Source organism: Conger conger, chromosome 4 (genome assembly GCF_963514075.1).
Source record: "Conger conger chromosome 4, fConCon1.1, whole genome shotgun sequence".
Lineage (NCBI taxonomy): Eukaryota > Metazoa > Chordata > Actinopteri > Anguilliformes > Congridae > Conger > Conger conger.
Window position 1 is genome coordinate 65,076,067 of NC_083763.1, and position 144,179 is coordinate 65,220,245.

The window sequence follows — 144,179 nt, forward strand, 5'->3', positions numbered from 1 at the left end:
GAGCAGAGGTGTCTGAGCCCAGGACCATCCCGTTCTGTATTCTGCTCAGCCTCTGCTCTTTTAACGAGCTTTTTGGATGGGAACTGTTTGCCAAGGTGATTATACAGGGGCAGCGGAAGCCTATCATAGCAGGGCCTCATTATGCTAATGCAGCTGTCAGAATGGTTCTTCTGGACTGCTCTGCCTTACTTTCATTCTTTCCTGCATTACAGTTGCCTGACAAGACCCTTCATTATTTGAAAAACACCTGCGCAGTAAAAGCCTATGGGGCACTCTCCTGCTCCAGAATGCCTAACAGTCCTGCCTTTACATATTCAGACTGATGCACGCTGCCTGCCCAAAGCCCAATCTGAACACTGATGCGATGCCCGGGTTAGAGCGCTCTCTGTGCTGGTAAACATTTAAGTTTCAAAATGGTATTTGCATTCCTTCATGGTGTCTCACATTCATTATTTATTGAGGGAAAAATCTGAAAAAAGAACTCAAAATACCGACCTTACCTATTTTGACACACAGCACACAAGTTTCAGAAAGACAGTTTTGAATGCAGAACATTTGTCTGTGCAGAGTGACACCAGTGTATATTTTGTATAAATGCCAGGACTGTCTGGTCTGGGGGTTTTTTTGCATGTGAATTTGCTCATCGTGTCAACTTTAAGGAAGTGTCTCTTCTGTGTGTAAGCACGTTCTAGAAACTGCATTTCCATAAACAAAACAGCATGAGGTGCAAAGCAAATTTATATGGCTCCTGTTATTCAATATACATTTTTTTTTTATTTGACCATTTCTGTGTCATTTCTTCAATGATAAAACTTCAACATTGAGGCTATGCTTAATGAAAAACAAAATGATAGGGTAGCATGAAATACATACAGTAAAATAATACAAATATATATTTTGGTTGTAAAAAAGGCATCAAGTGAATTCATATTCAGGCTTTTTTCTTTACCTAGGCTGAGAAAAATAATTTCACCGGTGGGAAACCTCTGGATTTAACACTCAACTACAACCACAGGGGGCAGGTAATCAAAATATATGAGGTGCATCCCTATAGACTGATCATTGTTGAGTAGGAAGCTGTTGCTTGAGTTGATATAGATAGTAACATAAGGGGAAATGATTTCCTTTCACAAAAAGGAGGCATATTCCCAGCAAATATACTTCTTATAAAAATTGATTTAGTGTTCAAACAAAAAATGAACATTGGTGCGGTGAGCTGGCAATGTCAGATTGGTTTCATATCGCGTTGCTCAAAGAATATAGGTTACCACTTAATTGTACAATTAAAAAAACTGTATTGACTGCATTGGCTGTTACTGATCAATATTCCTGTCTATGCATTTCTTTAATCTGGTTTATGTCTGATAATGCGTTGATGGAAATGATGACAATGCTTTTGGGTCTAGCTAAAAGGGTAGTGTCTTGGTGTTGGCTGGACCACATGTCAATCACTTTAAGTTAGGTGCTCAATGGGTGGTCTGGAAAAATTACCACCAAAGAATTTGACAGTATGGCGATGAGTTAATAATTTGGGCTGTGGGTACCAATCCTTGCAACATTATGGTTATAGGAGCTGTTAATGACTGCTTGTGCTATGTGAGGCCCATGGCAGTCACTATACAAGTTTAGCCTTGACCATGTTCATTCATTGTGAAAAATGAAGTGTTAGGTATCTTCAAACGCAGCTGTAGGCATAAAACCAGATAGGAAGTCATTGTAAAATAATAGTCCTCTCAAGAAATGTAATTAATCTACATAAAAACATATAAAATTTTATAGAAGGTCCTTCCATGATACAATAATATGATATGTAATAATATATATATTATAGTGTTTGAAAAATGATTGCTTTCACTTCCTAAATGGGAAACCAGATTAGCCATCTTTGTTATCTTAATGGATGTCTTCACCATGGACATAAACTAATTCAAAAGACAGAAGTCACTCATGTTCATTTCAGAGCCAGCTGGAACACAATATAATGTAGGAGGAACACACTCTACATGCCAAGGCTTTGCAATAGCTATTCATTCACAGCCTGTTCATCTAAATGCCATTTTTCTATTCATTGTTCACAGACAATTCATTATTCGGCTACATTTCTATTTCTATATATTAATACGTGATGCAATGCAAACACCTACATTGCTTTTAAGGAAAATAAAAAACCCAAAGCTACACCATTAACTGACACAATATATTGTGATTTGTATGTGAATTCATGAATTATTCTTGCTTAATATTGTTGCTTTCATGATTCTTTTTTTTCCCCACATTCAACTGAGCAACCTTTCAACATGTCTACATTTAGTTTAGTGAAATTTTTACATGTCAGCTCTAACTGTAGATGATGCATTGGAATATGATGAAAAGGAATATGATGAAAAAGAAATATCATAAACAGTAATGTATTGTTATTGAGAACAAGCAGGCCACACAGCGTTACTAAAGGAGCTTGAGTTAACAGGCAAAATCTAAATAAAGGTGTGTCCAATAAAGGTGTAGGTAATGCCTGGAGCGATAGTGTGGAAAAACTAAAAGAGAACACACTTCTGTTTTTGAGCATTCAGATATGATAAGTGTATCAAAATGTTTCCTGGAATATTAAAAGACAACTTTGCAGTCACACTCTACTCTGTGCAAATGGCAAGATGCGGTTTCAAATGTCAATGGCGATGTCTTGCAGTTTAACACAGTTTTGGAACAAAATGGATTCTAAGTGATACGTTGGGGCATTCCAGCAGCACCTTCACAGTGGCCCATGAGTCTTATTGGCCTCTGTGAAACAGTGTTGTTCATTGTACAACAGAAATGAGGGATATCCACTGAATCTACACATACAAAGCACCAACTGGACAATGTGTCACAAAATAACCTTTTGAATTAAAGTGAATTCACACTGACATACTGCAACTTTATATTAACATTTATTCTATGGCGAAACTTTTGTTGTTGTTCTTCTTGAAATAGTACGTTGAGGCTATGTGCATTTTTGTTATATGTTTGTTTTGAAGATTTTACAAAATGCAAATGGGTCTTCTACAAATCTAACATTCATCAGACTGATATTAACTTAGAGATACAGGTTTCTATTTAAAACCTAGAGGTTTAGGTCCAGGCATGAATGGCCTATTACGATGGGAGTGACTTCATAAGTCGAAAAGGAAAAAAAAAATTGCTTGTCAGATAAAGTGGAACAGGAAACACTTTAACCATGAAAACTCAAAAACTTGAATTCTTTGAATTCCGCCATTCTAATCTGATATGTGAAAAAAAAATGTTATTTCAATAAAAACAATTAGCAAATAACTTTGGAAAAAAAAATTTACCTGTGATTTTATCTTAAAATTACAATACATTTCATACCTGGAGAAGAAGATAATCTAAGTTCAGATGTAGGAATATGGGCACAAGACAATATGTGATTTTGTGACAGATTATAGCATCCATTATGGATGAGAGACAAAAAAGGTAAGTGAATAACAAAAGTGAATACAAAGTAAACTATTCTCACTGTATCCATTATTTGCGCTTTACTCCCAAACAATTGTGTACCCATTCACTTAGTAACTGTTCATTCAGCCAAGTCCTCAACATCATAAGATGGAAATCAATACAGTATCTACAGCAGAAGGGAAACATCCGGAATGATGTCAGTGAGAAGACACAAACTCTGCTCTTCAACCTTTTTCACACATCAAACCACAGCGCCGTAATCTCTCCCTCTGACCGGCTTTGTGCTTGCATTTCTTTGGCAAGTCACCCTTTCACTACATTATAACATTGCAAGATAAAGAGGTGGTTGTGGCCCAAAGCCAAAGACGAAGGTGCAAACATTCCTTTTGTGGCGAATCCTTCCTGGGGTTTAAAGAAACAGCATTCTCTTTTTTTCACATGTGCCATCAAAAGCAGTCATGTCTGCTTTTTTATTTATCTCACACATCTTTCCAGCACTTCTTTAGCTGCTGTCTCAACCCACTCGATACAATTGCTTCATCAGAGGGTTGGCTTGAGGCTGTTTGAGTGACATTTGCGGTTTAAGCCCTTACTTGGTCTTGAGTAAAGTCGAGCAGCAAAGTGCACGCTAGTGCTTCAAATGCATAAGACATCTTTTGTCTTTTTGTCTGTGAATGTTAGCTACAAATAAACCACAATGCCAGTAACTGCAGAGGTTAGTCAAGGTATCCGTGTGAGTCATTTTCACACACAAACACACACACGCACACACACACACACACACACACACAAATCCAAGTCACATATGAAGTAAAAAAAGGAATGCTGCATCTTTAACCCTGCAGTGAAATGGTTCCTGGTGGTGAGGCATGTGAGTTGGGCTAGAGAGACGTGTGGCCGGCTCTCCTCTTCCTGTCACATTGTTCTGCGCATGTCCCAGTACAGCAGCACACAGCACCATAGTCAACCCCGGGCTGTCAGAGAGGCATCTCTCTTCCACTGGGAGTCCGACCTCTAGCACCTCCACTCCAGCATTTCATTTCAAGCCTGTGAGTTGATCAAGCTTGTTTTGTTATTCAAATTCAAGTAAGCAACAATCCGGTACTGCTTCCGCTTAACAGTGCTTGGCGGTGACCCAGAGTATGTGGTGGGGTGGAGCAGTAAGAGAGCTTTTGGCACTATGACAGGTCAATGCAACGCACACAGGGCCAGCATTGGAAAAGTGGTACTCCTGAAAGGACAATATATCACATGGTAGGGGTATTAAACATTATTTAAATTTCCCTTGTTTGACTCAAATAGCAGGTGGAGTGTTATTTTTTTGTCACCACATTGGTTATATAACAGTTATATAATGTTGGACTGGAATAGTTATGCAGCTTTGGGTACAAGGCTTTTTTTGGAAATAGTACGGTATGAGCTATTTTTGTAGACCACATCATAAATTTGTAAATTGAGTGTATTAAATGATTTAACAGCCAGCTACAGGACACTGATTGAACAACCTGAGGTCAAATGAGTAGCCTCTCCTCTGTTACACAGGAAGACAGCCTTCACTTGTCTCCTCTGGTCAAAGACCCTGGGTAAGACTGTGAGATCAGCATTGTACTAATCAGGTGGTTTCAGCTGGATGCAAATGTGGCCTTTTACTGATATTAAAGTCTTCCCTGACAGGTTTAATAAAAAAAAGAACAACAACAAGGACGACAACAACAGCAAGTAAAAAAAAAATCATTATAAAACATTGATAATCATTTAATCGACAAATAAATCGTGCCTACTTTTGTCCATGACAATCAACATCATGGTTCAATGCTATTTATATATTTATATATGTATATATAGAGGGAGCAACTAAATTATTGCCACAGTCCTGCTGTTAACCCAAGTTGATCGTCTGAAATTGGATTTCCGTGACAGGCGTCCCCAGGGGCTACAGTGTGGTCTCGTACTCCAGACGCTCCTGCACCAGAGCGTCGTCTTTGTACTGGAGCCGGGGAGGGCTGGGCGAGCAGTCCAAGGCCAGGATGGCCTTCCGTATACTCCTGTCTAGCACGTGCCTCTCCCAGGCCGGGTACCTGTTGCGGAACAGGTCTATTTTAATGACCGTCTCCTCCATCCGCGGGGCGCGGGAGGAGGGCGTGGAGGGGGCGGTGGGCCGCACCTGAAAGATGGGCACGCAGCCGTCCCTCTCCGTGTATTTGGGCTCCCTGTCCGCCCCTGCCGCCGCCGCCCCCGCCACCGCTACCCCCGCCCCGCGGGTCTGCCCCGCCCGCAGGGAGTTGGTGGCGCCCTCCGGGGGCGGGGCGAACGGGGCGCTGGGGTCCTCCAGGGTGCAGCTGGGCGACTGGCCGAAGCGCGGCCCGTTGGGGTGGAAGAAGGCGTAGTACATGAGCATGAACACGATGCCCGTCAGGAAGCTGCTGAAGATGACGCAGAGGGCCGGGATGGCGAAGGCGTCGGTGCTGGGCGGCAGGCGGTACAGGTACCACAGCGCGCTCAGGGCCGTGTTCTCCAGCAGGATCACTAAGTAGTAGATGAAGAGCCGGCAGCGGGTCCTGCCCTCCTTCACGTTGAACCAGCTGAAGATGTAGATGATGCCCACCACCATGTCGAAGACGATCTCCTCCCACTTGGTGATGCAGAACTCGGTCTCGCAGTGGACGATCCAGAAGGTCATGATGCACCAGTGCAGCACGATGAAGATGCCGAAGTAGAGCTGGAACACGGAGGCGAAGAGGGCGAAGGTGATGACGCGCGCCGCGATGGTGAAGAAGTGCCAGCAGAACTGGATGATGACGGCCAGGTAGCTGATGGGCTTCTTGTCGTCTCGGGAGTCACGGAGGGCCTTCTGGTACGAGGCCAGGGCCCAGGCCAGCGACACCAGGGAAGCGGCTGCTGTCAGACCTGGGCAAGCAAAGGGCCAAGGGCAAACAACATGTCAGATCTCTACACAAGTGCTTTGAAAATTCTGTTTTCAGAAAGTCACTGAGGTAAATATATTTTCTTATCCATGTAAACTTCAGCTTCTAAATACCGGGAGCAGAAGTCAAACTTTGCATAGAATCAAATGGACCCAGCCAAGAAATAAATCAATTTAAAGAGCTTCTTTTTCTCAAACACCATCATGTGCTGTATCTCCTGACCCTCTGATACTTTTGCATTGTACTCAATGAAATAATAATAATTATAATATACACAGTTTCATTCTTCTTTCCTGAATCTGAAATTCAAATTTTCAAGGGATTCTACTATTTCCCTTGATAAAGTCTGCTAAAGAGTCAGGATATGTCTGCAAAACAGAAAATCCCATTCGCAAAGCCATTCCCTGGCTGCCTTTGAGATATTCCTGGTGCCTCGCTTGCTAAGAATTACTGCTGCCTCATCCCCAGGCAAGACTCCCAAGGCGTTAAATGCAGAAAGATGACAGTAAAGTAGGTTCACCTCTCAGCAGGCACTGCATGGAATAACAAAATCCATTTAGTTTCACCAGCATTGCTCCAACAGTAGGATTACACCCAGGCTCACTACAAGGTATCTGTACAGTATACGCCGTATGTAAAGCTGGCCTTTAAACTGGCTGCTCAAGATGGAAGCCAATGGCCAGGGTTTGGAAAAGCTTACAAGCAAAACTGTCTCTGCTCACCATGGGAGATGGGCACACCCACAGCACAATGGAACATCATTATTATACAGATTCATGTTCCCCTTGTCTGCAGAGGGAACTTCAGCCTCTCCATAGCCTGGGCAGAGATGAGCTGTCTGACATAATGTATCCTGCGGAATGTCCGTTAAATTTCCCCTGTGTGTATGCATGGTAACTCTCTTCAGCAAAGCTCAATAAAAAATGAAATCGCATAAAGACAAAAATATCTACTGTAGCCCCTTTTCCACCGGAGGAACCAGGGCTGATTTTGGTTACTGTGGCATGGTTCTTATCCCCCTTTTTATTCCCTGCTCATGAGTTTTCTGAGGTCCGCAAACTATTGGGGAGGAGCTTGCAGTAATGAACAGCACTAATTGGTCAAATTCAATATTCACGATAATCAAATGGTAAATGGTTGGAATTTATATAGCGCCTTTATCCAAAGCACTGTACAATTGATGCTTCTAATTCACCCATTCATACACACCAACGGCGATTGGCTGCCATGCAAGGCACCGACCAGCTCGTCAGGAGAATTTAGGGGTTAGGTGTCTTGCTCAAGGATACTTTGACACAGCCTGGGCTGGGGATCGAACCGGCAACCCTCCGACTGCCAGACGACTGCTCTTACTGCCTGAGCCATGTCGCCCCAATCAGCAAGCAGACCACACACACCATTTCTTTAAATACTGGCAATACAAAAAAAAAATTATCAGCAGCATTGCACAGGAGCATATCCCAGTATGCAGTGGGTGAGAGGCAGGAAAACACTGTGAACTGGTTTCTCCCATGTTTGTCATACCTACAGGCAATTTTTAATCCTCGCTTAGCCTTCTGCATGTTTTCGAACTGTTGGAGGAAACCAAACGGAAACCCAACTGAGCACAGTTTGAACGCTTTGAAATCTTAATTGTGTCAATCTTCAACCAAAAATATTCATTTTTTTCCATGGTACAGTAGAAAAGATTACTTTGAACTAGTTTTTCACATTAACATAAAAAACTAAACTGTTTTATGGTTTATTCTCATCATAGAAACAGTCTCCAAACTATGGTATTTGTATGTTTTCTCTCTGTGACACAACAATCTGTGTTTGAAGGATGATATCCACAGCTGCAGAAAGCAGCAGGCAGACAGGAGGCTTAATTACAAAACAAACACTGCTTGAGGCAGACGAACTAGTCCAAACAGAGGAATGGAGGCTGAAAAAATACGCTGTGAGGTGAGCTTTCATTCATTATATGTCACATTAAAGGCTGAAACGCTCACATCAAGCCTGCTCTGCTCATTTATTTCGCGATATGGAGGCCTGGAATCTGCTTTCCAGAGGAGCGATCAATCAGCATAGGCCCACAGCCCATATGTTTCTCCCTTTCTTCTCTAACAGGGCTGAATCCAAAACACAATTTACTGTGGCGATAAATAGCGCATCTGTTTTACTTCCGCTGTGTATGTGAGAGGTAGGCCTTCTGCTTAATACACAAATAGACTGCTTCTTTTATTCACCTCGTAAGAGGGGAGAAAAGCGCACGGTGGAAATGAAAACAAGTGGAGCTGTCAGTCCTGACCCTGGTTTAGCCTATTCTGCCTCACCATCAATAACCCCAGTGAGGAACTCCTCATAAATCTTTATCCCACTGCCTGCCCCCATTACAATCCCAACGAGACCGTTTTGGGAGGGAAATTAGAGAGAGCGATCCGTTTCATTGATTGTTATTGCAGCAAAGCTCCTCTCAACCTGCCTGTGATGCCAGATAGCTGAACGCTTACCTTGACTGCAGCCAAACGCGAATAATGAACTTCTGACTATTACCCCCTTTAGCTCTTTAGCTGAAGATCAATTTCCTGGCATGTTAGGTGGGATCCTCTCCTTTATTTATTCTCTTTGAAGTATTTGAACGGATGATGATGATAATGATGGTAGTAGTGATTGTTATTGTTATTATTATTATTATTACAAGCATGTAGACGTTCAGATGTTTTTCAGACCAAATGTCAGATTGGGAAGAAATGTGATCTAAGTGACTTTGACCATGGAATGATTGTTGGTGCCAGGCAGGGTGGTTTTAATATCTCCGAAACTAGCATTTTAAATATAAAGAAATTTTAATAATGTGAGTCCTTTATTGTTTGGAATTGTATGTTAATTATTATTAATTTATATGCTACTCTCATATTGTAGCCTTGCTGTAACCCATAGTTTAACCCAAAAAGCAATACCAGTGGTTCATTTAAGCTGTTCTGATAAATCCTGCACCTTTGCTTAATGTTCACATTTTGCATTCATGATAATAGAAAACTTCATGTAAGCTGTACTTACTGTTCCATAATGAAGATGTTCTTATCTATGAGGTTCTACTGTGTATGCAATCTTTTCAAATAACATCTCACTCACAGGCACAACTACTCAATTCTTAAATAATATCTCTGTCATGTCAGACAATTTATAAACTCATATTCCCATTGTTCACATTTTCCACCTTTACTTTCTTACAGGGGTCACCTTAGATTACATTAAATGTACAGTATAGTCAGCATTTCTGAGCTCAAACTTAAACAAAAGAAGATTAAAAAATGATACTCTACTCTATTAAGGCTTACTAAATTAATAAATTATTGTAAATGGTTGGCATTTATATAACGCCTTTATCCAAAGCGCTGTACAATTGATGCTTCTCATTCACCCATTCATGCACACACTCACACACTCACACACTGACAGTGATTGGCTGCCATGCAAGGCACCGACCAGCTTATCAGGAGCATTTGGGGGTTAGGTGTCTTGCTCAGGGACACTTTGACACAGCCCGGGCGGGGGATCGAACCGGCAGCCCTCCGACTGCCAGACGACTGCTCTTACTGCCTGAGCCATGTCACCTGGAATCTTGTACATTTTTATTCAGTAATATTGTAAATCAATCTCTCCAAACAAACTCATATTTAGTTCAGGCAAATTTACATAGCAAAATATGTAAAATAAATAAATAAATAAATAAATAAATAAATAAATAAATAAATAAATAAATAAATAAATGCAAGTAAGCAGAATTTTTCCAGTGAATGATAAGTCACACCAGGTTTAAACAGAACAGAACACCAAGAATGGCGATTCCACAAGAAAGAGGGTAATTATCCCCAATGATGCAAGTAATTATAGCCTAAATGAAGTGTATTGGAATACCATTTATAACACTTAAAAGAGGAAATATGGTAAATGTGAAGTTTCATCAAGTTTAATTTGTGTTAGACAAATAAAGACTAATTAAACCTATGTGCAAAAGTATTCACGCTAACAGACTGAAATTGCTGACGTGTGTGTGTGCTCAGTAATTCATTTTCATCAGTGTTGACTGTCTTAAAGGTGAGCAGTTGTCTGTACATCTCTAGATCATGTCTAAACATACTTTTTCATGTCTTTCTGATTTGCTCATAATTAAAAGCAAATATATACAGTACTGTGCAGAAGTCTTAGGCACCCTAGACTTTATTATATATATATGTTTATTTTTGTGTGTGTGTTAGTATAAAAGAACACATACAAGATTTCCAAATATTCATTTTCCAAAAGATTTAATTTTACAGAGACATTTTTGTATTTAATTAAAAAAAATAACATATTACTGTAAGCAATTGACTACTTTTTACATAAAAACTTGATCAAGGCTGTCTGAGATCAGAAGCAAGTAGGCAACCAAAGTCTGCAGAAGAACTGCAGCAAGTTCTCCAACATGCTTGTTACAACCTCCCTGCTGATTGTCTTATAGACCTGCAGGACAGCATTGGCTATCTCAGAGAAGTGATGCAGTTTCAACACCAAAGGGTGGTCACCAAAAATATTGATTTGATTCAGTTCTTAACTATTCTGCCAAATTACTATGTAATGTAATGTAAAATGTATAGTGCATTTATTTAAGACCTTTCGTTGAATTATTTTTGAAAGAATCTTATCTATACAGAATTTTATACAGGTGCCTATGACCTTTGCACAGTACTCTAAGTGTGGTAGCTAGTATGATAAACATCTGAACTATATTGTGATATCCTAATAGCAATATAGCTTATATGTGGGTTAATTTTACAAAGAACCCAGTCACCAAAATAAATGAATAAACTACATCTTCAAACATGCATTGGACATTGTGGCCAAGTCCATAATAAAAGTCACAATAAAACTAAGTGCCTATCAATCATAGCATTCAAGATGCCATACTTTTATTTGACAGTGTCAGTTTAAAAAAGAATAACAGCAGCCCTGGGACCTGTGATGTCTGTGCAGCATGGTTTATTGTGCAGATGTCTGCATTGTGAGTATGGATCCTTTTTTCCTGCACTGTAAGTAGAGTAGACAAGCAGACTGAGTATGGATCCTGTTTTCCTGCACTGTAAGTAGACGAGCAAACTGAGTATGGATCCTGTTTTCCTGCACTGTAAGTAGAGTAGACAAGCAGACTGAGTATGGATCCTGTTTTCCTGCACTGTCAGTAGAGTAGACAAGCAGACTGAGTGGGATCTTTCTCTGTACAGTGCTGCATACCTGGGCCTGGACAACCTGCTCAAGAGAGATTTGGTGCGGCTATTTCATTCAAAATGTTCATTTAAAAACACACAAATGTATGCCCAGGCACACACTACAAAACATGCATAAAAGCATGAACACACACACAAACACACACATGCACGCGTGCACAAACCACTGACCACAAATCAAACACAAACATAACTTGCGTGAAGCAGCCACAAAGCATGTGGCTTCTGGTGTATTGATTTAACCTTTCTTCTAAGGTTATATTTGTGGGGGAAAATGTGCTACATTTATGGATTATAAGCCAAGACCCACTTCAGCTACTCCTGTGGCAGTTCAAATGAGCTGCTGAGAGATGACTCAGCGTGTTCAGCATGGCACCCGTTCTGGACAAAATCATACATAGAAATCATGAAATAGTATGAAGGAATTGCATACATATAAATAATCACAAGTTACTTTGTGATTACAACAGGCACAAAAGGATGGGTTGACCAGAGAACCAGAACACATAGTATCAGTTACCGCTTGGGTTATCGGAGTATTTTATTCTCCTAACCATGCATTTTCGACCAGATGGCCTGAAACTACAGCTCATCAATTCAGTTATCCAAACTTGAACACATTCAACACTGTGGCTTCTAAATTTGAGAGTCAATACTTTATATAAGCAAAATGCAATTTTATTCACATCTCCTGATCCCTGCCCCTTAACACTGGGGACCATTACAGTCCATTACATTGTTATCAGACATCAGCGTGTGGCTGACTGTCATGCGCTTTAATTCATTCACTTCACAGCCATATTGAACGGCTTCAGAAAAACAGCTCTTCACTTTTCTCTTCAGTGCTGCTATATCAGAAAGAGCAGAAATATTGTGCGTCATACTTATCAACGTTGGCAGAAATTCACTCTCATTTTCATCTTATTTGCCCACACATTCCAAAACCAGTGGGTTACCTTACTTGGGCGTGCTTTTAAATGAACATTTTGTTGTGTCTCTGATGAGCAGAAACCAACATCTTTGGTGTGAAAACTAAATTCAACCAAAGTACATAGGTGATAATTATAAAATTATAATTTGTCTTGATGACATAAATTGCCATTATAGCTTGAAATTAGTAAAAAAACAAGGAAAGAAGACACCAGTATTTTTTATTGGTTGCAGTTCATTTGAAGGATCCTCTAATTAGTGTTGTTTCACAATCTAAGCAAAGCCAATGTGCTGCCATCATATTCGAAAACCACTCCTTCAATTAGTCAGGGTGTCACAGTGTAGAGGAATTACTATTTCTAGGACTACTTACGGTTGCTGAAACCCGACAAAATAAATAAACAGAAAGAGAATTGTTATTCTTTATGGACTGGGTCTGCCCAACTTGAATTAATATTAAAATCTGGGAATATAGGACAATTATTGAAACAAATGAAAATGATCCATATTGTTGATCCCTCTAGATTTGCTGAGATGTTTTATATTTATTTATGACATGCATTGGATAAAGTCAATTTTGTCTATTTTATTACCTGAATTGCACACGCCCCTGCAGACTGCAGCCTATTAATCCCCTGCCATGTCTAATGTGATAAGATTACATGAACAGTAAATGTGGCAGTATAAAGGCCCATAATGAAAAGCCCCTGTCTCCCACAGATAGTCATTAACTTCAGATACCTCCGGATCCAAATGTTCTAATAACACGCAATAGCTGCTTCGTGAGATGTTTCGAGTTAAACGTGCGAGTGGATCTGATTGATTTGTGGGGATTTGTTTTCGCATACAAAACCATTAAATTAGATGATATGAAATTCTATATTGTGAAACAATAAGGGCAACTGTCTGCTGTGATGGATTAGTGGTATTGATGGCTGGAAATATGGAGGACTCCACTTCATCATGGTACAGTAATCTAGTCTAAAGGGAAGCTTTCAGAGAAGTGCGCTGGCTTAGAAAAACTCATCTTTGAGAAATATCAATCAAAGTGCCAGGAAATCTTTAAAATCTGAATTGGTTTTATATAAACTATGCTTTATGAAACCCATTCAATTCCATTCCCAATTCAATTCAGCAAGAGTAACAATAATAAAATGTAAATAGTTTAGGGTAAGTACCACATTTCAGAGAAGTAAACACCTATTTTTAAAGCATACAATAGCACTGCTATGTTTCAGAAAAAAAAGGTTTCTCTTATGTCATGTCCTCTCTAAACACTGAAACTGAAACTCAAAACTCATCATCTCACACATCATCTCACAATAAATAATTCCAGTCTCAATTCCTGCTATGAAGCAGGAAACAGCCTACAGTTTACTGTATATCTTATTATACACCCCCCCCCCCCCCCCCCACACACACACACACACACACAAACACACTGATACAATGTACCACTAGAAACACAATAAGTCAAATTTCATTGCATTGTGATCAGCATTGCACATAAGAAACTGTAGCTGAGACACTTGTTCACTGTGTCAAGGGCCAAGAATGAATCTCTATTTTTGTATGTTTAAGAAATTAGTATTTAATTTTCAAAATAACTGCTATAACACAGTCAACACTTGGTAAATATTGGATGGTTCTCTCCACTTATTCTTTTTTTTTTTTACCAGTTAATAAATTATAGCCAGCCCATTAGGTGGTGGAGGAGGATAAAAGGATTTAATCACTACTTTCTGAAGTAGGGTAATTAGCTGGTGGGGCAGAGCAGTGGCAGGAGACTAAGGCTGTAATTCTTATTCCACGGGCTGTTTCACTCGCTTCTCAGCCTGCATGTGTGTGAGTGTGCGCTCGTGCGTGCTTGCGTGTGTGTGTGTGTGCGAGCGTGCCTGCGTGTGTGTGTGTGAGCATGTTTGTGTGTCTCTGTGTGTCTTTTTTTGCATATGTGTGTGTGTGTGTGTGTGTGTGTGTGTGTGTGTGTATGTGTGCGTGCACTCTCCCAAGAGGTTCAGTGCACGCCAGCCTTGAAGGAGTGGTGGCTCCTGGGAAGTGCAGTCATGAGGTGATGTAATGCTCGCCTCTGCCTCCTCTCACAGAGACTGCAGTGGTGAGGCAGAGCAGCTACCAAAGCAAACCGCCGCATCATCTTCATCTCACTGCATCCGCTCTCAGAATGAAGAGGGTACCAGGCATCCCTCAAAGAACAAAAATGTACCTCCACTCTACCTTTATTTCTCAAAGTGTGCTCAACAATGACCATCTGCTTTCGTTCTGTAAGGTTTACACTTTGAATGCATACTGACAATGCCATTGTGATTTATTATATTCTTCAGTTATGCATTGGTTTTAAATAGAACTTTAAGCACAGTGCCTGCAGAGGTGCTCTGATTTAAATTTACAACAAAAGTGCATCAATGCAAGGTATATGTGTATTTTGATTATATATTTTAATGGCTCAGGCAGTAAGAGCAGTCCCTGAGCAAGACACCTAACCCCCAAATGCTCCTGACGAGCTGGTCGGGGCCTTGCATGGCAGCCAATCGCCGTCAGTGTGTGAGTGTGTGTATGAATGTGTGAATGGAGAAGCAACAATTGTACAGCGCTTTGGATAAAGGCGCTATATAAATGCCTGCCATTTACCATTTAATCATGATAGAAATCATTGAGAGATTGCAATTTTAACATTATACAGTAAATATTCATTATACAGGTAAAGAAGAGTATACTGAGCTCTCAAAAATGGTTTATTGCTTCTCATTCTACCTGTGACAAGTATGTCCGAATAATGTATCTGTGCCTTTGTGAATTAAGTTTTAATAAACTAGTCAGCCAGTACAAAAGTTCCCCAAGGCTCTGTTAATGGAGCTATTTTCTTCTCTATGTATTGTCCCTTAATACTTTAAGAACCCTAAATGATATGTGCAGTCAGGAGGTGATGGAATGCTCTAATAATATCAAAACCACACACACACACACACACACACACACACACACACACACTCCATGTGTATTCATATACATGCTAATAGACATACACATCCTATTGTTCCTATATGACCTTTTACATAGTGGCTTTCTCTTTACCTACAGAAGACAAACATACAGTGTCATATTAATTTGGTCATATTGACACACACACACACACACACACACACACACACACACACACACACACACACATATTCATTCATTCATTCAGATATCATATCTGTGTTGAAAATGTATATGTACCTTTGTAACAGCAAAACAATAAATGATGATTATGAATTGGGAGGTTAACATAAAGGACCATGAATAAAATCAAAATCTCTTCTGTGAAAATCTGTTCTTTTCTGTGAAAATAAAATTAAAACCTGTTCTCTTTGGCTTGTAAATTGATAGTTTAATTCAGCACATGGAATGGATCCCTTGTGAGCTGAGGATTATGTACCAATCGTGGCAGCATCATCAAAAGAACACCTTGCAAGACTGCAGGGGTTGGAGCGAAATCTGTCATTTGTTAGCCAGCCAAAATGATTTCTCAGCTAAGCAGGAAAAAAACCTGCTGCAAGAGAACATTACAATTATTCATACACTTTCAAAAGCAGTGATGTAAAGCATCCCAGTCTAAGTGTCCCTGAGCAAGGCACCTAACCCCCAATTGCTCCCAATGAGCTGGTTGGTGCCTTACATGGCAGCCTGTCACTGTTGGTGTGTGTGAGTGTGTGTGTGAATGGGTGAATGAGAGGCATGGATAAAAATGCTACATAAATGCATACCATTTACCATTTTACCACTGAAACCACTGACTGTACAGGAGCTCTGATAAATCTATCCTTCCGCAATCAGTCTACTAAGAAAAATCCACAAAAAGTTAATGTGAGATGCATGAATATACACTGAGCACTATTAGGTATTTATTAGACTTCTTTTTTAGACTTATTGGTCTTCTGCTGCTGTAGCCTATCCGCTTTGACTTGTTATGTGTTAAGAGATGCTCTTCTGCATACCACTGTTGTAATGTGTGGTTATTTGTGTTACTGTCACCTTCCTGTCAACTTCCTATCAACTTTGACCAGTCTTTTGCATTCTCCTCTGATGTCTCTCATTAACAAGGCATTTCTGCCCACAGAACTGCTGCACCCTGGATGTTTTTTCTTTTTTCTTTTCATTTTTCAATGCTTAATGAGTAATCAGGTTTGAGCCTCAGCAGGACGGATGCTATGGCCAGCAGTCCAAAGCAGTAGAGCATAACTGACCCCATTCACTGTGGAAGGAATGGGGTAAAGTTGGCTAGGGTCTCCTGGCTTACCACTACATCTTTTCCTCCTGACAATGCGCCAGGTGCCTGTAGGCTTCCAGGTGTCATCACTGAGAGATACCAACCCCTCTGGATTGTGCTAGGTCCCTCCTGTAGCACCGTGTGGCCTGCAGGGTGTACAATAGCCACTGGTGGGCAGATGGACTGCGTCACAGGAGTGCACACACTTCAGCTGCAGTGATTCTTGGGGCAAAGGCAAAGTAATCGCCCACGAGGTGGTTACTGATGCTAGAGAATATCTAAAGATATCCTATGAATCTAAAGAAAGAGAGAAAGAAAATAAAAACAAGGTTTTATTTATGTTGCCTTGCTTGGCAATTTGTACCTACTCTATCACTTACGGGCCAACTTGCAGACCTGCCTTAAAATGGCTTGCATCATACAATTCTTTCTTCAGTTTTCTTCAGACTGTGAAAATTATAACTGGGTTGCGGAAAATGTTAACATGCGACAAATATGATTTTCTGATTAAAGAAGACTACTATTCAGGCTATTAATTTAAATCTCAAGACAGAAGTATGGGCCTTAATCTCTGTGTGTCATTTAAACTCAGTGAAAAAGAAGGGAAAATCTATACCATTATCATTGAGCATTATCATTACTGTACGCAGACGTAATTCATAGATATAATATTTCATCACTCGTCTCAATACATATACTGTAATATGCTGGGACAATCCATGCATTACATGATTACATCAATACAAAACATATGTGCTGAATAGATGGAGGGTCCAGGACAAATTTCAATACTTAAATTCTACACTTACATATTTCTGTAGCTAGCAATAGCTGATTCTATAACTTTTCAGGGCTGTAACTACTACATACTCTACTGTATGTCTCAGTATTTGCTTAAAATCAGGAACAATGTGTCACTTCAATCAAGTAACTGCTTGGATATGAGCAACTAAAAATACACAAAGAAACAGAGAAATTTCAAACCATTGATAAGCAAATGTCTTCCCTCTCACAAAAACAGTAACAGCTGCTGTGTTCATGGACGAAAATTCCTATTGTATCAGTTGAAATTGAAAATGTGCTCTCAGTGCTGGTAATAGTTCAAGTCACAAATAATCCACAACCTGCTTGGCCAACTGGATTCATTAAAATGGTAGTGATCAGTCCTTGCCCTCGGGGATCCTAACTCCAAACCTAAAAAATACACAATGGGCCGCTTTTTTGGGCTGTCATATCAGCGGAGACATGCTCAACATGCACAACAATGTGGAACTAGTGTGGAACAACTTACATAAGAATTAAACAGTCAAAGGCTAAAAGGGCGAAGGTTTTCTGAATAACCAGCGATGAAAGAAGTCAAATGGATACAACTGATTATGTGTGTCATTATATTAAGCAGATATACTTTTCACAATGTTCCACCCCCCCAACACCTGTGCCCAAACTGTCTCAACTCATTAACGCTAATGAAAACACAAGATTCAGCAGCTCAGTGATGCAACATGTGGTGATGACACGCTGGCCTGTGTTGCATATGTGTCACATGGAGACAGCGGTTAGTACTTTGACTCAGTTACTTTGAGAGGCCGAAGAGGCCTCTCTCTCTCCCTCTCTCTCTTCTCTCTCTCTCTCTCTCTCTCTCTCCTATCTCTCTCATTTGCTTAATCACACAATAAATATGACAGTGTTCCAATTTTATAGGTTAAAAAGAAAAAGGAAAATGTCACATAGGAACAGTGTACATCTAGTTGACTTGGAGTGTGAAACAACGGTTGTAATGGTAACTTTCCCAAGGAGATAAACAAGGCTCTCTTGAGGAATCAACACGAACACGAAAAAGGGCATAGATGAAACGCACATGATTGTTGTCTGGGATTTATGCACAGCAACTGCAGAAGGATAAAGGAATTTCCAGATGATTCACAACAACAATGTAATCTTAAACAAATTATTCAGGTGTAAAAACCGAGAAAATCAGTCAAAGAAGCGCAGAACAAAATAAATAAAGAGACAAATGAAAGGTAGAAATGTCTGAGCCTCAGTAGCTGTCAGTGCATGCAGAAGTGTGATAAATGAGTCAGCAGACTATGACTGATCAGAGTGGATCAGGTAAAAGGATGTTCCTGTTGCTTAGAAATGCTCTCCATATCAGAGCCAGCCTGTTAGTTTGTGCTAACATGTCAGGGACACAACATGTCCGGCACATCACTGCAACGCCACCGGAGGCAGGTCCCCAGAGACAGAGGAAGACCTTCAAAGGAAATGCTGGAATCAAAAAGATTGAAGAGGATTTGCTCCTCTCTATAGTTTAGGCTTAGGGCCATGAGAATTCCCCAGTTATCACGTTTGCCATGAAAATCTTACAGAGGAATATAACACCCAGAAAGTACCAGCAGGCAGTGCATTTTTAAAGTATCAGTGACGGTATTTGTTTTGGATATAGAATGGCTGGGAATTGGGATATGCCATTGATCGTCCACTAGCAACAAAGGTAAGTGAATGTGCAGAGTGAATAACTGAACTCTCTTGGGCTATTTATTATTTAGCTTACACTGAAATGTATCCTTCATAATTTCAATGAAAAAATGTATTATTAAGATAGTGTTCTCTTTTATATCTATTATGCTGTATATATATATATATATATAAATCTAACCATACCATGCAATGATACAAATTGAAATAAAGACTATAAAAGAGAGTATTTACATAAATGCATTTGCATATTGTAATATATTTCAACATGGTTGTATCTACTGGATTCATTACTGTTTATTTTTGCTCATGTGAAGATTTTGCCCTGCCAAAGGCCAGATCTTTCTTGGCTCCAAACACTTACTATCAGCTGCTACCATTAATAATGCCTGCCGTGAAATGAAATGGGCAGTAATGAACTTTTTATTTTTACTCAGCGAGGGCCAGATGACCCCTGGGGGCAGAAGGTGGCTGCTGACCTCATTTCATGGACACAATATAATCACCCCCGAGAGGCGCAATATTCAACAATGCAAGTCTGAGTCTTTTACAGACAGCTGCTAAGCTCAACTAAATGAGACTAAGTGTTAGGTCAGACCAAGGTCAAAGGAATCGCACTGGACATTCCTGCAGAGCTACACAACCTGCTGAATTCTCCCTTCTTATGGAAATTGGCCATTGATGGGCAGGCTGTGATATTTCCTGGGCAATTACGGCCTCCTCCCCCTGTCATCCATATCATTCTGTCACGGTATTTCATACGTATATTAATTCATGGCCTGAAATCCCCCCTTCGTTCTCCATGACGGTGGAGTGAAGCCCTGACCTGTTGTCTGTGTCGTTTGGAGTGATCCATGACAATGAGATCCAGAGAGAAGGGGAGTGTTGAGGGCGGATCGCTCTCATCGAGACCCTCAGATGCAGCGAACTGAAGAGACCCAGACTGATTGATGGGCCGTTGCCCCTGACATCAGATTATCCAGCAGAATTATTCAACGCGGCTTGGAGGCTGAGGCTACCGTGCGTTTGAAAGATGGCTTGCTGTTACCACCCCATGCAGGAAGCACGTGCTATGCTGTTATCAAACTCAAATGTTCCATTTGATATCTGAGCTAATGTAAAAACCACAACTTTCGCTAAAGCGAAAACGCATTCATTGCAGTGTCTCATTGGAAGATAAGGTTTGTATTGGGCAAAAACATATGGTTTTGCCCAATGAACACACATAGATAACTGAAGCCATAGTACATACAATATGGGACATTAAGAAAGTCCCTAAAAAGGTGCACATGCTTGTTGCTGGGGCATAGGTGAAATTGTACCCCTAGAAAATGTAACCCTAACTAATTTGTACCTTCTTTGTTTGGAAAATGTACTCATTTCCAAAGAAGACATGGCTGTACTTTCAGGGTACATTTGCTAAATTAGATCCTTGAAGAACAAAACTATCTCTCCACTGTGACTTTATTTGTGAGAGAGCATGGCTGCCTCCTCAGGCTGATGAACAGTGGGGTCCAGCAGATGATCCATACGAAGGACAGGCAGTGAGTGTGGTGGGGATGGATAGAAGATGACACATGAGCAGCATAAGCCAGCAGCAGGCCTGGAAGCCCTACTGCTCCCACAGTGGACAGGCCCACACTGCCAGGCACATTAAACGTGACTCACTGCTCCCCCAATGGCCATACATCCTGTGTAAGATGTGATCAGATAATACATACATACAGGCGCATTCAATCTCTACATACCGCAGAGGAAACCCGCACAGCGGGGACATGATGCTGTTGTGAATCTATGGTTTGTGAATCTATGGTTTGTTTCATTTTTTTGGGTGGGGTGAACCAAATTTTCATTTGAAAACACATCGCAGTAGTGGCCACTGTACAGATTCTACTTTGGATTCATGGGCATTGAGCCATTTAATTAAGCATAACATTACTTAATATCCCACTTAAATGTATTATCCAAAGTAATTAAATGCTAATTAATTGTATTTTAAATTGATAATTGGCTTGTGTATTGAGGTATTACAGGAGAGCAGTATAATTCCAGCAAAAGGTTAATCTTCAGTCTCTGATGCAATGCAAATATATTTTAAGAATAAGGATAAATTCAATTACTTTCATTCGCTCAACAGTATTCTGAGTTTAGTCACTTTTAATTGCAGTGGACAAAACATGTTTTTGGTATCTGACGTGAATGAAGCTCAGAGCTACGCATGAGTGAACTCATTCAATCTTATCAGCCGTGGCTTTGTAGCCGTTCTCTTTCCTGTGGTCTGCCTCCGCGCACTTCCTTTCTGTCAGAAACATACATGCCACGTGACAACAGCTCCAGAAATAGGTGAGTTAGAAAAGAGTTTTGGCGTGTTAAGGCTCTCCTTGACCCCCCGTGTCTCCCAGGATGAGAACGCAATATGGCCGCCCACAGCCCAAAGGCAGCGCTTGCCTAAGATCAGCCTGTGTAGCTCTCTGCCAGGGCAGTCTTATCCACAGCTGCCACTGAAGCGCACCGCTTCAAAGAGAGCTGGAGTCTGAGCCCCCAGGAGCAGTGTGTTACATTAGGCCCAGTCCTAGCCCTGCTAACGCACCTCTCTATATGAAGCTATGACTTAAAATACATGAGCCCAATAACCACAATATGTGTGTGTGTGCTTGTCTGTGTGTGTGTGTATAGATGTGGGCACTTGCATGTGTTAATACAGCTGTAGTTCTAGATCTGTTTTTATCAGTAACCCTATGATAAATTGCATAATACAATTACAGTCTTCACAATCAATCAATTAAAAAAATAATACTGATGAAAAATGTATCCCTGAAACATTTAGGTACAGGAAGGGAAGTTGAGATGAAAGCCGGGTGAACTTTTTGCTCTATTCACTGTGTACACATAGTGGTACTGCTAGAAGCAGGTGGGGCTGCAGAGGGGGTAAGGGTTAGGGTTAGCAGACCAGCAGTGAGAGGCCTGGCCTCTCTACCCCACATCTCTTACCCTGTGGACCAGCAGTGAGTGGCCTGGCCTCTCTACCCCACAGCCCTTACCCTGTGGACCAGCAGTGAGAGGCCTGGCCCCTCTACCCCACAGCCCTTACCCTGTGGACCAGCAGTGAGAGGCCTGGCCTCTCTACCCCACAGCTCTTACCCTGTGGACCAGCAGTGAGAGGCCTGGCCCCCTAACCCACAGCCCTTACCCTGTGGACCAGCAGTGAGAGGCCTGGCCCCTCTACCCCACAGCCCTTACCCTGTGGACCAGCAGTGAGAGGCCTGGCCTCTCTACCCCACAGCTCTTACCCTGTGGACCAGCAGTGAGAGGCCTGGCCTCTCTACCCCACAGCTCTTACCCTGTGGACCAGCAGTGAGAGGCCTGGCCTCTCTACCCCACAGCTCTTACCCTGTGGACCAGCAGTGAGTGGCCTGGCCTCTCTAACCCACATCTCTTACCCTGTGGACCAGCAGTGAGAGGCCTGGCCCCTCTACCCCACAGCCCTTACCCTGTGGACCAGCAGTGAGAGGCCTGGTCTCTCTAACCCACAGCTCTTACCCTGTGGACCAGCAGTGAGAGGCCTGGCCTCTCTACCCCACAGCCCTTACCCTGTGGACCAGCAGTGAGAGGCCTGGCCCCTCTACCCCACAGCCCTTACCCTGTGGACCAGCAGTGAGAGGCCTGGCCTCTCTACCCCACAGCCCTTACCCTGTGGACCAGCAGTGAGAGGCCTGGCCCCTCTACCCCACAGCCCTTACCCTGTGGACCAGCAGTGAGAGGCCTGGCCCCCTAACCCACAGCCCTTACCCTGTGGACCAGCAGTGAGAGGCCTGGCCTCTCTACCCCACAGCTCTTACCCTGTGGACCAGCAGTGAGAGGCCTGGCCTCTCTACCCCACAGCTCTTACCCTGCAGGGCCTGCAGCTTGTGGGTCTGGATGATGATGCAGAGCTGCAGCACCAGCTGGGGGGCGCTCTCCAGGAAGGTGGCCAGCAGGTGCAGCATGCTGACGTCGGCGTACTCGTACACCATCCTCCAGTAGAAGCGCCAGCGCTCGTGCTCCCCGCTGCGCCGGCTCCGGATGCCCAGGTAGATGGTGTGGAAGTACCTGCAAGCGTGGGGGGAAAGGGCCGCGTTCAGAATACTGTATGCCTCCCACAGAACTCGCAGGAGATCTATTTTTACCTATGCGGTATGACAACCTCTCCTGGTAACTTCCTGTAAATGCACTTGTACTCACACATTGGCAATTTGGCAGACACTGTATGGGTTTACAAATGACTGGATTTAGAGGCCCGTCCAGCAGTCAGCGATAAGGCAGTAAGCTGGACGTGGGGACGGATTTGTGTGTCATGAATGTCACAAGCCTCAAAAAAAGACTGTTTGTGTGTGTGCCCACGTGTGTGTGTGTGTGCAGCTGTAAGTGCGTGTGCGTGAATCAGTGAGTTAGCATGTGTACATGCATGAGACACATAATTACAATCAGCTTCAACTGGCAAACCTTCATTAAGCAAGTGGGACAGAGGAATGCCCTGTTGGCTTACCTTTAATTTCATTTAACTTTGAAATGCTACGATGTTCAATTCTGTCCTGATATTGTGCAGGTGTATCATTTATGCAATGACATTTCTAATATGCATGCCATATGAACATATACATTCAGCTACAAAAGGGTAAATGTTCATAACATGTCTAGGGACAGTTTCTAAAATGGTCCATAATTCTGGGTATTAGGAATAAGGCTCACTTGCCACCTCACTGTTGCCTATGACAGCAACACCAAATACCCACTTACAAACACAGGCCTAACCAAATACAGCCTTGACTATAAATACAATGGCTGCGCCTCATACATACACACACACATACACACACATGCATGCACACACACACACACACACACACACATCCACACATACACATGTGCACACACATACACACACACACAGTAGTTCATGTAAATGTGCCCTGCATAAAGAAAGCAGTTATTTTTCATTTCCGGAGCTCAAAGAATGAATTGGGCTCTGAGGCTTATGCATGAGCTTAGCTCATTTCAGGTGATTCTAAATATACTCTGCACTCCCTGCACGGAGATGAGAACTGCATCTCTGGGCTCAAGCTGTCTTGAAAGCCCACTTCTTGCTCTCCTGAGCCACAACAGCCTCTCAGCTGGAACGGAGAATTAAAAGACGCTCTGGAACAGACAGCTCTTTAAAGATGTAGCATGCACGTGACGTAACAGTCATCGTCAGTACCACTGGAGCAGACACCCCCATGTCAAATCCATGTGAATGGAGGTTTAATTGATGCTGCTTGACCCTAGTTCACCAGGCATCGCGTGTCTCTTTCACATTCAAGCAGCATGAGAGACGTTACATCACATCTACTTCATTGAACGTTATTTTTGATCATTGCTTCAAACTATTTATTGTAGCTATATTCCATTTCTGAGAAATGCACTGTCTGCCTTGCTGCAAAGCTGCTGTTATACAGTAACAATATTTAAAAGGATGTTGTACTTCAGGCTTTAGACAACCTATATGCCAATTGTGACTACTGTATGTACATTTTCTTTTAATCCAGAATATATTTTAAAATGTTACACTAAATGTAATAACCCATTTAATTACGGCTTTTACCCAAGTTACCAACAGTAGCATGTCTGACAAGGCTTGACCTACATCGCAGCATACTGTAGCAACAGTTGCCTCAGGAAGAAAGCAGATTATAAACAGGGGACTGCTCAGTGGCTCATCCTGTTAAGGCGTTGTTCTAGTGCCAGAGTTTTCCAGGGTCCACAGATCTTTACACCTGGCCATTCCACATAGGGGAGGAAATGGTGAAAGAAAAATCATGAAAAAAGAGTTCTAAGAGGAACTGGAAAGATTAAAATATTTCTTAGTATGGCATGTGACCACATACGGTACATCTGTCAAAAATATCTACAGCTCAAACACTGTTGAATTAGCCTACCGAGTTCAGTGGTTACTGTGTAATATCATATTTATCATTGTGGTGGAAGCAGTTTGCATAAAATGACAACTACAATACAGGTGTCACACAGGCATTTTCTTTTAAATTGAATGTTGAACGCATTAAAGAGATATCCCCAATGAAACGCATAAATGCATGCATTTGTAGATGAATAGATGAACCCAAAAGTATTCCTGTATGCTATTAAAATGCCTTCAGTATTACAGTGTATGCGTAAAATGTATTTAACATAATATAAAATATATTATGCTTAGATTCCGTGCAATAATGCATTGAAGAAAGGCATACTGTGCGTAAAGATCTCCATAAATGTCACTGTTATGTGTTAGTCATTTTACAGGCTTTGAATGCAGTATCCTCCAGCTGTTTACCTCAGGCTAGTTTCATGCTGTTTCATTGTACAGTTATAAATGCATTATTATATTGCTTAGATTGCTGTTCTTAAATTGTTGCAGAAAAGGCTTAATGTTTTTCATTTTGTAAGTTTGTAGCATTCCCTTAAATAATTTAACTGCAGGGCTGACTGACTGATGCAAACTAAATCACAACTAAGTTTGAAGCTGTTGGTGGTTATGGTGGTGGTGTGTGTGTGTGCAGACACTAGTATTAATTTACATCTCATTTAAAAATGGAAACATTTCTAGAAAAGCTGGAGGCAATTACATGCTAATTACCTATATTTACAATAAATGTCATTTAATGTCCTCTTTAAATACAAATAGCAGCTGAACTTATACAGCATGTGATGCTCACATTTACAGCAAGAATAAAAATGAGGTATTTAAATATAGCATAGTCAATTAGTCACCGTACAGTGAAGGTCTGGGAAAGACATATTCCTGATTGAGCCTCAGACATATTCCTGATTGAGTCTCAGACATATTCCTGATTGAGTCTCAGGGCCTCAGACATATTCCTGATTGAGTCTCAGACATATTCCTGATTGAGTCTCAGACATATTCTTGATTGAACCTCAGACATATTCCATGCTTCATCCTGAGGCTGTTAAATGGCTGGAATTGAATTTAGTCTGCACCATTGAATTATAATGTGTTTAGGAAGGCTGGAATATGATGATTAGTGTTTCAAACAAATGCATACATGTATGAATATGCACATGAAAATATGCATACATTCAAGCCACACATGTATACTGTATATACACATGTACACACATACATGTGCAAACACACACACAGAGTTGTGTGTACCTACAAAGTTTGATGAACATAACGGTCGTCATCCACTCCCCCACACCTTATTCCTACTAAAATAATGTAAATGTATGCTGTCCCAATTGATTGAATTCAGCAAGTCTACTGTAATGTGATCACAGATGATATAATTAAATATTATTATCATTATTAGTAATGATTGCTAGCAGCATACACTGTCTGTCCCAGTAGTCTGATTGCAAAGGGGTTGTAAAATAATGTTGTTGTGATGTTCTGCATTCTTTTGCAAAAGACTGTTCCTTTGCAACATTAAATTCAATAAAGTTTGATATATTTACAGTACAGTATGTCTCTCCAGGTAAGAAACCCACAGCCTCATTCTAGGTTCAGTGCCAAATTACATGATAGTACTGAAGGAAATCAACTTTACACACTCTGGCACTGAACAGCGTGTGAAGAGCCCCAGGACATCAAAACATGGGAAGAGGCTTATAGTACAAATGGCTGAATCTCCTAAAGTCATTCTAAAAATGGATTGCTACAGTGACTTAAAATGGCATTCTTTCCTTGTTAAACCACAATCTCATAAAGAAACACAGATACCTGCTCCGGGAAGTGAATCACGGGCATTGAATGCTTCCCAAAAACAAAAAGCCCATAACCAGCATAGCACCATGGCTTTGTGTTGTCTGTCAATCAGTGTAACTTGGCCTCAGACAGTGTGAGCGCTGGCTCTGTGCTTTTGGAAGGGAGGGTGTGAATCCGCCTCCTGCTTCCTGAATGGAGGACCAGGGAGCAGGATGCCACGGCTCTCTCACTCACTCCTGCCTGCCTCCTGCTCTCTGGGGCTCCCTACAGATCCACAACCGTCTACTGCTCCTCGCTACTGTAGCATACTGTACACTACAAACACTACTAACATGTGGAATGTGTGGAAAGCACTGCAAGCTCTTAAATGTCCAAAGTTCGAAATTCTCTTCTTTCTTTATCCTTTCCCAACTTGGGGTTAAAGCAACAATGCCATTCCCAGAGTTCACACAAAAAAACTATTCTTGTTACAAATTCAAGTACAAGAGAGTACATTACTGGCATTTGGCAGAGTAGGGGATACAAATGAGGGGCTGAGTAACATATGGTGCATATTTAGAACAAAAGGCAGTCTCACACTCCTCCAGCCTAACCACAGTTGGTGTTTTCAGATTACATTTCAGGGTAAGATGAAACATTAGTCAGATAAAAGGCATGGTTTGACCAGAAGAGTGTGCAACTTGTCTTGTAAAGACTCATATGAATCACTTGGATATGAGTTAAGTGTATATAATATGTAGTAAATGGCAAGGGTCTAGTGTGGCAGATTTATTATTGTGGGTTCTCTACTCTATTCTGTTCATGCGGTTTTCATGTAACAGCTTTTATATAACAATGTAGGGTTAGTCTCTTGTAATTATTCTGGGTTACTTTTCAAGTTATTTTCCACTTGAATTTTTAACCTGATGCAGGCATATTCTGTAAGGGCACTGAACTTCACACTGTTAACTTCTCACTCGATTCCCTTTTGCATTTCATATTTTTCCATATTTTTTGTGGAGGCATTTATGCTGTACAGCTAGTTTAAAAAATAAATAGCATTCCTTTTTGATAGTATAACTATCACTTCGCATTGTTGAGGCAAAGGCCATATCACATAATATTCTACCACTGTTCTTACTTTCAATCATCTGGAGACCTTGATAAATCTTATTCACACTGATTTAATGTCACATCATTAGCATGCACAAATGCTCGCTACACAATAAACACACTCTGACAAGAGAATCCAGAGAGTCCACAAGAGAATAGTGTGAATCACATGTGCTCTATCAGTCGAATGTGCTCTGCTAATGACAATTTAACCCACAATTTCCATTTTGTACTAGTCCTATAAACGTGTCAATATCTCGGAAATTACTTACTGCACACACATGGATAAAGACTAACATTAAAGAAGAGGCTTATAACATTCAGAAATTTGAGACCAAACAAATTTATGTCAGAACACATACATACAGTGTACACACTAAAATAATAGTTAGCACTGAATATCTGAATTTCCAAGTCAAGAACCAACTTTATATTTGTGCACAAACTTCATTCATGCAACTTCTGGATTATATATTTGTGTTCTTATATTGGAACATGATTTTTTTCACGTAGAGAAATGGTATCAAGAATTGTTAGAATATGCCTGTTATTTTCTGTCGCAAGGTGAAGGTTGTAAACCATGAGTGTGGCGAGGGGGCGGCTGGAGTTTTATTGCCCTGCTTTATAAATATGAGGCTGATAGTAATTGTAAACTGCTGCTCTCACCCAGCAGAGAGTCTTTTTAACAATCTGGCATCACTGTTTTGAGGTTTTATTACATCAGAGGTTTTTTGATATAAATATCAACGCAACAATATTTTGAGACATCGACAACTCAACCACAAGGGGGCAAAGTGGATAGGGTTAACACCAAACATTTTTCTGAGTAACTAACTAATTATCTATCTAACACTGGTTCTGGCCCAACTGTGCTGTTCATGGCAGTTTTGTCATTTCTAAACTAAGGAGAAAACCCCAGAAGGAACTGCAGTCTTTGGGCCCAGCTTCTGCAAGCTTGGTAGCAGGTTTATTGTGAACAGAGGTATGAAATATATCTCTCTGTGCAATTTACACTTCTAAAGCCTCAAACATTGAACATGTAAATGTGTCAGGCCAAGTATATGTTTACTTCTGTTGTTACTCTTTTTCATTTCTGCCCAAGGCAAACAGTCCATTGGTCTCATGGTGGTAGAATGAGTAAAGGAAGCTCATGTGTTCTTACAATTTCATTTTTATAAGGAGAAACAATTTATTCTGTAGCTCCTCGTTCTTCTCCCTTTGACACAACACCCACTGCTAATTTCCTCTGTTCTCCAGTTATAATTCCCAACAGCAAATTAATCTTATTATGAGGGAAGCATTCCCACTGATGCTTAATCTGAATGAACTGTTTCTGCAAATTCTCAATTCAGTCCATGTGCTTCCTTCCACATTAAAAGGATTTGTCAAACTTTTGCCGCTATTTAATTAACATTGCATTGACTTCTAAGGGACACAACCATAAGGATGGCCTCAGCTTAACTCATTGTCAACTCATTGCAACAAGGTCTTGTATTATTTGAGACAAGAAGCATCTATGAAATTGTAGTCATATGTAAATACAGGTTTGTTTAGTGAAATTACCGTTACCATGCTGATTACAAGACGCAGGACATAGACCGCATTGGTTTATCACCATAATTTTCAGGCTTGCCGAACATTTTGTAGTTTCACTAATGGTGTCAACCTTCATATCTGGAATGTGCAATCCTGGTATATCTGGCATTAATTGGGACTTTAGTTTATGTTTGTGTCTGTGTGAGGTTATTGGGAGCATGGGATTTGGTGTTCTGGCACCATGGGTTCAAAGAGACAAATACCCTGGAGACTATAGTGAACAAGATGTAAAATTATCAAATCCCCAGCTTTCCTTATTCCCAGGGTACTCATCTCCCCAGGGTTTGTATTGTTGTTATTGTTTGTGCATTTTTGGCATTATAATTGAGATAGGGAAATGTAAAACTGACAAAGGGACATGGAATGTTAAGAGAGAGAGATGCAGTCTGTATGTACTGTATGTCTTTGGGTGATGTACAATGAAAACATTTTTGTTATTTTAGCACTGTATTCCAGTTAATTAGTTAATTATTGACAATGAATATGAGGTTAAAGTGCATTCCTTTGCATTTGATGAAAGCTACCACGCATAGAGATGTATCCCCGGGACTGTAATGTTTTGGGCTCATTGTCCTGGTGCAAGGTGAAGTGCCATCTATTACGTTTGAAGAAAAAAAAGTATAATAAATACCTAATAAAGTGCGCACTTTGTAATGTGTATACAGTATAGACACACCCACAGATGCATGAATGCATGCACACTCACACATACAAACACACGCACACACACACCATTTTTTAAAGCTTCATCTGCATTAAAAAAAAAAAGGCTCAATGTTTCTATAGATTTTTTTTTTTCTTAGGTTCAGCCTCTCTTTGTCAGCTTTGGAAAAATGATTAATTTCAATTTAATTTCTAAGTTCACCTCTAAGTGTATACTACACATTCTATTGAACTCCTCTCAACAGGTACAGGTGTCCACTTAGTAACACACTCATTACAGCCAATGTGTTTACCTGCATCTCCACAGAAACTCCAAGGACACAGTGAATCAAGACAAGAGATAGCACTTGCCAAAGTTGATGGGAACACAGGGCTGGCATATTCATGGCATGCAATGAATCACATTGCTCCAAAAAGACGAATTGCATTATATATGGGGGAATTCAAATCTACCCTTTGAAGACCAGAAAGGCATGATCTAAAATATAGAAAATATAAAACTCATAAATAATGCAGAGCTCTGCAGAATGCTTTCAAGTCTAAAAGTGATCAAGAAGTTATCACTGATACAAGGACATTGTGGTATAGGTTTTTTTAACAGTATAACAACAATGATTTGTATATTTGATATCCAGTGAATGCAACTGGTGTTTTCTGATCCAGGTGTCTTACTTGAGGCATGCACCTTGGTATTGCTGATTAATACAGATATAGCATATACAATACAACTTCTGCTAAACGTGCTGCCACCTGTGGCAAAAGCCAATTTACTGAAATCTACCCTTATTTCAACAATGCATCCTCCACAAAAGGGGTCAAATGACATTTAAGCACAGAAGATGTAATCGAATATCTGGATTCAAATGGGATTACATTTATAATGATAATATATAATAATCTTACTTAAGCAGTGCTCAACATAATTGCATTTATTTATTCATTTATTTGTTTATTTAACTCTAAATGGGAAAAAATTAACAGTCTCAAAAAATGTGTTTTTGGATCAATATTTTCATAATCAAGTCAGTGTCAAGATAAACTTGTGAAGATATCCAGTGTGAACTCTCATGTTACACATGCTGTTAATATATATATATATATATATATATTAACATAGGCACACAGACTAGCATTGATGCATACATTGAAAAGCATTTTAGCATTCAGCTATTATACATTATGATTATAGTATGACAATACATTGAAATCAAGTAAGACATTCATTTAACAATCAGCACATACGGTAAAACATCACAGAAATCTTCAAGGTCACGCATTGAAGCCCTGTTCATACTAAACTCTGTTTTATCTGTGCCTAATAAAGATTAATTTTCCTTTTGCCCCATCTGGATACAGAGCCAAATTGCAGGCAGGGAGGAAGCACTAGCATGTGAAGACAGCTACTGCGTCAGCACATTGGAAATCTTCTCATTTGCATTGCGTAGCTGTTATGGAAGTGTCAGAATAAATATGCGTTGTTAGACCTCCTGAGCTCTTCCATTCTGGCTCCCTCGTGCTTCACAATGTGCACATCAGAGCCATTTGCACAAATGCACTTTGTGACCAAATTAAAAAGATGCATACACTATTCCCGCAATAGTGCAAATTGAGGTCAGCTGACCTGTACGTTACCATGAGGAAAATTGTCATGGACTTGACAACACATTCATTTTACTTATCGATGGAAAAATAACACAATGTTGTGTAAGTAATGCAATTAGTTGCACTGTCTTAGAAATATTAGCTAAATTCAATTAAACACCAAAAAATATGCATGACAGTAAAACAAATTACCTTGCAAGAATACAATACAGCCAAATGCATGGAACATATGACAATATTGAAATCTGAAGTTTCTGAATAACGACTCTTTCAAAATGTCATCAGAATGAGCATCAGCTGTAAATGAAAACAAAAAACCAGTGATGTACTTTTAGGCTTCCTTGAGATAACGTTCATGACCTTTGTCTTCACAGTGATGGTGTTCTTACTGCCGTTAAGTAGAATTCTGCCATAAGAAATGTTTACGGTTTTGGACAAAGGATCATTCTGTGTGTTCAGCGGTTAAGATGTGCTGTCAGAAGCAGAGGTGACCTTATGCATGAATGAGACTCAAGTCCAACAGTGACTCAGATTGGTGAGACATACTGAAAATGTCAGGACCCTGTGTGAAGGCACATATGTATGGGACACTCTCCACCACATCTTACATGCTCATTTCTGGTCAGGTTCACGGAAGGTTCTGGAGCATCCCAGCATGCACTGGGTGTGAGGCTGGAAAACACCCTGGACTGGTTGCCAATTTAGACTGTCCAATGACCTAACCCGCATGCCTCTGGACTGTGGGAGGAAACCCACGTGGATACGGGAAGAACATGCACATTCTAAATGCTATCCAGTGCACCACTGTGCCCCCCATATTATTATTATTATTAATAAATGGTTAGCATTTATATAGCACCTTTATCCAAAGCGCTGTACAATTGATGCTTCTCATACACACACTCATACACCAACGGCTGCCACGCAAGGCACCAACCAGCTCGTCAGGAGCATTTTAGGGGTTAGGTGTCTTGCTCAGGAAGACTTTGACACACCCGGCGTGGGATCAAACTGGCAACCCGCCGACTGCCAGGCAACTGCTATACCATCTGAGCCAATGTCGCAGTGTATTATTACAAACACAATTGATTAAACTGCTCCTTACGATTGTCTGAGAGCATTTCTGAAGTGCCATTGTGCAATGAAATAGCAAAAAATACATTAAAACTAACCTTTACAGAGTACAACTGGATGAATGAAGAAATGTTAATCACCAATAACAATGTGTGACATCCTGAAGCAAATTTCAAAGTTCAGAACACACTGGCTAATTAACCAGAATCAGAAACAAAGCTAATAAGAGAAGTCAGCATACGGTAGCGAAAGAAGCAGGTTTGTCGCATCAACAAGGCAGATGAGGAATAGCAGTTTATCTCTGAAGTGAGTCATTTAAAGATCTAGATTATTAGAGCGATTACGCAACACAGCAGAAGGGCGAACAAAGGAACTCAAACAAAAGCGTAGTTAAACTAGAGATGCCACTGGAGATGCATGTGTCAGAACATACAGGAAGGAACCAAACTGGCAGATATCTTTGAGACAGAGATAACAGAGATCTTTGCAGAAGTAATGTTGGCATGCCTTGTAGAATGCACAGCTTAAAGTGAAAAAATAAGAAATATTATATAACCTGAGCAGTTGACCACCTGTTCTTTCCCTTCTGTAGGGCAAATTATTCCAGCCCTGAGCAGGATATAAGATGGAACACAACAAACCCGAAGAGAACATGTTTATTCTGTACATCCATCCATATGCTATTAGTATAACATAACATAGTGTTGATAGGCTCTGCATCTATATATATATATATATATATATATATATATATATATATATATTCAGAAATGTGTGTTTTTCGACAGCAGACTCAGAAATAAGATAAAAGCGAGACTATAATTCCACAATATATAATTTACACCTTTCTGGTGTGCAGCGCTCAAGAGAGAGGGTCCGACCTGAATCCGCACTCCCACACACCTCTCCCCAGAGGGAGAGAATCTCAGTGGTCTAAATGGGCAATTTGCCTCTGTGTCATGTTCATTTGTGTACTTAAGAGCGAAGGCTTTAAGTGTAATTCTGATAAATACCATTCAGATGGAATTAGACAGATGCTGATGTGCAGCCCCTTTCTTTGATAGGATTAGATGTGCAGCTCTGCTGCTCCCAGTCTGGGATCTGACCACAAAGCGTAGTGTGCATGAGCTTGCATAACAACTGAGCCTTAGAGCCTACAGCGAAGCAGGGCCCAATTTCAGCTCCCACCTACATCTCTCACCGCCAGGACGTCACCTGTGATTCTCACCTGTGTGTCCTCACGGAAAGCAAAGTGAGGAAAATGCAGTGTGTGTGTGTGTGTGTGTGTGATATGGGTGGGGGTGGTGGGGCGGGGAGGAGGGTGTGAAGTCACCAGGTATGTGCGACATGGTTTCATATCCACAGGCGTGTTTTTTAAAGCCAGACATCCTCCGTGTGTGAAGTCTCGCTCCTTTGCATCGCGACCACTGTTCCAGGTTTGTGGCTGTCTCTTTTTTCCTCGGTGGCTGTCAGCGTTGGCGTGTGAAGAGGAGGAGAAGCCGCTGCTTCCAGTGCCTCCGTAAGCACGACCTCCCTCGCCCTTCAAAGTGCCGCTGTGGGGCGTGGAGAGAGACAGCCTCCTAGCAAAGCTACGCTGCCGGTCCCCTTTTCCACAATGCCAATGCCAGGCTGTTTGCCTTTTCTAGAACAGATGTGACTGAAAATTCATTAAAATTATCTTATGTTCATATCATTTTTAATGTCACTAACATCAAACAAGTAGTGCTGAGCAATTAACCAACATTTTTGTGTTTTTTCGGTGTTCAACGTCACTTTGATTATTGGAATTGTCTTAATTCAGTGGAATTCAGCAATCTAGGTGTGCTAATAAACACATAAATAAGCATCACAAATGACCATAATCCATTGCGCCTACCACTGCATAGCTGTGGAGCTCTCTGTGGGCAACATTGTTGAAAGTGATTGACATGCATCGGCTAGCATCTAACAGTTTTTCCATTTTGACTTGAATGGCTGCTTCCCCGTGGAGTGATACTTGAAATAGAACTGTAAACAAGCATTAGAATTCACAGCAGTGGTATATATAAATTTTATCATTGCTATGAACCAATCAGATTGCGAGATTTGTCCTGACCGTTTTATAATCCATAACAACACTTTTAACAAACTGGTAGTTTTTACTCAGCAGAATGTAATATCTGCCTCAAAATTGGTCTAATGATTTTGTCAACATTACTAGATAACTAGCTAACATGTTTTGTGAGGAACACTGAAAACAGTTGGCTGGTAACGTTCAATGTCGCTGTCTGGCTGCCTGCCTGCCAGAGAGGAAATCCAGAGCCAATAGTGTATGATACGGGAGATAAATTATAAAGTCAACAAATAAACAAATGAAATATACACACATGCAACACATACATATATATATTTCTAAAGACCTAATTGATATAATAAGATTAAGCGCCTACACAATCTACCTTGCAAAAACTCAAAACCAACAGCATGATGTAACCATACACTGCACATCATCAGGTGTGTACAATCGCTACTCGAATAAATTAGGTTAGACCAAAGTGATAAAAGTGAATGCTGTATTTGCAGTAACATGCAGTCACAACATATAAGCATTTGAAAACAGAATTAAATTTTTAACATGTCATTAAACAAAATCTAAAGTAATTTCAATTGTCATTATTTCATGGTCATGTACGTTCATATTTCTAAAAAAAAAATCCAAAATCAAATCTAAATCGAACCAAACTCGAAAAACAGCAATCGCTCAGCACTACAAACAAGCCATCCCAGAAAATACATGTAAACAGAAATATAATTGGTAGATTATCTTCTGTTTAAGATATGCCTCTGCTTAGCCTGTATGTGCTAAGGCATGGCTATGTGCCAAAAGGGAGGGAGGACGTTTCTGGGTTTGAGTCAAAGAGGAGTCAAGGATGCTTAGATTTTCCCAGGGACAATGAATGGGGAAAATAATAACACTACGCTTTTTTGAACAGAGGACTAGGCACTGCAGCACGAGGATAACCTTGCAAAAGTACAGACTGACAGCTGCAACCACATTATCCATTTTTGAAGCTAATACTGTCTTTCTTAGAAATGTTGACCGATGAGCATTTAAATGAAACAAGATACAGCTCTCTGAGAGTAACAGCTTTAGACAAGCGCTTCCTTCTCAAGGGAGTGGAGACGTTCTTCACTTTCATGGAATACAGCACAGTCCAACATTTGAAATATTGATGTCATGAAACAACTGTCATATTGATTGATATGTGTTCTTTTTAGCCCATAAAAGACATGAAGTGGTGATGTAATTATCCATTAAAAAAAATAAAAGCCCAGCTTTTTGAAGATTCAAAATATCTACAGCACACAGAGCGACATTTGCAATACTTCAAGGTGAGAGTATGCTTTGACAGCACTTGACCTGCTAATCGAGGCTGGAAACCTAAATGGTCAACAGTACAAGCGTTTGCTTTTATACCAGAGAGAGCGTTAGAAAGTGCCTGACAGGAGACCAGACCGCCGCGCGGCCCTGTGAGAAGAGGAGTGAAAACTTGCCTTTTCTTTACGCGTTCAGTTGCTAAGCAACGTTGAGCTGCCGAGTTCCACAGGAGTTATATTCTGCAGGGAAGAAATTAAAGCGAAATAAACTGCACAAACTGAATGAGGTGATATTCCACTTCCACTGATTAAAAGTTCCTTGCACGGTTCCATGTAGAAAAAAAAAAAAAACGCTCAAGCCTTCAGATGTGCCCATTATGCCCGCACACCGTGATAAATACATACCATTCCAGAGTAAGTGAAAAATGTCATTTCCTTGAACAGGAAATGTTGTGCATCACAGGAATCCCAATCTACAGCAGCCCAGAGCTCCTGGCCATCAAGAAAACTGTAAGCAACAAAAAGATGTGCTACAAGGAAAAGCGTCATACTAGCGCTCTGAAAAGATATCCAGTCATTGGACCTGTCAGTGTACTGAACCACAGTGCAGTATGTTGACAACATTGCCACTTGCCTCCTTGAGAGAACATGCCCTTATCTGTCGGTAATGTCACATATGGCATATTGGAGTGCTGAATTGGAATCTCTCTCTCACTCACTCAAAAAAAGCAATGCTGTAAATATTAGTTATCAATGCAACTATTGATTTATTTATTCATAAATTTATCTAGTCCCATAACACATTTTACAGACTTCCATTATTTCCAGCACCCCCCCTCACAGTTCAACTCAAGTTATCACTGCTTAGGAGAGTTATACTGTTAGGACAAACTGCATTTGCCATGTTTTCATTAGAACTGCAGCAATTTATGCAGCTGTGATGATTTTCTGACTCTGCCAAGTGGAACAATCCCATTCAAAATCAACTGATCCTTGTCATTCAAGTTTTCTTTTGCATTATGCAGAGGAAGGTCAATGGGAAATGCTTAAACAAAGTCATATTCCAGTCCTCTGTTGAGTACACTAAAGTCCTGGTAGCTGTATCTCCTGGCTTTCAGACCATATTTAGAATAGTAAGTGAAATTACCTCATGCCTATGGGATTACTGTACTTTTTTCTCAATATAACAACATTTTCTTTCCTAAATATGTCTATATAGCACCTTTCATACAAGTTATTTGTAGTGCACCAGGAAAACACTTTTAAGTGATATTTAAAACTAGCTACCATTGGTACTTCTCTGATCTACAGAGGAATGCTGTTCCACAGTGTAGGAGCATTTGAATTTGAGATCAAGGCACACTGTGCCATGAAGGGATGAAGTCACTGGTGCTTTCCTCAGTTCTCTAGTGCGCTCCGTGAGGCATAGCAGGAGGACTCTACAGAGTGAAGTTAAATAATCAGAGGGCCAGGTCCTTGAGTGTTCAAAAAGTTTTTTTGAATAAATCCAAGGGAAAACATTTCAAAATAAATATTACAAAATGAAATATTAATCCCAATTTTGGACAGAGGAATCAGTGTTTATGGGACAGATCCCTGCTTTTTATTCATTTATAAGCAGTGGAACATTAATATCCCTGTGGATTTCTTTTGTGCATTATGGGCACTCTACTTACTGTGGTGCCATTTCAATTAAAGCCAAACAGTTCATCCATCCATCAATTTCCCTAACCTGCTTATTGTGAGCTGGACCCTGTCCCAGCATGCAGTAGACAAGAGGCAGGAGCATACCCTGGAAAGGTTGCCAAACCATCACACAGGACCAAGACACCATTCACACAGGACACAGACACCATGCAATCCATACACATTCATACTATGGCCAATTTAGAGTCTCCAATTAGCCGACTGAGTCTTTGGACTGTGGGAAGCTGGAGTGCTCTGCAGAACCTCATATGGACACCGGGAGAACATGCAAACTGCACACATGGTTGGGATTCTTGCATTGAGGCGACAGTGCTATCCCACTGTTGTGTAAATATACTGTATTCTCTATGCATGCACACATGAATAATTCCAAAGGTTGAGTTCTTTTCAGATTTTAGCAGTGCTGCGGCTTGCGATATCATCACATAACCATCACTCTCAAACACAATTCATTTTTCATGTGACCCACAGGTTACCTGCTCAAACACATATGCACATCTGAAAGTACACTAGCTAGTACCTATCCATTTACATGAATCACGGCTTATGACCTCTGTTTGGAACACCATTGTTTATGGATGTATATATGCAAAAAGATATACAGTCCCGGGGATAGATATAGCAGAGCAGTATTCATGCTATCGTAGTTTTTTTTTTTTCACCACAGGAGCACTTGTGCCACGCAGAGCTGAGGAACTTCTCTCACTTACAACAACCAGTGACCTTCAGGAGCCTGGAGATTAGCTAGCAGGGACATGTACTGCCGTAACCCTAGAAACACCGCGTGTCCCTGCCGCTGCAGACTGGGTATTGCTAATAACATAGTCCAGACTTGAACAAGTACTGTCTTGGTGCACAATCGTATCTGAAAAGGGCTGGTGTAAGTGCAGTTTAGTTTTAGCTGAGCACTAAGACACCTGACTCTATTTCTCAAACTCTTGATTGAACCATGACTAGTTATTTAGTTGAATTGGGTGCTGGGCACCACTAGTCTAGGCAATATGGCTCACACTGTGCTCACAGCAAATGCAATTTAAAGGCTGATGCACTCATGTGATTATCTTCCGATAGATAAATAAATAAATAAATGCCATTTTAAAAAATCCCTTGCACTAATTAAACACGTTTTTAGCCACCTGGTATTCATGCTCCCTGCAGCACGTCATCACCTTTATGCACATCTCTTAGTGTCACGTCAGCTCCAGACTTGTCTCAGCTTGAGATGAAAGGAAAGGAAATGAAGAGAGAGCAAGATGTCCTTAAGACCTTTTTATTCAGAATGAAGTCTGAACTGCAATCAGTAGGGCTGGGGTAAGGGGGTGGGGGGGAGTGGAGACAGACCTACATTATTAGCGACCGAAGGGGATTGATCTGAGGGAGTTATGATCCCGCAGAAAAGTCCCCGGAACCTCTTTGTCTGGGCTGTTGCTGTGCCTCTGCAGACAGCTGTGTTTACGACCAACATTTATCTGGCCCTCTGTGCAAGCCTGAGGACAGCGCTCTGCAATGCATGCGCTACTCCTCAATGAGATCCCATTCCATCAGTCAGCAATAACACAAGACATAATGGCAGCTCTTTAAAATAATGGCCATAATTCCCAAAACTAAATAATGTATGGGCCCCACAATAATAACACCTTCACGTCAAGTGGGTTCTTGAGGTTTTGGACGACCGTGGTCATGAACACGTCCATAAATCCACTGCACAGGTCAGTCTTTCATCACTTGCTTATGTTTATGCATGTTTAGACCCACATACAATCAAAATGGCATGCTATTTTCTTTTCATGTGGATGGGCACTGAGGTTTGGTGGAAAATGTATCACATGCTTAACCTTCTGGTTGTGTTAGGGTAAATTTTGATCCATTAAGATATGTCACAAATACCATATAGTTTGTTTTATTTGAACCAGACTTCATGGTGTCAGGAAATAATACAAAATCAGTGAAATTTTAAAGTCTGTAAATTGTGGTGTTACAGGTAAAATTTGTTTGTTGACAGTATGGCAGGTAGTATTAAAAAGTTAGGCGCTGTTCTGTTGTTCAAACTTGATGCAAACAAGATTGTACCCCCAAACTCACCCCGACCCCCGCACAGACAGTCCTCTGTATGGGAACTAATTTTTCTCTCAATGTAGACCTGTGCTCTCTCTTTCTCTGTCTCTCTGTCTCTCTCTTTCTCACTCTCTCCCCCTCTCCTTCTCTCTCAGGCTCACGTGAACCACATTTCATTCTGCAGCAGCAGTCATATTTTGACATGTGAGAAATTCACGGCCCACGAGGCTCTTGATCATATCTTTGATCATGACGATGAAATGGAGCAGAGAAAGTGTAGGCTGAAACTGCGGAGCGTGTGTCCGAGATGGAGCATGATGCTCAGGATGACCCTGACCATGATGTAGAGATCTCTGATTATTAGGGCAGCAGCTCAAAGCCATGACATCTCCATGTCAAAAATGGTAATATATCATTGTCCTTGTTGTGCAAAATAAAATCGGTGGCATTATCTTTTTTTTTTACATATATGTTAAAAAGAGGGGTCAGTTTTGACCCATAACATCACATTATGATATCATAATGTGATTCATAATATGCTTTTTTCTTTTTTTCTTTTTTTTAAGAGTAAAATAAATGTGGTTTTGGGACCAGAAAATACAAAAGTAAGAAGAGATATTATGGTTTTCAATGAATAAAAATTTAATTATGAGGCTGAACTCAATATTGGATGACAATGATGGTTTTTTGAGTGCTTTGTAATTTGAGTGCTTTGGGTCATGACCTGCTAACACAAAAGATGTTGGACAATTGGACACAGTAAGATGGTTAAAGTCCTGACTCAAAGGGTGCAGAAAGTATGATCTGGGTAATAATTCCGTTTGCTCAGTTAAGCTATCTTTTGAAGCAACAAAACGTGTTCGTCTTTTATTTTAATAGCTAGTGATATTTTATATTAATGTGTGGTAAACCCGGACATTTTAGCAAGAATGCTTTTCAAGGAGGAGCCCAAGTCTCCAGCCATGCAAGGGGGCTGGAAATATGGCGTTCACAGCCAAAATGGAGGCCGGGCCCATCGTTTTAATTTATTTATCAATTCATTGACCATGTGGAATCAGCTCATTTTGTGAGGATGAACCAACGTAAGCAACTTTCCAAGCACTCAAAGGACCGTCTAATGTGACCTTTGATATAAAAGATTCTACCAGCCATTCTCTTCACTTACATTCAATTTGACCATTTTGTGCCACCAACTGCACCTGCATGATTTCTTTAGTCTGCTGATACTGTATATACTGTACATACTGTACAAAAATATGATGGATGTGTTTCTGTGGTTACAGTCCATGCTGCCTTCAGTGGCCTATGATACAACACCACTGGCCTTGTATCATATTTATTGTTCCCTTCTTTTGTGTGGGAGCCAGGGGCAGAATGTCTGTGTCCACGACAAATACGCATCGGAGAGCTCCTGGTGTTTAAAAAAAAAAAACGGATCTGTTAGATATTGCACTTGGGCATCTAGTATGTTGCAGCACTGATTGTTATGATTGCATTGTCACTTCATTGCATTGTCTTCTTCTTCATTCAGCGTCCCCTCTTGTGATCTGGGAGGTATTTCACGAGATCGTTTGCGCAGTTGCTACGGGTAAAATCTCCATGTTGGTTCGGCAGTACCACTTGACGTTTCATTGATTGCGTGTTCATGGCTAGCATTTCAGCCTCTGATAAATCATCGTCATTGAGCCCCTCTTTGTAAGTCTCATTTTCAGACACGGTTATACCTCTCTCTGAGAGTATGAGGCAGATGAGGCTGCCAAAATTCACTCTTTTCTGCTCTCTGTCATGTTGTGCCCAGTTTCCATTGCCTTGTCTCCAATTTGTGTTTGGAAGTAAGTTAGCTAGTCAGGATATATTGCATAAATATGTCATGATAGTGCTTGAATGGTTCAATTTAGAAAATGGGGTCACACATCTTAAAATAGGAAATTAAAATAAAAGGGACATTATGATAAAATACGCAGATAATATTTTATGGCCATATTTTCCCCTCAAATTAATAATTTACCTTGTTTTCGTAAGCCTCCCCATGCAATGTAAAGAAAGATCCATTTGACTGGACTCATCACAGCAGATCAAGCTACGTTAAAGTTCTTCTGAAAGTATTTGGTTACTGAATTCATTTTTCCTTTTGAAATGAGAGCCATCAGTGTTTAAGTGTTCTTCCACAGTGAAATGTTTTTTTGCACATTCCTAATATGTTTACTCTATTATCAGTACCACAGGGTATTACAATACATCCTGAATGTGGAAGTTTAAAATGGTTGTTGATAGATTGTTGATAGAATGGAAGCAGCACTATAATGTATGGCTGCCTACACAGATCACTGATTTTAACATTTACCCATGTGTAAAGGTGTATGCAGGGGGACTGGTACATTTAAAGCCAGCCCAAGTGGAAAACAGCTGCATAAACACTACTGAACAGTTGGAAATGGAAGGACTCCCTGGTTCATACCACCACAGCTAATCACAGATCCAATCTAATGCACAGTATGTTTCTCTCTTGGACTGTATGAGGGATTTTTAATGTAGCAGAAAACACAACTGCTGCCAACGCAGCACAGGGAGGCACCTGCAATCAGTCTTTCAATAAATTAGCTCTCCCAATGAGCATAAACAAAGAGACAACAAAGAGACAGGTTTAAGGCCTTTCAAAATACACACTGGATACAATTAGAGCTTTAAACCTAACTGTGCCTGCTCTACGGCCTTCCATCACTGATAGAATTCACAGTGTGAGCCGCCAGTTTGAATTCAGCCCCTGCTTAACAGCAGCACATTAAGGTATGTGTTCAGACCAAATAAATACCTGCAACTTCTGTGACGTTAGGTAAAGCGTACATTTTTATATGTATGTAAATCATACATTTTAAATACACTATATGAGTCTACAGTGGCTCTTCATTGCTGCTGTATGTGTGAATGTGGTGGTCTGATATAATCTACCAATTGGTCTATAATAGAAAGTAGGCATGCGTTTCTGAGTTTTCCGTGTGTCTACTGTATCACACAGTGACATGAGTCTGATCAGCTGCATTAACATGAAGTGACATTCTGAGCTGACTGGAGTACCGCAGTGGCACAATGCCAGACTGCCTGACCTGTGAAACACTTAGCTCTGCAGCATCCAATATTCCAACGGGCTGCATCAAAAATAGTCCCCTCCAGTTTTAACTGCATCAGTATCAGTATAAACCGTGTGAGCCCAGAAATATAGCTTCCTTTTTTTGTTCCCCCAATTTATTGATTGTTTTATTTTTTACTGTTTGGAGATGGTTAAAGTTAATTTATGACAAAATAATTGGGCTGAATAGCCTGTCATCGTCAAACACTTGTTTATCTTTTTTGTTTTATTCTTTGTTCTCTAGGCATTGCATAGTGGTTCATACTGACTTGGCAGAATGGGAAGTTTGGTTGATGTTACCAAGAAAATGTATTGAAAGAGGTATGAATTTTTCCAGTATTCATTAAAATATTGAGTGACCAATCCAAGGGGGGAAAGACTGAAATCAGATAAGCTGCTATTTGCTATTTCAAGGCAATTGAAAGGAAGTTTGTCAAAATTATTGAGAATACTGTACATTGATATTGGCTACCTGCCACAGAAGGCTACTATAACTAAAAGTCCCTGGAATCAGTCTTACTTATGACTCACAGGCAATCTAATTTTCTGAATCCTGCCTGTATTTCTTCTACAATGTGTTTGGGACGTTTCTGGGCATGACACTTTTTTCTGTATGGGGAGGCTACAGAGCCTCAACCTTGGAATGTTTTTCTCAATAGCTGTCAAAAAAACAGATAAAAATGTGAATAAATGATAAAAATGCGTGAGCGGGTGGGGTTGAAGACAGAGGAGGAGACATCTTTGATTGAGTTTAAACACAGGACCACACCAAGGCTAAAAATTTTGTCTTTAATATATATATTTTTTTGGAAGACTGAAAATCCTTTTTGTTTTATATTTTGGTCCTGTTTCCTTGCTGCATGGTCTTAGTATGTGTTTGCTTGCATCAGTGATGTATCTTGTAATGCCCCGAGGGAATTCTTTCCCCAAACAATGTGTTTTCTATTTTTTATATCATATTTTTTGCCTTTGTTACATACATAGGTACAAATCACTAAACTGATGCGATCCTGGGCGCTATGTTTCAATTAACTAACTAATTAATTATACTATATATGTATAAGAGTTGATTCTTATACACCCAACGCTATGTCTCTGTTAGATTTATTCAGAATTTCCAGCCTCAAGATGACCTGATTTATGATACTAATTTGGTCCTCATGTTGAGAGACAACAGCAATAGACTCAAAATTTCACACCTAGAATCAACACTAGACCTTTTATTTGTTTTCTTGTGCATTAACTATTATTCGAGGACACACAGCTGGCCAAGAAACATCTGAGCAGCCACGTATCATATTACTTTTGCTCCCCTAAAATGGGGGGACCATGAACAAAAGAGGCTGTAATTCATACACAGATCACCTGATATGAATGTAAATATTCTGAAGTTAAAGAGTCTAACAACCTGCTCTCCAACCCCATATTGTTTCATTTCATGTGCTGGAATAAAGACAAAACAACACAAATTATACCATAGTCCCAATAAATTTGCTATTACCTATACGTTTATCTATAGTATTGCTGTCTACAATGTATATATTATGGCCAATTCATGCATTACTAGCTGAAATGCCTGTAAGCACAAATCAGATCTTACTATTGTGCCAACTACGCCCGTTATCAAGATTGACTTAATTTTCTTCACTGTCATCTTGCCTACAGCCAGATGAATAAGATCCGGAACCATCTGAGTGCTTGCTTATCCTTAAACTTACAGTACTGTTTTTATCCAAATCGACTTACAGATGATTAGACTAACTCCCCTGGACCAATGTGGGGTTAAATGTTTAGCATAGTTGTTCAGTCTAATGGTCCAAAGACGTGCAGGTTAGGAACTACAGATGACCACAGCTCATTAGCTAACTCTGGCACATTTACATTGATGTGGAAGCTGAAAATGCACTGTACCTGGTAAAAAAATAAATAAATAGATAAATGATATATATATATATATATTTATATATTTTTCATCATTAAACTTATGTTCTGTTGTTAAATTCACACCACCACCACATGACACTAGTCTACCTACAGTAATATGGAAAATGATTGGAGGATTATGAAGGATTTAAAAATGCTTGTATTGTTACATTCCTTAAACTGTACCTGTGAGAACATAATCTTGGTTCTGCAAAAAAATTTCAGAGGGACGTACGTACTGTATATGCCATGAGACTGGGCTGGATGATGACCATAGCTGATTTTCTGACTGCTGCCTTTCTGCAGATACAGTGTAGTGTTTGCCTCATCTAACAGCTTACTGCCAGGGAGAATCCTTACCTCGATAATGATGTATGAAATACTTTCCTGCATCTACCTTCTGCCAAGCTAACCTTGTCCTGGAAAAAAGCAGGATGAATCCTGGGGTGGCATTTAGAGCCATGACCTCAAAGACTCCGAGAGAACAATGGTTACAAATGGAATTAGCAGGTGTATTCACTCCATTTGAGAAGGTATGATATGACTGAAGTTTCACCCTCGCAAAAATGCACAAGGAACACAGTTCAGCAATCACATTTCCTCCCTTTATAAATTCCATGATTAAATACAATCAACGGTTTCTCCCTCTAAATGTCATCCTCGAGTCATTTCATCAAGTGGAATTGCTTCACTACCAGCCAAAATCTGGCCTATTAAAATGAACCCTTCCGGGGCTTAAACACTGAAGACCATGTCACCAAGTTCAGCTACCTCAGCCACCACACAGAAATGTCACAGACAATGTTTTAGCTAATTAATTGCCTATTCATTTCCTCTTTAATAACAGTGGCTTGAATAAAAGATTTCAGCTTCCTCGCTGTTGTTTCTTACGAGCATTAGCATTTTGGCAATCAGATGTTGTGCAAAGCACTGGATTGCAGCGACGGTAAGATGAAGCTTTCACCCGTTTACAGGGGCTCTAAAAGCCCTTGTGCAGTGAATATATTCTATAAAAGGAAAATAAACTGCCATCTATTTTCCCTCGAAACAATCATGTTCAGAACTGTCACAATAACATGTAGCCTAATCTCCCACAGTAAAAATGAACTGCTAAGGAATGACTTCCCTCGGCTGAAAACGCCTTTTGTTAGCATTCTATTCCACAATCTCCATTGTATTACTGTGCTACAAGTTGCCTGTGGACATGTCACATGCAAAATGAACTGCTGCCAGAGCAACCAAAATGAATGATGTGCATATCAGTGTGTGAGACACAATATTTGATCCTGAATCTGTGAATCACAAATAAGGTGTAATTGGTGACATGTGGCATATTGTTTTTTGAAGTGGACTTTGAAATCTAACACACTGCATATACTGCTACATCTGCATTTTCCCTTTGAAGATCCTTGGGGGTTATTAGAGGCAGAGAGAGAGGAAGAGGTGTTCATATAGGTAGCTCTGTTGATTTTCAGGCCAAGTTAATAGGTGTCATATCAGTACAAACCCACAGTTAAATGAAGGATCAGCCCTGAGCTGGAGAAAAGCAGCATAGAAATGTTCATTGACATTCTGATATAAATAACAGGGTGTTTTACACATTTTTGCATCAACATGTTATTCTTCAGTTTAAAAAAAAAAGGAAAAAAAAGAACAGGAAATAGTATACGCTTGTTCTCATATGGATGCACCGGCAGGAACACTTTAAAATACATGTGAGGTAAATACATAGAGTGCAGGTACACTAGATAAAATAAAATAGACTACAATTTAATTTTGACTATAAAGGAGTGTGTTACCGAAATTAGCAACCAAGAATGCTGCCCATACTTCAACCTTTGTTAATTTTTGAACATAGAACATATCCTTTGCCATATTCAAAGTGCATTTTTGGATTATATGTTTACGTACAGTAGAATTATACTGTATGTTTTATTTTGCAGGTCAATGGAAAATTAGCATTTGCATGTTGTATTCAATCTGTTTTCTAGCCAGGACTGACAAGCTAATTTCATCCTCTTCAGCATCCAACTCAAGGATCTCCAACCCCGAAAACTATACCCACGACATGACATACTGTATAATGGGATATTTTAAAGGCATGTCCTAGATTGTAATGTGTTTTGTACAAGGTCAGTATTATTTGGTGCAGATAAGGCAGTAACCGCAGGATCAGATCAAGATTTTACCTTTCTACCATTCGGAGCATTGACCTGCTAAATCAGGACCTCAGCCACCACACTGTGATGTCATGTGTGAGCACTGCACCCTGCTACTGCAGGAAAAAGCTCCCGTTTCAGACAGGGAAATGACAACAGCCAGACGCTCGTAGCCTTCATCAGCATTTTTAAAGAAACCATCTCTCCTGGAACAGTGCAGTTATGCATGCAAATGAATGCAAATAAAATATTCAAGCGCAATGAAATATGGGTAAAATGTATTCAAATGTTTCACTTGCAGCTTCTGGTCTTTTTTTAGTTTCTCAGTTGAATTAATTTTCCACAAGTGTGATGATATTTTTAAAGTGAATGGAGTTCATATTGGGGACAATGGTGCAAAATGGGTTCCATTTTCAACCAGGACAGAATGAAGGGCTTAGGGTTGAGCTACTATAACACTCCCACCACAGAGAGACAGAACAGTGCAGTACAATGGCCTCATGAGGGGATTCTGTATCATTCTCCAGAGCATGCGGTATACCTGTTACTAATAAAAACAAAATCATTCAGAACAGCAAAGAGATTTCTATGAAAAGTTTTAGTGAGTCTATATGGTGAATCTTAATAGCATGCGGTAAACTTACTATGAATAAGAATCATATTATTGAGATCATAAAAAGAGATTTAAAAAAAATAATCTGAGTAATGAACTTCTACAGTATATGGTGCATCTCAATAGCACATGATAATACAAATCATATAATTTAGATCAACAGAGATTTCAATGTAAATTAAGATTTTTGTGGGGAAATTCTACAGTATATGGTGCATGACATGTGGTGTAAATGCTATTAATAAGACTCATATCATTCAGATCGATAAAGAGAGATTTCAATGCACACTCTCAGCACCGATCTTACATCTGAGGCTGCCTATGTGGCTGCAGCTCATGTGACTCAACTGTAATTACCTGCTATCTGCATGCAGGCTACGCAAGAGAGGCTCCTTCAGGCTTCCTGTCTGCAGCTGTGGTTACAGGAGCGGGCCACTCCTGGGCTCTGAATCGTTCTGCTCTGAGGCTCCTGCCCCCTCCCCTCCTCCTTCTTCCTGTGACACTGGGGGCCTCACGGGGGAGAAAGGCCCATGTCCCCAAGGCTGCTGCACTCTGGGAGCTGATGTCACTGCGGTCCCCGGGCACTTCTCCCAGGGTCATACGAAAGCCCTCCTAACCCCCTAGTGCTGCCGCCACACTGCACGTCCTCACAGGCACACAGCGCATAAGCTCCTGTTCTGCTGCCTCTCTTTTATTTCCTCCACACGCAGTGCCAACAACCAGGATCAACCAGCGTTTGTTGAAAAGACCGGGGTGTGAGCTTTCCGCTTTTGCGTCATTCGGGGCTATTTAAAACCGCAATGTGTGGATTTTGTGGGTGTGCAGTTACCTAGGAAAGCAACAAATGATAAATACATTTTTGAAGGAATGTGCCATCCTCATGGTCAAAGAGTGGAAGCATTTTTGAGGCAATTAGATCAGTGATATCGCTAATGGAATAGAAACGTACAAGCAAAGTGCAGTTTCTCTGTGGTCAGTGAAAAATGCATTATTAATCTGGGTCAAGTCAATAGACTATTGATAACATTTTAATTTGATTCAATATTTTATTAATAATTATCTGGGCAAATACAGGATTTACTACTACAATAGAAATCAGAATAACTTTTCCCCCACATTTTCAAACCCGGAATGGAGAAACAGGCGAACTGAATGACACATGTCTATTTCTGTTGGATGAAGAACGCCTATAATCAAAGGCATCCCATTATGTAATCAAAGCATGCAGATATTGCCATGGCAACAGAACAACTCCCTGGAAACCTGTGTTAAAGATCACGGACGGACCAAGATAAAAAAGAACTCTGACGAACACGCAAGGCATGCAGAATGAAGACAAATATTCTTAAAGAAGGATTTTGCACCAGAATAAAGGTTTCTGTTCAAAAACAGTGGTATCTCTGAAGCAATAACTCTCAATCCAGTCAATAATGACACACACAATGCTGAGTTTAACAGGTTGATTCAAATGTCAGGCACAGCAATCCATAATACATGTCAAGTTGACCTTTAAGCCCTTAACCTTGAGGATTCACAATGCAGCATATTTGCACATGAACAATGATACTTCATTGCACCATCATCCATTGAATGTATTTGTGAGCATAATCAATACATTGGCTTTTCTTTCTTGGGTCCAGGGATTATTTCAAATTATGCACAATTAACATGTTTGTGATGTTCATAGAATCATAAGGTATTATTCTCCATTTGTGTCTACAAAGTGCCTACATATTTGTCATGTCATGCTGAAAATTTTACTCATCACTAGAATTCTAAGGATTCTAAGATGGTCAAGAAGATTGAAGCTATGTTTTTGACACATTTACCTGGTTAATCCAGCCTATTTAGTCATCTTGTGGACTGATTTGACTACCAGCTTACTCTACCTGCTGAAACAGCTTTGTTCAACTAGAAACCAGCTTTGACCAACCATAGACTATGCTATGACCAGCTTGTGTCAAAAATACAGCTTTAACCATTTTATACCAGCTTAAAATCTTTAGAATTCTAGTGAAGAGTAAGACTAGATTCATTAATTGACTGGGCGAGGAACCTTAGGTTCTAAACTCACAAGTGTAATTTAAAACATCACATTTAGATCTTTGAATTGTCATTCAAATAGTGAACTGTCTTGCAGCGGTTTTAATGGGAGGTTATGTCTCTGGTCAGAAAATGTATATCAGCAAACCTAAAGGAGGCAGGAACTGGCAATGTAAAACTTGTAACATTGATGTATTTCAGTGAAATCTGAATGCAACAAAATAACAGTATTTCATTGTAAACTACGGTATTTGTTCTCTAGCAGTCAAAAGCATACAGTAGGTCAGTAATAGGAAGTTAAAAGTGTATATGTCAGTAGAAAGGTTAGGATTCAGGACTTTCACTTTTTTTTGTTGGTTTCAGTTGAAGCTAAAACTATTTCAAAGATGGTTGCCATTTAGTATATGATATCAAAAGGGATTAGTGGCATTAAAAAAAAAATGTCACACAAGAATGAATCCATTGCATTTGGAGTTCTACAATGTCTTTGACACTTTGTAATGGAATAGGTCTGGTCAAAGAATTGTCTGAAGCTCAATAGCACCAACCTGTCATTGCAGAATCCTCAGAAACCGATTTGCTGGCAGTCTTGGTATGTCAGATAAATCGCTGAACTAAGTCTGGACAGGGATAAGTTATCTGCAGATGCTCAGTAAACAGTAATGATTTTGTATGCAGAGAACAACTCTGTGCTTACTTACATTTTATGAAAAAAATATTTCTGAGAGAAATAGGAAACACAGTATAGCAAAGGTGTCTACAAAGACAACTGATAACAGTTTTTTTTTCTGTTTCATGTGTGTCAAAATTCTGAATCACTCTCTCATGTGCGCAGCCATATTGACCCTTAAAATTAATTCTCATGAAAGGTCACTAACAAAAGGAATCATTATCATGTGCCAATAATTAAATATAGTTATACATTTCCTGCTTGGATCATACAAAAAAATGGCTGATCACCCACCTTTGCCAAGACTTTGGTCATAGACTGATTGCTTCAAATAGACTGGTAATAGCAGGAGACATCAGGGTCGAGCCAAGCTGTACAAGTGACAGTTTTAAAGGCCCTTTATAAATGTAAGAGGAGTGAAGTGACTTCAGACTGTGACGAGATATAACAGCATATAATTGCATTTGTGACAAAGGTCTTCTAGCATGGTTTGGTTGAGCTGAAAAGCTCTTGTCTCTGCTTACAGGAGCTATAGTCTCTTGTAGCACCCAATATTTCCCAACTAAATTGCACTGTGCCTCTTTTTCACCTGTCACAGGTAACATTCTCCCAAAGTGGCAAAAGGGGATAGAAGGGCAGCATCAGAAGTGAAGTCAATTATCAAAGAGACTCAGCTACAATGACAATTGTCATTTTATTTTGGAATTAGTGAATGAAATGCACAGTCGACAGAAGCAATGTTCCGGGACAGACAGAGAGAAACTGGCAGCCCGTGCTGGTAATTATGCATTTGGCAGAGCATTGGCCACACTAGCAGGACAGGAAGCCTTTCCAGTCAATGGAGGGCCCAGCTGCTGTCCACGCATGCCCTCTTTGCCAAGTTAATACTCTGATAGCCACACAAGCACTGGCCCTGGGGCCAAAGAGCAGCACTTCCTGCTGGATGCTTGAATGCCCTTGATTACGGCTGCAGACATGCATACTAAAAGGTGGCATCTACCTATTTACTTGTATCAGCTCAGATCAGTAAGGTCCAGTCTAAAATACAGCATCACATGAAGCATGAAGCATGAAGCATGTCCTCTGGGCCAAACTGAGTCTAGATGCCCAGTGAAGATTGAACAGGGGCCGTTTTCCCTTGTCTGCTCACTAATCGAGCTTTGGGAGAAAGGGTCTTGGCACTTTACAGTTCATTTGAACTCCAAGAGCAAATCAACAATGAAGGGTCCATCTGACACACAGGTTAAAAAAACTGTCTGAACCTGCTGTGCATCATCTGCCTCACTCCCTGCGATTGGTCCACCCTCCTGAGTCCCCCCCCACCCCACCCCCCCACCCCACCCTGCACGCTCTGCTTTACTAAAGAGCTTTCTAAAGTGGTCTGTCACGTTGAAAAGATTCTACGCAATACCGCTGGGGATACGGAACTAAATCGTGTCCCGGCATGGAAGTTCCTCAGCAGACTGATTGCAAACATGGGGGATAGCAAGCACACCACAATCACCGGGAGGAAGCGTGAGTGAGTAAATAATGTATACGGTGGCAGCCATGTTACAAAACACGTAACTCTCAAACACCCCCTGAACGTGAGCTACCCCGTCAGAACCACTGAGACCCTCACTAAGGGATTTCTTTAGTAGACGTAAAATAAGCCTCTACTGCTATAGAAGCTGTTGTTCACCATGTTGAGACCCCATGCCATTAAAAACAGAGCTAATTATGTCTGTAGTAATGAAATGTCTGTAATAATGAAATGGTGGGGGGAACAAAGCCTTAGAAACAAAGAAGAAACACAGAGAGGCCGGAGACGGCCGTGCGGCGCAGACAGTAATGCATGGAGAATAAGTCGTTTACGATGCGCGTTTGCTGATGGAGGGGGAAACGCACAGGACGGATAGTCGATAACGCACTCCGGCCGTCTTCCCCAGGGAGCGCCGTGCGTCTCCACGTTCCGATGGCGCTCATTCGCAGTCAATTATGGAGCCCCGCACTGCGCCCCCTCCACAGTGTCGTCGACTGAAGAGTTCCACTGGGGCGACCGCCCCTGCCCCACGCATCCACAGCGTGACCTTGGAGCTATAAGGTCCTACTGTATCTGCACTCTGAGAGATATTCAGCTTCGAGGATACCAAAGTGAATGGGCTCAATGCAGATACAACCTTTCAACCTTTCAAATGTGCACATTTTTTCATACTTTTCAACAATATTTATGTGTGAAATTTTACACCTATTCTTAGTGCCCTATCAACAACATATTTATGACACTAACTCATTTTTTTCCCTAAATCTCAGTTAGAACCTAATAATTCTCAGGTCTCCACATGCAGACAAAAATGCCAGGTGATACTGTGAGAAGAAGGATTCATGTGCACGCACTGCACTCAAAAGAAAGCACAAACCACCCCTTGTGGGGAGAGAAAAGAAGCCAAAAGGAAACGTATATCATCATTTGTGAACACACTATGTTATACTGTACATTAGAAACATAGGGCTTCCTGCCAAATGCATGCAGCTTAATTTAGGTTGCCTACTGTTTAGGTAGCCTATGGATATTTCATGGATTAAATATACTTGTGTCATGGATTTTTATATGCCATGTATTACACAATCTGAAGAGCAAGTGAGAAGAAGCGGCATTAGCGGGAGTGAATCAAGGCTTTTGACCCACTAGATCACCACAAATTACAGTCTTGGTGCTGAAGGCTGATGGCACCGCTCTGACAAGATGCTGTAAGTGGGACAACCCAAAGGCAAAGGAAGCATATCCACTCATTGTCACTAGCCGGCCTCATATACAGTATATGGATCAGGAGAGACACTGTTTATACAACATGCTACGAGGACTGCCCTGCCGATAAGAGCGGTATAAAGTGCAGCGACAGGGAGGCACCAGATCTCTGCAATGATAATCGCCTTTTATAGGGGAAAACAAAGTGTCTTCCACTTCCTGCTCATTGATCCACTACTGCAGTTGCTGTATAGTCTCACATACTGTCTGAAGGGGCATTCTAGCAAAAATGACCCTTCTATTACACTAAAGCCTTTATATCCTCTAAGATAACGTACATATTCAATATGACATCACAAAAAAAGTTGATTAAGAGCTAATATCATCAAGTTTAAATATCTTCACTGATTGATCTATGATCTATATACAGCAGGATATTTCAATAGTAAAGGCAATGCAGGACTTATAAAAGTGGCTATAAGACACATGGAAAGAACACAAGAATGCCTGCACAATATGGATGGACACAGAGGGTGAGGATTCTACAGGATATCTGGAGCCAGGCCTTTTGTTTCATATACGATACAGTATTAGTTCAAAAATCTAATCTCTGCCCACAATTAATTTTCCGTTGATTGGTACTTTTGGTATAAATTGCAAATGTCCTTGCAAATAGTGATGCAAGTACAAAATGGTTAAAACCATTGCTAAATACAAAGAAAAAAAGAAATACTGTATTGTAGAGAAAGTACATTAACAAAATGTAAATTTTGTTCTCACGTATAATGTAATCCATGTAGACCACCTGGCTACTACTGTACCTTATAATGGCCAAGTCTGCCATTCTATTAAAAAAAATGTTGTGATTAATTTTTTAATTTACACTGATGCTTTGCATGTATTCTGCATTCTGTATGCAGTAGCTTCCCCCAAGTTGGCATTCTATTCACCCAGCATTCTTAATCAATAAAGTAATTACAATTTATGAATCACAACAGGGTTATTATAGCTGTGTTTTCGCATGAAAAAATGATCTATTACTGCCAATAACCATCATGGCTATGGCTAGCACTTTACATCCCAAACGTGCAAGCATTCATTTTTAATGAAGGGTCATGAACAGGTACAGTAGCAGAGTATTAAAAGTCACTTAAAATTTACAACACAGTAATGCACTTTATTCATCTTTATTTATTAATCGTTTCTCTTTAACTGGATAGGTCAACTTTACACTCATTACCTCCTAAACTGGGCTGACCTTGGGGTGTAGGTGATAGAATGCAAGGGTTTACATACACATCATGTAGACAATTTGAGATCTGAAATTTCTAATTTGTCTGGGACGCACAGAGGTGAAAACCCTTACCCTGCATAATAGCTGTGGTGAGATTGCTACTGCTCACAACGGACTCAAAGCCTCATCCATCTCATTGCTCAAAGGGCCTCCATCTGCGTTACACAAGAAGCATACGAATGCGTAATGATGAGCGCCGGCTATTCAGCCCATCTATCCTCATCGTGTACTGCGCCAGTGAACCAGAGAGCATCCGGCACTGCGTCAAGCCTGGCCTTCAATACCCACAGGGCCACCGATACTTGAGGAACTACATTTCCCAGAACACCCAGCAAGCTGTTCCACATTAGCTGTTCCACTCTACCACAAATTACATGTAATCATTGGTTGCTAAATCACAGTAAGCAGATGTATGTGCCTGTTGATGCACATCAAAAAAAAAAAATACAGTAAAGGAACTGATCAAGCCAGCTGATAGTACAGACAAGGTTACAGACAGGTCAACAGATGGCAGAGATAAGCTATGTCCCCAAAATTGAGAAACACTTGGGAGTTGTTAAAAAGGTTGTAAAGCACTGCCCAAGCTAAAAGTTGCACAACACAGTGCAACTCAATAGCAAAGCAAGGTTAAGACCTACCCATACAATTCCCACCTGAACCATGCAAAATGAGATGGGGCAGTTAGCATTCTGTTGTGTTGTACCATTCCTAGTGCCTGAATTCCTTTTCCAGATCAGTGGACCTGCAGATGGATGCCTCACCAGACACAGTTTTGCTGTGCCAGCAGAGTTGCGGGACATGGTGAAAGGCTCTTACTGCACACAATCGTGACAGTAGCTCAGTTTCATTCTGCTGTTTCTCACCATTTATGTTTCATCCAGTTCCATTTGGTTTGAACAGCAAATTTAAAAAATATATATCAGGGAACATGATAACCTCTAAGTGATTCTCCATGACTCTCCATGCGCACATTTTTGTATCCAATGGAACTGCACACGATGATCACATGGCTATGTTATAAGGACCGCCGTGCCCTTCACAAAACTGTGAAAGGAAACCAACCATCACATGAGTTTGCAAACAAACTCGGATCCAGACCAAAGCAAATTTCCTAGGCGTGAGAAAGTTTTTCTGTAACAAACTCGCATTGCTTCCAAACAGCTTATACTTCTCAGTGAATAAAAATACATAAAATACCTGTCAATGAATGCAAATGTTCTCTTCTTTTTCCATCACTTATCCCAATATACCTCTGAAACCCCATCATAAAACAATACACTTACATCATGCGTCATCAGTGTGATCGTGATAATCATCTCCATCATAATCGCTCGTGTGGCTCTTGAGATCGAGCAGCAGCACGGCACATGAGCAGGACCTGCTTAATAGTATTTGGGCATCATTCCGTTCATATTCATAACCATCCCTAAACTCAGACACACAATTCAAAATGAAAAAGGTTCAAGCAAATGCCAGAGGACCCAGCCGCACCTGTGGTCCCACTTTGGAATGTATGTACAGAACATGCACATCCATACAGTTAGCAGATGCCCTTATCCGGAGTGATTTGGAAAAGTATATACAGAAAGGATGGGTATATATTTGCGTTTACAGTTAAAACACCACAGACAGCAATCCATGACACTAAAACCTTTCAGATTTAAGTCGTTTTCCTTGTATATTTGTTTGCTAAATGAGCCATTTGCTCAATCTACAGTATAATTGTATTTTGTCCCATTAATTACAGAAAGGCATTCTAATTACAGCACTTCAAGGAAAAGGAACAATCTGTTTCTACATGGCAATTAGGAGTGAGTGGTACCAGTTGTTTGCGCATGTGGGGTTAGGTTCTGGGGGAGGGCGATCGACTGCGATCCCGCCCCTTCGTCCGAGCTGCCAGCTCCAGCTTTCCTCATCCTGTCACTCAAACAGGCGAACCCTGGAGCCATCGTGTCACACTGGGACAGCACTGGCTCAGGATTCCGCATTACCGCACACACACCGCACACTCACAGACACTGTTACTCTGAGCGGAGAGCCGCCAAGTCAGTGGCATGAATGGCGTGGAGCAAACATCTAGGGAAGTAATCTTCCCCAAAAAAAGATTTAAAAAAAGCTTTATTGAAAAGGGTGCAAATATTATTTTAATTGTTTGTGCAATCCATGCATCCTTTTGATCTGGGATAGAGTAATGTATTTTGAAAGATCTTATGGAAATGATTTTATACCTACACTTCAGTTTAGCCTGCAAATGGACAGAGGTTAATCTTGTGATTACATATTTATGCAGATAGAACTTTCACTTGGAAGGGGGTGGGCAGTGGGCAGTGGGTAGGTGTTTGAAACATTAAGCCTGCATGCATCTTGGTGTTTCACTTCAGCAATGAGTCTACACCTATTTTCATACGCCTATGGTCTACGCCGATGGAAAAAGTAAACCTCATAGCAAATGCATCAATGTGAGGGCTTATATGACAGTACAGTTATATCACAAGATGGTTTGTGGTTTAATACAACACTCGGGCCTCACTGTGCTATTTTAAGGTTATCCACAGCAGATAGCGACACTAGTGAGAACATATTCCACTTTCTTTAAAAAAAAACTGTTTTATCTGATGTTACACTGCTTCTCTGTGTAGTCATAGTTTCCGGCAATACATAAAGTAGACACATTTCAGCAACTGGCGAGGAGTTTCAAATGCAACACATCATGGAGTAACAACTTCACAAAGAAAGAAAGACATATTACAAATATAGGACAGATATTTACTCCCTGGGGGTGTGAAATGGCAAGGCGTGGAGAAAAGAAAGTTATTACTCTTTAAAAGGACTGTAGAATATCCTCAAGGCAGGATTTCAACTTTTCCCCAGCACTGAGAGTGATTTACTATGACAAATCTGACACCAGGTCACTTTCATTGCTTTTACTGGTCAAATAAAATGCCAGACTAAAATTAATAATAATGTCCACCATTAAGTGCATAGCCTATACAGTAACATTGTCATTTCATTTCATTTCATTTCACGCACACACACACACGCACACACACACACATACCTGTGTGTTTGTTTAAAGCAAAATGCCTGTACACACAGTAAAATGGAGGCAATTTAACCAAGTCAAAATGCAACATTCAGAATGAAAACCCTGACGAAGCAACACACAGTATATTTCATGGAATATAACTAAGACTATAGGACTCAGAGTGGCACATCTGTAGTATCACAGCATCTCTTAATGAAAAATGAATTGTGTCCATTTTGGAGTGTACCACTAACCCTTGTTATCTTCAAACTGAATTATGTATGCACAGTCCCAAAGATAGGGATGCATTTTATGTACCAGTGGGTGGGATAAAACATAAACTACAGGGAAAGAGTATAGTGAATACACTCTATCTATACCATATACATAGACTGTACTGTAAGCCCTTAGGGCATGCCCTATGCCAATACAAATCTAATAGCATTCACTTACAATAGAGCTGAGAGTTCATCTTCAGTAAATTCAAATTGTGCCTGACACAACAATGTGTGTCCAACTCTACAACCCCTAGCATAGTCATATTTAATGCTAACAGCGGTACTTGTTAATGTAAAGCATTGTGTCATATCGTCAGCATTGGAGTGGCAGATTGGTAAGCGTCAGGTCCTGCCATGACAAGCGCTCTCTCCAGCAAATGCACAGCTTCAGGGCTCGTAAGCATCGTACCATCCGTCCTCCTGCACAGTGAGCATGTTAGCAGAGATGCGCTATGCAGTGATCAGCAGATATAGCATGAGTCTGTTGTGCTGAAACCTTTTCTTGGTTGAAATAAACCATACTGTGAGAAGCACTGCTAATAAAGCTCACTGTCCATATTGCAGCGGCACGCAGAGGTATGCAAATGGCTGCAGACCTCAGCTGGGACTGCCTGATGGAGCTATATTCCAAGGACAGAAAATAAAATGAGTGGATGAATGCAACATCTTCCCACCTGATGTCCCATGAGGGAGAATATTTTTCAGCATTTCCTTTATGCACACAAAGCCATGACCTTTCTGTTTGCTTCTCAGAAACAAACAGAAAAAATAATATATATATATATATATATATATATATATATATATATATATATATATATATATATATAATGTTAAAAACCGCGGTGGTCCCAACTGCAGCGGAGGACTTTAATCTCGACAATCCCAAGATCTCAAAACCAATGGGCGCGTGACAAGCTTCAACTGGCCTGTCTTGTCGGCTTAATGCTGATTTTCACAGCACAGCAAAGTCAGCCTTGCTGTTAAAGATTCAAATCAGTGACCTGCATTTCTTTATTTGATTGACATGCATCTCTTACAAAGAATCAAGTATAAAATATTAAACATGCTGAGGTCTCTTTTACAAATAGCCAACTATACACTCACTGAGCACTTAATTTGGTATTTATAACATTTATTTTGACTTATTAAGTCTTCTGCTGTAGCCTATTCACTTAGAGGTATGACGCGTTGTGTGCTCAGAGATGCTCTTCTGTATATCACTGTTGTAATATCTGGTTATTTGTGTAACTGTCGCCTTCCTGTCAGCTTTGACCAGTTTGGCCCTTCTCCTCCGACCTCTCTATTTTACAACATGTTTATACCCACAGAACTGTTACTCACTGGATGCTTTTTTAGTTTTTTTTGCACTATTCTCTGCAAACTCTACAGACTGTTGTGTGTGGAAATCCCGGGAGATCAGCAGTTTCAGAGATACTCAGACCACCCTGTCTGGCACCAACAATCATTCCGCAGTCAAAGTCACTTAGATCACATTTCTTCTCCATTCTGATATTTGGTCTGAAGAACAGCTGAATCTCTTGACCATGTCTGCATGCTTTTATGCATATAGTTGCAGCCACACGATTGGCTGATTAAATATTTGCATTAATAAGCTGGTGTACAGGTGTACCTAATAAAGTGTTCACTGAATGTAGGTTGTTAGGTTGTTAGGTTGTTGTCTCCTAAAATGAACATTATATCAAGGTCATTCATACCACTAGTTTTCCACAAATATGGTTGCAGTATTTTTGTGCATATTCATCAAGTGTACCAATTAGTCTGGAGCCCACTGTACTTTCTAAGCAAGTACCCAACTTGAGCTGTGGATATGTATAAACGTAATGGTATAATTATATCCATTTCACCAAGCAAGGTTGTGAAAGTGTAAGGTTTTTTCCCATTTAACTTTCTCCAAATAAGAGCGTTATGGGATTTTACACTTTTCCGTTTAGCATCTTCACTTCCTAAGAAGCAAATCCCCCCCCCCCCCCCCCAAAAGTTAATTTTCGGTCTTCTTTTAAGCCAGACATTTTCATAGTACAAAGTTCCCATCAGGAGCAGCCCTAAAACTGGAACTACCTTAATGCCTCATCTCCTAAAGGCGCATACGATCTTGTGTGTGCTCTGCCTACATCTCCACAGTTTGCTTTAAAGAAAATAATCATATGCTAATTCTGTATGCCTGAGCCGCTGCAGGCTAACCCAACTCTAATTGATTAAATGACAGCACACTTCAGCATTACATATATTCAATCCATATCATTAAGTGCATGATTGCATTGTAGCATGCACTCTACACTCTAATTGTAATAACATGAAGAAGTCACAAGGCCCAGCTGTGTTACATACAGTCCAGTGGAGAGGGTTTGCTCAATATCTGGCTGTGAATACCCTTTACTCATCCATACACTGAGAGCCGTGACTGCTTCTCCCTTGGTGTCTTGGTTTTTGCGATTAAGGTCAAAGAAAACAAAATCCATATGACACTGGCAATATAAGGAGAGCCAATGACTGCTTGCTGTGAGACAGAAGCTCAAAAGACAGTGTGTGTTTTGAAGATCACAGGGTAGATTCAGGGAGGATGACTTTCCCTGTTATATTATTGGGCATGTCTTCGGGTTGATGATTCCATGAGCTTTTGTTGCTGGAGGATTTGCCAAAACAGGTTTATGGATTATAACTGAAGGAATGGGTGACAGTGGGATAAAATTAATGCAGCATGGAAATGACATGTATAATAACATAACTGCATGACATATATTACAGGAAAAAAAGAAAAGAAAAGACGCATGTAATTGCAAATATTCAACATGCTCTCAATCAGAATAAAGTAGACTTTGACCTAGGTAATTCCATTAAAATTCTGTTTGATCTGAGAGTCGTGCTACGGTTATTGAGGAAAATGCCTCCGGTTTAGACAGATGTATAGCCCTACCTTTCAGGAACATACTGAGTGCCGATCATAATCAGCCGAAAATAATGCCGAGTGCTCTTCAGCGTGGTTCAATAAACGCTTAATGTTGCATTTAGATTGAATACACAGCTGCATCAACATCACCTGGAAGCAGTGCACTCTGGGCTTGGCTGCTCCACGCTCCATGAAAGACTGGAGCTGGTGCTAACCCATTTGTAGGGTATTCATGTAGGCAGGCAATACAGAACGATTAGTGAAGCTTCAGCACACTTATGCAGAGCAGGAGCAGAAATGCACAACCATACCGGAGAGAGAAAGGGACAAAACGTGTGTTCAGTGTTAAATCAACTTAGACAGAGTTAATTTTACTCTGATTGAGTGGGTTTGATCCCTGTTGGACTCTAGCTGAACATTTCAATGTGCTTTTATATAAATATAGTATAGAATATTAATTGCAGCCACCAAGATTTTAAGGGAATTTTTATTTCTTTTTTTATATTTGAGAAATAATAAACCTTATTTGGTAAGAAAGTAAATGAACATAATGAAATGCTTTACATATTTCTGCGAAAAAGGACACTTGCTCCTTCTAACCTGGGATTAATACAACAGCACAATGACCTTGGAGCAGCACAGTACCTGTACTGTAAGTGTGCACAGGCAGCTGTCACACTCACATGCACACACACACACACACGCTCACACACACACACACACACACACTCACACACACTCACACACACACACACACACACACACACACACACACACACACACAGTATTACAAGTGTCGTACATGGAGCATAACGTATATGCCATGTTCTGAATTCCATTCCACTTCCAGGTGTTTTCTAATTCACAGCAGCCTGGAGTGCACTGCAGATGAACAGTCCAAGACATTCATCTCTCTAACAAGCTGTGTAACATTACACTGCACTATTTCTGGGTCTAGCTATACAGAAAGAAAAATTATCAACAAGTTACCTCATGTGCAACTGTAAAGGCAGAAAGATAGGAAGGACTGCAGGGTAACATCCCATACACTGCACAACAGGATTTCTCCAGACGTTTTATCATGCCTGCCTTCTCTGCACAAGTTTAAAAATCCATCCATCACTAATGGTTTCCTAGCACATACCTACAGCAGCTGCAGTGTAAACTTAAGGGATGTTTCCCTTCCTCAGAGACCATATTTGTTAAAGAAATGCATGTATGCCTTGGGCCTTAGTTGGTAAAATGCTGTTATAAAAAATATTTTTATACAGCACTCAGAAATTCAGCAATGAAACCCTCTAAGAAATGTGAACTGTATGATAAGAATTTCAACAGATTCCAATGGGTGTCTCATAATGATATTTCACACTTTATACATATACAGTAATGGACACGTAATTGGACCTGTTACATACCAATGTGCAATGATGCGTGTGATAAAACATGTATCATACTGAAGCCTTCTTCAGTGGAATGTGCTGAGCACCTGACAACTGGCCATTAATAAGAATGGCAGAATGGCTATAACCAGCCACTGCGTTCAGTGCAGCCATTTGAAGTGAAGATTGTGCTGTACAAACAATATTCTTTCAGCACCGGGCCAGCAAATGGGCTCTTGAGAAATACCTCCTTTTAATTAAATAACTAATTATAGGCAGCACATGACACCCAGTTCTAGAAATTATACTGAACAACATATCCCACATAGACTGAAATCAGGTCTATACCAATACAGTGGAATCATTAGAATATAGCCGCAGTGAGTAATACAATTTCCTCAAAGACGTATCACTTGTACCATGGTTCCTGGGGCACATGTTGAAGGAAGCCATTTGTAACTCACTTTGTGATGTCTCCTCAGGTTTAAGGGTCAACCCATCCTTCCTTCTCATCAATCAATCCCGAGGAACTGCATTGCTCTGCGGAGCGTGGTGGTGGGCCCAAGCCCAGCTTCACAGCCACGGGGCAGGAGAGCACCAAGGCTGACACACCAGCGCATCACTGCACACTCTCACGGGGGCACACGGGGACCATATGAATGCTAGTTAACCCCGTGCGCTCCTGCGGTGTGGGAGGAGGCTAGAGAGCCTGGGGCAGGCCCAGACACACCCCAGGAGGAAATACACAACTCTACGGATTTACACCCCGGATCCTGGTGCTATGAGAGATCCACACTACCCACTGCAACAACATTCTGCTAAGAAGGAATTCTGCGAAAAGTGTTTGGAAATTACCTTAAAGGTAAATAGACCACTAAATGAACAACAGTCAACTGCCTGGGAATATGCCTGTGAAGTGTTCTACACAAACTATATTTCTATAAACTCTGCTCATTATACCACAGTTGAATTGAAATGCAACACAGCTTGTTGACTGTTGACAGCACATTGCTATTTTTCAGTGCTAAAATACAGAAAATAATTTCTATGAGAAAATAATAGTATTTACTGAAATTTGTTATAAACAGCAAAGTTAAAAAGCACATTTGGCTTGTATCAAAGAAAGAAAAGAAAAAAAAATGTCACATTCATAATGGTGAATATTGAGCAAATATATGAACAGCAAAACATCCATCATGCATATTAGGCCTGTGTCCGTTAATTACAACTGCTAAATAGTTATTTTCATTCAAAATACTATATACCCTGTCAGTTTCATTTCCTAAGCCAATGTGTGGGAAGACATTTTGTTACAATCTAAACACATATTGTATGGACAGACTTAAATTAATGTTGAATATCAAATGTGTGCATACATATTAATAAAAGTATTTTAAAATATTATGAGTTCATATGCGCCTCCATACATTTAATTAATGTGGTAGTTAATTGACCAAAATTATATTAAAATTAGAATTGTCGTGAGTCTGAAAAACAGCTTTATCATGGCTGGAGGTTCATAGAACCAAGGGCTTGCTGAACCATGAAAAAGCTACTTAGGAACGGTGATTCAGTTTTAATCCTAAACAAATTTGTATAAAATTAAAATGATGGTTTATCATTAATGATAGAACAGTGACTGTTCAGCAACACTAAATAATATGTTGGTAAGGGCTTTTTGGTGTAGGGCCACACACTGAATGTAATGGCCATGAGAAATGTAAGGTCATGAGAAATTTGATCATTTACCAAACTGTGGAAGTGCAGATTATCTGCATGAATAAACAGAAGCAATCTTGTGGTTTTTAAGACTGTAAGGCTGTAATGATAGTCACTTTGCCAAATAATACTCTATTGATGTTTTCCCTTTATTGCAAATACTGTTATGATGGAATGTATATGTATATATATTTTAAAAAATTTTTTTTTTTTTTTTTACCATATATTCACCGCCCTATTCGTGCCAAGTGTAGGCCCTACTTGAATTTTGCGTTTCTTTGGATTCATAATTTCGTTATACCCGTCAAATGCGTAGTAGACTAATATGCGTAGTATTACTAATGCGCACAGTAAACTTTAAAAACAGTTCTCAGATGTTGATGTCCAGTTTTGTTGAAGAAACTCGACACGAAGCACTACTTTGTATAGCTATTAAGCTCCCCAGAGAATTCGGGTGCACACACGGCATACTCAACGGATAATTAGGCTATACAACATTTGCATCTACGTTTATCAAAAACATAATGTTTTAAAGCTGTGGTACAGCTATTGCTAAAACATACGAGGCACATGGTAGCCCCACCATCAATGCCAGGTGCTGCAATCACTTAGTTGTGACTGTTTATTAACTGCGAGCTGTCAGTACACGGGGAAAGTGAACGCTCCAATAGTTCCCTACTGTCAGCGTGAGTAGCTACACCATTAATATAATCAAAAATAAGAATGATTCTTACCTCCATATCTGACCAAGCTGCAGGATGTGAATGATTGACTGCAGGAGCCAAATGCAGAAGGAGCAGGACGCCGACCTTTTCTTGTTAGTCCGGTTTGCGGTGCTGCTGTTGCTGCTGTTAGTTGTGATGTTGCTCTTGCTGGCGGTGGAAGCCTGTCTCTGGGGTGTGGAAGGGTGGGCACCCACATCCCCATGTGAGGCAGAACCGCTTATGAGCTTCCCGTCCATGTGAGAGCAACTGGCGGCACCAGTGGCACTCGAGCCCTCATCGGTGCTGAAATCGTGAACGAACCATCTAAAACTGAAAACCTGTACCGAAAACGAACCAAGCACCACAAAAAACAACGTGAGCCCGAACCACCAGTACTCGCGCCGGAGGTAATAGTCGACGGAGAGCCAAACATCTGTGCCCACATCGGCAAAATATACTGCAACTGCGGCGAGGATCCAAAGACAGTCCCACACCGAGTAGTTCTGCTGCTCCCTTCCTAGGCGAAGACACGTCGAAGAGGAGCCGCAGCAGCGCGGCTCCGCATGCACAAAGTCCCCCTCACCCGTCCCCAAGTCCGGCTGTGATCCTGGGGCGAGCCCCTGTACTGAGCCCGAGTGGTCGGAATTTTGCAAGGGAGTAAATGCCACATCGCTCTTTTTCATTTTCAACACCCCATCCGATTTAGCGGCCATTATACTAACCCTCCCTTTATCTAACCGACACCGTTTTTCCCCTTCTCCTTCCTTTCTCTCCTCCTCCTTTCTCTTTCTGACTCTATGTACCAGCGAGCAGATACTGGGATGGGCGAGCTCTTCTTCCGCCAGCTGCAGCGCCGCCTCTTCATAACAAAGCAACACTTCCTTTCGGCAGCAGGTATGAACCAAATGCTCTCCCATGGCACACATTCAGACTATGACATCATTGCTTTGGAACTCTTCTTCTGTCACTTATCACACTTATCCTCGCCTTCCTCTGCTGCAGTGTAGGCGGCACGTACTTATTGTATTATCGGTCGTGATGACAAAATACAAAATAGCCACGGATGTTTATTATTTTTTTAATATAAAAAAGAAGTAACATTATATCAATTAATATATATATATATATATATTTTTTTTTAAGAGAACACTGCGAAATTGGTTCGATCGTTCCTTTAATTGACATTGTATGCTATTTTCGAAATGTTCACGGCATCAGCCCATTTTGACCAATTTTATATAGGAGCAGCCGCAATCAAAAATCCTCGAATACGCTCATGTTGAAACCTGGTAAGTTATGGCTACAATCAAGTTACTAAGTGCTATTGTTAATGAAAGCAACGGAGATGAACTGTAGGGGCCAATGACCCTCACCCCTTTTAACTCACATAGCACATGTTTCAACTGAAAGGTTACCTTTCAGCTATTGTATGGGTAGCCTATATCGCATGCATTGCCAAGTGTGGTTTTAGATGAGCTGCGGAGGGGCTATGTACGGACGGCATTTAAGCACCATGGAAAGCGCCCAGGAGTTAGAGGCGTTGTCGAACAGAAACCTTTTGCATAACGTCATATGCTCATATGTCAAAGCCGGTCTACCATGAATAAACGATCGGAATGGAAGGGTGAGTTTAGTGTCCATGCGTAAGTACATGGACACGCCCTCCATTGACGGTTATCGCGTAGGTTAGACAGAGGCATTGTGAAATACAGAAAATCACAGTATTATATTATCACTGGTATAGGGGACAATTCATGAAATTGATTTGCGTTTTAATCTTCAGTAGTCCACAAATTGACATGTAGGTGAAATTGAAATATGTTGGTGGCAAATGATAAAAATAAATATACTGCATATAATATAATAATAAACTGCTGGATATGAGTTAAATCCATCATGCACATTCACTTTTAGTGCAAAATGTTTTATGCAGATTCCTGCTGTTGCTTGGCCATCTTTTTCTTTAAATTTCCCCTTTGTGCGAAGTCCAGAGTAGAGTACAGGAAGGCAAATTAGAACATTGGGCAATTTGTTTTGATAGGACTAATGCAGTCGTTACTTGTAAAATGTACATTCATTATCATTTCGGGGTAATTGTTTTTGTGCAACATGTTTTTATGTTTTTAGTGCTTTGCTTTCTGGCAGGAGATATGGCGCAGAATGAAAATGGTGATACAGAACGTGTTGAGTGGAGCTGTCAGCTGCGGACGCAGTCGGAGCCGTGTATAAATCATCAGCACTCACCAGCGCATCATCACTCTCAGGCCAATTAGAATGGCAAAGCGTCCCTGTCTGGGACAGAAGTTCCCTTAACACCCCCCGTTCACCAGCAGCCCCTGTGATGGCCTGGTGACTGCCTGTGAGTGATGAGGTCTCCTTGGGGCCCCTGTGCTGTAAATCACCGTGCTGCATCTGAGCGCAGGGCTCACAGCTCAACAGTTATGGGGTCCCACCTCTCGCTCTCGCCTCATTCTGTCACGCGTTCCCCAAAGACCCCCCCGCCGCTACTGAATCACTTCTTGTCCTTTTCCAAAAGCATCTAAATGGCAGAAAAGATGCATTAAAGTCAAAGTGACCTGGCATCACATCATTTATAAATCGGCTGGTATCTAAGCAACAGATCTGCCGTCACTTTTATAACACGGTAACATTGCCCGGGATGGCATGAAAAAAAAATGTAATGAAATATACAGGGAGCAGAGTCATCCTTCAGTTCCGATCCCAGGTTCAGAGCTCGGTCCTGGTGCTCATTCGCAGACCTGTGTCTGGTCCTCCTCACTGAGGGAACAATGTGTCATGCTCTTATTTTTTAGGCGAAAAAGAATCCCCACCCACTTAATTATATATATATATTTATTTATTTATTACTTAAGCAAACTCACATTACTGCATTGAACATAATGTAATGTCTAACATGGAGCCGTATTTCACACATTTGATCGACATGCATTAGGCTGATTTGCTTCTATGATTTATTTCATATTTCCTCAAAAATCCATTGGGATATCTGTTATTAAGGAGCATGCACAAAATAAAATGCTTCACATTTGGCATTGCAAAATCATCATTTACTAAGAAAAATCAAGTTCCAATCATCGGTACAAAACTTATTGACTAATTTTGAAAAGAATATAATTTTGAGGTGGAGTTTATTGCTAGTTGGGAGTTTTCCAATTCACTTCACCCATATACAAATGCACAAATGTAGAAACTGTCAAATACACAATCCATATACTAAATAATTGTTTACATTATATTTACCTTTATAACTGTATATAGTTTGTATATAGATTCATTGCAGTGGATTATTTAATTATACACAATTTGGGATTAATGAACACGCTCTCCATACTGTACTGACATGACTATTACAAGGGAAACCAAATTTGGCCTTACATTACATTGTGGCTGAGTTATTCCCATTTCATCCAGAAAGCAGCTGTTTCTAAAGCAGGGACGTGCAGGTGGGGCTCAGTGACCCAAAGTGTCTCGCTGCAGTAGACTTTTGGAGAAACAGTCATTTCCGCAATTTGCCTGACATGCTTTGAGGGCTACAAGATTAAAATGAATTGTTATTATATTATATGATTTGAAACCATGAATACAGTGCACCCTGTGGGAAAAGCTTCACTGTAATAACTGGCAGACTCCGAAGTGATGAAGATAATCTTGGCTCTTCACATCTGTATTCCTGTGCGGTTCTCTAGGAATGAGCATACTTGAAAGAATGACATGCAATCTGCTGTGGCTTGGTATGAATGCTTATACTTATTCTGAGTTGTCTGGACTTTTTTTGGCAGGAGTTAAATAGAGGCATGATCTTATCTTTCCTTATGAAATATGCATGCCCTAATGGAAGGAGCACCCTTACAGTCTACTTCATCTTCCTCGGCTCTGACTACTTCATTTCTGCTGGTAATTAATATCCATACACATAAAATTTAACTCATGGTTAGAACACCAGCTAATTGCATTGCATTGCATCGTGGGCTGCCACCTTTAAGAGATTCACTATTAATGTGATTGGCTTTTAACACGCTGCTTTAACAGGAATTGGCAGTGATTGGTCGTGTCACTTATTCGTTTATGCATTTAATGCCTTCACACTGTTCAGACAGTGTTGTATTTGCTTTGTCTCAAAGGATGTTAAGTAGAGTCGTCTCTTTGCTTTTCTTTGGAGAGACAGTAAGATAAAAAGAAGTTAATTTGTGCTCACACAAAGCTATGAAACCAACAAAGCACCCAAATGGTACGTATGTTATGATGAATGGACAGCAGCATTTTTACATGAAGGTTTTAGAGAGTGAAGATGGAGATATGGCACTTTGTTGATTGGAATACATTTTAGAGTCCCTCTTGAATGTTGTCACACTTAGCTGAGCATTTTCCATAATCTCAATCTTACAGAGCTGCTCAATTCATTTCACTGAGACCTTAAATGTGTCACCCATGGAAAATATTGAACATTCATATTCTGTACAGTGAAGTTCATTTTAATTACACATCCTTCTAGAGCATAATTTATAGCTAATTTGACATCCTCTGGATATTTCCATTAGATTACATAGCCTTAAATAATGAAATATACTTACACTGAGAACAGAATTTAGCAGACTTTGGCATTTGCAGTCTGCCCAATATTAAACATCAGAAGCATGTTTTTTTAGAGAATTATGAGAACCACTGTTAGTGAGTTATTTTGTGGGAAGAAATGCAATTCCAAATGATAAGTACTTATTATTCAGGGGATGGTGACAAAAGAGCCTTTCTCCAGGCTTGTTGAAATTCAGATGACAGAAACCCAAGGCTTATCATTGTTATAATAGATGTGTACTATCTGCGTCAGCAGACCATGACTTGTGTGCCGAGGGCAGGTCTTTTGGAAAAGAATGATCTCTCTAAATGCTGACGTACATTAACTAGCCTGGTGAACCAATTACAGGAATCAAAGTGCCATCTTGAATTCTAGCTCTCTCCATCTGGGCTGCATATACAGTATCTACTTAATGGCAGTAATCTCTGGCAGTTTCAATTGCACTGTAAACATCCATATTTTTAAGTACCGTGTTGCTTTTCCTTCAGTTATCTTTTTTCATCTTCTCTAATTGTACCATTTCCTTTAGTTACCTGCTTATATTTATTTTGCTGTAGTTCTGTGTGCTCTCACTGCGCGCTGTTTTTAACAGCTCTTCTTTTTAGGAAAGGTGTGGCTTAAATGCTTCTGCTCTGGGCCTGGTGCCTCTGTCTATGAAAGACACCTTTATTCTAACCTGGCCTTCTTTACAGGGGTTACATGCTGTGTGTGCTGAGGGGCAACGACAGTAATGGGTCCGGTGGGGCCTTGACTCCCACACAGCCTGGCAGGAATGTGTGCATCGTCTCCTGACCCCGTACCACCCTCTGTGTAGGTGGTGATAAGTGACTCTGCCGTTTCCTCGCTGTCTCCTGCCTGGGCCTCTAACTGCCCTTTGGTACTCATGTTGTTCGCCTTTCCCTGCCTAGTGACCAGCTTTGGTTCCTTCACTGTGGCTTGTGGGGCGACATTGGCTCCGGAGGTAAGAGCTGTCATCTAGCAGTCGGAGGGTTGCCGGTTCGATCCGGACCTGGGTGTGTCCCTGAGCACGACACCTAGCCCCCAATTGCTCCTGACAAGCAGGCATTTACCTTTGGTGTGTGTGTGCATCAATTATACAGTGCTTTGGATAAAGGCACTATATAAATGCTGATATTTACCATTTACAGTGACTGAATGACCAGCATCACAGTCCCAAGAAATGAATGGCTATAACAAAGACTAGGCCTAGGCCTCTGTACCCCAGCACATTCGACTTGAAATGAAACAATGACTGTGAGGTTAAACTTCAGACTGTCACCTATAATTTGAGGGTATTTACATCCATATCGGGTGATGTGTGTAGAAATTACAGCCTTTTTTTATACCTAGCTCTGACATTTCATGGTACTGTAACATTTGAGACAGTTGTCTTCACAGGTGTTCCGGATTAGTGGGTTCAATTGTTCATTAGTGCAGGTATATGCAAGCTTTCAACATCCAGTCTTTTGATTGCCTTTAGTGTCTGCTATTGGTGTTTTCCAACATGAAGAACGGAAAGTGCCAATGAAAGTCAAGAAAGCCTTTATGAGGCTAAAAATAAGAAAACAAAACTACCAGGGAGATAGGCCTTACACAAATAAATAGTTTGGAACATCATTAAGAAGAAAGAGAGCACCACTGAGCTCAGTAATCGCAAAGGGACTGGTGAAGGAATGAAGGGAATGCTTATGGTCTGCATTGTATAACTGTATGTGTACAACATTTAGTGTCCTCTCTTGCAACTCAAAACAGCAAAGCATAATCAATTAAACACAACCTCTGCCAGTTCTGTTCATATAACACATTACAGCCACTGTTTACCTGGAGAACCCCTTTCCCAGTGGTTAAATGATATTTGATAAACCCAACAGAGTTCCACAAAGGAATGTCACCTTTATTAATTGAACACAAAGGCAAGCTACTAGAAAAAAAATGTTGAAATTAAATTTGCCACGTGTAAGTATGTAATTACAAACACTGTGCACATAAGATTGTAATCGAAGTCAATAACACAAGTGGCTGTTCATTTAAAGCATAATAACAGGGTTTGTAATTATAGTTGTGATGATTTACTGTACTGTACATAATATCATTTTGTCAATAAAAAGGTGGCAGGGTTGCATGATGTTAGGGAAGGTTGCAGGTTCAATTTCCAGGTAGGGCATTAACATCGACCCTTGTAATATAACATACTTCAGATGAATTTCTATGTGAATACCCAGCGGAATAAATGGATCGTACAAAGAAAGTAAACTGTTTATGTGGATAAGAGCATTTGTAAATTGATGGTTAATTGACACAAATTACTGCAGTATTCATTCAAAAACAGGATTGTATGGCATTAAGTACATAAATAACACAATGTTTTACTCTTTGACTTTGAATGTGGATATTTTCTTTGATGTGTAGCAATACTTTGTTGGTTGTTTTTCAGTTTTTCCACGTTCTTTCAGTGGTTATTCACTCACTGCAAAAATAGTGGAGTGAACACTATGCACTCTCTTTAGCCAAAAAGGATGGATGTATATCTCTGAGCACTTAAACAACAAGCATAATTGTGCTTGAAATATAGGTGCTTTAGTATACATGTTTAACCAAATTCTGAACTGGAATCCGTGCAAAGGGCCACAGAAAACGAACAGGAAGAGTCTCTGCCAACAGGCATTTAGCAGGATGAGAAGACCCACAAGTACACAAGTTCACAGAATCAGATATGAGCCTTTCAAGGTTTAACATCAAGTCAATGTGCATTGATAGGACAGTGATGTCTTCTTTTAAAAATATGTAATAATATTTTACCATTAAATGTAGATATCACAAAGAAGCCTGAAGTCATCAATGTCACAGTCCTGACTTATGACCTGTGCTCATGTGCTACAGACAGAGAAATACATCTTGTTTAGTATATACAGTATACGCTCTTTTGTAGCATGTCTATCCCTAGATGGGAGCAGCAGGAGAAAATGAATTTGAGCATGGAGAGCATTGTCACAGTAGGGAAATTCATAAACAATGAAAGAGACAGTTGATTTCTCTATGGCCAATTCCACAGGGAATGCTGGGAAGAGCTAAGACATGGACTTGCTCATGATATAGATGTAGAAAAAAATCAATGGCCTTCGATGAGAGGCTCTGTGAGTGCCTAAACACTGGGGGGGGGGGGGGTGCTATAATGTGAAAGAAATCTCCAACGCGCCGTGGAGATGTGCTATACCTCGGCTGGCCTGATGGAGGAACAGCACCTCGGGCGGGTTCATGCCATGACAGGACTCGCGCAGCAGCGGATAATGCCTTAAGATGACAACATCTGTCTTCATTAGCGGCCCAGAGGGACGTGGCGTCAGAAATAAACACCTCCACGTGGACAGCAGGCGGGGGCCTGATGGATTAATCACAGGTTTCAGACATGCAGCGGTGGGGCCTCGCTCCCACTGTGGGGCCATAGCTACCTCCGTGGCCCTGGGGCCAGATGGACCACTGGAGGGGCCAGTCACCGGCATCCCCTCCCTGCCTGTGCTAGCACAGATCCAGCTGTGCCATCTGGCTGATCTCACCGAGGGAGCTGGAAAAGAGCATCACATGGTACACTGCCACTGGGGGGAGATGGGCAGGTGAGAGGCGCTCTGTGGAGGGAAAGGTGGGGTATATGTGGTAATGACAGTCCCCCCATAGCCATGCATTACATCCTGAAAGCATACGTCTGATTAATGTGAATTCATAAAAAAGGAACATTTGATTTTATGGAAGGATGGGATCTTGCCCCAAAGCAGCTGTCAGCACACGCTGTTTCACAACCTCAAATTAATTTTAAAGGAAAGCACAGACTTGCCCCTGCGTGACACGGGAATGCAATATGTATTGTAATAGCGATGTGACAAGGGCTATGTGGCCACCACTGTGAAAATTCAATTCTCAGAGCCTATTACCATAAATGGGATAATAATAAACAACTTGGCTCTGCATGGCCCGAGTCTGAGGCTTTAAAGATGTAGATAACATATCTGCTAATGGATCCATGCCCATTTTCAGCTATGCTCATTTCTCAGCTATGTAAATGTCACCTGCTTTTCTCTCGCAATTATTTCCAAATTCTGATTGAGAGCTGCTGAGCAGTTAACACTTGATAAGGTCATTAAAGTCGTTGGTTTAGGATGGGTGAACTAGTCTGCTCTCAAGGCGCGGGAGGTTATTTGTGTGTCCATTTCCTGAAACATGCTCACCAACAGCTACAGCCATGCATGGTGCTGTCTAAAAACAGCTAAATAAATCTCAGTGGTACATGAAAATACAAGATATTAATATTAAATATATACAATATGTACAAATTCATATTTGGTCACAGCGCACCAGTGTTATATTAGCCTCCATGTCTGGCTTACAGTTCCTCAGCTTATCAGCCAAGGACAGTGTTTGGACTGCGCTTTGGTGAATGTAATGAAACTAAAACAACACGAGCAGTCGGTTATATTTAATTACTCCGGGAATCTAATTTGTTTCATGGTCACAATTAAGGTCCATTATCCCCAGTGCAAGATTTTAGGAGCTCCTTCCAGACACGACGGTTCTTAATAGCCGTACCACTGGGACCTCCAGCCATCTGTTCCCATTGGAGCAGAGGGGGGCAGTCCAGCATACCAGCGTTCAGCGGCCAAATGGGGCACAGTATTGTGCTGTCTGGGATGCCCCGTTTCAGCTGATCCACAACCCCAGCAAATTTTGTATAGCCCCAGTTCCTTGAGAAGAAGCACCAGACATCAAAACGCAAGCATGTTAAAATACCTCTGGAAAGGCTTGTCCAGGACATATTTTTTATTTTTGACAACATACTAATTTATTACTTTTGCTGTCTTGCTACAGTATGGTGTAAAATGCATGCAGGCTCATTACGGTATAATTAGCCATCCATAAATCAGTTCACACGTATACCGTTAGCCACCTTAGTCATTCTAATACCAGGGCTACTTTTTCCACCCTGGCACGGCAAACACATTTTTACAAATGAGATCCATCCTAATTGAATTCCACTCAAACGGCTTTCCAAGATGACAGGAGTGCTTTTGCATCTCTTCACAGATTTATCCCAAAGAGGCAAATATTAATTTTTGCAAACGTGTCAATCATGGCTCTTAACGAAGCTCCCGTGACAGCGGGGCCTCTATCCGAGACGCTCATTAGTTACTGCACTCGGTCAAATCGTGTTGGCAGGAGGCAGGAGGTGCTGCATACTGAAACTGTCTTTTTCACTCCAAACAACTATCACTGCAGGCAAACAATTGTAGCACAGTACCCATGAATCAGCATTTTAGCAATATAAACTTCATCATTTATAAGGGGCAGTATAAATGATGTGGTCTCAGACTGTGTTCTTCCTGTGACACTGATCAGGACATCTTCTCTGGTCTGACACCTTCACCTCAAAGGCTAATGCAGCCAGGTTTCTCTAGGGTTGCTCCCATCTCCAGGAGAGATTTTTAGACTGCCATTTTACAGCATACACCACCAAAACCAAGTTATCCATAATTCCCTCTTTATATTCCTGAGTTTGAATTTGATCAATATTTCATATTTCAGAGGCCACCTGAATATAAGTGCGCCACATTTATATGAATGACTGCAATTCATAATCAATGCATATTCATCCTTTTATGATACATAATTTCAGATATCCGTGATCGGCGTGTTATGCATTACTCTGATATGAATGCCTTTTAGTTAATGCAGCTCTCCATTAACATGCATGATTTTTCACCAGGGGAGCAGCCAGGTGTCAACAAGCACTCCACGCAGGTGTAGTGCGCTTATTGCATTTGGGACACGATTTCTGAGAGTGGTTAAACTCAGAAGAAGAAGAAAAAAAAGTCAACTCCCACACATTCGCTTTGCCACACAAATCAGCCGTGGTGGGGAATATCTGATGCCGTAAATCTGTGTGGGGGAGGGGGGGTGCATTACACTGACGAATGATGCACTCTCAGGAAGTCAGACCATGAAATTGGGTGCTGTATTCTGTGCGTGTTAAATTCACTTAAAGACCTTTTAAATGTATTTCTAATTTTATGGGTGCAACACAAAATGAGTACAACAGGAAATGAACACTGAAATGAAGCAAAGTATTGAATAATGGATAGGCCTTGAATAATGAAGATACATATGCATCCTATCTTCTTGTTTTTTTGTCTTTTGTTTTTCAGTAAAAAAGAAGTTCTTGCTTCACTATTCCCTCATAAAATGTTTTTAAATGGAATACCTTTACTATCACTTAATGATATAATGATGGCTCAATATAACAATACACTCCAGTTACCTTCAGCTAATTTCCAAAGCTACACAAAAAGAGGCAGTATTTAAAATGTAAGATCTTGCTTCCACCTCCTGTAGCTGTCTGTGTCCCCTGCCTTCAGTCGAAAAACCCCTGGAATGTTCTGGAGCTTCAATTAAAAAATCAGTGTTTAGAGTGACTCTTTAGAGCAAGTCCCTGTCTGCAAACTGGATATATGGTATAACCCCTGACTAACCACAAAAGTATGATTTTGATATAGATATGAATGAGAGACAGATATGAATGAGAGACAAATAACATTTTTGAAGAAAAGTTTAGTTAATTTTTTAGCAAGAATATGGCCACCAAAGCCAGCTCAACATCATCCAGACTCTATATGCTTTGAGCTTTCGCTCTTGATTCAGTAATATACACAAGGGTTTAAGTAACACATTTACGCTATACTCCTAGAGCTCAGGAAGCCACAGGGCTTTGTTTAACCCGGCCATCACACCCTTAAATAAAAAGCCAGGATAGAGAGGGTTGACAGTTCAGCTTTTCATTCAGGCCAGCGGCCAAGCTCTGTTATCAGGCTGTGTCAAAGTCTGCTGCCGCAGAGTGCTTCTCCCAGAGTAATATCTTTCCTTCGCTAAAATGAGAGTGGACTCTTTCTCTTGTCAGTTTTCTCTTGCCTGTGTCCCCGTGCAACCCCCGGTGGGTGACAAATACACCCACTAGTGCACCAGACTCCGCTTACCATCCTGCCTGACTGCTGCAGACTGCAGGGCACTCTTTCACTTTGTCGGTAAAAACCCACATAACCCAGGAAATTGCACTCAGTGAGCACTTTATTAGGTCAACCTGTACACCAGCTTGTTAATGCAAATATTTAATCAACCGATCATGTGGCAGCAACTAAATGCATAAATGAATGCAGACATGATGAAGAGGTTCTGCTGTTTTTCAGACCAAATGTCAGAATGGGGAAGAAATGTGATCTAAGTGACTTTGGCCGTGGAATGATTGTTGGTGCCAGACAGGTTGGTTTGAGTATCTCAGAAACTGCTGATCTCCTGTTCACACGCAGCAGTCTCTAGAGTTTGCAGAGAAAGCATCCAGTTCTGTGGGCAAAAAGCATTGTTAATGCGAGAGGTCAGAGGAGAAGGGCCAGACTGGTCAAAGCTGACAGGAAGGTAACATCCATCCATCCATCCATCCATTATCTTAACCTGCTTATCCTGAACAGGGTCGCAGGGGGGCTGGAGCCTATCCCAGCATACATTGGGCAAAAGGCAGGAATACACCCTGGACAGGTCGCCAGTCCATCGCAGGGCACACACACCATTCACTCACACACTCATACCTACGGGCAATTTAGATTCTCCAATCAGCCTAACCTGCATGTCTTTGGACTGTGGGAGGAAACCGGAGTACTCGGAGGGAACCCATGCAAACACGGGGAGAACATGCAAACTCCACACCGAGAGGCCCCGGCTGACGGGGATTTGAACCCAGGACCTCCTTGCTGTGAGGCGGCAGTGCTACCCACTGCACCATCCATGCCGCCCAGGAAGGTAACAGTAATGCAAATAAAACCTCAGCAACAGTGATATGGGGAAGAGCATCTCTGAACACACAATGCGTCAAACCTCTTAAATGGATAGGCTGCCACAGCAGAAGATTTAAAAAAAAGTCTAATAAATACCTAATAAAGTGCTCACTGAGTGTAGTGCGCCATTATAAAAAAATATACATATATATGTATTTTTTAACAGTGCCAGTTAACTGCACTATGCATGGTTGAAGGAAATGCCTGCAGACACTGTGGCCCGCAGGACGTGGCCTAGGCAAATGCTGCACTTGAGCCCTGTTATACTCCAAGTCTCCCACTCTGCTGAACACTCCTGCAGTTTTCCATTGTGAAGAGTTACTGAACAGAGGACGTTTAATGAGGATACGCACATTCCACAGCAAATTCAACAAGGCTAATGATGATGATTTAGCCTAACAAGGTAAAATAAAGCAGATGAAATATTAAAGCAGTAAAATAAGTTAAATTAAAGTATATTTAAAGTGCAATGATTCCTGAGAGTGAAGTTGATTCAAATTCTAATTAATTTGTGAGAGAGCCAGCAAGAATAGTATTCCACCCATAAAAAATAAAATAAAGTTTATATAAGTAATATTATTTGGCTAATGCCATTTTCTACTTCTGTCAAAAGATTTTGTGTAGGGCGGCATGGTTGGTGCAGCGGGTAGTACTGCCGCCTCACAGCAAGGAGGTCCTGGGTTCGAATCCCAGGACCTCCTTGAAGGCCGGGGCCTCTCTGTGTGGAGTTTGCATGTTCTCCCTATGTTCGCGTGGGTTTCCTCCGGGTACTCCGGTTTGCTCCCACAGTCCATAGACATGCAGATTAGGCTGATTGGAGAGTCTAAATTGCCCGTAGGTATGAGTGTGTGAGTGAATGGTGTGTGTGCGCCCTGCGATGGACTGGCGACCTGTCCAGAGTGTATTCCTGCCTTTCGCCCAATGCCTGCTGGGATTGGCTCCAGCCCCCCTGTGACCCTGTTCAGGATAAGCGGGTTAGGATAATGAATGGATGAATGAATGAATGTTTTGTGTAGCTGATGGCACTTTCTCATAAGTATCTTGCAGGGAAAAATGAATCTACTGTAAGCCAACCTGGCCTTTCTGAGGCTGTGAAGTACTGACAATTCCTTGTGTGATGTGCATGAACAATCCACAGGTCACAAGTGAAGCACCTACGGACAAAACCCTTTGAGTCACTCTCAATCAAGGCCTTCTTAGTCTGTTATTACCTGAAGGGTAAGATGTAGAGTACAGGGCTATTATGTGACTTGAATCGGGTATGACAGTGCAGAGAACAGGTGTATTCCACATAGATAAATTATAGAAGGCTCATCCCAACATAAATATGAGTATAGTGTATTTGGTAAAATACTTGGATATTTGGTCAAATTGAAGAGCATTCCTTACAATCACAAAACTAAAGGTTTCCCTTTAGTTTTGCTCTCTTTTTGCTTTTTGTCCAACTCACACAATGTAACTCTACAGTTTTCTTTCCTTTTTAGATTTTACCCCATTTCTCTATATGTGAATGGCCAGCTGTGCTGCTGCATACCTCCCTCTGTTATTTCTGCTGAGCACCAGAGCCAGCCAGCTGAGCTTTCACACACACTAAGTCAGATGAGTCTACTACCTGTGAATGCAGGTTGCACACAGACTGAGTCAGACAAGTGTATTACATGTGACGGTGGGTTTCACACACACTGAGTCAGACAAGTGTACTACATGTGACGGTGGGTTTCACACACACGGAGTCAGAGGAGTGACTGGGTTTCACACACACTGAGCCAGAGGAGTGACTGTGGGTTTCACACACACTGAGTCAGAGGAGTGACTGGGTTTCTCACATACTGAGTCAGATGAGTGTGCTACATGTGCTGTGGGTCTGGCCAGAGGGGGTCAGTGGTGCACAAAGAGATATGTCCGTCCCTCCAATTGAAATTTCTCCCCTCCTTGGGAGACACAGTGAATAATTACAGTAGTCCCTGCATGTGCCTGCTGACCACAGTCAATACTGGCATGGTCCAGATTCAAGAACAAGTCTTGGGGTCTATCCAAAAACCAAATATTGACTTAACATGCCCCATTAGCCCCCTATTTTAGGCCACATATAGTGCCACCATACTAGCTTCCTTTGCTCGGCTTTCCCATCAACTCGTATATGAAAAAAATAATAATGTGGAAAGCATGATTCCTTTCCTGTGACCCTGTACTCCTGTACAACCAGACTGGCGAGGAAGGGAGAACAGAACTGTCACAGTAAATGAAATACCGCATCTCAACAAGATATGTTTCAAGACATGCTTGAAACTTTCTCCTGCACTGTCTGTGCTTGACTTTTGAACTTTCCACAAATGACATGCCATTGGGACAGATAACATGCCATTGTGATTCTTTTTGCAAAAATGTTGTCACTTAACAATGGCTTTTGCTGGCTGCTTGGACTCAGCCCGGCAAGCAGACAGAAGCACAGTCATTCAACAATGAGATGGTGACACATATATAGCCTTGTCCAAGGAGCTGTGCAATAGCTGTCAGAAAAAATAGGACTCTCCTGCAGCTCTCTAGAAGAGGTTAAACACAGTGATAGACCAAATACAGCTTTGTGCCACAGTTTAGCTGAAACACTATGATTATCCCAACACTGGGTTAGAATATAAAACAAACCTTAGCATTAGCCGCTATTTACTTGGAATATACATCCAACCAACAAATAAATAAATGTGCCATGTAGAATTTTGGGATCTAGGGCCGCGGCTATGAATTCTTGGGCCTGGGACAAAATATTTTTGGAGGGCCCTCCCCCAATGCATTTTGTAACAAATTAAAAATAGTTACATGCCATGTCCTGGGCCCCCCACAGGCTCGGGCATGGGACAAAGTGTCCCAGTATATCTAGTATTATCATACTAATGTACCGTGTATTCACAGCATGTCATAGTGTGCACTACATTCAGCTGATTCAGCGTGATTACATTGTGTTCTTGTTCTTCTGCTCCAGCTTATTTGGAAAGGCAAGCCAGCACTGCGAATGGAAAACAGAAACAGAAGACAAGGCGTAATGAAATGGCAAGGGCAGAGAAAGGGGGGAATACATTACTACATCGAGCCCATGTCAAGAGATGGGAAACATGCTATGACGCCTATGTTCGTTTTCTCCTCAGTTATTTCTGCAGTGGGTGCCTGGTGCTGAGCACTGTGACAAGCCTCTTGCTGGTTGTTTCAGCGTATGCAAAGCGCGCCCATACAGATATAGCAGGAGAACACACCCTGAGGAGCTTCTGTCACTTGGCTGCGACTGCTGACTTTTCCAAGGAGTTTCATTTCTCTTTCTGTCCATCTGTCACCCGTTCCGCTGTCTAACCACCGTTGGCATGGAAACACATACTTGGCACCCGGCAGTCTGGGGTCTGATGCCGAAATCCTGCCTAGGTACCGCCTGGCGCCCTACCCCACCCTTCCTGTGACCCGCGTTCAACCCCGGAGAGTGCAACAAGGTCAGCCGTCCTCTATTGCAAGACTGGCCTGACCAGGCAAACAGAACGTCTGACTCTCTCTTAGCATTTGCGTAATTGGCGTGGCATTTAGCAAGCAACATGTCTTCTCAAGGGGGGGTAGGATTGACCTTCCTCCTTTCAAAGGTGGCTCAAGGCCTGTGATTTTCAGGGCTTGCCATAGTTTATGCGGAAGGCCTTCTGATGACTGCAGAATTGCAGTTTATGGTGCTCCTGCACATCCCTCTCATGCTCTGTGTCTTTAATAGAACACTTGTCAGGGTTGTGGGACAGAGGAACCAAGAGCAGACTCGGGGAGAAGGTGAAAAAAAAAGCCAGGCTTTAATGAACAATGGGCAGATCCAAAATGCAATCCAGAAACAGGCAATGGTCAAAAATCCAAGAAGATGGGTACATAAAGGGCACGCAGAAGAGTGGTCAGATGGCAGGCAGAGTTCAAAAACAGGAAGGCAGTCCACACAGACGAAGGTGCAAAGAACAAAATCCAAAAACACAGAGTCCAAAGCCATTTGGAGACACAAAATTAGATACAGGTGGAACAAATAAATGAGGGAATGGAACTGGAAACAGACTATGGTGGATGCAGAGGGAAATAAGAGGTGAAAACGCTAGGGACTGAAATCAGGAAACAGAAAACACAGAACCTGACAACACTATTGTTTTGCTGATGCAATGCTAATAATATCACACTGAAAACATGTGCAAGACACTGAAAACTTTGTAAATCAAACAAGGACACATTGTGGTAATTAATAATTTAAAAATGCTGGGTCGCAACAAGTCGTTGGCAGTGTTGGTGGAAGTGGGAGAGGGCGAGGGAATGGTACTGACGTCACAATCATTATTCTTCGGCATCATTGACGTGCCCTCTCAATTGGAATGCAAATACATACTATCCAAAGTATATGGGCACCATCGCTGAGTACAGCACATCTATGATTGAACACAGGCAAACCTTCATTGAGTGCAACATGCATACAATCAATAGTCACAGGCAATCTATCACTGAGAACAGCCCAGCTGGACCCAGCAAAAATAGATCAACTTTCACCAATGAACACAGGAAACCGTTCACGGAGTAGAGTGCATACAGATCCAATAGACACAGAGATAGAGGGCCCATTGTCATTGTACACTGTTTCTACTGTGTTTTTGAGCTGCTGCTAAGCTCCCCTGAGTTTATAGTGCGACTTTAGGGATGGGCTGTGTTGATGTGTGTAGACATTAGTGTGGATATTGTCTTTCGGTCCTTACTATTCCAGACACGCTTCTCGCTGGAAATGAAGTCACTCCTGATTTGGGTGACGCACCTCGTAGCGAAAGCCTTTCAGGCCTGACAGCTGCCAGCTCCGTCACGCTCTCCAGCCAGCGGTCGTCCGTGTCCAATCCCAGATCCCCCCACCCCCCACCGCCTGCCTTAATTCTCACCTACTGTCAGTTGGAGGAGAAGGATCGAGAATATTCAGCATTTCTAAAGGATTCTGGAAACACAAGAAAGGTGATCATGAGTGCACCAAAAAAAGAGAGAAAATAATACATGGCTATATTTCAAAATTAATTATCAAAGGAATGAAACAGATGATTTTTTTAATGGACAAAAACAAAAGCCAAGCAAGTAGGGGTTCCCCCTTGATTGAAATGTAGCGAAAAGCCACCGTGATGAAGACGCTGGAGGTGATAATTATTCACTGCTGAGGCATGACTTTAATTTGGTGTTGCTGACGTGCACTTGCTGAAAACAACACTGGAGGGAACTCTTTACATTTCCATCCTGAGTGGCTTGTGTTCTGGCTGACTGGGTCCTTACAGATGAATGACACCTTACAGAGATGACCTGTTCTCCCAGCATGCACCTGTTCAACAGAAGAGGAAATGGGTATGTATAAGGCCAGAATGTATAAAAAAAGTAGTATTTTACATAAATGTAAAATTAGTGCTAAGCACAACCATGGCTGTATATCAGGTAATATACCATTATTATAGCATGGGAAATAGGCTCCTGAGTAAGTAATAGAGAGAAAATTTGTATATTTAAATACGTGTAAGTTAACAAATATACTCAAAATAAGTCAGACGTGTTAATATGGAAAACATACTAACCATTATGCAACAGTAACAGGGGAAAGTATGTGGACAGAGAAGGAACATAGGATATGTACTGTACTTTCTTCATGGGAATGTCTACCATTCTTCTTCTGAATGGCCCATTGATCTGTGAAAATAACGTCTATCTTTCCACAGGTAAAGTACAGTAATGGACAAGAAAATAACCAATGACTAAAAAAAGAAGCTACCAAAAAGAATCTTTGAGCTGACAACTTTGTTGAATCCCCGCAGTGTTCGGCTTCCCAACATGCAGTGCTTTGACATGAAAAACATCCACCTGAAAAATGCAACTGGAAGATAAGAGCGGGCTCCAGAGAAAATGAAAAAGGTCTGCATTTCCTGCAGGAAATTACAACAGAGGCTAGATTTCAGCAGTGCCAGGCGACCGGTAAGATAGAACTGAACCATTTTAAATGTAATCACATTTCAAGGCCAGGCCTAGGGATTCCACAATTAGAACCCAGCCTTAGCATGTGCCTGTTTTCAGGACAGATTGAAAGCTTATACAATAATTACCCTGACATTTTCATTTAATTTTACCCTCTTAGCAGTATAATGGACCTGTTTGAATAATATCCTAATTCAATAATAGATACCCGCAGTCAGCTGAGATGACAGGAACAGTGAGTTACTGCTTCCTCTAATCAACCTCTCCCTCTGCACCACACGTTTTAGTTTTTTCTTTCTTCCTTTTTCCTTTTAAAAAGGAAGTGTGCTGTACACACTCCCACGTTCCGTTTGAGACCGACATCAATTGATTTCCCAGCAACGTGAGTATTGGATAACCGCTTTCCAGTAAGACTTAAATAGAACTTCTACTGGGAGGCATTTTCCCTCTCTGGAAAGCCGTGGCTTCTCTGGCAGGGGCGGCTGGGGGTCTCTCATGAGCAGCCGTTACGCGTAATCAGCCCGACTGCAGAGCGGTGGCACTGTCAGCAGCCAGGACACTGTGCAGTAAAGGTCATTTCAAAGCAAGAGGCAAGAGGAGCAGGGAGTCATTAAGCACTGAGCTTAAATACCAGCGGCTGTGGACTTCCCCTTACCTGCTTTTTACCTGCCAGCTCCCATTGATTTTGTTTATCTCATTTTTAAACCGGAGAAGCAGTGGTGAATGTGAGCCAAAACAGATCTTTCCTAACATGCTATAGTTACTGTAGGTCTTAATCAGGAAGTCACAAAATTGTTTGCTATAAGGAAATCCAAATAATATAGCAATAAACTAAAAAAAAAGTTTCCAGTCATGTTTATTCTACTGTCAGCAGCAGAGCAAGGGTTATAATCTATGGAACATTTAGCAACTCAAGCGCATTTTTTGTTATATCTAATCTTCTTGCTGAAATACAAAGTGGGGGGAAAAGGGGAAGGTCTGTGGTTTGGATATGCACTGTTTCCGAGACTCTCATCTGTCACCATGGAGACGGAGATCCACGTCCCCCGAAAGCCAGAGTTGTTCATGTCTCCTGTATGCACACTGATGCAGTTCAACACTGCACAGGGCACATCGCTGCAGTGCCAACCAACATGACAGCATCACTTTCACAAATCTCCTCTGGGAAAATGTCCCTGTGCATCTCCCAGCCCGTAAAACAAGCATACTGCTCATGACTGCTGGTCTCTGAGTGGGAGAATTTTCTGTCCCGTTTTTCTAAATGTGAACCATTCCTTTTGGCATGATATTCTGTTCCATCCATCCACATTTTCAAAGAGGTTGCAATAAAAGATACACAAAATCACATGCATTTTTGTGATGTTTCTGTCCAAGCATATCAGAATGAAATGAATATAATTATGTGAATAACAATTGTGAATAACAAATACCGCTCACAAAAAGAAAGACAAATGTTTTTACATTGTACGCATAACCCTATGATTCACACAGCTATTGCTATTTACAGTGCTGTGCCATTTATGTTCCCTAACAGATAAGGCCTGATTCACTCAGTGCTGCTTTCTTCACACCAGGCCTTGGCTTTCTTCATTTTTCAGCACAGGAAGCTCTGTACAGTATCCAGAATATGGTGCTCTAAAATAGATCCCATTTAAGATGTATTTACAGAAATAGGATAAAAGGGTTAGAGAAAAAAACTTACATATGCCTTTAGGAATCAAATTTGATGTTCCCATTTATTGACATTATTTATTTTTATGGCAGCAACTGTAAGAAACATAAATGACATTGGCCCTCATTACAGATGGATTAACAAATTAATTCAGTTCAATTCAATTGAATTTTGTTCGTATAGAGGTTTTCAAAGAGGCACTTTACAAAGACAAAAAAAGAAAAGTGTGGCCTTGTGTATAAGCTTCTGCTTGTTTCACATCATGGGTGCGTGCAGAAATTCAGTATTTCATTTTTATGACCATGAAAACATTACCTAGAATGTAAAGCTCTAAAGATTTCTTTTTTACTCTGGTTTACACTGGTTTGCCCATTGTATAATTGTTTCATATGTTTGTGTAATTTGTTGTTTTCATGGATTTCGACAACAAAAATCCAATAATCTACAATTTACTTTCATTTCATAACTCAGTGGTCTGAACAGTATTAGAAAACACAACATATATACACAAATTTTTATCCATCTCATATTTCGGAACATAACTCACACCACTAAACATGAAAAATAAATCTGAAGGGCTACGCAAATTTGCTTTAGGATTTAAAGTCTTCACTTAGGTGCATTTGTTGAATCCAAAGTGGCACACTCATATGGGCCCTTCATTTTTAAAAAAGTATGAGGAATTTATGATAAGAATACAAAAATGTTCTTGCATGAGGCTCAATAATTGTAGTATGCATGGTGTGCTAATCCAAGCTAGGTCATCTTTCAAATGGAAAGTGTCTTTCTTTTTTAACCAGTCCCTCCCTAATATAGTTTGGATGCATTTATCTTTCAGATGCACTACCTCAGGATATAATAAAATAAACAGTTTTTCTCTCCATGCTGAGTGTAATTTTGTAGCATTAGTTACTGAAACAGCAGGCTTAAGAAGTGTGCATTCAACATTAAAACCTAAAACACATGAAAATATGGAAATTATTGTCATTATTGCATGACACTGTAAGTCATTATTTTTCCTTTAATGGACTATACACTCAGTGACTTATTGGTAGACCTGTACACCAGCTTGTTAATGCAAATATTTGACAATCTGACAATCATGTGGTAGCAACTAAATGAATAAAAGCATGCAGACGTGGTCAAGAGGTTCAGCTGTTTATCAGACCAAATAGAATAAGAATAGAGAAGAAATATGATAAGTGACTTTGACTGTGGAATGATTGTTGGTGCCAGACAGGGCTTCTCAGAAACTGCATGCAGAGAATGGTGCAAAAACAAAGATCCAAGCTAACAGGAAGGTGACAGTAACGCAAATAGCCATGCATTACAACAGTAGTATGCAGAAGAGCAATGATGCATTGTGTGTTCTAAGTTGACAGCACCAGAATATTTAATACGTCTACAAAATAAGTCTAATAAATACCTAATATAGTGTATACCATACACTGATAATGTTTGACCAGCATTTAACAATAAATACTCATTGACCGGAATATTTGCATTCATTATTTTTTTACATAAATATTGTGAAAATTCCCATGCTGTCTTCAATACATATAGTTTCTGGAGATTTCTCTGGTGCCCTGCAACATTTCCCTCTTAATGGATTTGAAAGCCTTAGTTTTAATTTGTCTGGCAGTGCCAATTTATTTTGATGCAGTTCGTTGACCAACATACTTTGGGTGCATTTGCTTTGCTGTGCAGTCTGTGCAGGCGAGATAACGAGGCTCTAACCTCATGAGATGCAATGAATTTTACATGCTGCTCCCCTAACAACACAGTCCATGAACCTGTACGTCTAATTAAGACACCAAAATAGTTACTACATGGAGTGTTATCAAATCAGAATATGATAATCAACCCATACAAACTGAGCATATTAGCATAATTTCTCTTGGGTTCAACCAACTCTCAACCTGCTACATAAGCTATAGTTAAAAGGTAAGTATTTCTATTGAAGGGTTGCTAACAAATTTCAGAGAACAACAGGTTTAAAATCACAACATGTATGATTAATATTGGATATTTACTTGTAAAAAAAAAAAAGAAAGAATGACCTGATGTCTCGCACAGAAACATCCTTGCCTGAAAGAGCACAAATATCCTCATTTTTCAGTTGCCAATTGGAATATACTGTTCCCAGAGCCTCTAACACCTTTTCAGGAGACATGATCACATATCTATGAGATCTCAGACTTCAGTCCTCAGGGCTGTAATCTACATATGTCTGCTCACACACCATGGTTACCAGTTCCACACAGAGCTGGTCCTCAGTATGGCCATCTAATTACCAGCAGCAGGGAAAATCCTGTTCAGTTTCAGCCCTGTGGGACTCCTGCACTGTCACCATGCAGAGGTACACACGCACCCCACAGCCCTCTTCAACACAAACAAGGGTGACCGCACAGAGCGAATTCACCTGCCAAAGAAGCTGTAGCTTCAGTCCTGCTGTAGACATACAGAAAAATGTCTTCAAACTTCAATACTGCACAAACAAACAAACTGACCATTGAACATTTTCAAGACACTGAAAAGTAGAAATCAAAAATAATCTTCAGTTTGCACCTGTGATTAGAGCTCTGGCACTACCTGTTTCATGATACCTTGTATACCTTAAAGCTTGGTCATTGTTTGTGTAAAAACGATCTGGTTTTCTCAGCCATTGCAAACATGTGACACATGTAGTACACACAGAGATCTGGGTTATAAAAGAACAGGTCGCAGGTTAATCCCGTTGCTTCCTGTTCTGAATGAATCCACACACAAAACATCACACTGCAGCCAGAAGCACTACATCACTTCTGTCTCTAATCAATTTACACGCTCAGTCAGACATACAATACATGCATAGTGTAATAGCTGACATAGAAAATGAACAGTGGTTCTAAAATTCATTTTTTTTTTAAAGAGGAAAATATTAGCTCTCATTTCGCAAACAGGGTACTTTTGAAATGTAATTACAAAAACACCTTGAGTTTGCAAAGCTGCTGGAAGTGATGAATCGTGGTTATTACAACAAATGCGGAAAATATTTGGATGTGCATGCAGAATGTGCTCTGAAAATGTTCACATTTGACTGTATAGCAATTGATATCTATTATCCTGTTCATGTCTTCACATTTAAGAGCAACAGAAGCAGATTTTTATTGATTATACACAATTTAACCATTAAAATATTTTTGTTTAGTTCATTTTTCAATCTATGTACATTCAGTACAACAAATGATGACTTATGCTTAAATAGATAAATATTTCAAAGGAACATGCTAGTACATAAAACAGTCCACATGGAGATATTATAAAGAAGAAATTCAAAATGTTTTTCCTAAGCAAAATACTAGGTAATGCCAACATATTTCATCACTGCAAGCGTGGCCTGATACATATAAGGGCAGAAATAAATCAAACACATGGAGAACAATTTTAAGCAGTTACCCCCCAGACTTGAACATTGTCTTTCCCCCAGCAAAGTTTTGAATTTGTTTATCAGGCTTGAACTCACTCTCTGGCTTGGCCAGCTTGGGGCTGAGCAGGTGAACTTACAAAGGCATTTGAGGTTTTCCTTCCTTTTTTTCAAACTCAAACAAATATTCATCTCTACCTCCAGGAAGAACATTGTCCCTTCTACATTCTTTTTTTCTGAGAATTATGTCATCGTTTCTGCCTTCAGACCCATAACTGGCAACAGAAACTTTTTTAACTTCAGGCACAATGGAGTCTTCCTGGGTGTTCAAAATGGCCCCTCATTTGCCTGAAGTAGAAGTACTAATTTCTTCTGCATTTGTACATACAACAGTTATGCAATTCCAGTTTGTGTAATAAAATACCTGCAGTGTACAGTATGACCAAGTAGTGACCTTGTAAACCGAAGTCCACTTACCTTAATGGGGTCCTTCCATTACTTTTGGTATCCTGAGGAAAAATGAACAGGAGTAATTATTTGGGTCATAAGCTCATATCATCTCACCTCCCTGTAAGCGCTAAAGTGAACTCAGCTTGAAGGAACAGTTCCCTCTCTGTGCTCCCATCCTCCTGGTAGACATCCAGCCATCTGGAGAAGTCACACAGAGGCAGTTACACAACAGCAGAGCGCTTTCACATTTCGGCTCATGTGACGCTTCCATCAGCCGGTCTATAGCGTTTTTCATTCATGATGATTCATAATGAAAAGGCTGTTGCTATAACTGGGACTAGCTTTGACTGCACATTTCCATGTGGTGAGCATTGAGATGCAGATTCACATCTGTGTGGCATCCGCTTCAATTTAGATTAAAATAATTGATAAAGAAGACAGCATGACACAAACATCACTCGTTTGTCAAATAACTAATTAACTTTCCAACCCTGATTGTGTCAAATCCCAAGGAGTAAGGAGATTCCCTGAACATAATATGAACTTACCTGTTCATATTATAAAAATGCACTTTCCTTCCTTGGTTCGCTCATCACTTTTTTCTATTTCCCCAATAAGCAATTGCTTAATGAGAATACATACACAGCTTTCTATGCTACAAGGCCCAATTCAAATAAAATGATGTATTTTTATATAGGAAGACAAGATGGCTTGATAATAATAACAGGCCATTTAGGCCATCTATGCTGGCCATGTCCCCTACATTTGGATGCAACCCTGCATGGTGTCTGGTCCTGACCAGCCCCAAAAGTCATTGTTCCTAGTGCATGTACTTGAAGGCTATTCCATGTGTTATCAGCCTTCTGTGCGAATAAACAATTCCGGAGGAATTCGATTTACATGTGAAATGGATGGAAACTCAATTTATCTGAGGAACAATTCTGAGTGTTCTCTGTGTACTTAAGAATTGAAAGGTACGATCTGACACGCTGATGCAGAATCATGTCATGTCACCCTGCCAATACAGAAGCACAAATCCCAGTGAGTGTCATGCTCACTTTTAAAGCCACACCACGGTTTTATACTGTGCTGCTGACACTGGGCATATGGAGAGTGTGCATGGGAATACCCATGGGATGTACTGTTCTGACAATGGATGTATTCAAATTCCTATGAATGTGTTTGTGTGTGTGTGTGTGTGTGTGTGTGTGCGTGTGTGTGTGCAGCATTGATGTTTTTAATGCTGTGTACTGGTAGTGTCAGTGTGTTGAGTGATACCTATGTGCTGTGTTAATGGTGTTAATGCTGTGTACTGGTAGTGTGTTTGGTTATAGCTCTCTGCTGTGTTAATGCTGTATGTGTCAGTGTGTTGAGTGATAACTCTGTGCTGTGTTAATGGTGTTAATGCAGTGCACCGTTAGTGTGTTGAGTCATAACTCTGTACTGTTTTAATTCTGAACACTGTCTGTGTTGAGCCGTTCGTACCCAGAGCTCTGATGGACCATGTTCCATCCAGGGATGCAGAGGCTGCAAACAGGGAAGATAAGCAAAATCTCCTCAGCCACGGGTCTCTCCACTCCACAAGCTGCTGGCACACCTGTTTGCATTGTCACCATGTCAACTGTTTGTCCTTCAGATGAACTGCCCCCTCAATAGATCACTTTAGAATCTGAAATGAATTACAGAGTTCACTTCTCATGAAGATTTAATCATGAACATGAACCCTCAGTAGCTTGGATTGTTTGAATTTTACAAGAGGTCCTCCTGCATTTGTCTCCTTTTCTCCCACACTATGGTCTGCCACTCATCCTCAGGCCTGGTACTGTATGCCATTGTTTCTGAAATTACTATTACAGTAAATGCATAAACAGTTGCAGTCTCTGATGGCCATATAATGTAATATAGCACATAAAAAATATGCTACCAATATGTGTATGTGTAAGTACGGTATATGCCTGTGCAATTGCTAAAACATTGTGTGAAAACAAGGGAAGCTAATATAGCAAACAGGTAAGGAGAAGAATAAAGCACATGGTGTTTTATAGGAACACATTCCAGTGGACAGTAAATAAGGGCCTGTTTTTACAGACTGCAGCAAACGGCACAAATGATTTCCTCTAGACTTCCCTTCCCTGTCGTACAAACAAGTGTTTGCTGTCCTACTTTATAACCCAATTACATGCAAAATGACCACTTTTATTTTCATTTAAGGTGCATGCCTAGGATATTATGGCAGTGTAGCTAAATGCACAGCATTATTCAATCTATACAAGCAATATGTAGTGCACCGTTTAATTATGTATTTTTTATTATTCCTATTCATTTTAGTTTTTACAATGCATTTGTCAACAAAGTTAAGGCATATGGCAAATGTATCATTTACAATTATTTGAGCCTGTTTCAGTATGTCCAATAACAATGGTCTCAAGGCCACAGTTTCAATGCTGAAAATGTCAAGCATGCAAAGGATAAGACAAGTTTCAATAAACAGATAAATACATTGTAGTGAATTTTACATGAAGCTAGATTGTATGTGCGGAAATAAATGTGCATTTCTTTCTCTTGAATATTGTAATATTTTATATCCAAAACACTGAACAAAACTGAGGAAAGTTCTGTCATAGTGCTAAAGCTCAATGTATTTGAACGCTGCCAAACAGACAAGCCTGAAGGCCAGTATATGAAGAGACATTCTCAGGTAGGTAAAAAAGCCAACAGCATCTATTGGATAAATGGATAAATCTACAATAACTGATGAGAATGAACTTTAAGAACATTATTGTGATGGTTCCATAGTACAACTACGTAGAGGAGAGCAAGCGTTAACAACATTAAAACTATTAAGCTATTAAAATGTAGAAATGTTTTTTTTTTTAAATGAGTGTGAATGAGCCTTTTTTTTCTTTGTGGTTTTTACAAGTAACTCAGTTGTGCTTTTTTGAACATAAAAGAAACATAAAGGTTGAAGCACAACACAGATATCCATTATTCATAAAGTGCCACTTTAAAGGAATTATGACCCCGATCATGTTTTCCCATGCCCAAAGGTGCATTCTTCTTTCTCCTGTCAGACCCTCTCATGAGCTCCAGTCATGGACTCTATGCCAGCTACCTGTTCTACGAGACTACAGGGAGAAAAGGCATTTCATTTATTCCCCATCACCGAGCCATGTTTTCATTGATCTCACACGCATCTACCGGGACCACCAACTAGAGTTGAGACACATTGTGTCATCCCGCTCAGAAAAGCTCTGTAAACACGTGTGATTGACAGTACACATGTGCGATTCACAGTAAACACATGCGATTCACAGTATACACATTAGATTGACAGTAAACACAAGCGATTGACAGTATACACGTTAGATTGACAGTAGACACATGCGATTGACAGTAAACACGTTAGATTGGCAGTAAACATGTTAGATTGACAGTAAACACGTGCGATTGACAGTAATCATGTTAGATTGACAGCATACACGTTAGGTTGACAGTAAACACGTTAGATTGGCAGTAAACACGTTAGATTGGCAGTAAACACGTGTGATTGACAGTATACTCTTTAGATTGACAGTAAACACGTGCGATTGACAGTAAACACGTGAGATGAAGCAACAGATGCGTGCTAATGCCATGTACATCATATGTTATTTTAATCATGGCTTTCTTTGCAGTTAAACTTTATAGAGCGTGACATGCACACTGCTGCGTGCAGCAGGCTCTAACAAGGCTCCTGGGTGGAATCATAAAACAATCATTGACTTTTCCATCATTTTGGACTTTTTACTGTTATGGAAATGGATTCCACTCCTCTGTGGTAGTGAATAAATCCAGCGGTATAGTTACTTAGGTATGCTTTGGCCCAGTGATATAAAATATGAACCCAGTGTATTTAGTACTTAAAAAGTAATCTAGAAGTTGAAGAGGCGCATCAATCAACATGAAAAGCTTTGGGAATGTGCAACTAGACGCGCCGTTAGAATAAATCTAAGTCCTTTCCCTCACACTAATAAGAAATTACACACACGGGACAGATCCCTCTCTGTCTGGAGTAGCTCAGAGCAACCACAAATATACAACCCCTTTGCCACAAGCACATTTACAATTAGACTGTGTCTGTAAATATAGTTTCACAGTCAAACATAAAACCACTAATATCTGAAAAAAGAACAAATACTAAATACTGGCAGCCCTTCCAAATAGTCTCCTCTCTCTGTGTGTCATCCCCAAGCCATTTGTGCACTGAAAACCTCAAGCTCAGAGGCAAATTATGATCGATTATTATTTTATACAATTCCCTAATCTTCTGCAAATTCACAGGGGTGAAAAGACAAGAGTCCAGATAGCTTTAGCAATCAATACAGACAATCCATTGGTCCCATATAGAATCCCATATAGAAAAGCATGCACTTTATGGAAAATGTGTTTTTCTGCTGAAAACCACAACACTTAATATCAGAGGCACTATTATGTGAATGCACTTTTTCCTACTTATTAAGGAAAATTCCATTCTTTTATTTTTTAACAATTATTCTGGCAGATCATCAACCACTGGATATTACCAGAGAACTCATCGGAATCCAGAAGCTGTCGTTTTGTGTCATTAAGTTTGTGATTGTGAGATATTGCTTTTCTTCAGACAGCTTTTCAAAACTGTTTACTTAGTTTTATTCTTCTTTGACCCAGATATTTACTGAAAAAACCCTTTGCAATTCTGTGGGACTTTCAGTGCTAAATTGCTGCTAGACCACCAGGGTTATCAGAAAGAGAGTTTCAGAAATCGATTTCATGACAGGAGTGATGAATGCTACAATTATAACCAAAGGCTTATTATTTCTGCTATATGAGATGATGGAAATGAAGCTGTGCTGGTTTTAGAGAGAAGGGACTGGAGTTAAACCTCCCTCTTACCTTCATTTCCCACAACCCCACTCATTAACTTCATTTCAATTCAAATGCACAGCATGAAATACTTATTTCCACTGGATCTTCACTTTAAAATGGATAACAGAATATGCCATTTAATTTATTATAGTATAGTGACCACATAATAACCATAAAGACACCAAAGCCGACTGTAATGACCCTGTCCAAATAAGCTCCACTCTGAGCCTGAGATCAGAAAGGCAGTTACTGGCACCCTTTTTTTTGCTTTGCTTGAATTACATTGCATGTTTTTCTCTCTTTCTCTCTTTTTTCATGAAGGAACAGGTTACTGCTGCAGTGTTCTCTTGTCTCCTGGAAAGTGTCTGCACTATTAAGCCTGAGCGGCCCATGTTTCTCACAGCCCAGAATGATCAATGCAGAGCCGCTTGTCTCCATAGGAACAGAGGCAAACCACAGCATCAGTGTTATCACTGGGAACATCTACCATCGCCACCACCATCACCTTCCGGTCACCAACAGCTGCAAATGAACAATACAGAGAAGCCCACAAAAAATAGCATTCCCAGTCTCCGATAACTGGAATCGAGCAAACAGATGAAAGCAGCTTCCAATGACAAAGGAGTAATAAAGTAGTATAAGCATATTATTCACTTTATCTATTAGCTGAAAACACACATATACTGTTTACATACCGGATAATAATATACATACACTTAAATATATATATATATATATATATATATATATATATATATATATATATATATATATATATATTAATATTCTCTGTGAGCTATTCTGAAGCTCTAACAGACTGGTACTGTAGGACCAATGCATTTTAAGTCTAAAGTTCCCATGTCATTATTAACCTGGTCATTTCTGCTTGATTGGACATGCTGTATAGTTAGATCTCTTGAAATACAGGCCAAAACAAAGAAAAAATAACAAATTCACAAATAATAATTTGCAGCAGGACCTTAGCAATACACTGCAATACACTGTTTACGATGAGATTTAAACCAGAACGGCATGAGAGGCGATAGTATGTCAATATTTTCCGTAGAGGTGTCTCCCCTGTCCGTCAGGAGCTCTCCAGCCTTCTGTCAAACCCCAGACTAATACCATGATTTCACTGGGGAAATACTGTTATTGTTTCACCAATTTATGCTAAGTTGAGTGCGCTATTCTCTCTTTCTTCTTTTTCATGCTGGAGTGCAGCTTTGCCCTCTGCACATACTGCAATGTACTGTAGCACATTTTCTGTTGTTGAAAACGTAACACCCACAGTCTCTGAAACACCAAACAATAATAATCACATTCCAGCACTTTCTGGGGTCATTCTCCTCAGAAAACTATAGACAGAATTGTCATTAAAATTATAAGCCTTAGTCCAACACTACAGTGAGCATAAAAATGAACTCTCTTGCATTAATTATCAAACTGAGCAAGCTAACATGACAAGCATGGCATGGGAGTATTTGCTAGCAACAGGTTATTTGTTATCTAACACCAGGGGAAGGCCTGCTAACTGCACTTTTGCAAGGTCATTGGTGCATGGGGGCTCTGCACAGTATCTATAGTGATGTAATTGATGTAGCTGCTGGATTGATATAAAGAAACCTCAAGATCACTGTAAACTGTCAAATAATTTCAGCCTAACATTCTCTAATAAAATATGTTTTCACAAAAATTTGAAATGACAACTTGTAAGTGATTAATTATTGTAGTGGCCTGGTAAATGTGCCATGTATCACATCAAAGGGACTTTGTACTTAAGCGTGGTATGGCAAATATTGTACGTTTGTCACACCACTTGAAAAAACTATTGGTATGACAAAAGCAGCTAACGCCAAATGATTGTGTCCAAATGCTATGTTCTAAAGTAAAGGCTTGTATGGCAGGGCTCTGAAGAGAAAACAAATCAGATGTTGTTCTTGTGAAGTACTGCCCACTCCACTCTGCAACTGAAGTTGAAAGCACTGCCAACGAGCTACCACAGCTACTGCTAATTTTAGATTATTTTTCACATGAATAAAGGAAAAAGATTAAAGTAAGTATTAAAGTATTCAACTCAATCAGGATTTCCTGTAAGCCTTTCATAATATGTTAGATGTTTTTGTGTGCTATATTGTGCCTGCTCCTTGCAGATGACTAATGTCCCCCTACCTGGTCCTTTTGATCAATCCTTGGGGCAATTCCAGCAACTTTTTGTTTCCACCAATTGCCCTGGATAAATGAGCCAATTGGCTGTGTACACCCAGATGTTTCACAAAGGGACACAAGAGCAGTCTTTGGCTGTCATTCATGAGCAATGAATGCAGCTAAAATACTCACCTCTGCCTGAGACCCACAGGAAACCCTCAGCCCAACCTTACCTGTCAGAACCTTCACCACAGGAGGCTCCTGCCACAGCCATCAGCTAAACATGCATTACTGTATTGGTATAAAAATGTAAGACTTTGACTGTATTAGCTACAGTATACAGCATGCTACTTCTCATACATACAATATAGCACTGTGTAATACTCTCACTACAGAACTGTATAATACTGTACTGTTCCATGTGTCCTGGGGAAAAATTATATCTCTGATTGCAAGTTTTGATTTCAATGAGTATGCTGCCTCCTGGTGTGCATATCGAGGAAATGCAGATGCAGATTGGAATACAACTATACACAAGAGCTCATTTCTGGCTGAGGAAGAGGATGGTCTGGAATCTTCAGGATCCGATGTTAAATTACTGACAGGAAGCTTTGTTGTACTATCTTAGTGACTACCCTGAAGCAGAGCTCACAATATGTTGCATTGTCCTCGAAAACCCATTTAAAAATTAGTCTTGCTGTTTTCCTATGCTGTTGCATGGGTGAATTTCAAAATCATAATTGATAATATCCTGCACTCACTCACATCTAATGACATGTGCCCTACCAGAGCCCTAAATGGGGGCAAACACCAATAATATTAAACCGCACATTCCAAACCAAACTTGTAGAGGACACGGGTCTAGAACACCTCTAGTGTTCAACACTCCATCACAGTGCCCTCTCTGCATTCCCAGGTTCTGTGCCAATCATGTCTGTCTAATAAACAGGAGTCACCACAACCCAAGAATGTTCATGGGCAGAATCCTTCTGACCTTCACAAAGATGCAGGGGTTATAGGGGGTGACATTAGCTCAGGAGGTAAGAGCACTCATCTGTGAGTTGGAGAGTTGCTGGTTCAATCCCCCGCCCTGGGAGTGTCCCTGAGCAAGGCAACTAACCCCCCATTTGCAGCCTTTTGCCGTTGGTTGGAGTGTGTGTGAATGCGTGAATGAGAGGCATTACTTGTACAGCACTTTGCACAGCAATAGTTGCTGGAAAAGTGCTATATATGGTCCATTTACCATTCATAGGCTCCTCAGCACAGCATAGGGTGGTCCCCAGCATGGACACTGCACAGTCTCATGCCTGCACAGACCTCACAGCCACACAGTGACTGGTATGCACTTGCACCTACAATTCACAGGGGGCGCTGTTGCCTCCTTGTAATAGAGCTTATGCAATTTATGAGTCCTCAATCTCAGCTGCACCAATTCAACATGGGGCGTGCTCCACTGGGATGTGAGACAGAAATTCAGTAGTACTAGTAAACTAATACAATGCACAGCAAAAACCAAAGTGGGAACACAGTAATAACATGACATTTCTGCATCCTCACGACATATGTACATATATAGGGACACACTGTATCTGTGCATAGCTCTAAATGGTAAATGTCTGCATTTATATAGTGCCTTTATCTAAAGCGCTTCTCATTCACATATTCACACCAACGGCAATTGGTTGTCATTCAAGGTGCAATTGGGGGTTTAGTGTCTTGCTCAAGGACACTTTGACACACCCAGCATGGGATTGAACCGGCAACCCTCCGACTGCTAGACTACTGCTCTTACCTCCTCAGCCAACTGTTGCCCCAATGTGGCTCTGAGCAATACAGCAAAGGCCTTCCTGCTTAATTGGCTGGTGTCTGATAAAGTGGGTTTGAGTCTAGATTAAAGTTCTTCACCCCGTAGTTGCTAGGATACAGTCTGACCCTACGAATATGTCACACAGGTTTCCAAATAAAAATGGGATGGCGCAGGTGTATCATGAACCTTGACAACGCCAGTAGCCAGAGCACGGGATGGTGCGTGAACGCTCAAACACCCTTTGTGCCTCTCTCTCCCATAGAAAAGGCCTCCAGCAAGGGGGGAAACATGACAAGTCAATCTTTTTTTTCCTGAGAATTTGAAAATGAAATTCAGCGGCATGAGTTAAACTGGCAGAATCGCCTGTGAGGCATGTGTCACGGTTCATAATGGAGTCTGTTAATTAAGTGCGATCTGGAGAATAACTACTCTGTTGTCGACTGAAAGGGCCCTGAGGTCGAAGGGACGATCCACGCATTCTGGCTGAGCTCGCGTGTGCTTCAGCGCAGATATAACGTCACTCACCATACTAAGTGTAATTAGCAGCAATTCCATATGCATAAACAGTGATGTTCTGCAGATTGAAAAACACGGGTAAAGCTGACATTTAATTCACAATTAGCTACTGCTGCGTGGTGCTGTTTTTCGCCAATTTTCGCTTATTTCACTTATGTTTTGACAGTCACTTCAACACAATGGTAATGTACTGCCATATTTGTCCCTCTTATCTTCAAGTACATCAACTCATCCATCTGGCTGCAGCCAAACACATTTCCACATCAGTTTACAAAACAGCTTAACAATGTTTCCTTTCTGAAATTTCCACTTCTCCAATTGCCACTAATTTCAAACGTAAAAGATAAGGACAGCAAACAAGATTGGATCAAGATTTCAGACACAATGCAAATTAGTTAATTTGTTTTAAGTATATCAAACAAAAACAAGCAACCAGACAAAAATAACTTATTTGCCATGTCTGCTGCTTTGAGTACAAGTCGTTGCCCCGTGGATACTGTTTTAGAAGTAAACACATAGATAAATGGGAATAAAATGGATAAATGAATGTATTGCTTCAGGTCACAACATTCATGGCTGTGCCAAACTGCTGATGATAGGAGCATGAAACAGTTCTGTACTGTCAACTCTGCAGTATTCAGTTCTCTTATTATTCTGGGGAAATGCACTCCACGGCCTTTGTAGGATCAGTGACCTCAAGCCTGTCCATTCCCAGTGAAACAGCCTGGAAAGAGCCAGCATTTTCTTCCAAGGTGAGAAAAAGAATAGTGCTCTCCAATCAATGTGAAACTCACATAATAGATGTGATCACAGAAGTGACCATAATAGAAGACATCTATACATTAATTATTTACTGTTTTAGAATGATTCATTTTTCCGTAAAATCACTATTTTAATGACACGTTAAAATATGTCTATATTATGTCAGTTATCTTGACCTCTGCAGCAACAGTGCAATATTTCATAACACTTGCCTCTGAACAGCCCTAAGTTGAGTCTCTCAAAACAACCACAAAAGAGATCCATCCATCCACGGCAGGAGATGACCATGCAGTCTGGATCATAGATGAACAGCAATCACTTGTGTCAGAGATGTTATGGAACCCAAATATGAATAGCTTTGTTTTAAAATACTTGCAATTCCCTGACTGGCTCCAGTCTCATCATGATCAAATCCTCAAGATGCCAGTCTGCATTAAACCATAACATGACGATATTTGGTACACGGGGGCTTGAGCAAATGTCTTTAGATATGATACATCTGAAATGCATCTTACATCTTACTCTCCGTTATCTTGCATTAGTACCTCTACTCTGTGTATTGTCATTGCTGAGAATTAACTGCCCAAATCTAAGAGGACATAGATTTGTACCAATTACACTAATATATAGCCAATGAAGGATACACATGCTCTCAATCTGTATGCTAAAAGCAGTGGCTGACTTAACAAGGCACCTGTCCTTTGTTAAATGTCCTGATCTTGTTTGACATGAGAAACTGTCTGGAAGCGGTGTCCCCATTTTCTCCATAGACAGTAATGTAAACATTCACTTTGGTTCCTGCATTCCACAGGTCTCCTGTCACAACATGGACCTGGTACACAGTGACTTTGGAGAAACAAAGAAGTCTTAGAACAACAGTGATACTTCCTTAGACACTGGGACACAAGAAAACATCACACTGTGATGCCTTTACTACATGATGATGAATCGCATCCTCAAACGCACAAAAAAAAGCTGTCGGTACACAGCAGAGTGAAGAGAGCATAAGTGTATATTACATGAATGGCATTTGGCAGACGCTCTTATCTAGAGCAACGTACAGTTGATTAAACTAAGTAGGAGACATTCCCCCCCGGGTTAAGGGCCTTGCTCAAGGGCCCAACGGCTGGGCTGATCTTAGTGCAGCTACACTGGGGATTGATCCACCAACCATGTTATTGTCAAGTCCACAAGAAAATTAAGTGTTCTCCTCGGGAGAACTGTTCCAGTACAGGACTCTTCATTGATTCATGGCAACAAACCACAAGATCTAAGGTGGAGAGACGTGGGGAGAAGTTGGCAGGTACAACTGGATAGCTATGATTCATATTTTCCCAGCCCCATGTTCACGGTAATGCCAACGGCATACAGGAATGAAAACATCTCATCACTCATATGATCTGCAGACACACCTTCCAGAGTGTTACATGCATACACCTGGAATGAATCTGATAATTACATACAAAGTTCGAATGGCTTTTTATTCCACACAATGTGTTATGAATTTCCAAATGGTTTCCAGTCACAGAAAGAAAATCACTGCATTCCAGTGTGTGAAAATATGGCTATTTATGGAGTAAATTTATGGAGGTGCTTTGTATCTGCTGGTCCTGGTGCAAATTTTAAGATCGATGGAATTATGAACTCCAACAAGGACCAAGTTCTTCTGGCAAAGAATCTCAAATCAAAGAACCTCGGCCGCGTATGGACCTTGCAGCAAAACAATGGGCCTCTAGCAAGAACTTTTTCATATTCTGATCTTAATTTTTTTTGTACGATGGACTCATGTGAGTGTGCCATGTCAGATTCAACAAACACTCTTGCCTGAGTTTAATAATAGTGAATTCCATTTCTCTATCTCCAGAGAGATAGATAAAAAAAATCTTGTAATTAATAATATATTCAAAAAAAAAATTATTTTCCAGCTGCCAGTAGTCTTTGAAAATTACATTTATTGTGAAGGAAATAGTAATTACCTATGTTATATGAGTTGTAAAAAAAGAAACTACTCATATGCATCCTTCCTGTTTAAACATTGAGATTGTTTTATCGCAATTTGCCCTGCTTTTCTGCATGACAGTAAATACAAGTAATATTATCACTTTAACCATACAATACTTCCACCTAAAATGAGTTCTGACCATTACTTGTACTACTATGACTAGCGGTTAAAAGAAGAGTTTCTTGGTATGTATAATTTTCTCTGTTCAAAAAACAAACAAACAGAATTCTATACATAAACTAGTTTTGAAAATGAACATGACTGCACATCCATACGGATAAAATTATATAAATTATTTAAGGACACTCCAAAACATGAAGTTCTAGATTTTACTTTTATAATGATTTGTTCTTATTGTGGCTCAGGTTTCATGCATGCAATTCAAAATAATAAATAATATTTTGAAATCATTCCCTTTCATGACATATTTACATAATGTGCTCAGTTGATAATTGCACATTCAAGATACATAATTTGAAATATAAACATAATTACAAACATTTTATATGCAAGACATAACATTCTTGCAAATACCACTGCAAATGGCAAGAGTATACAACAACAATAAAATTATATTACAAAGCTCAAATTTGATCCATTTCTTCAGAACCAACATAAGGATTATTTAAAAATTTTAACTTCAGTTCACATGTACAGAGATCTCAGTAGTTAGATAAAGATTATATAATACAATACCATGTTTTCTTTTTCTACTAATCCAATTTGAAACGATTTGTTCTGCTCTAAATAGATATTCTAGGAAAGGCGTGTATAAAGTTTTATTAACTACAGAGATAGAATGGCTGTCTTACAGGTTTCAAATTAAAGGAAGCACCTAATGAGTGAATAAACATTAATTAATAGGGTGAAGCCAGCAATAAATTTAACAGGCACCATATATTTGTGGAAAGTCTTCCCAAAGTACTTCTCAATTTGTTTGTTAGAAGTACATTCACTGTCGACACAGGCATGTCATACATGCTACAGACGTGTCACATCCAGGGAAGCATTGATACCTACAGTACCAGAAAAAGGGCCAGTAGTTCTGTTAGAAGATCTACTGGAAATGGTGAATTTAAAGGTCACAGTATGGGACAGTGCTGACCACACGTTATGTACAGCATCTCCAGAGGGTCCTGCTCATGGACTGCTCTGCTGTTAGTGATGCTCTGTCCTCTTGTAGGCTGAGTAACCACCACAGGTCCCCCCGATTGAGGATGTACTTTGTTGTCCATTTTCCTGAACTCCACAGACGCAAAGGACGGGAGGCTGCCATTTTTTTCTGCGCACACACTGGGCTCCTCGGTCTCTGGGGAAAGCTGAAAGTCTTTCTTTGCTGCTCGAGCACTGTTTTCAGTTTTAACGGTCAGGTCGTCCTGAAAAAGGTCTGAGTCGCTGCCGTGGGGCAGGCTGAAGTAGGTGCACTTAGGCGCTGCTGTTTTCCCTGGGTCCTCCAACTCTGGGGACGATATGACCGCGAGAGGAGGGTCATCACTCCCAAAGTGTGAGTAAGGAGTGGCATCACTCACGTAGTCTGGCCCGGTATCCACTGACATCGTATCCCCATTCCCCTGGACTGCCGAGTCTTCTGGCGGGGATTTTCTGATCAGATGGTCGTCTTTGAGGAGCCATCTGCCTTTGTCAATCAAAACTCCTTCCTCTGTGTCCTCATTAGCATTGAAGGCAACACATTGCATCGGCTCATTACACGTGTTGTAAGAGCTTGTGGCATTAAAGTAGGACAGATCTGTGATCACTTTGGTCTTCGCTTCATGGAAAGCAGTGAGGCTACCAACACTATTACTTCCTGGGCTGTTTTTACTCTTTGTTTTTGAGGCAGAGGGAGGTCTCTTGCTCGCAGTGTCATTCCTCCCATACAGCCTCTCAATGGTTCTTCTCACATAGCCTTTGACAATAGACCGTCGTCCACTGTCATCCTCTCCACTTTCTGTAGAAGTGTCCAATGACGGCTGGGATCTGTACCCGCCGCTGTCAGACGTTTCCGATCTATAGTCAGACAGGTCTGAGGTATTTGGGCTAGGTAGCCGTTTGTGGCCATACTGCGAGTCTACATTACTTCTGGCTAAAAACATGTCCCTGATTGACTTGACCCTTGCTCCTTCAGACTCTCTTTTTAAGCTGCCTTTAGAGTCATAACTAAAAGCTAAAGAGGAGGCTAGAGGTGCTGAGTGCAGAGAGTTGCTTAACTCCTCAAGAAGTTTCACAGATTGGGAGACATTTTTCCACATACACTCTTCCTCTGACTTGGCTTCTTCTGTGACAGGGTTGAGCTGATTGGAACCTTCTGTGCTGTGAGCTGTATGCACATATGAGGGGCTTTTCCTGACTTTCTCTTTTTCACAACTAGATTGGTCTTCTTCCACATAGCAGAAATGTTCTTCCACATGGCTGACCTGCTCATCATCATGCATAGCCTGCTCTTTGCTGTCCTTTTTTTCTTTATAGGTTGTGCATTTTTCTGTAAAACTATCTTGTTTCTCTCCATAAGCTGCTTTCTCCTCCTCATTTGGATATTCATTTTCTTCATAACTAGTGTGTTTATTCACATGCCTATTCTGTTCTTCTTCATGGTTAGACAGTTTTTTCTGTTCTTCTATTCCTCTCCCCTGGATTTCATCACAACAACCCTGCTCTTCTTCATAGGCAGATGCTTCATCTGAACAGCTTCTCTGGTCTTCTGCATTGCTAGCCAGCTGCTCTTCAGGGCTATTCTTATTTCCTATGTAATGTTTCTGCTCTTCTAAAAACCTAGTCCATTCTACATAGCTAGTCTCTTCTGCTTCATAGCTTACTTTCTCTTTCACATAGCAGGCCCTCACTTCTTCATTACTCTCTTGCAGTTCCGGGTTGTTAGCTTGCTCTTCTATGCAACTACTTTGTTCTGCAAAGCAAAACCCTTCTTCTGCATAGCTTTCCTGGTGTACCTCACAAGACTGCTGCCTATCTTCATAGATAAGCTCCTCCCTTCCATAGCTAGCTTGGTGTTCGATGAAACGGTCTTGCTGTTCAACAAAGCCACGTGGCTGTTCTGCATCTCTGTCTGTCCCTTCTTCATACATAACCTGCTTTTCTTCATGGCAGTCCTGCTCTTCCTCTTGGTCCTCTTGGTGAATTGCTTGTTCTGTGCAGACTTCTGGCTCTTCGTTCATCACTGCTTGTTGTAAATCTGCAAATTCATCTTTTTTACTATTCTCTCTAACAGGGCTTTCAGTATCCAAAATGTGTACACTTGTTGCATTTTGAATTATTGATTTAACATACTCTCCCACTTCCTCCTCAAAGTTTGATTCTATGAAGTTGCTTGCCTTGTCTTCTATATTTGATTCTTCAAGATCATTTATTTTATTCCCAGGGTGAGATTCTTCAGTGCCATGTACTTCAGAATTCTCCATCGGGTCTTCTCTCATGTTTAGTTCACTGTCACTTGTCCTTCTATTGACAAGGGAAGACAATTGTTCTTGGAGATTTGTAGTCGGGCTATGTCCCTCTACTAATTGAATACCAAAGGGTTGTTCCTCTGTTTTATTGCTTTGTTCTGGGCATGTTACAAATGATAACTCATGTTCAAAATTGGATGATAACATGTGATTTTGAGCCTTGTCACTTAGTTCCTGAAAACTCTTCCAGCTCCGCAATAATTGCGACGATGTAGACTTTTGCAAATCTAAAAGACTGGCTTTCAGCTCTTCTGCATCTTCAATGCTAGCTATTTTCTTCAAAGATTCCATCATTTTCAAAGCCTCAGCACATGACACGTTGTTTGCTAATGGTTCATTGCATTCTAGGTTTGAGATTCCTTGCTTTAAAGTCATAACAGATAAAAATGCAAGGAGAACCTGGTAGGATGACCCAAATGTAGAAGCTACATGTGATGAAAAGTCTGGTAAGCTACGGGACTTCTCCAAACAGGAGTGTCGCTTATGTTGTGAAATCTGTTTGATTGCTTGAATTGATGAACTGAGCTTGTGTAGCATGTGTCCCGTGTCCAGGTGATCCGTTGATCTATGTGTAAATAATTTATCAGTTGTGGATTGACTCCTGACTGTGTTTGTATGAGTTTCAGTTTCCAGTGTTGGTTTCATGTCTACATGGATGGGAATGCATGGTCTTTGCTTTTCATCTGATGCCATTTCAACTTTCGCTGTGGTGGGATCACTGGATATCAATTTCTCTGTGACGTTATTGTCACAATTTTGATACTCATTCGCATTCGGCCTGCTCATCTCACACATTGTTTTGGGTTCCATTGGGATGCTCTGCTGGTCTTTTCTTATCTGGAAGACTACTCTTGCTTCCATGTCAGCTTTAGTAGAGTTTATGTCTTCCATGTATGGAGTTGACTGTGGGTGAGATTTTTTCAGCCAGTGTTCTACATATTCATTGACAACCGATGGAGATGAATGGGATGCTGGCAATGAAACACTTTCGCTTGAAGCCTGCAATTCCCTCGCATCACTCCTGTCTTCATTCATTGATTTCTGCTTTGTCAGAGCCTTTCTGATGTGGGTTGACTCAATAGGAGGCAAGAGATCAAGCATGTTTTTCATCAGGGGCAAGTCTTTTGGATTCAATGGCTTATCGACTGGCTGATCTCTGAGAGATTTCTCTTCAATTTGACTCAGTTCCTTCTCAGATGATAAGCTATTTGAATGTTCAGTGTTCAGTGAAACTGTGTTTTCAGCCAGTTTTGAGCTTTTAATTGAACCACTTCCATCCCCTTTCCCTTTGCTTTTATTTTTTCTTTTACCTGCCTTTCGTTGGCTACTCTTTTCAGCTTGTTTCTCAGAGTCCGTAGGGCTTGAAATGTCCATTTTCACTTTTTTGCTTTTGTTAGGCGAGTCCCTATTACGCTCCTTTTTCTTCTTTTTATATGGGCTCAAGCTTGAGAGAAAGGTTTGTTTTTCTTTTGGATTCTTCTTTACTTTATCAAAGGTTTGACTCTTTGGGTTGTCTTTGGCCTTTGGGGAAACAGACCCTGAGCATTCTCTTTCTGAATTAACAACAGTTTGAATATCATAGTCAGTGGTGAGGTCATTTGTGTTCCTGCAAGCTGCAACCCTGGGCTCTGACGCTAAGGACAATGTCTCAGTCCTTCTCCCACTGAGAGATTCTGAAGCCGTGAATGGTCTCTTTGGGTCCAGTTCAAAGTCATTGCTAGCAGAATAAAGGCCTGTGTCAGTAGAAGCTGGTCGCCCGTGCACTGATTCACACTGGCTCCGAACACGGAACTGTGTATTGGCAAAGAAATTGTCGTGACAACTCTGTTGCTCATATATGTGCAGCACAGTTTCTGTAATGTGCTCTCCATGTTCTTGTATATCTAGGATTTCAGATGAATTAAATGAGGATTGCAGTTTGTTGTTATTGATTTCCATGGACCCCAAATTCCTGGGTTTTGGAATTGGCCTACTGTTGCACTGTCTTACTATGCAGCACTCCTCCGTAACATTACCTTCAACAGACTCTTCTGTGTAGGAATATGTCCCAACTACATTTTCCTGGATTCCCGTCTCAGTCTCCATCGTGATGCTTTCTACTGAGGCCTGTTTTGATCTAAAGCTTCTTGGCCCAGGGGTTGGTGCCCTCCTAGAAGTGCGCTGCCAGGCCTCAGATCCTGCTCCATACACTTCATCCTCTTCCTCTTCACAGATAGGCCCGTTTTCATTTGGAAGGATGCTGTTCTCCTCCTTGGATTCATATCCAATAGCATCTAGCCCATCGGTGCCTTTAGATAGGACAGTGCTTGAATCTGGTGAGCGGCTGTCCAGCTCTGGCTGTGCGAGGTGAACTTCACTGAGCTGATTGGCTACACTGGACCTTGTTAACGTGGTGCTCCAGTGTACTGTCTCTTCCTCCTTTATCGTCAGCCGTACCTTCATCTCCACCGTCATGCTGCCATCTTGGTTGACCCGGAAGGACTTTTCTATATCATCATCCGGAGGCACAAGGTGGTGTTCCTCCCCCAAGTCCCCTATGCAGGTGCAAGTCTCTGCCTCTACGGATCCAAGAGCGGTGTTTGGGTCCATCTCCACTGAGCCAGTGTGGTTGCTGGGGAGATCATACACGCTTCCTGTCATTGAGTTCTGGATCTGATTCACAAAGTACTTCTCAGACGACAGAGAGAAATTCCTGGATTTTGCACTACTGGACCGCGATTTCTTTTTGCCTTCAGACAGATGATTTCATACAATGAAACCAAAGGACCAGCAGATGTGTCACATTGAAGACGGTGAAAAATTGTTGATTTTTAGACAGGAGAGGATATCCAAAAAATAGGAAGAAAGAAAAAGAAGGAAACAGAAATTATGCCAATGGATAAGAATACAAATGTTTAGAATACAAGAATACAAATAAAATACAATAATTTTATATAAAAGTGGCACAGTAAATCCTTAGTAAATATATATATATATATATATATATATAAGGATATTACATAACAATGGAAATGCATTGGCTCAGTCTATGTGCATATAGTTAATGCACCAGGAGGGTATGGTATGTAGGTCACTCATGGAATTATTGGTATTATATGTACCTGAGCACCTTAGCAAAGCTTAGCTCTTGAACAGATAGCTGAGGGACTGATAAATACAAAATGCTCTGGTATGGCAGGCATAATTTTTTCAAATGAAATGCTGAAAATACTGCTTTGGAGTGCAATTTTAGCATAAGCAAACAAATACATATGTATTGCATGTTGTTGTTTTGCATATTCATTTCATAGGTGTGTTCAATTAAATGTATTTTAAATAAAGTATTTGGCTGAATTTGGTCTAGCTATAATTTGATGTCTTATTGACACAGCTAATCCAGGTTTTTACATTTCATTTGAGTATTTGTAGCGTATCCATCATCGCAAAACTTTTTCCACTTTTCCTCAAGTACATCAGTCAAAATAAAAGAGCGTAGACTTACGAGTCTTTTGTTGCAGTCTACGCGGTATCATGCGACTGGATATTGCAGGAAGGGAGGGTTTCAGAAGATCATAGTTGCGTGACTTGAAGGGCTCCCGACCTGCAGCGACAACTGCCCCTGAACATAGAATCAGCGCTGGAAGACCATCCACCTGCAATACAAGGACACATGTTTTCCATACTGTTTTTTAGCCCCAAAAAGTATACATGCATTCAGTATATACGCAAATCCAGGTTTTTTGTATGTGTGGAACCCCAAACATTGTACAGTACTTTGACTGTAAACCAGCCTTAAAATCCCTGATATTGTCTCTGTTGAAGAAGATGAGGTCACATATGTCCGGCCTCTAAAGTTTAAATAATAGATTATATTTATTTTCTTCCCTCCTACAATGCAGTCTGCTATTTTTTATTGTTTATCAAACAATACTGACATGTATTTTGACAAATTGTCAAATATATGAACTCCATTGTACCCAGGATTGCAAGTAATCATCAAATCAAACATTATAAGTGTAAAAAAAAAAAAAAAATTTACATTTAAAAAACAGTTAAAGTCATAGGTACATATAGTCGGCCCACTTGTAATTTCTATTCATATCACATTTATAATGATTCTGCTAAAGTAGCACACACATTTCATATTGACCATGATGTAACACAGGAGGATGTTTGAGGTACATGCTGCCATGAACCCACTCCCTTTGCAGCATGAATTACCAACCTGTCCCAAGATGACGCCAGAGCTAATTGGATGAGATCCCACAACCAATGAGATTAGCTTTTTTGTTATTTTTCTCTGGTCTATTTGGGGACTGTAGCAAGCAGCAGTGTGTCAGGCGAGGATGATGTCATGTGCTGAGGCTTCAACCGCCCAGTAACCCTGCTTTTGTGTGGTCACATGTGCACATCCAGGCATTTACTATTCCAAACAAGTTGCTTTTATTAGAAACACGGTTCACACTTTAAACTCACAAGGCCAGGTTCTTAAAGGAGAACCTCTGGCTCTCAGTGATTGTCTAGTTCACCTGAAAATCTCTGCCACTTGGGGATTTGAATGTGCATAGATATGAAGTTTATGGATATATCAAGCACAGCCTCAAATTACTGATTTATAGAGACCTGCTTTGTCCAATCATATATGCTCACTGTTTTTTTTTTTTTTCACTAGACCATCCTATCTGTCCTTGTATGCCGTACTCCATATGTCAAAATGTATGCTCCAAAAGAATGTTAGGATTTAGGCAGCTGTAGAGATTTAAATTATGTAAATAGTTCACATTGTTTGTTTAATTATAAGAATGCCATTCTTCACCAGTGGGGGTTTGCTACACTAATTTGCGCATCACAGTGTGATTAAGTTTATTTAAGTCTCAGTTCCTTGGACTATGTCAAAGAACCATATCCATAGCTAGCTCTACAAAATTAGCAACAAGAGTCATATTTCAATACTGCCAAAAAGATCAAAGATTTGTTTTTTTTGTTTTTTTTACGCAAAAGTAGGTTTTGCTTCAATCCTTGCATTACTGATGTACATTAAACATTTCATTAAAAAGGCGAAAAGAGAGAGTAATCATACACTGAAAAGAATGTCTCAGTAGATTTAATTGTTCAAAATCTGTGGTTTTATTTTTATGAACCTAAAAAAATCAATTGAGAAAGAAAATAGCTGTAACAAACTAAAGTAAAACATTTTGCCCTAGCCAATTACGCATTTGTTTTCAGTGCTAATCCTCAGAGGTCAACAACAGTCGATACCTGCTGCCTGCTGGCCTGTTCAGATGAGAAATGCATGGCTTACCCTTCTCCCATCTGGTGTGTACAGTTTCACGACTGGGAAATGCATGATCTCGCACATGTAATCCAACAGAGACTCGAAGGTCTGCATAGTTTTCTTCTGCAGCAGGATGCTGTGTTTGACGCCGGGGTCTCCGTTCTTGAAGACCACCAGCCTCTTGGGTGTCCACACCCCCAGTGAGTTGCCCCTCCTGGCAGGCCGGCCAAAGCTCTGCCGTGCCAGCTGAATGGCCCTCCGGCGTCCGCTGGCTGGCCGGGCACTGTACCACGGCGGAAGCTTCTTCCGGGCCATCTCCAGGTTTATGGGTTTGACCTTCTTCTGGTCAGAGCAGATGTAGGACTGTCCATCCTGCAGCTCCTCCAGGGTCTTCACCGCGTGAACCCCTCTCGGGGTGGTGATGTTCCTCACCCCGAAAGGCAGCGGGACTTTCTTTGACAGGCTGTCCAGCAGGGCGTCGAAGGTCTTGAAGGTGCGGCTGTTGATGACCAGTTGAAGCCCGCTGAACTGGGGGTCTCCGCTCTTGTAGAAGCAGACACGCTTGGAGGCGATGGGGTCGGAGATGCCCGGGTGCCGGGACACGGCGGTGTGACCACTTCCCGAGGACTGGTCCTGCTGGGGCTTGTGGGGGGCTGTGTCACTCATGTTTGTGCACTGTCTGAAAAAAGAAAACATGTGATTTTGAAATTGATATGGCATGACATGGAACAACATCATAAGATATAAAGTGAAATGATATGGGATGACTGTATGATAATATCTACTGCTTATTTCACTATAAATAATTAATTTTGCTATGAATAACAGATTATGGTGCCAGAATTATATAATTATAATTATTCTAAATTATTATTATTATTTGGAAATACAAGTGCTCATTGTTAATTAATACATTCTACATTTTGAGTCATTCTAGACACGTTGTTATCACATTACTGTTGCTATCCCTCTTGAATCTCTGCGCATGTATGTGCATGTACAGGCCATAATCTCACTTTCTGGGTGTACTGCAGTTCCAGATAGTGGCATATCACTCCAGATACTTGATATCAGTAATTGAATCAATTATTAAATACAGTCTTTCCTACCACATAAGAGGCATTACATAGCAATGTAGTACAATGGAAATGTCTTTCATGAGATTCATGCCAGGCTCAAAGAAAACTGGACTGCCCATTCAGGCTATACAATTATAATTATATTATATTAAATTATATGATAATATATTATATTATATTATATTATATTATATTATATTATATTATATTATATTATATTATATTATATTATATTATATTATAATAAAATTGTATCTTGGTTACAACTGTCTGGCCTGAAGCTTGGTACATGTGTTATTATTCATGAAAATTGTAAGGGACTTGCACCTGTACCTGATACATAAGTTATAAACTGCAGAATCAAGGCAGGTGGGGCTGATAACCTTTGAAATTATTGGGTTGTTTGTGCAGTAAAATGACTAGTGTTAATTAAAAGAGTACATATTATTTCAATAGGTACCATAAATAGTTGATTTAATACGGTAATAACTGTGTGCCATGTCACCTCCTCTGGCCTTGGCAATAATTTATTATGATGCCACCCACTGGGCAGAGATGCAGCCTATAGCATTAGAAAGCACTGAACATAACTACCGGACACACAAAGTCAACAACTGTTTCTATCAAGCTATTTTCTTATTGGTTTACTCCTAATTTGTAGCAGTAACAGTAGTGCAGCTCACGTGGGCTGTATGTTAACCCCCTTCAGTCCCTGTAATGGAAAGAGAATAGTGTAGAGGAAAAAAGGAACTGCTTTGAAAAGCAGAAATGATCCAACGCATCTGTGAAATAGTGGAGGTAGTATTGTGGTTTCAGCATGCATGGCTGCAACTGGAACTTGTCTTTAATGATGATGTGACTGTTAACAGCAGCAGCAGGCTGAATTCTGAAGTCAACATAAACATTTTATCTACTCAGATCCAGGCAAATACCTAAACATTCCTTAAACCACACTTAATCTTGCACCAGGCCCGTGACCTCAAGCATGGCTAAGTCACGTGGGCTGAATTCAACTGAGGATGTGCTTTCCCTGCTGAAGGCTGAAGGCAAAAATCCCTAAACAAACACAAACATGAAGAGGGCTGCAGCACCGGCCTGGCAGAGCACCAACCGGCCAGTCAGTCAATGAATTCAAGGACTTGCACTAAATATGACTATTTAAGATTATGTTCATTTGTCCAATTACTTTTTGTCCCCTAAACTGGAGTATGCATAAAATGTATAATTCCTACACAGATCACCTGATATGGATGTAAATGCCCTCAGATTGAAGTGGTCAATCAGCGGTTAAATCAACCTTATTTATTGTTTCATTTCAAATCCAATGTGCCAGGGTACAGAGCTAAACAACAGAAATTGTGCCAACGTCCAAATACTGTACTCAAAGAACCTGTTCTAAAGCCTTCATTTACTCCACCAAATGATTACATAAAAAATATTCTTCATTCCATCCTTCAATCACAGAATTTATATGTCTACATTGTCTTTTCATTCAATGTTGTGAACAATTCCTTCATTCACAGCTGACGAATTTGCAAAGAATAATCTTAGTAAATATTTAAATATATGTTATGACATAAAGATATGGTATATATCAGATTTCATTGGATGTTTTTGTTTCAAAAAAATTTGAAGGCTGAAAGAGTTGCTAGCTGTCTTTGAGCACAGATTTTAAGCACTCCCAGTATCTATATAAGATGACACTGAATCAGGCCTTCTAGAGTAAAAATAATAATTAATATATTTAGAAATATCTTTTGCCTGATTTCCTAAATAATATTTTTCCAGCCCGTAGCCCATATTTTGTGTATACCTCACTGTGAACTCAACATACATTCTAACATTGAACTATAATAACCCATTTCATATACAGCGTGGTAAAATTTAAAAAAGACTAAAATGACGGTAGTGAAATTTCATTAAAGAAGTAAATTCAGTGCTTGATATAATTCATTCCATAGCACTGCATGTAAATCTTTTTAAAACTAAACTCTTCACCTGACCAGCGGAGAATTAGGCCAACAACCCTTTCCAATTTACCTGGATAATCCGACACCATGTTTAAAATAAAAATGTAAAAATATAAACACAAACCATGAGAGGATATATAATAATATATATAATATAGAATTTCCAATTTAACAAAGGCAAACAACTTACCTGATGTCACATTTTAAGGAATCCTGCTTCAGTTTCGTATTCCCTTAGAGTCCTGCCTGTGACATCCTAGCAACTGAAAAATACCCTTGTGCACTTGCACAGCTATTCTGGGACAGGCAACATCAGGGTCAATTTGCCTAATCTTTGCTCACCGTTAATCGGCACTTCAGTAGCGCAGCATGCGAGTGCTGCCACGAGAACGCAGGGTTCCTGAGGCACGGCAGCGAGATGGCCGCATGAACACAAAAACTCAAGAGATCTGTTATTTTATCCGTTTATTTAGCAGTAAGTCTTCATTCAAGCTGTTTTTCTCTTCATTTATGTTTTTTGAGACAAAAAATGAAGTGATAATAAGGGCATCTTATAATATTAGCTTCAAATTCAAATTAAATCAAACCTTTGACCATCTTCTTACAGTGTATGCCTTACAAAATGTCGAGGGTATTAAAATGTACTAAAATGTGAATCAATAGCCCAGTGGCTGACGGAGAGTTGTTGTTTATTTCTTCTTTATTTCTCCTCTTATAAAGCCACAGCTCAGCCCAGGACTGAAGCTTGGTGTGATCAACGCAGTTCGCCTCAGAGGCTCGATCTCCCTGAAACTTCCCACTTAGGAAGCCTCTGTTATTCACATAATTTCCCACATGTACAGATCTCCCAATAAAAGGAACATGGGCTCATTCAGATGACAAGGCCCAGATGGCTCATGTGTCTCCTAAGTCCCTTGCAGAGATGTAATCTTATTTGAAAAGTCTTTGGGTAATAAGGATTAGAGACTTGCATTAGCTGCCAGGGCCATTGAAGGCCCTCAGTGAGCATCATGTAATTTACAGTGGGGGTGGGGGGGTGGGGGTGGTGTCACACCAATGTACTCAAATATAATACATTCACTTCATTGCAGCAGCTGGAAACAATTCACCAACATGGGAAATTATTTAGCAGCCTCATGGCCTCGCTTCCAAAGCTGCATGTGGATTCTGCTAAATTATGCGAGAATGACTCATCATTCGTGTGTGCTTCACATAACTTATCCTGTTCATTGTTATGCATTGTTCATTTTCTTCCTGCCATTACCATTACATATCAATAGTCTATTTACATTTTTGTGTACCATGAGTTGCTAGTTACCTTACAATTACTTTGCCTTTATTATTGGTTCAATTAAAGCTTTCTCAGGTCCAGGGTTGTCTGCCCAGCAGTTGACTATAACAGAGCTGTAAAACAGAAGGCTATGTATACCTGAAGAATTATGAAGGGTATCCAATTAAGTTTGGAAGATGTCAGGCAACCATACTCTTTAGTGCTTTGTTTGTGAGCAAGCTCTCCTGCAAAAATAGACATGGAATTAGCTCCTTTTTTTCTCCATCTTTTCTTGAGTCGGGAAACCCCCAGTAAGCCCTCTCAAACGGCTCCACATGCAATAGTGGCCTTAAGTTTGTTACTAAACCAACACGCTACACAAAGCTGAAAATAACTGCAGGATTACTATACCTTGCCTAATATAGGCTTTGAATAGCAAACTTCACAACATTCTACATTTGCAATAATAAACACAAACATAAATAAATCTTAAATTATCGATCTGTTTTTACATGCAAAAGGCTATTATAATTGCATTATCTCTAGTTCTTACAGAGGGAGAAAATTGTTAACTAAATAGCTTGGGTTGTTTACAGCAGATTTATTTTCTTGATTAAATTCAGCTGAATCATCTCATGGAGCAAAACTTACTCATCTTCACAATTTACTAATTTGCCTGCATTTCCTTTAGTAGTATAATGCCTTACAACTTACAACAGAGACACATATTAGTTGTTAAAACATGAATGGTTTTCAGCATCTTTTAAAAAAAACATCTCAAATAATGCATTGCATTAATATACAGTACCTTTCCTCTACCAGAAGCTGATGTGGTGAGAAGACAACTGATGGAGTGAATATGGAATATTTTTATTGGGCATAGTATGTGTGGGCCAGCCACAAGTCAATGCTGAGACTAATAGTCTACTGTTTTATTTTTACAAAAAAATATATGACGGTACAGCAAATTCTGTTGAAATGACAATGGAGTGATATCGGCGAAGGAGGAGTGGGATGGTTGATTCATTGCGCTCTTCAGGGGAATACGCAATGCTCAGGAACCGGGCTATTAATGAAAAGTGACATCAATACCCTGGTGACCACTGTGAACCGTGACCCTCGCTCAGTAGTTCATGTCAGCATTAGTCACACAGAGGAAGTCTCTGCCCTGAGAAGGGGATGCCTCCCTCCGACCTGAACCCTGGATCAGGGCGATAGGCCCACCCAGAGCCTTTAAAATGATGGATGTTTGCGTAACTATCCTGCGCTAATGCACTTGTGTAATTTTAAAGTGTAATGTCCAACTAGCGTGGCAACAGCGGAGGCGTCAGGCGTGAATCGCAGTCGCACGAGGTGGCCAACGAAGCTTTCTAACATTAGAGAGCTCGCTTACATAAGTCTACAGGCTGTACTGAAGAACAAAACACCTCAAAATGTTAAGAGTATCCTGCCAACATGTCTCAAGCTGAGTAGTGAACATTCTTAAAATGCAGCGTTATGATGCCATTTCCTTTCCTATCGAGATATCACTGCCATTCAAGGAGGGTGTTCAGTTAGAAATGATGAGACAATCAGTTTATAAAAGCACAACTTTTAGAGCTCAGTCGCATTGGTCGTGTTAAGGATGAACATGGCGGTTCACAATGTGATGATGTAGCTGTCCTGCAGAATGCCTGTCCATGGGATGTGGGTCCTTGACGAGAGCACCTCGTCGTGAGGGGGCCACAGGAATGCCGGTCTAAACTCCCGCATACCACCAGGCGACCTGTTCCCAAAACAACAAGGTCCCGAAAAATGTGAAAAATCTGTCAAAGGAAGCCTGCGTGAACAATGGAGGAAAGGGACATAAACAGGTAGGCCCTCAGCCTGCATTCCTGCGCATTCCTCTATCTTCTGCTGATAAGCAGCTGAAGGTCCTTTTAAAGGGGGGAGGCCGCGGTGTTTGTCTAAGCCGACGGCCCCCCGCTGGCTGTGGCCCTGTGGAGGATGCCAGGGGAGCGCTGCACAAACTGATCTCACAGGCGCAGATAGAGCGGGAGGAATCCTGTCACGGCAACAGCTGGGGATTCCAGCGCCCCGGAGCGCCGGCCGCTGTGCCCAGAGTACCCACAAGCCTCGCTGTTAACCGCCGCACCGCCATATCCAATATCACATGATCGCAGGGGCGTGCGCCCAGAGCTCGGCGCGTGCAAGAAGTGCTCTTCTTTTAACAACGGTGATGTCAGCTTTTTCTGTGACGCCTGCTTTTTTCTTTTTTCATTTCGCTTTTTCGGAAACTATCCACAGTTCACGGTGCCAGTCTTACTATTCATATATTCCATGCTAGCGGCAGTTCAAACATTCACTTTTGTAGGAAACAATCACTGATTTCTGTGCCTTGCATATATGAAAAATTCACATAATTTTGATCAGGAATGCTAGTAAGAATTATCCTTAGAGCATTCCATGCCCATGTTTAATGCAGGCACTACTCTATATTTGGATCTTAATATCTATAACTTATTGGCGCCATGTTAGTTTCAAACCAATGCTGCTAATGGAAAAACATGTTTGATATGTTCTGGCCTTGGTCCCATCTCTATATTTGGCTTTGTCTTCTCCATGCAGCTGCTGTTCCATATCTGACTAGGCCAGCCCTCACACCATGTGCAATAATGCCACACATTATTGCAGGGCACAAACATCTATGGCTTTATATTTCATGCCTGTGTAAAACATGAATTGCTATTTCCAATGATTTGAAATGGAAGCAAAACAATATCCAAACTCCCCACCCCCACCTCCAAGTGGTAGAAAATATAACCCGATACTGTATGTATACTGTATATATAGCTCAATATAATTTTTTTTTTTGCTGCAGGCCACTTCAATTACAAATTACTACCAGGCATAACCAGTTATAATGCTGCTCATGTGTGAAGTAAATAAATGTCTAATCCCTTTTATATTATCTTTTTAAATTGATTCTCAATTTTGAATGGGGAATTCTCATTGTAGGCTCATCCTATTGTTACAACACATCCCATAAAAGGCCCATGCCTCCTCTCAAATGCATACAGCGTTCTCTGAGTAAGATAATGGCACATTGTGCATGGTCTATTGCAATGACTGCCACAGTCAGGATTCAGTTATCAAAGAGCCAGCACTTTACGTGGATGCATAACCCAGGAGCCAAAATAGTAATCTTGTATAAAAGCTGACATAGCAGTCTGGCATTTTTGTAATCGCAAATACATCTGCTGTGGTAAATTCCTCTGGAATACCTCATGTTCAGGGCACAACCTTTTCCCTTTTTTTCCAGCGGAATGTGGAAGTTTTGAATGAACAGCTTTTGAAAGTGTCTGCCAACATCTACACAGAGATCCCCACCCCTTCCATATTCATTCTCTCTATCACTGCTGTCCAGCATTTAATCTGCCCAGAGAGGGGCACACCTTTCCGTGGCAGGAACGGCCAGAGATAAGCACACTCCTCATGGCGATAAATCTCTCCACAGCCCTTTCATTCAGCCATATGAACGGTATTCAATTAGCTTCCCTTATTACGGTCCAGGAATGAGCCTCTTAAAAAACTAAAAAGCATACAGTTACCACTGCTTTACTGTACTCTGTCAGAGGCATAGTTTTTTATCAAGACAAGCCTGCCTATCCTTCATGCCAATGTTATAAACCAGTGCTAGATTATCCTGAATGCGAACCAAATATGTATACATTCATATTTTTAACAAATACAATCTCTCTTACCTCTGTGTTGTCCTCAGGTCAAAAATGATCCTTTTATTAGTTTAACAACAGTGAAAACCCCTTCAATTAAAAACTTTCAGCATGAAATTTGATTACTCTTCCTGGAGTGACCCTACCATTAGAAGTTAGGCACTGTTTTTTTATATTTTAATAAAAGCTGACAGTCAGGGTACAAAGATTTCCTTATGAGTCTTTTTAGTAATGAAATCAGACAATCATAATCAAAGTTCTGTACCACACAAATAAAAGTGACACATTTATGATGTGTTTTGTAGTGTTGACTGAAATTTTTTTGTCTATTTGGACTGTGAAGTAGGAAAACGGTTAATCACAGATTTATTGATGGTTGTTTCTACATGAAGAATATTGATTTGGGTTTAAAATTCACTGAGGAGGCTTTATCACAGTGGGTCCAGCGCGGGTGGGTTTTTGATCCTGTGAACACGCGGTCCACAAAATACACAATATCAATCAATCAATCAATAATCCTTTATTTATGTATTTCATTGTAAAAGTAAAAGTAGAATGGAATAAAATAAAACAAAATAGAAATGAGACATTTTAAATTTTACCAGTAAGATATGAAGACAACACAAGGGTTAAGACCTGGCCCTGAGATTTAGAACCTGCAAAGTGAGACACATGGCAGATGAACTGAACCCCTGCCCTGGTCTGACCCCTCTGCAGATCACAGACTGTACACATCTCCTGAGCAGACCACTCAATACTCTGCATGCCTCATCTCCCAGTGTGGGTCTGGAGTGCAGTCAGGAGGCTGAAGAGCAGGTTTAAGGCTGAACACCGCCGCAGAAATGTGATCAATGAGTACCGCAGCATCAGCGAAGGCAATCACATGAATCTGCCAACGCGTTGCCCGAGTGACATTCGTAAAATTGCAGGGCAAGGTCAATATGTCTGTGGAAGCGCCGTTTACTCGTGAAAATAAGCTTTTTAACACAGCAGTCGCTGGGAGGCCTTTCACACAGTAAGAAATCATATCTTCAAATTTCACAAAATCAAATTTGCTGAGTGTGCCTATACAGGCTTTAGAAGAACCATTACCTATCAAGGGAAGGCACAGGCACTTTGAATTTCTGAATTGTTTTGCTGTCACTAAAAGAAAAGAAGAAGGCAAATAAAATGGGGCAAAAAGCCTTGTCAAAGATGAAAAATCGAGTGCTCTGTCAAAAGTAAGGGTATGGGACTCAATTAAAAAAAAATCCCCTCTGTAAATGCAAAGAGTGTGTGGAACAATGGAAAACCAGCGCCTGAGCGAGACTGGACTCAAGGCCAGGGCTGTCTCTGGGAGGGCGTTCAGCCCTTTTTGTGCCATAATCGCTTAAAAATAGTCCTCGCCGTGTCTCCACTTGGCTGAGACAGGCCCAGGGGACCCGACCCCCCTCGACCAGCTGATACAACACGGCCCATGAATCAGAGCGCCCCGCGCCTGTTAGCTTTGGAAGGCGCTGGCGGAAAGTGTGTCTGCTGCCGCGACCGGGCGGGTATCTGCACCCCCGATAGCAGGCTAGGTGAGGAGTGATTTATCCGCCTCTGCTCAGGACACGGGGAACGTCGGACGGCCTTTCCTTCTGATTAGGGTCACCGCTCCAATTAGCGCAGCCGGCGGGCAGGCCCGTACGTGACAGCGGCGTATCCTGAGCCTGGCGCAGATGGAGTTTCCATACTGCCGACACACAGCCGGGCCGCACAGCCTACCCCCCACCGCGGCCCGCAGGCTAAAAGTCAACGCTATTGAACTGGCCTTGACATCTCCAGGCCCAACAACCAAAGGATGTCATGAATCTCTTGTCTTCCACTCTTTACTCAAATGCCCCCCTTGAGGGCCTGTAATGGCCGATGTCTTCCTAGTGTTCAGAGTTCAGCCACAGGTTAGAACCTCTTCTCTTTTTACCAGAGTGAGGAGAATGACTTGATTTTAGAAAAATGCTGTAGGTAAGAAGTCTCAAAATAAAGTAAGAGGCCTAACTGGCATCTGAAAATAAGCCCTGTTCTTAAACACTTCACTGTCACTTCAGGTTCAGGTGTTTAATCTCAATGACAAATTTGCAGGTAACAAACAGACGAGACACAGGCTCTTTCCTTCACAAAGACATTTTAAATTATTCATTTACCTATTTGGTTTATTTACCAAATAAACCAAATAAATATATTGTGCCCCACCCCCCCAGGTTTACAACAAGAGGAAAATGTATGCTGTATGCTTTTCATAACCATTTGAGGAAACGACTGTTAATCAGTATAGATTAAGCTCAAACAATACATTGTAAACTTCAACAAAACTATTCCCTTGCCATTCATAAATCTCAAAACAAGATGCTGAATATAGTCTCTGTACTGTAATCATCAGGGCAACCTTCAGAAATCAGGAAGCCAGGGAAATGTCCAATTTGATGTCTGCCGGGTTCGTGCATGAGCCCTTTACCGAGAAAAGTCTCGATGAGAACTTCTCTGAGGGTGAGGAGACACAGGGACAATAACCTCCAGGACTGTTTGATGACTCAGGAAAGCTACTGGCATTAAGATCACACGATAGCATGTGCTTTTCACTGGTCCTCAGGCCTTTTATCCATTTACAAATAAGCAACATGAAGCGATGTCATCTCATTGGATCCCATTACTAAATCCAGGAAATGATGGACAGATCCAGTAAAAACTAAAACCAAAACTGGCTTGAGTTATGACCATTTACCTTTTTGGTCAAGCACATTCCGGAACATATCATAATAATCCATGGTTATTTTGTGTAGGCTCTGCTATTGGCATGTTAAACACAAAAAGTAAAACATTTCAGGCATATGTGGCTTTTGAAGAGAAATGTATTAAATAAAGAAGTACATTCAAATACTCCAATGAAATACTCAAATACATTACAATAAAAAAAATGTAAATGTAAATTACTGTGTCACACACGATGCATGCTATTGCGTGGCACGCGAGGCGTACAGTGAGGTAACAGCTCTGTAGATCCAGCTATGATGAGGGAATGCGTGTCCCTAAAGATGGAAGCTCATCTCACAGCTTGTTTTCACACTAAAGCTCACGTGCTGACAATTCCCCAGCGAGGTCTGCAGCATGAACTCCCAGCATGCCCTGAGGGCCAGGAGTCACTACCCACTACTGACAGGAGTTACAATCACACTGACCTCAAAACAACTTCCACCTGATATAGAAATGGTTACTAATGAAAAGCCCTTCACAGGAGGATTGGCCCAACGTTTATTTGGCAGAATACATTCCACAAATCGTTAGAAAAACACGAGCCTCAGAAGGAAATGTTGCTTTCCAGCTTATCATTAAATAATTCCATCAAAATAATAATCAGAATACTGCATATGAATAAACTTATACAAATTAAATGACTGGCTTGAAATATACACTCAGTGATCACTTTATCAAATGTCAAAATGGGGAGGAAATGTGATATTTATGTATTATTATTATTATTATTATTATTATTATTATTATTATTATTATTATTTCCATTGGTTTGGAAAACAATCGGAAAATGTTTCAAGCTGACTTTCCAGCCATTTAAATGTCATACTTTTAAATCAAACATTGACAAGCATCAGCTTTCAATTATAATAAGTGGTTTCTAGCAAATATTTGAGTACAGAAAAAAATGTATTTTAAAAATGAATGACGAAAGGATTTTTTTCTTTCCATTACTTATGTAGGCACACAGAGTGGTACTTGTAGCATTTTACAAAGTTTTCCAAAAACACAATCTCCTCAGAAGACCCTATTGTTAACTTGTTTATACCTCACAACCACAGTGCACTACAATGAATCTTTCATAATCTTCATAACTACGGGATTATTTAACTACATATTGCAGTTTTTGCAGATCCACGGCCAGTTGATCTGTATGTAAATCAAAATATATTATGTCAGCATTATGTGGCACCAGTTCATGAAATGATAGTAAATTCCTCCAAAATTAATAACCTCTTGGCCCACGCTCCAAGTCAAAGTAATCTCTTTAGGGAACTTCACAGAGTGCTTTAGAAATGTGAAATGCCAGTGTAATGCATTCTTTTCTATTATTAGTTTCTGCACTGTGTGAGTAGCAGGCAGTGGAATTATGCATTCGGACATCACTCACAGCTGATGTACTGTACGCATATCTGACATTATTCTTATAAATGCTGTGCTGGACACATGCTGCTTTCCCAGATCCAAATAAATACATAAATGAATGAATGAATAAAGAAATAAATAAACCATTATGTGAGTTTCCTAAAAGTAGAAAGCTGGTAGTAAGTAAACAAAAAGTATGCACAAACTGCATGATAGCACCCTCTGGTGGTGCATCTTCAAAATGCTTCAAGCTGCCCAATGATAATAATAGTGGTGACGTGTTTGACATGGGTCTGAAATATGAAATCATATTTTAAACACAGTGGATATATATATTTTATAGTTATAAGCGGAAATTTTCTTTCTTGGTATTATGGCACTTTGGTTGCCTTGACTGTACCTTGCCAAGGTCCTACATCAGTCCCATTGGTAGCGACTGGATATACACTGTTTGGTCCCAGCAGCAAAGGTAGTTTATCACCCATAGACATATACAGTTTTTTAAGACAGCTACAGTCTTTGTAAATTGGATTATGAAATATCAAGTGCAGCCGCTTCAAAGAGCTTCAAACAAGAGAGGAAACTGGTGTCTGCTATAAAGGAACTGGAAGTTTATTGTCTGCTATTTTCATGACACATATTGTGTTTGTGATTTGTTTGAAGTTCCCTGGCTTTAATGAGAACCACAAAAGCAAACTTTAAGGCATCCACTTTTTGATCTACAGCCATGATAGATGACATGTGAACTTCCTTACAAATCCACATCATTTATTTAAATACATACATTTATTTATCATACTAGCAACATCAACTATTATGAATTCCAATCAATATAACCTTTATATGTTATAAACCTAAGCTGACAGCAATTCAAATCCTACAATGGATTTTCTTTGTTTCTAGCAGGATGTGTCTTGAATTTAGTAATTTTGTCATCAAGTAGAATTCCAAAATTACGATGAAAATACATACATGTGAGTGTGAGTGTGACTGTGTGTGTGACTGTGTGTGAATGCGATTGTGGGTGGGTGTGTGTGTGTGTGTGTGCGCATGCGAGTGTGGGTGGGTGTGTGTTTGTGTGTGCGAGTGAGTGTGGGTGTATACATACCCATGCATACATATGCGTGATGGTGTATACAGTATGCGGTTTAACAGTATATACTGGTATATGGTCTCCAGGTAGCAATCCCTTTTCCATGATGCATCCTGTTAGCAGTGTTCCCAGGGTTGTGTTTGGTGTCTGACTGACAGTGTATTCCTGTTTATCTCACTGGGCATTTAGAGCTGCACCTGAGCCATGAGGGAACTTCTCACAAACAGAGTCAAATGACAAAAGGGTCTGGTCCTAGCCATGACACTCTGCCCTCTCCGCCTTTATTTAGACGTTATTTTCTCATGTTTTTATTTTTAGGAAATCCTCCCGGCAATCCTGAATTGGAAACAGTGGTGTGAATTTTATAGAGCCCTATTTCCTCCCTGATATAGAGGATGTTCTCAACCAATCTGTCATGTATCAAGCAAACAGAAGGCACTGGACCACGGAAGTTCCAACAGGTGCTCTTGGAAATTTCCCTGACATACTATATATCTTCAAAGACAAAACACAATGGTCCCATCCACAATTTCAGAATCTCACAGAACAAGTGTATTTTCTATGGGTAGTTTTGTCTTTTGTTTTTTCCTGCAGTTAGCCTTGAACTTATATTTTAGTGTGCTGTTGCATTTTTGAAGGTGATTTCCCTGATAATAATTGTGTGACCATATTCTGAAACGACTGCTGAAAAATTGGTGAGGGACAGAATTTTACAGAAAATATGGTTTAGGGCTAAGAAAAACTGGGTAAGTCCAATAATAATTTAGCAGCTACCTAACTTAGTTGGCTGTTGCTGCTATAGCATGAAATATCTTTGACAAGTCAAACAAATACAATATACCAGTATTGCAGTTAATACATATGGTTAATATACACATGTGGCTAAACTCCAAGACAGCTATGGCACATGAAAAAGCTTCTTTATATTTGTATACAGTCAGTTGTCAGAAACGCATTGATATCGTGACATGATATAGCATGGGAACCAAGTGGAATAAAAAGGCTGGAGGATTTCCGGATTCTGTTTCTGTAGTGTATGTTTGCTTTTGGAAAGCCCTGGGCCTGGGAGTTTTTCATCTGTGGGGAGACACAGAGGGCAGATGTGTAATTATGGGTGAAACCTCCAGACCACAGGCTGAGAGACCAGGCACCCACACCAACCAACAGTGCCGCCTGTGGGTAAGGCTGCCCTTTCCGCAGCCTCTCACGTGTCCTGCCCAGCTCGTCCTTCCCAGCATCCACACAGCGCCAGGCCAGGGAGAAGTCTCTATTATCAAAAACAATGTGCCATAGAAAACTATCAGGCCCTGTTTTTCTTTCGGCTGTTCTAATGGGCAGATGACAGGGGTGTTAATTGTCACTTAAGGTCACATGTAAAGGATCAAATGTAAATCACAAATTGAATATTTGTGCGGATTTTTATTTTTTATTTCTGTTCAAGGTAAATCAATCATCACAGCAATACAATTGATCGGGTTATTCATAGGATCCGGGATTTCCACGCCATTACTAGTAATATGTTAGTCACTCACGACGTGATGACCCAGAACTTACTGTAAACGTCTTGAGACCTGGCCCGGCGCGCAAAAACAGCGCTGTCCCTCGGAAATGATTTCCTGAATTTTCCCCCAAGTAGCAAGGGCCTGACCTTGCAGGTCATGGGGCTGAGCCACTTCCTCCCGCCCGCAAGCAGGGCCTTCTCAGTGCTCTGCCCAGGAAAACAGAGCTGGGAGGAAACGCAGTGCTGATGTAGTCATCTTCTAATCACTGCCGGCCCGGGGCACTGCTAAAAATGTCCCCGATAACCATAGGTATTCAGTACTGAGCACTGCTAAAAATGTCCCCGATAACCATAGGTATTCAGTACTGAGCACTGCTAAAAATGTCCCCAATAACCATAGGTATTCAGTACTGAGCACTGCTAAAAATGTCCCCAATAACCATAGGTATTCAGTACTGAGCACTGCTAAAAATGTCCCTGATAACCATAGGTATTCAGTACTGAGCACTGCTAAAAATGTCCCTGATAACCATAGGTTTTCAGTACTGAGCACTGCTAAAAACGTCCCTGATAACCATAGGTATTCAACACTGAGCACTGCTAGAAATGTCCCTGATAGCCATAGGTATCTTTTTTTTGTATTAGGTAATAGGTATTTTTGTGCATAGTGCGCTATATTTAATATTTAGCGCACTATAAACAACTTATTTATGACACTACTCTTTTTAGTAGAAAATGTCAGTTAGAAGTATATAATTCTGAGGTCTCACAAGATAGAGAGAAAGAGAAAGAGAGAGAGAAAAGAGAGAGATGACAGATACAAATAATGTTAACTACACTTTAAATAGTTTATTTTCTTTTTGCATATGTATCTAAAACTACAAGATAAATACAATTATAGAAATTTTTATTAAATTGCCAAGTTAATGGTTGATTCAAAAGGTGCATTCCCTTGTTTCCATGACAATATGTTGGATAGTCTGAAACCTATTTAATCCATTGAGACATATCTAAAGTCAGACATGTTCAGCACATGCACTGCGTATTGTAATATGAATAGATACAACGTGATGTGTGATCCTGAGAAGAGGCTCTAATTCTGAGATAATAATTATGATGCCTAAGCAATCAATCATCAATCTCAGTCAAGCTTTTAAAATACAATAAAATATTTGTTACAACAACTTTCGTTAGTTTATTCTTAAATATTTGTATTTTTATTTTGCTGTCAAAAAATAATGTAATAGTATTACGAACCAAGCACAAATGTAAGCACGCATTTTTAAAGTTGAATTGGGAGTTACTGTATGATTATATGATTACAGCTTTATTACATTTAATTTATACTGCATTCCATTTAAACCTATTCCTGTGTTCCGCAGTGTGCACCATTGCTGATGCCATGCAATATGCGCTCTAACACAGCCATCTCTTTAATGCCATCTCTTTAAAGTTAGTCATAAGTACACATACTTCTGCTTCTGCTGTATCATTCAGGGAGTCGCACACAGTTTTACAGCTAGAACTCCCAGCATCTTTCTGGAACAACTACAACCCTGGCAGTGTGTGTGGAGAAGCCACGTTATTTTAGCGTCCACACCCTCTTGTGTTGGAGCTATTTATACTCATGTGAGACAAGACGCCAGAATCAAAAGAAAAATAAACTATTGAGTCACTGCATTCAATAGAGATTTACTTAATGTGGACTATATATAGTACGAACGCAACTGTAACAGGATTTACACAACCTCAGCTGTGAAAATGATCTGACTAGTGAGGGGCTAGCATTGCGCTGTTCTATCGGGTTTGGTAAGGAAACCCAATGGAATCACATGTTTTATTCATTTTGATCTATCAGACAAAACAGTGATTCTTTTTATTTAAACGCAGTGACCACTTTATTAGGTTGACCTGTACACCAGCTTGTTAACGCAAATATTTAATCAGCCAATCATGTACCAGCAACTAAATGCATGCAAGCATGCAGACGTGGTTCAGCTGTTTTTCAGATCAAATGTCAGAATGGGGAAGAAAAGTTACTTTGACCGTGAAATTATTTTTTGGGGGGGTGGTTGGAGTATCTCAAACTGCTGATCTCTTGTGATTTTCATGCACAACAATCTCTAGAGTTTGCAGAGAATGGTGTGAAAACCAAAAGAAATCCAGCAAGCAGCAGTTCTGCAAGCAGAAATGCATTGTCAATGAGAGAGGTCAGAGGAGAAGGGCCAGACTGGTCGAAGCTGACTGTAATGCAAATAACCATACATTACAACAGTGGTACGCAGAAAAGCACAATGTGTCAAACCTTTAAGTGGATACACTGAGTGTATGTACATATGAAATATTTAAAGTGTCAAACATATGTAGTTGGGTATGTTTTACTGAAGATTTTTATTTTGAAAATGTGATTTGATTAGTTATCACAATATCATGAAAATTTTCTTATATTTTCTTTTGTTTTTAAATCGATTCATGGCACTGCTCCAAATAAATGCTGGTCTTATTAGGCGGCCAGTATGATGTAACAGTGTAAGCAATCTGTTTTCTCAGATTTGATTAGTGTTTAGCATTTGCTGTTTTCTGTCTACATTGCCCTGTTTATTTGCGTGTATTCTGTGTTGCCATGGGAATACTTCAGATGCAATGTGTGAGCACATGAAGCTTGTGGCTGATCTTGGCAAGTTGTCTCGGCAGTGATCATCTGTTGGAAAGAGTTACCAATGCCTGCAGCAATGTCTCCTTACATCTGCTACCACTATACTGTATGTATGTCTCCTTAACTCTGCTACCACTATACTGTATGTATGTCTCCTTACCTCTGCTACCACTATACTGTATGTATGTCTCCTTAACTCTGCTACCACTATACTGTATGTATATCTCCTTACCTCTGCTACCACTATACTGTATGTATATCTCCTTACCTCTGCTACCACTATACTGTGTGTATGTCTCCTTACCTCTGTAACCACTATACTGTATGTATGTCTCCTTACCTCTGCTACCACTATACTGTGTGTATGTGTCCTTACCTCTGCTAACACTATACTGTATGTATGAGTCCTGAACTCTGCTACAACTAAACTGTGTGTGTGTCTCCTTACCTCTGCTACCACTAAATTGTGTGTATGTGTCCTTACCTCTGATACCACTAAACTGTGTGTATGTGTCCTTACTGCTACAATTATACTGTATGTGTGTGTCCTTACCTCTGCTACCAATATACTGTGTGTGTGTCCTTACCTCTGATACCACAATACTGCATGTATGCAGCAATGTTTCCTTAGCTCTGCTACCACTATACTGTATGCAGTTTTGTGTCATTGTATCTCAGTCCTTTATATGTACCTGTAACAACCCGAATAAACTGGATGCCTTATCCAGTTTATCAGCCTTCTGACTGTGTTATATCAATCCAAGTTTAGGAAGCTTGAAAAGAATACATTAGCATTTCTCTCTCACATTGTATTTAATCTGACGTCAGGCCATGGTGTGTTACTGGCCCAAACAATGGCTAAGCTTATCCCACCAACACCCGTTTCACACAGTGTGTTTGGGAAGACTTCACCAGTCCTGAAAGTAAAGCTTCTCTTTCAGGGATGCCTGGTAAAAAGCCATTGTGGTGAGTGGAACAGTCGGGGAAATCCTAATTACTCATGGGAGTAAAGGTGGGGTTGGGACATGTGTAGAGGCGTTGGCTGTTGGTTAGAGTGATTCCACTCCTGGCGTGACTTTTTGTTTGCCCTTGGGTTAATAAAGATAGCCAGCCAGTGTTAATCCTCAGGTCTGTTCTTTACAAACTAGGAGCTGAGTTCCTTAAGAGCTCACCAGCACTCATCTGAGTAACCTTTGGAGCAAGCGCCTCTTTCCGTTGCTGCTGTTAGATTGTTCCAGAAAGCCAGGGACGCTTTTCTCCACTTCTGCTTCTGTTGTTCTGCACAATTATAGCGCTCCGCAGTTCGCTTATGTGTCATGCGAGAGAAAAATGATTGGACCATTTATTAGCCTAACACCTCCCACCTGCTTTTATTTTTGAAACCGTACATGTAAAAGCTGACTCCTGTGGTCATCAAAGCTCAATATGTATTTTAGATCACAGACACACACACAAGTACACAAACAAATTCTGTCTCTCGCTCATTCTCTCTCTCTCTCTTTAAGACTTGTTATTTGGTATTCATATTTATTATATTTTATTTTTATTCTATTTTTCCTGAAATACTCATTGGCACTTGTAGATGTATTTATTGCAAATCATAAATTAATTAAATATTCCCTAAATATGAAAAACCTAATCAAATCTCCCTCTCTCATATTTGTTTTTTGAGTTTTTGCCCTGTCTTTAATATTTTATTGTATATGTATCTCTTTCTATTGACCCTTTTTTTTTGTAAATGTGTTTTTTAGTTTGTAGTTTGTCATGTTTGTCATGTTTTTGAAAAACAGTAAAAAGTATATTCCCAAAATCTCTCTCCCCCTTTCTCTGTCTCTCTCTCGCTCTCTCTCTGTCTCTCTCTCCTTCTCTCACTCTCTCTCTATCCCCCTCTCTCTCTCTCGTCACATTCCGAGCACACTTGCTTCACTCACCTGTTGCTGTTTGTTTTGTGGATTATTTCCACTGGAATATTAAGACGGCACATTTACCCTCGTCAGTGTTGGCCCAAGGAGATAACATCAGTGCTGGCAGTGTCTCCCCGTGGTGTCCCCAGCTAAGGGTGACCACATCATTAGCTGGGGGATTTGCCTTCCACTGCAGTGCAATCACACAAGCAATCTATAGGCCCCCCAGCAGGGAAGGGATTTGGGCCCATAATTACGCGGACATTAGCTATCACAACACATCAGCACGTCAAGTAAACCTGCTCCTGGCCTGAGATTGACCATGCATGGATTCTCACCAATTAGCGGGGATCTCCTGTCCTTGCCCCAGGTGTGAGAGGGTTACCTGTGTGGGCATGGGATTTGGAGATTACTCTTCCCAGACTCCAGAGACTCCATGCCTGGGCTACACAAGTAGTGAGACACGTTGCTATTTTACAAACTTTATTTCTGGGACAGAAATTTCCACACAGTTATTGTGGTGATTAAAAAATGTGTGTTTATATATACATACTATATGTAAAATGTGTGTGTGTGTGTGTGTGTGTGTGTGTTACTCGTAACTTCTACCATTAACAGTTTTTCAAACATAAAAAATGATTGCAGTAACAGTGTTTATTCACACGGTTTGACCCGTTGAGCTCTTTACTGGAAATTGCACAATGTACCTGAGGTAAGGAATTCATCATGAACAATGTTACTCTCTGTTCTTTCTTTTTTATATAATCAAACACACTGTGCTATGTAATATTTACCTTGAGAGAATACTTCTGGGAATGCTTCTTCAGAGATTCCAAAACATTTGACATGAACAAAGTACAGAAGTAGGTTCCTGGAGCAGGTTTCCTCTGATGTACTAAAAAAAGGATTTTTGGGGCCAGGGTCAGTGACCCTACAAAAAAAGGCTGTTTGCACTTCCTTTAAAAACCATAACCTGTAAGGCTGGGATGGAAATGGCCAGCCAGTCCATATATATACGACAATCTGTCTAGGGTGTATTCCTGCCTCTCGCCCAATGCATGCTGGGATAGGCTCCAGCACCCCCACAATGCTGACAAGGAATAAGCAGGTTAGATAATGGATCACAGGATGGATGTAGATCAAGTTGTGTAGTGATGACCAAATTTGGTAAACAAATGTTACTTTCAAATGGGATTATTTAACATATCAGTTTCCTCGTGGTATGTCCCAAAGCTGACCTCACAAAGGCAAATTATGTGTTGTAAAATTTTTAAGTGCAGTTTTGGAATAATAGGACACTTCTGAAATACTATAAAATGTATTAGTTGAATCAAGAATTAGCCAATTATTTATATGTTATTGAAGGGCAGATGGAAAGCTAAATGCAAAAATACATTTGTATTTTTGTACAGAGTATTTGACGACCCTTCTGACAGGTAAGCTATCCCTGTCTCTATTTACTTTTTTGTGCCGGCTTCTGTTCACAAATTTCTCTGTTTAATATATACATGTTTAAGTTAGTATAATAAAGTCATAAGCCAACTGTTTAAGTTTCAAAATGACTGTTTTCTATTCTCCCTAATTTGTTTCATACTGTGACGTCTGTAATCACAAACAAACAATGGTAAAGCATCTCCCTTGAACTATTCACAGCCCCTGATATACCAAACCCCCACCCCCCACACACACAAAAAAGGAAGCACTGGTTTTATTTCTTGACAAATAAAGGAATGTTGTTTAATATAAGTTCAGTGAATACACTAATATTTCATTCCCTGCATGTATTTATCAGGAAAGACAAAAATCATTTCAAACAGGATGCCTGCCAGATAAATTGTTTCCCAGCAACAAAACAAGTAGCGAGACAAGAAAAATCATGTGCTAAAATGACCACCACAGTAGAGGACAGGAAGTATTTTCAGACACTTAGAACAGTAAGATCTACAAGCAACTACAGCTGTTATATTGCTGTTCCAAGTGAACAGTTTATGTGAAATGTGTTTCTCTCACTCTCTCCCTCTTCATGTTTTGTTTATTCATATGTTAATCATAATTGTTCTTATAATTTCACATACTAAATTAAAATGAAAGGCTATATTGTTAATGTGGGGCACAGCAATAGAATCAGTCATTACATGCTATGTCTATCATAGCATGCTATTAAAAGTTAGCCAGTGAGAAAACATAGCCTGGTGTGAATGAGATACAAAAACATATAGGCTAGTTACGCTTCTCTGAGATGGTATATTTAACAACTAATATTTAACTACTATTATGTTACAATTATGGCAAGTGAAATATATGCATTAAGCATTATAAACGTAACATTTATTATTTCACTGTTGGAAGAAGTGGTTTTGATCAACTTGTATTAAGTACTAAATTTACTCAAGTGAGATACTAAATTATTTTAACCGAAGATATCCTATAAAACTCACAATGGATTGTCAGAAGATTTGTGTTGTACACTGTGGTACACTATGGTGCTCCGATCCATTAAACTTTTTCTCACTTGCAAAAACCATCGCCAAGCTTTACTGCAAACTTCTCCTCGATCCTTTTATGTTTCAGTGTGACAATTTTTAGAAACTTCTAAATTATTAATTAGGTTATATTTTCTTCAACAAAATGTAGAATGTACATTGAAAATTGTAGCACAATTAGTGTTTATATACAGGATAAATAAATAATTTATATTTTTGTGTATACCTGGCTGAAATGGTGGCAGCCATTACTGATGCAGACATAAAATAAAATAAAAATACTTTTTTTCTAGTCAGGTTTTTATTTTCAAAAGTGCAAAAGTATAAAACACCTATACATACACCTTACAAATACTAATCTGTACATTTGTTTCATAATCAAATGCTATTTACAGATTTCCTGTATTTTTGAGAGATGTTAGTTCCCTCCCATTAAATACAGATTTTTATTACAAATAAGCAGCCAAATGGGCAAAGTATTTCAACTTTTCATTACAATGCCTTAAGGGATTTTTATTGGCTTTACGGTGAGACATTTCATTTTTAAACTTTCGTCATTTGTAAAACACAAACATGAAATACCCATTTCTGCCTATTTTTGCTTCAGACACAGAGTGGCATTATGTAAATAATACACTGGCGCTGTACTGACAATTTGGATGCATTTCCTCGAGCCAGACAGTGTGTGTGGGGGGAAGGTGCAGTTATGCATTGTTGTAATTGCAGTAATACACGGCTGTGCTGGCATCGGAGAGGACGGAGGAGATGAGGCTCTCCGGAGCCGCCATGTTGGGCTCGTGGCCACCGAACGACAGGCCTGCGAGGTCCGGCCTCACGGAGGAGTTCAGGTACTGCTCAAATTCGTTCCGGTCCACATCCCCCAGGAGCTCCGACTGGTGCATCTGCTCCACGTTCTCGGCCGAGTGGGAGTCGGGCGGAGGCGAGAGCTGTCCGGCCTGGTGGCCCTGGTGCCGTTTGGGGTTGCCAGAGTTACAGTGCTGGCTGTAGTACATGGCCAGGGGGTTCGGGCAGCCCACGTAACCGGACAAGGACCCAGCCTGGCCCAGCTGCTCCGCAGGGGGCAGGTGTCTGTGGAGAAGGGGGTTGCCGTGGTGGTCTTGGGGGGGGTACTCGGCTACAGCCTGCGGGTGGTAGGCATACGCGGGCATCATGTGGCATTCTTCTTGGGCGTGCGGAGGGAAAAAGACAGAATCGTTCTCCACAACATCCAGGGGGGAGGTGTCTGGCGTGGGCAGGTTGTAGGACTCAAAGTGGGCCCCCATGCCCTGGGGTTCCCTGTAGTGGCCGAGCTGAGACAGCTGGCTCGGGACCTGGTAGCCGTGCTCGTGGTAGTTCACACCCAGGTTGTCCACACACACTCTGCCGTCGCTCCCCAGGGATGGGCCCTGGTGGTCAGACACGCCGTGCACCAGGAAGCCAGACTCCAGCCTCTTGATCCTCTTAACCTGCTTCCTCCGTCTCGGCCGGTACTTGTAGTTGGGATGGTCCTGCATATGCTGCACCCTCAGACGCTCTGCCTCCTCCACAAATGGGCGCTTTTCAGTAACTGGCAGTGCTTTCCAAGATTTTCCTGAAACACAAGAGCAAATTACCGGTAAGATTTGGAAGCAGTTAAGTAGCCTGGTTGGGTGTTGTAAAACTGCTCGTCAAATTACAGGCAACTTGAAGACTATTTAAAATGACAATTATTTCCATTGTTGTTTTGCAGCATTCAAACAATGTCAGTAACAGTAGGCCTAATACGTGTATTCTGCTGGCAACTAAATGAAATTCAAACCAATGGGGGAGGGAATAAAGAACTCAGTTGCGTCTACAAATATGTAATTATTTACAATTATGCATTGTAATCTGTTGTAAAGTTAATGCGCTCATTTGGATTTTATAGTCTCCCGTAGAACCAGTACATTTATTTTTACCAGTACAGTCATATCCTTTTACTGTAGGCTATAATCAAGCCCAACCTTTGAAAAACGGTCACCCATGAAAATAAATGTAATCGTCGTTAAGCTTGTAGTAAAATTTGTCTTCAGGTTAGCAATAGTTCACGTTAATTAAAATACTTATATAACAAATAATTGCACATATAACTCGCTAAGCTGTTGCATCGCTTTTCAAATGCTGAATATTGACAAAAACCATGAAAAACATTGGACAACTCACCTAGCATTTTACTCAACTCCGCATTGTGCAAATCTGGGTTCTGCTGTGCCAGCCGTTTGCGTTCGTCCTTTGCCCACACCATGAACGCATTCATGGGTCGACGGATCCGCGGCTCGCTTTTCCCTCGGCTTTGATTCCCAGAGCCCGTGGAACATGATTCGCTTTTGATCTTAACTTCTCCCAGAGGACTGAGCGGGTCTGTCCACTGGCAGTGTCCAATACCAGGCATCATGATTGACATCGCGCACCTTGCCTGGGTCTGATCGTCACTAGCATACCCAGCATCAGGGCTGCTCATTTCTGTCCAGCTCCGAGCTACTGAGACTGAACAGCAACTTTCTGTTTGAGTTGAAATATGTAAAACGCGTAGGCTACAATAGGAAGACGGTTGACAAATGCTCGTAGCTATGCAGTTTAAAAGAATGTAGAGAAACCCGTTAAAAAGACTCAATATAACTGTTAACTATTTTCGCCGATTTTATGATAATAGTCGAGGTCTCTTACGATGGTTGCAAACCAGCGGACGCTTTCTCCCCGGCAGTAGTAGTTTCTATTCTGCCTGACACATTGTGAGGCTTGAGGTACTTTAACCGTATCAACAGCCAATCACGGCGAGGTGGGAGGGTCTGTTCCAACAAAGGTGTAAGAAGTTTGAGTTACTCCGCATGTTAACCATTTTGGGAGCGTTACCCCCCGTAGAGACACGTTACAAGTTACACTCCGTATCCTATGTGTACCAGAGAGGGGGGTTGTCCCCGTCTTTCTGTAAATGGACCAATCCATATTATTTCAAAAGAAACCGAAATATCTAAGGGTTCCGACGACCTTCGATTGTTTGGTTGAGATTTTTTAATCATCAGAGAAAAATAATTGCCCCGTGTATTGATAAGCATGCACAAAAACAAGCACTCAATCAAATAGGGTTTGAGCCTTAAACAGATTAGCTTTCGTGGAAATTAATCTTCTCTCTTGATGAAACGTGGAATGTCGACGAATTGAATGTAGTTCAGACGTGTTTCAAGTAGCCTATTTTGTACTATAAGATGCACTAGTATAAAATCAACATATTGACTGTTGTACTAGACTACACTATGAGCTGCAATCTTTGGTGGCACATTCCACATCAGTTTGCACCCTTTTCTGTGAATGTATTTTATGTGGACACTGCTAAAATTGTTAGCGCACCTGTTGGTTTCGTCTAGTAGGAACCATTTTATATTTACTTATGTAGACGTAGCTCTACGATGTAACTTGTGTATTGAAGTCCGAAATCAAGGAAGTAGATGTCCGTGTTAGAATGACGATGTAGCCCTATTTGCTTGTGGAACTTTGTCATGCTATTCTATTATGTCAATATTTCGCTGTCATGACGAGATGAGTTATGAAGAACCAGAGTTATGAAGACAGGCTCTACTATAGGCTACTCGACCTGGTAATGGAGATCAAACGCTCTGTTAATGGATTAAAAAAGGATTAAAATATAGACTTTTAATTGGTACATTTTACAGCAGTCTACATTTGCAAACAGTCGAATGCAATTAAGTAAACATTCGCCTACCACCCTTTGTTGTCTGTAAAGAGCGTCACACCTCTTAAAGGAAGGTATGTTGATAGTTGAGACATTTTTGGCGATAGGGCGATTGGCGCCCACATTAATACTACCCCACGCCATTCTCACCTTTAAATGATTATATGTATATTGCATTACGTACAAAATACTACCAGTTTATCCCACACGTACCTGCTTATACGCATACACATTGCTCTATGCCAACAAATTAAAGTCACAGATATTGGAGAGAGATCATTTGCCACATATTAAAATACAGCATTTCTGTATGCATTCCAAGTTGTCAGTCATTTATGATTGGATGCAGGGCTAACTACCAATAAACAATCAACGTAAAACAGATATTAGTGCTGTCAGAGTTCCTCTGTGTGTGTGTGTGTGTGAAACGTTTCAATAGCCTGTTGCAGCTTAAAATGTACTTATTACAAATTCTTATTGCAATTCTTGTTCAATAGGTAGCATCATGAACATTTCTGAGTCATCCTTCACCCTACTCCTGATAGAAGCGGGACATTGGGGAGGGGGGTTAAAACAAGCAGAGGGAACAATGGAGAGACACATCAAAGTCTTCTCACAAGTCAACTTTGCTACAGGTGAAGATGGGGTTAAAAAGTCGGTCCAGTAGAGTTTGTTCGCATCATCACGGCTCCTGAATTCTGCCTTCCTGTAGCCCTGTGTGTGAGGGATCTCTTAGATCTGAAAGGAAGTCTAATCCATTACCAGGAAAGTAACACTATCACTGCTCCCATCTATTTCAGAAAAGTGCATGTCATCTTTGGGATTTTTTTCTTTTCTTTTTTTACATATAGTTTCACTGAGCCCTTTCACATTGATACATAGGCACTGGAAAGAGAGGTGTACATGACTGCTCACATCACAGTTGTTGAAGTTGCCCAGCATTAGCTGAATGTGGGTCATCATATCGTAAGTGCATTTCAGTTAAATATATGAGTGAGCAAAATATTAACTCTGCTCCGAATGCTTATATAGCTACAGGCATTTCTGATACATTGATGGTTTATTTGAACGGAATAGTGCATGGAACTGTATAGCTGTGTTCTCCATAACTCAATGACAATGCACTTTCTCCCTGTTCCCTGAGAAGGCGCAGTTGTGTTTAGGTGGTCAAGCAGGCGAATGAAAGTATCTCTCACACACACACACACACACACACAAACACACACTTAGACACGAACAATGTCCCTTGAACACATTCCCAGGCCACTAGGGAAATTTAGTGACATAAAATGCAGAACAATAATTATTAGAAAATGAAAGGTCATGCTTCTATCATGCTATATGTTCATGTCACCCTCAGCTGATCGTCATGGGACTGAAATTAAAATGTCTGTGTTTTACACTACAGTCTGTACTTATTTAATAAATACAAACAATATTTTATACTTCAGCTGATATTTCTATCTGGTATTTCTTGACAGAATTTGTCACCATAAAATCAAATAAGTTACAGGAGGATTTAATTGCTCCTACAGTGAGCTCCTACAGTGGTTAATCAATTCTTATGACATATGATGACTGACAGTTGGTTTTAAAGCAGGGGCTAAAGACTAAATCCAACATTACTGTTGTTGTTAAAAATATAAAAATCTGTGTCACACCGCAGTTTAGTTGCTTTGAGTATTGTAGGAAGTGCTTCAGATTAAATAGTATCAGTTCTCCCTTTGTGGTATTTCCCAGATTAATCTCAAATGTACACCTCACTGATAACGCAGTGCAAATAAAATAAAGACCTGCGATATTTTAATAATTTGTAAATGAATTTTACAAATGCAATATAACTGACTGTGAAAACATAATTCCTACTTGCTGTAAAAAGAAAATCATGGCAATTGCCACCTAATACCATAAATCTATACCGCCAACAACAACAACAACAACATCATGGCTCATCCACTCTGAATGTCTGGTTAAGAGATATGAGAGAGAATATGCTTTCTGTCTGAGTTATTCATGCAAATGTATATGTTTTGTTCGTGATCAGTAGTTCATTCCACTCATCAGCAGTGTATCTGCAATATGATTAATATTCAAACAGAATATACATCTAGAAGCCCTTTTCTTCATTTCCCATTTCTGAACTGAGTTGAAGTTTTAGAAATATAATCGAGTGAAAATGAGCAGTACAGGCCCTTTGTTAATTGTTTTTCTTTGTCTGCTTATTTATATTCAGTCAGACAGAGCCTAGACATGCTAACTCAGACATACACACAGTGAGCACTTTATTATGTATTTATTAGACTTGTTTTTTATACTTATTAATTCTTCTGCTGCTGTGGCCTATCCACTTAGAGGTTTGATGCATTGTGTTCAGAGATGCTCTTCTGCATACCACTGTTGTAATGCATGTTTATTTGCATTACTATCACCGCCCTGTCAGCTTCAACCAGTCTGGCATTTCTCCTCTGACCTTTCTCATTAACAACCCGCAGAACTACTGCTCACTGGATGTTTTTTTTTTTTTACACCATTCTCTGCAAACTCTAGAGACTGTTGTGCGTGAAAATCTCAGGAGATCAGAAGTTTCTTAGATGCTCAGTCCACCCTGTCTGGCACCGACAATCATTCCATGGTCAAAGTCATTTAGATCACATTTCTTCCCAATTCTGACATTTGGTCTGAAAAACATCTGAACCACTTGATCTTTTCCACGTCTGTATCCTTTTATGCATTTAGTTTCTGCAACACATTTTGCTGATTAAATATTTGCATTAACAAGTTGATGTGCAGGTCTACCTAATAAAGTTATCACTGAATGTATAATATGTACCACACACACACACACACACACACACACACACACACACCACCCTGTTCTTGTGGAAATGCAAAGGGAACTTTAGTTCTGTTGCTCATGAAAAGTTCCTCTTATTATGACATGTGGCCCATCTCCCGATGAAAGGCAGCCTCTGATAAGAAGAGAAAATAAGAGGTGAGAAGTGGTCTATGATTCAATTAGCGTAGGTCAGGTGAAGAAAAGTGTCAGCCATGCCCAGTAAGCCCAGCTTTGTGTGTTTTAATAAGATGCTGTGAACAAAGTGAAACAGCTGTGTGTTACCATATCTGAGCTATTGAAATCCCACAGGCCACACTGATCATAAACTCAAAACAATCAAAGAGAGTGGCTTGCCTCTTATCAGGCATAACAGAAGCTAACCTGCACGGTCTCTCTTTGCTTTGCCTGTCTTCAACCTGCTCCTGCCGTCAAACACGAACGGCGTCAAACGCAATGTCAGAACGACACGGCGTCTCCATCAGGTCAAAGAGGAATGACAGAAATATGCGTGCCAGTGGTCGACTGGAACACCCTTCGTACAGTGGAGGGGGGGGTTGGTTTGGGGAGGGGACTGTGTGGATGGTGCGGAGGAGGCACGAGCAGTGCTTTTAGAAAAGGGCGGCGTTCTACCCCACATCAGGACAGGATCTCTGCAATAACGCTGTCATCGTCTATTTTACTGCTGATGACTTTAAATAGTTTTCCCCCCTCGTCTCGTGTGTGCATGTGTGCAGGCTCGCTGGGTGGGTGGGAGAGAGTAACGCTCGCTTTTGAAGGAGAAGCCATAAAGTCTGGAGTTGCGGCCAGATTTCCTCTACAAGGTGAGGCGCAATGTAGACTCATAGGAGGGTGGGGGACACCCCCCCCGGCCTGGGGAGCCCACAGCTGGGTGGGAGCCAGGGAACCAGACGCCAGGCGTTTGGGCTCTCAGCGCAGGGAGAGGTCACTCGGCTTGCTTATACAATGGCATTATCTCAGTTCCAGCCACGGCTACTGCAACGCTGAGCACTTCCTGTCCTTGGCGTAGCAGCACAAACTGTCCGCCTTCCAAGTGAGTTCTGACACACTTGCGAGCAGTTGGTCGCCAGACTAGCTATATAAAAGTCTGCGGAGCTGCTTTCTTGGGAATTGCACAATGCAACCCCCGACTCCTTTGTGTTGAGTTCTGGGGCTGCTGTGTTAGTTTTAATTAGTCATGGGGAAGCCGTATATGTGTTAGCACTTCATTCAAATCCCTTGAGGCCCAGTACAGTTGAATGCCTGAACTTGGTTAAAAGCGTAGAAGGGCAAAGGTTTATCGTTAAAGGCTTTGAATTGAGAGACGATAGATGCGTTTTTTGGGAGATTGTAAATTCCTCCAGTTTTTTTAAATTGCCGGATTATGTCACTGAGCCACATTTTTTAAATGTATTTTATAAATACAGTTTGCTAAATGGAAAGATAGAGTTGTAGTTGCTCCATGTAAGCTACAGTTTCACAGCTTATCTTCTAAGTAACAGCAAGAGCTATAAATCCAGTTTACAACAGTGAATGACAATTTCTTAAGTTGCTTTGTTTGTCAAGATTTTTTATTGTGACGACTGATGACTTTCTCACCTGTCAGAGGATGAGGAAAGTGAATGTTTAAACAGGTGGTTGGATATGAAAGCATAGACACCACATCCACACTTCAGTCACCTGTGCTGTAATTTCACACTTTAACTTGTCAAAAAACTCAGCCACCTGAGATATATTGTCACTTCCTAATTGAAAGAATAGATTTAATTAGCAGGCCAACTTGAAACATTATCTGTAAGACTGAAGACACTTCTTCAAGGTGTATTTAAATCTTATGCTTCAACTGATGGATTTCTCCCCTGAACATCATTTACATACAGTATGTAGTACAGTATATATGTGTTTGTATATATAGTATATCATGTTCACAGCAAAAGGTTCTACCTAATAAAGTGATCACTGAGTGTATACTACGCACCACACACACACACACACACACACACACACAGCCCTGTTCTTGTGTAAATGCAAAGGGAACTTTAATCCTGTTGCTCATGAAAAGTTCCTCTTAGCATGACATGCGGCCCACAAAAACTTATTAGCATAAGGCACATTATTATGTACACTTGCTTATGGCTTATTTAAAACAAACTGGCTGCTCCTGGACAGCGAATTATGTGGCTGCAACTCAATATATAAAGCAGCATGCAGACACGGTGAAGAGGTGAAGAGACTGAGTTGTTGTTTGACCAAACATTGGAAAGGGCAAAGCGTACTATAAACTGCGATTTCCATGCACTACAGTCTCTAGAGTTTAACAAGAAAAGAAAGCATCCAATGAGCAGCAGTTCTGTGGGTGAAATAGTGTAATTAACACCTTGTTAACTAGAGAGGTCAGAGGAGAACAGGCGGACAGAAATGCTGAAATGAGCAGTGATGGGCACAATGCGTCGATGCAGCAGAAGACCATCCTGACCTCCCCCTAAGAGCTGGGCGACGGGCTATATGTGATTATGAAAACTGGATGATTGAAGACCGGAAAAGCAGTGCCAGGTTTCAGATGGCAGGGTAAATTTTTTACAGCATCGATCCCACCTTGTGTAAACGGTGCTGGCTGGCGGCAGTAGTGTAATGGTGTGGGGCATGTTTTCTTGGCACACATTTGGCCACTTCATACCAATTGTGCTGCATACCTTAACATTGTTGCTGACCATGTGCATCCCTTTATGGCCACAGTCTACTCTTTTTCAAATGGATACTTCCAGCACAAAGCACATATCATCTCAAGCTGTTTCCACATAAATGACAGTGATTTCAGTTTACTCCAGTGGCCTGCACAGTCTCCAGATCTCAGTCCAATAGAGCAACTTCGGAATGAGGTCGAAAAATTCTGCAGGAACTGTATGACGCTATCAATTCAGTATTGATCAATAACCTTAAGGAATGTCCCCAACACCATGTTGAACCCATCCTGCAAATTTTAGATCAGTTTGCTTAATAAAGTGTGTGTGTGTGTGTGTGTGTGTGTGTGTGTGTGTATGTGTGTGTGTGTGTGTGTGTTTGTGTGATTATGCAGAGGTGATTATGGGAGCAGAACTGAGACAGTTTTAGGGCCCAAAGATTCAGTTAAACCACTTCTCTTCTTCCTGCTTCTTTTTTCTTTAGCACAACCCCAAATATAACTGACAATGGAGGATAATATAATCGCAGCTTTTAATCATCCTCTCTTTTGTTATACTTCTACCAGTCTGTTGCCAGTCTGGCAGCTGACCACCCTGTGGATCAGATGTTTTTTTGTTGTTTTGTTTTTGGTGGTGGAATTGTAAAGTTGTGAGGATTTCAGTTAGTAAGAATATGAACTGATATCATCAATTGTTCATTAAGATGTAATGTAGTCATCTCTTTCCCATCTTTTGATAACCGTAATATGGAATAATGCCAACACTTGCTTGTGATTCTGATGAAGTGCGCCTTTTTAAAAGCGTTCCCACAGCGATATGTGAAGTGAAAGGCTGTGTTTCTGTGGGGTGTGGTTACACATTGTCCCTTGTTTCTGTCATGTCGACTGGTGGGAGTCTGCGACCTCAGTCAGTGGAGTCTGACCTCAGTGTCATTCTGAAAGCTTCAGAGTGGGACCGAGTTGATGAATCACAGCACACCACTGAAAACTCTTCTCTTTTCTCCCCCCTCCACGTGCACATTGGAGTCAGGTTCTACACTTTTAATCACATAGTGCTGGTGGCTGTATGTACGTCACCTTTGCTTGTTTATCCAGAATGCAGCAGCTCGTCTGGTCTTCAACCTTCCGAAACACTCGCATGTCACCCCCCTGCTTACTTCCCTCCACTGGCTGCCTGTCATGGCTCACATCAAATTCAAAACGTTGGTGCTAGCCTTCCAAGCAGTTAAGCGGTCAGCCCCAGCTTACCTCCAAAAAATCATCAGACCCTACAACCCTGCCAGACCTCTTCATTTGGCCACCACAGGCCCCATGGCGCCTCCCCCTCTCCGAACTTCCACGTCCCACTCACGAATACTGTCTGCTCTGGCTCCACGGTGGTGAAACGAACTCCCCATGGAGGTCAGAACAGTAGAATCTCTTGCCATCTTCAAGCGCAGACTGAAGATGCACCTCTTCAAGCTGCACCTCTCCCTGTCCCTGCCTACCTCCCTGTAAACCTTAATTGTTGTCTTTGCCTGTGATATTTACTTGTGTATTAGGATGTTTTGTTTTGCTTGGTAAGCAGTTTGTTCATACATTTGCGTGTTGTGGGACTACGATTTAAAAATACTTTTTTAAAATGTGATTATCAAATAGGCCCTGGTCCTTATCTTTGTTGTGCAGGTAGCAGTTGAAATTGTACTTCCCTCTTGGGTCTTTCAGCGCACTTATACCTGGTTATAGGGATGCACTTTGCACTTTGTTGTACGTCACTCTGGATAAGGGCGTCTGCCAAATGCCATTAATGTAATGTGATGTAATTATGTGCCACTGGTCCTCCTGAGTGGGATGTTTGTGTGTAAATATGTCTGCTGCTACTGTTTCGGGTGCAGAATGCTACCGAGAGGAAAATGCCCCAGTCCAGCCTCGCAGAGGAAGTTAAATCTGGGTTTTCTTTCTGGCCACCTGTGCAGACTCAATCCTTCAAAGTGTGGTAAAATGTTGAAAAGGGAAGAAAAATGCTGTCCATAAATCACTGGCATTACTGAAACTGTGTGAAGATACAGCCGTTTTCCCCTCAGAGTATACCGCTAAAGGACCTTAAACAAAGCCTTTATGAGCTGAGTGTTTTATTAGGGACTCCATTCAAAGTGTGTGTGTGTGTGTGTGTTGGGTGGAGGATGGGGGGGATGGGGGCAGAGAACAGGCAGGGACTTCCCTGGACGAGGGCCAGTGAGAAAGCACGGGGCAGTTAGCGGGCCGCACAGGGGCAGATGAGGGAAGGGCCACAGCGTCCTGTGAGCAGACACGGTCCCAGGAGCAGGTCTGGGAACGCTCCTCCAGCCAGGAGTACACACTCCAGCCCCGAGGAAGGGGTGCCTGAGGATGTGCAGCTCACACAAAGAAAACACAAAGAAAACACGCTCTTCTCATTGTTCCAGGGGCAGGAATGCGCTCACTCTGCCTCCTTTTTTCTCCAGTTTTGTGCACAATTGCAAGCCACCTTCATGTATCCCCAGAGTCAGATGTCATAAAACTGGTATGACCTTTTGAGTTTAAAAACGTGTTCGACTAGGTGTGAAGTATATTTTCTTGTGATTTGGCTAATATGTCCAGCTGTTAAACTCATGTCAGTATCTGAGACAAATGCTAAATATCCCTTTAGTCGTGTTACCATGAGGATGTTTGGAGACTTCTGCTGAAAAGTTATGTTGACCCTTGGATTTGTGAACTGCAAGAGGTCAACCAACAATAACACGGAAACACATAGGAAAATAATGAAAATGTTTCGCTTTCCTGAATGCATTTATGGTGTGGTTACTTTAGACTGATATATATATATATATATTATAACTCTATGAAATATAATGTCATTTTAATGTCAAAAAGTTTATGTTGCCCAACATTAGAATGGCAAAGAATAACCATGCATTACTCTGGATATCCAATAATATTTTTTTAAAGAAAGACATGGCCTTTTAGTGATTCAAGTGTATGTTCTGTTATATTTGAACACTTTGATCATGTTCTTAAATGATGATCTAGTTTAGATGACATTTAATGCTTCAGCTTTTTAACAATTACTGATGAACCAAACAATTCCTACGCCCAAAATCTTGACTATGCACATATTTATTTAACCTCTTCAAGTAAGTTCCCTGTAATTGTTTATTCAATGATTCTGTTTTAGAATGACAGCATGTATTATTGACCCATAATAAACTTTAGATTAACCTTCAGAGACCAGGTAAATATTAGTAAAAATTGTAGCATTAAAATTGATAGGTTAGCTTACTATTCAAAGGAATTTGAGAAGGTAGCGGTTTAAATTAGTAAAGATGATGACTCTTTTAATATTTATGCCCAGGATACTGCTGAAAAAAAAGTTTCAGAAGCCAAACAGTGATGTAGAATTAAAATAATGGGGGACTTTTTCATGAAGTATTTTTGTAATTAATGATGATTCTCTCATCAGTTCTCTTTTGAACAAGGCCAGGGGGAGACACCTTCCTTCATAAATCTGCCTCTATAAATAGTACAAATCCGACTGAACGCAAAAATCTTCACAGTGAGCATATTTCACCAGTGGAAAGGAAGCGCACTGCTTCCTT

General features: G+C 40.7%; 3 protein-coding genes across 5 annotated transcripts; all 3 read right to left on the reverse strand.

The window, feature by feature from the left end:
* Window positions 1-5,389: 5,389 nt before the first annotated feature.
* LOC133127404 (XK-related protein 4-like) lies at window positions 5,390-65,471 on the reverse strand. 3 transcript variants are annotated; one of them, XM_061240268.1, is made up of 3 exons: window positions 64,789-65,471; window positions 23,191-23,390; window positions 5,390-6,363 (listed from the first exon to the last, which is right to left on the reverse strand). In XM_061240268.1, the coding sequence occupies exons 1-3, from the start codon at window positions 65,469-65,471 to the stop codon at window positions 5,390-5,392; spliced, it is 1,857 nt and encodes a 618-aa protein (XP_061096252.1). The 3 variants fall into 3 exon arrangements, with proteins under 3 accessions (XP_061096252.1, XP_061096253.1, XP_061096254.1); XM_061240269.1 differs by having other exon boundaries at window positions 5,390-6,354; window positions 23,182-23,390; XM_061240270.1 differs by having other exon boundaries at window positions 5,390-6,019; window positions 23,177-23,390.
* A 36,081-nt stretch (window positions 65,472-101,552) lies between these two features.
* On the reverse strand, window positions 101,553-110,230 carry LOC133126674 (oxygen-regulated protein 1-like). Its single transcript, XM_061239012.1, has 3 exons — window positions 109,592-110,230; window positions 107,813-107,942; window positions 101,553-107,039 (listed from the first exon to the last, which is right to left on the reverse strand). Exons 1-3 carry the CDS (start codon window positions 110,228-110,230, stop codon window positions 101,935-101,937), a joined length of 5,874 nt encoding a protein of 1,957 aa, XP_061094996.1. The 3' UTR covers window positions 101,553-101,934.
* A 21,422-nt stretch (window positions 110,231-131,652) lies between these two features.
* Window positions 131,653-134,091, reverse strand: LOC133127115 (transcription factor Sox-17-alpha-like). The gene is made up of 2 exons (XM_061239773.1): window positions 133,546-134,091; window positions 131,653-132,955 (listed from the first exon to the last, which is right to left on the reverse strand). Exons 1-2 carry the CDS (start codon window positions 133,841-133,843, stop codon window positions 132,069-132,071), a joined length of 1,185 nt encoding a protein of 394 aa, XP_061095757.1. The 5' UTR covers window positions 133,844-134,091; the 3' UTR covers window positions 131,653-132,068.
* Window positions 134,092-144,179: the final 10,088 nt, after the last annotated feature.

Bases quoted from the DNA above. Each gene is read 5' to 3' on its own strand.
- LOC133126674 (XM_061239012.1), bottom strand. From the start codon at position 110,230: ATGAGTGACACAGCCCCCCACAAGCCCCAGCAGGACCAGTCCTCGGGA. The intron at 107,943-109,591 runs GTAAGCCATGCA...CTTGTATTGCAG, and splicing joins ACACACCAGATGGGAGAAGG to GTGGATGGTCTTCCAGCGCT. The intron at 107,040-107,812 runs GTAGACTGCAAC...ATCTGTCTGAAG, and splicing joins ATCCAGTCGCATGATACCGC to GCAAAAAGAAATCGCGGTCC.
- LOC133127404 (XM_061240268.1), bottom strand. From the start codon at position 65,471: ATGGCCGCTAAATCGGATGGGGTGTTGAAAATGAAAAAGAGCGATGTG. The intron at 23,391-64,788 runs GTAAGAATCATT...CCACGCTTGCAG, and splicing joins CAGCTTGGTCAGATATGGAG to GTACTTCCACACCATCTACC. The intron at 6,364-23,190 runs GTAAGAGCTGTG...TTGCTTGCCCAG, and splicing joins CAAGCTGCAGGCCCTGCAGG to GTCTGACAGCAGCCGCTTCC.
- LOC133127115 (XM_061239773.1), bottom strand. From the start codon at position 133,843: ATGAGCAGCCCTGATGCTGGGTATGCTAGTGACGATCAGACCCAGGCA. The intron at 132,956-133,545 runs GTGAGTTGTCCA...CTTGTGTTTCAG, and splicing joins GGAGTTGAGTAAAATGCTAG to GAAAATCTTGGAAAGCACTG.